A 144179-nucleotide genomic window follows, 5' to 3' on the forward strand; every position below is an offset into this window, starting at 1 on the left:
GAGAAGGATTATTACTGTCATTTCTTATTACTAGAAAGTTGGATTTTCAGAAGGGTTTAGTCACTTTTCTGAGATCACAGGCTTAGTTAAGTGGTGAAGGTAGGGTTCAATTCCAGGTCAGAATGACCACTGAACCCACACTCCTTCCCCTACAATGCCAGACTTCCCTTGCAAATGACAATGTAGGGATGTAAACCATTCCAATATGCAAGGTTGAAATCAGTCATTTGCCAAAAAACACAGAGGTGAAATAAGAAAAACAAGTCAGGATTCCTGTCCCAACTTCAGGGAATTTTTCTTAAAATCCATTGCAGGCTCTCGGCGCAGGCGCAGCAGCTCCGCCGGAGAGCCGCGCGAGTCGGGCGAGGAGCGGACGCCGCTGGCCAGGATGGTGCTGGAGAGCGTGGCCCGCATCGTAAAGGTGCAGCTCCCCGCGTATCTGAAGCGGCTTCCAGTGCCCGAGAGTATTACCGGGTTCGCCCGACTCACAGTTTCAGAATGGCTTCGGTTATTGCCTTTCCTTGGTGTACTTGCACTACTTGGCTACCTTGCTCTTCGTCCATTCCTCCCGAAGAAAAAGCAACAGAAGGATAGCTTGATTAATCTTAAAATACAAAAGGAAAATCCCAAAGTGGTGAATGAAATAAACATCGAAGATCTGTGCCTCACTAAAGCAGCTTATTGTAGGTGTTGGCGTTCTAAGACGTTTCCTGCCTGTGATGGTTCACATAATAAACACAATGAATTGACAGGAGATAATGTGGGTCCACTAATACTGAAGAAGAAAGAAGTATAATAGTAATGAATTAGGATGGAATTCAATTCTTTGCTGTAAAAAGTTATAACAATATTTTTGCATTCTTTGTTTATAGAAGATCTTTCAAATGGTGGTCTTAATTATTGCTCCTGGTTGAATAATTATTTCTGCCAATTTATTTTCTTTTTACACTACTGTTTATATTTGATACTTTGTATATTCAAGCAGTCTTTATATAGAAATTAAATGACAGTTCTTTCATTCTGACTTCAAAGAATTAATGTATCTTCCTACAAAAAAAATCAACATTTTTAATTTTAATTAATTGAGAAAGTTTTGGCAATGAGTGCAAACATCACTGTTCAAACATCACTGAACATCAATATTTTCAACAGAATCTATACTTTAAAAATATCTCCCTCCCCTATTAAATATATATATTTTTAGTACCCTTATGTTTTGATCATTTGCAGTGATTTCTTTTTCCCCTTTCCATATTTCATTCTTTTTAGGTCAGTGAGAAAAATATTGCTGTCAGAATTGCTTGAGTTTTCAAAGAGAAATACTCTTTGCTTTTTAAATATTGTTCTCTATAAATGTGAATATCCGAATTTCAGAAAAAACAGGAACTGGGTATAAAAAGTTTCAACAAGGAACAATTATTTACATTATAAAAGACTTGTTTATAAAAATTAAAAAAAAAAAAATCCATTGCAGTAACAAGGGGAAAAGAGAAGCATTAAAAGACTTTGAGAACTGCTCCTTCCTTGAAGCAGATACTGACCTCAGCAAAGACTTACCTGATTCATTTCACAGGATCAGAAAATGTAAGGCTCAGAAGGACTCAAGTTAAGCTTCTCAAAACTCTGTTTTCATAGTTAAAAAAAAAAAAGAAAAAAATGGAGCCCAGTGTCACAACCAACTAGAAGTAGATCCTGGTCTAGAAGTTTCCTCTTTCCTAGTCAGATTCTCTTTATTTTCCACTGAACAAAGAGAGATTGGAAGATTGTGAGGGAGCATCCCAGGTCAGACATACAAGCCAACCTACCAAAGCCAGTTTTAGAAAGAGGCCAGTAGATAGCCATGTGATTACATTTGCAGGTGGTGCAAAGGATTTCCCTGCCCAGAAATGACTTCTCCATGTCTGTCTCACAGGCTCAAATACTATAGATGCATTCCTTTGGACAAAGTTACTCTGTCTTGGGAAGGAGTCCTCTGTAAAACTGCATGCTTATAAACTCCAGGCCAACTGTCAGATATTAACATGCTAATGTGGGTCCACTGAAGATAAGCTGATTTCCAAGCGTAGAAAACTGGAGTAAAGCAGATGGCTTGAGACCTAGCACATGTTTACATGTAGTGGGAATTTCTAAATATCCGTTGGCTTGAACAGAATTGTGTCATATTGACTTTCAAGTCAAAGAATGCTACATTTTATTGTACTTCTCTAGACCTTTAGCTAGTGCCCAAAGCAAAATCAGTTGCTCTGGGGGAGAACAAATTTCTAAAGACGATAATAATAATATGCAAGTAAATAAACTCTTCCTAAGGAATGGGAGAGTCACACACTGAAAAGAAAAGGTTTAGGTATCCAAACAGGAAAAAAAGCAATTATTTGTCAGTTCAATCTCCTAGTTCAATGTAAATAAAATTTAGTTACTTACCCCCTAACAGTCTATATGCAAGGTCAGGTTTGACCTCAGAGCATTTTTAAAATACTGAAATCAGCTGAGAGCCTTCTTTTCCCCTTTCTACATTGTGCTTTTTGGAAAGAAGTCACAATACATAGCCTATACTTAAGTAGGGGAGTTATGTTCTGCCTCCTTGGAAGGGAAATGTCTACATAAGTTACTTGTAATTCTCTTGCACAGGATACTGATTTAATAGTCTCCTTTATTCAATAGCTTATTTCTATCAATATGGACTAGTGAATATGTATTACTTTAGTATAATCCAATACTATTCACAAGCTTGTGTGCGTGCTTAGTCGCTTCAGTCATGTCTGACTCTTTGCGACCCTATGGACTGTAGCCCACCTATGGACAAAGGACAGGCTCTTCTGTCCATGGGATTCTCTAGGCAAGAATATTGGAGCGGGTTGCCATTTCCTATTCCAGGGGATCTTCCCAACTCAGGGATTGAACTCATGTCTCTTAAGTCTCCTTCATTGACATGTGGGTTCTTTACCACTAGCACCACTTGGGAAAACTCCAGTACTATTTCATTTCTTTTTTTCTCAAATTGCTCCAGTTTTGACCATCAGGAAATCTTCATTTGCTCCTGTGTCCCTTTGGCCTACTCCCATATTTGTGCTTTGATTGCTCACTTCCTTACTTTCTGGCACTATACAACGATCCAGGAGCTAGAAGGCAGAAGGAGGGAGAGACCAGCTTTGCACAAGTTCAGCAATTGGCTACAGGCAAGCATGATTGTGGATCACAGCTTTTCTGTGGCAAAGTTCCAGAAGCTAACCTAACTTTGTGGGTGGTAGGAAGCAGCTACAGTTGTAGCTTTCACACTTAGGTTCTAAGTCCTTCCAACAATACCTAATTCTCTATGTTAAGGTTTTTCTGTTTAGAACAATTGGAGAGATTTCTGTTTGCTATGAGGACATGCTGACTGATACAAATGATTCTTGAACACATTTTGCAATCTGACTTCAATCTTTATCTCAAACCTTTTCTCCAGTCATTTCTGCAAGAATCCTTCTTGATGTAACTACACAAGAATATTTGCTATTCTGGAATGTAATGACCTCTCATCTTTGCAAGTGCCGTTCCTTCTGTTTCAAATACCTTTGCTTTTTTTCCCAATTGTATTTATTATCTCTTGATGCATAACAAATTACCCCTAACCTTGTTGTTGTTATTGTTCAGTTGCTCAGTCACGTCCGACTCTTTGTGACCCTATGGACTGTAGATTGCCAGGCCTCCCAGTCCTTTACTGTCTTCTGGAGTTTGTTCAAACTCATGTCCATTGAATTGGTGATGCCATCCAACCATCTCATCTTCTGTCATCCCCTTCTCCTCCTGCCTTTAATCTTTCCCAGCATCAGGGTCTTTTCCAATGAGCTGGTTCTTCACATCAGGTGGCCAAAGTATTAAGCCTAACCTTAGTGACTTGTAGTTACATTTGTTATCTAGAGTTGTTGTCTGTCAGCAATCTGGGCGTGGCCAACTGGGTTCTTTGCTTCATGGCTCTCTCAGAGCTGCAGTGTCAGCTAGGGCTGTATTCTCAAGGCTCTTCTAGGGGCCGAATCACTTCCAAGTTTATTCACATGATTGTTGGCAGGATTTAGTTCCTTGTTTGCTATCTGCCAAAGGCTAACCACCATACTTTCCCACGTGGAACTCACTGTTGGGTAGCTCACAAAATGGCAACTTGCTTCAACAGAGCCAGCAAGATTGAAGAGTCAGAGAGTATGCTAGCAAGATGGAAATCATCTTTTACACCTAATCTTGGAGGTAGTATCCCATTACTTTTGCATATTCTATTCATTATAAGTAAATTACTATGTCCAGCTCACACTTAAGAGAAGGGATTATGCCAAGGCATGAATGCACCAAGGTTGTTCCCTGGTGGTTCAGTGGTAAAGAATCTGCCTGCCAATGCAGGAGACGCAGGTTCAATCCCTGGGTGGGGAAGATGCCCTAGAGAAGGAAACAGCAACCCACTTTAGTATTCTTGCCTGGGAAATCCCATGGACAGAGGAGTCTGGTGGGCTACAGTCCATGGGGTCGCAAAAGAGTCAGACATGACTTATCGGCTAAACAACAAAAACAATGAATACCAGGAGGTGAGGGATCACTGGGAGGATTTTTAGAAGGCTGCCTCCCACAAACATTAGTCTTTCTTCTCATTCTTTCTCTTTGCAATTTGTTTTTATGTCTGTTAGCTTAGGCAACATGGTGTCATTCTTACTTGTGTTAGAAAAACTGTGTGTGTCTTTCCTTTACTCTCATACTATTGCCACACTCACAATACTTCTGTCATCACATATGTGTGAGATTTTCCCCACAAGCAGTTCTCTGGGATATCAGCTGGGTTGCAAAGTCGTGTCTGACTCTTTGCAACCCTATGGGTTGTAGCCCTCCAGGCTGCTCTGTCCTTGGGATTCTCCAGACAAGAATACTGGAGTGGGTTGCCATTTCCTCCTCCAGGGGATCTTCCGATGCAGGGATTGAACCCGCGTCTCTTCCCTCTTCTGCATTGGCAGGCAGGTCCCTTACCACTAGCGCCACCTGGGAAGGACATTAATTCAATTCTGACAAAGTCCACTTGGAGATAGTGTCAGATCCCTCCGGTTAAGGGTTCAGTTCCAAAAGCCTGTCTCTCCTTCCCACTTCAGACACCAGTCAAAGTCTGGGTTGTTACCCATGCTTCTGAAAGGAAAGGAAGGGAAAGTTAGTAGTACAGTCGTGTCTGACTCTTTGCGATCCCATGGACGGTAGCCCACCAGGTCCGCTGTCCATGGAATTCTCCAGGCAAGAGTACTGGAGTGGGTTGCCATTCCCTTCTCCAGGGGATCTTCCCGACCCAGAGATCGAACCTGGGTCTCCTGCATTGCAGGTAGATTCTTTACCAACTGAGCTACTAGGGAAGCCCTTGCTTCTGAACCATTGGTTATAGAACAGAAGTTCCCAGAACCCGCTCCTCGGATTTGATTAATTTACTAGAACGGCTCACAGAGTGCAGGAAAACAGCTTACTGCTTACCAGTCTATCTAAAGAGAGATGATAAAGGATACAGATGCAGAGAACAAGGAAGAGATGCACAGGACAAGGTATGTGGGAAGCGGTGCAGAGCTCCGTGCCTTCACCAGGTACACCAATCTCCCAGCACCTATGCATCACCAACCTGGAAGCTCTCTGAAACCTGCACTTTGGGGTGGTTCTTTTGGCAGCACTGGGTCTGCATTGCTGCGCATGGGCTCTTCACTGCTGCGCTGTGGCTTTCTCTAGTTGCAGGGAGTGGCGGTTACTCTCTAGTTACAGTGTAGGGGCTTCTTATTGTGGTGGCTTCTCTTGTTGTGGAGCACTGGCTCTCAGCAGTGCATGGGCTTGAATAGTTGTGGCGCCAGAGCTTAGTTGCCGTGTGGAATGTGGGATCTTATTTTCCAGACCAGGGATTGAACCCATGTCTACCAGCAACACCACCCCTGCATTGGCAGGCAGATTCTTAACCACTAGACCACCAGGGAAGTTCCTGCAGAGATTTTTATAGAGACTTCATCACATAAGCATGATCACTCATTAAATCCATTTCCAATTCTTCTCTGGATGATGGGGAGTAAGACTGAATAGTTTCAAGCATCTATTCACTACTTGGTCTTTCTGGTGATCACCCACCATCTAGAAGCCCATCAAAAGTCATGTCATTAGAACAAAAGATACTTCTATCACCCAGAGAAAAGATTCCAAGAGATTTAGGAACTCTGTGTCAGGATCCAGGGTCAAAACACAAATATTAGAACAAAAGATGTTCCTAGTGCTTTTATCACTTAGGATATTTTAGGAGTTCTGTGCCTGAACCTAAGGGCACCACATATATTAGCACACACATGGCTGGCTGTCAGTAAATGCTGAATGACCACATGCATACACTTTCAGATTTCATGAGCTCCAAGTCAATACCTTTATCCAGCTGTCTGTATCGAGGTTGAAGATCATCCATTATAGGGCTGATTGTTCCTGACCATCCAAATATTGTTCTTCCTGATGACTCTCTTGGTACAGAATGAAGTTGTGAACAAGCCAAAAGAATACATAAAGACTCTTATACTGGAAATTTACGAGTTGTGCATTGACTCACCTTTATGAGTAATCTCATATTAATATTTATTTTAGCAGGGAAACTGCAGTGTGTTTTGGACGGTGGTCAACTTAAGGAAAGTTGAGCTCCCTCAGCAACCACAAGACAAATAAATAATAGCAAAATGTGGCTCCTCTCTAGAATTTTTATTTTAGTCTTTGAAATCTATTTTACTTTTTTAAATTTTATTAATTTGTTAAGTGAAGGATAATTGCTTTACAGAATTTTGTTCTTTTCTGTCAAACATCAATAAGAATCAGCCATAGATACTTCCTCCCAAACATCAGTCCCATCTCCTTCCCCATTCCACCCTTCTAGATTGTTGCAGAGGCCCTATTTGAGTTCCCTGAGTCATGCAGCAAATTCCCATTGGCTATCTGTTTTACATATGGCATTGTAAGTTTCCATGTTACTTTCTCCATACATCTCAGCCTCTCCCTCCTCCCTTCCCCCCATGCCCATAGGTTTGTTCTCTAAATTCATCAGTACCTATATATATATATATATATATACACTAATATATATTTATATTTCTCTTACTTCACTCTGTACAATAGGCTCTAGGTTCATCCACCTCATTAGAACTGACTCTAATGTGCTCCTTTTTATGGCTGAGTAATATTCTATTCTACATATGTACCACAGCTTCTTTATCCATTCATTTGTCAGTGGACATCTGGGTTGCTTCCATCTTCTAGTTATTGTAAACAGTGCTGCAATGAACATTGGGGTACACGTGTCTTTTTCAATTTTGATTTCTTCAGGATGTATGCTTAGTAGTGGGATTGCTGAGTCATACGGTAGTTTTATGCCTAGTTTTTAAAGGAATCTCCATATTGTCTTCCATAGTGGCTGTATCAGTTCACATTCCCACCAGCAATGCAAGAAGTTTCCCTTTTCTCCACACCCTCTCCAGCATTTATTGTTTATAGACTTTTTGATGATCACCATTCTGACTGGTATGAGGTGGTATCTCATTGTAGTTTTGATTTGCATTTCTCTAATAATGAGTGATGTTAAGGATCTATTTAGGATGCTTTCTTGGCAATCTGATATTCTGCATACTAAATTTTAAGATTCCCTAGAAATTAGAACCATCTGGGTGCATTTCCAGACTTCTTCTTTTTTTTTTTTTTTTTACAGCTCTATTCATCTTTATTTTGTCTAGGTTTTTGTCTTCAGGTAAACTGAAGATATTCTTCTGTGATTAAAAAAAAAAGACAAAGTCAATTAAAAGTACAATCTCTATAAATACCAAAATATCTAACAGAATACTCTATTGTGCATATTCTTTTACTTATGAAGATTATAATTTCATCAAAAGCTAAAATGCAAAAAAGCAAAATGGCTGTCTGAGGAGGCCTCAGACAGCTGTAAATAGCTGAGAAAAGAGAAGTGAAAAGCAAAGGAGAAAAGTAAAGATATACCCATTTGAATGCAAAGTTCCAAAGAATAGCAAGGAGAGATAAGAAAGCCTTCCTCAGTGATCAGTGCAAAGAAATAGAGGGAAACAATAGAATGGGAAAGACTAGAGATGGCTTCAAGAAAATGAATGATACCAAGGGAAAATTTCACGCAAAATGGGCTCAGTAAAGGACAGAAATGGTATGGATCTAACAGAAGCAGAAGATAGTAAGAAGAGGGGGCAAGAATACACAGAACAACTATACAAAAAAGATCTTCACGACCCAGATAATCACGATGGTGTGATCACTCACCTAGAGCCAGACATCCTGGAATGTGAAGTCAAATGGGCCTTAGGAAGCATCACTACAAACAAAGCTAGTAGAGGTGATGGAATTCCAGTTGAGTTATTTCAAATCCTAAAAGATGATGCTGTGAAAGTGCTGCACTCAATATGCCAGCAAATTTGGAAAACTCAACAGTGACCACAGGACTGGAAAAGGTCAGTTTTCATTCCAATCCCAAAGAAAGGCAATGCCAAAGAATGCTCAAACTACTGCACAATTGCACTCATCTCATATGCTAGTTAAGTAATGCTCAAAATTTTCCAAGCCAGGCTTCAGCAATACGTAAACCATGAACTTCCAGATGTTCAAGCTGGTTTTAGAAAAGGCAGAGGAACCAGAGATCAGATTGCCAACATTCATCAAAAAAGCAAGAGAATTCCAGAAAAAAAAATCTATTTCTGCTTTATTGACTATGTCAAAGCCTTTGACTATGTGGATCACAATGAACTGTGGAAAATTCTTAAAGAGATGGGAATACCAGACCACCTGACCTGCCTCTTGAGAAACCTGTATGCAGGTCAGGAAGCAACAGTTAGAACTGGACATGGAACAACAGACTGGTTCCAGATAGGAAAAGGAGTACGTCAAGGTTGTATATTGTCATCCTGCTTATTTAACTTACATGCAGAGTACATCATGAGAAACACTGGGCTGGATGAAGCACAAGCTGGAATCAAGACTGCTGGGAGAAATATCAATAACCTCAGATATGCAGGTGACACCACCCTTATGGCAGAAAGTGAAGAACTAAAGAGCCTCTTGATGAAAGTGAAAGAGGAGAGTGAAAAAGTTGGCTTAAAGCTCAACATTCAGAAAACTAAGATCATGGCATCTGGTCCCATAACTTCATAGCAAATAGATGGGCAAACAGTGGAAACAGCGGCAGACTTTATTTTGGGGGGCTCCAAAATCACTGAAGACAGTGACTGCAGCCATAAAATTAAAAGACGCTTATTCCATGGAAGGAAAGTTGTGACCAACCTTGACAGCATATTAAAAAGCAGAGACATTACTTTGCCAACAAAGGTCCATCTCATCAAGGCTATGGTTTTTCCAGTAGTCATGTATGGATGTGAGAGTTATGTACGGACTATGAAGAAAGCTGAGCACCAAAGAATTGATGCTTTTGAACTATAGTGTTGGAGAAGCCTCTTGAGAGTCCCTTGGACTGCAAGGAGATCCAACCAGCTCATCCTAAAAGAAATTAGTCCTGAATGTTCATTGGAAGGACTGATGCTGAAGCTGAAACTCCAATACTTTGGCCAGCTGATGGGAAGAGCTGACTCATTTGAAAAGACCCTGATGCTGGGAAAGATTGAAGGTGGGAAGAGAAGGGGACGACAGAGGATGAGATGGTTGGACGTCATCACTGACTCAATGGATGTGAGTTTGAGTAAACTCCAGGAGTTGGTGATGGACAGGGAGGCCTGGCATGCTGCAGTCTATAGGGTTGCAAAGAGTTGGACACAACTGAGTGAGTGAACTGAACTGAATATATTTAGTAATTATAGTAATATTTATATATATTATAAATAATAGCAATAACAAAGACAGATGTTACAAAACTGAATAAAGCTAAGATATTATAACAGATATGTTAAAGTCATGTCATGTTTTCTCCATTAGCAGATTTCCTAAAAGATCCTATTAAAGGTATACTATCAAGTGGAATGTCTGTGTAGTAGAGGTTATGGGATGGAGATGTCTAAATCTGAAGTCCAGCATGGAAACTGTTTGGGTTATAAATTTGGAAAGAGGGTGGGATGGGGCATATGGCACCAGTAGATATTAGAGATGATGGGTATTGACTAGTGTCTAGGTGGAGGCAAGAGGCAACCCTGATGCTGATGTGGACTGAAATATGTCTGTGTCTGTGGGACATCTTGGCCAGTGTCTGAAACTCCAGTGCAGGTCGATCAAAGAACTAAACTTCTCAGTGAAAATGACACAGTAATATTTCAGAGTGTAGAGTGGGTGGTCTGCACCTATAGAGGGAGAAATGTCATGTGGTGGCAACCAGAGCTGGGAAACATTTGAAACTTTAGCAGAAGCAAGAGAATATTCTTATCCTTGCTCCTATCTCTATGTTTCCCCTCCCCCTTTTTTATTTTACTGCACCGGATCTTAGTTGCTCTATGTGGGATCTTTCTCGCATCATGCGGGATCTTTAGTTGTGGCATGCGGGATCTAATTCCCTGACCAGGGATCAAACCCGGGCCTCTTGCATTGAGACCATGAAGTCTTAACCACTGGACCACCAGGGAGTCCCTAGATGATCCCTTTCTAATACCCTTTCATGAGAAGAGCCCTGGAGAAGGAAATGGCAACCCACTCCAGTATTCTTGCCTGGAGAAGCCCATGAACAGAGAAGCCTGGCAGGCTGCAGTCCATGGGGTTGCAAGAGTCAGACACAATTTAGTGACTAAACCACCACCACGATGAGAAGAGCCACTGATAACCTCACTGATAAAGGTCAGGACCTCTATTAGCCATTATTTCACTGGTGTGTAGAGTTATTCTGCCTTAAAACTCAGGACTTATTCATGGCACTCAACTGTGTACTTTCTGTCTCAGACTCTGGCAGGGCCTGATCCCTCGAGGCAGAGTAGCCATCCATCACTTCCACACTATATACGTGGTTAGATAAGTGGACTTGTGGCTCCCTTTGAATCTTCTCTGTCTGGATAATATTTAGGCCTCTATCCTTAAGCCCTGTGCCCAAAGTAGCTTCCACAGAGAGCCCTGCATTAGGGGTTATTTGATGTCAGTAAAGTGTGGGCAGAGGCAGAGATCATTATGATACTGTCTATACTTGTGACACTGTCTATACTTCCTTTATTCTCCTTTTCTAGAATGATGGCTTTGAAGGAACCAATGTAATCTGCATTTCTCTGGCTCTTTTGAAGCAGAGTCCTACTCCTTAAAAAAAAAAAAAAAAAAGGAAACATCCCTTTAGATTTAACCAGAAGCAGACAACTAAAATGTATAAACAACTAGCAAGTGTGGTCATCATCCTTTTGGCATTGTTTTTCCCACTGCTCTCAGTCTAATTCCCCTCCAGTGAGTACGTGTCATATCTTCCATTAGGTGCTGTGGCCACTTCTGCTTGTTTCTTCCTTTTCCTACCAAGCATTATGACTATTTCCTCTAAGGTATCAATACATCTACCAGGCACCACTGTCTGTACTGAGCACTGCTTCTATCTCCTCTGGGAACTGCGACACCCACAGGAAACCAGTGACATTGACAGACTCTGCTGCTGCCCCCTGGTAATATCCTCTGTGGCATCTATCAGCTAACAGTGCTACTTCTCTAGATGACAGTTGCCTACTAGAGACAGCTGCTTTTTTCTCCAGCCGCCACAAAAGTCTGCAGGCACGGCCCTCTCTGCCTGCTATTATTGCAGTTGCCTGACACCAGCACTGATGGGCTGAAATCCCTGAAGTACCAATGCTAAGGAATGTGCTGGATAGGCATGCTGGGTTTAGCAGGACAAACATCAAGATGCCCTGTTAAATTTAAATTTCTCGTAAATAATAAGTAACACTTTAGTCCCATATATTGGTGTGATGTAATATTGAGGACCTATTTATACTAAAAAAACAAAAAAACTGTTGTTTACCTGAAATTCAAATTTAACCAGGAATCCTTGTTTATCTGATAACCCTAGCGTGGGACAAGTGGAGAATTACTGCTTCTTTCTCCAATTGCAATTAACTCCATTTGAAATGGACCAAAGCAGTCATTACCATAACCTAAAATACTGACTTTTTAGTGCAGACAGCTTTTGCAGTTTTTATGAACATCCTTTTATAAATCTATGACATGGATTTGATTGATTCCATGGGAATTGGTTCATGGATAAAAATCAAGTTAAAATCACGTCACTCCAACCCACTCCCCATCCCTTGACTAAGGCTTTATTAGGCAAACATTCATAATGGCCTGGCCTTCCTTTCCCCTTCAGATAAGTTCTCTCCATTGAGGACAAAAAGAGAGATGGAGGAGGAGGTTATCACAACCAGATAGTAAAACATATTATAAACTCCCTGTAATTAAAACAATGCAATACTAATACATGAAAAGACTAATCAAGATTTTAAATCTTTTAAATCTTAAACTAGGAACATCAGTGTGAACTCTATTATTTCCTTTTTAATTTCCCTAACTCTGTATAGTCCAAATGCTATGGATACATCTAGTGACAAGATTGGACCCTGTATACCATTCCTCAGTAAAAGGATCTAGAATTCCTTGGAAGAATGGCCAGTTCCAGATCTGGAGCAAAAAATAGAGAAGATGAGCCAGGGACCAGAATGCAAGGAAGCTATCAATGTCTTGTCTAAAAGACTGTATACTGTGGTTATCACTGGCCAAAAATGGGAATATATAAACATCAAAAGTAATAATAAATTCAATTGATCAAATATTTAAAACCCACAAATTCATAATTATACTGAAAAAGTAAAATTCCACACCCTGGACACAATTGTAAGTAGCTAGTTACCAACCCCTTTAAAGGAAGGAATTTGGTATTTCTCATGTCTTTCCTGTATGAACAGTATTTCAGGGTAAACAAATAGCCTTTTTACAATTTTTACAAAAGTGATGCTACTAAGTGATAATTTAGTGATAACTAAGCTACTAATTTCTGATAACTAGAAAATCAACATTTTATAATCCCTAATAAAATAGATTCAGGCTACCATCATAATGGATAAAAGCATTAGATGAAATATTGATGGGAGTCCCGATGATCAGTCTTAAAGCAGATATTGTGGACCTCCTGATGTGATGCAGCATGAAGCACACAGCACAACCTAGGAAGTATTCCTGCCCAAACAGGTGGATGTGAGACAAATTAAGCCTCTAAAGCCAAACTACTCATACAGGAAATGTGGCAAGAAAAGGGAGCAAGGTAAATGGAAGAAAACAGATAAATCCAAAATGAAGGGATAGTCTATGCAACAGCTAACCCAGAGTGATAGTCCTTATGCATTAATGTAGCTAAATCTTGTTGTCATTCAGCCACTCAGTCCTGACTCTCTGAGACCCCATGGACTACAGCATGCCAGGACTCCTATCCTTCACCATCTCCCGGAGCCTGCTCAAACTCATGTCCATCAAGTCAGTGACACCATCCAACCATCTCATCCTCTTTCATCCCCTTCTCCAGCTTTCAATCTTTCCCAGTATCAGGATCTTTTCTAATGAGTCAGCCCTTCGCATGAGGTGGCCAAAGTAGTGGAGTTTCAGCATCAGTCCTTCCAATGAATATTCAGGGTTAATTTTCTTTAGGATTGACTGGTTTGATCTCCTTGCGGTCCAAGGGACTCTCAAGAGTCTTCTCCAACACCATGGTTCAAAAGCATCAATTTTTTGACGCTTGGCCTTCTTTGTGGTCCAATTCTCACATCCATACATGACTACTGGAAAAACCATAGCTGTGACTAGATGAAGCTTTGTTGGCAAAGTAATGTCTCTGTTTTTCAATATGTTGTCTAGGTTGGTCATAGCTTTTCTTCCAAGGAGCAAGCATCTTTTAATTTCATGGCTGCAGTCACCATCTGCAGTGATTTTGGAGCCCCCACAAAAAATGTCTCTCACTGTTTCCATTGTTTCCCCATTATATGCCATAAAGTGATGGGACCTGATGCCAAGATCTTAGTTTTTTGAATGTTGAGCTTTAAGCCAACTTTTTCACTCTCCTCTTTCACTTTCATTAAGATGCTCTTTAGTTCCTCTTAGTCCCTAGTTATTCAAATACTAATCTAAGTGTTTCTCTGAAGGTATTTTATAAATGAAATTAAAGTCCTGATCAATTGCCTTTAGGTAAGGGGTTACAAAGAGTCAGACAGGATTTATGGACTGAACAACAAAAACAAGGGAGATTATCCTAGATGATCTGGGTGGGTCTGATTCAATAAGCTCAAAGAATTTAAGAGCAAAACTGAAGCTTCCTGGAAGAAGAAATTCTACCAAAATGTCATAGTTTCAACTCATACCCAAGAGTTCCAACCTTCCTTCCTGACAGCATGCTCTATGGATTTCCAGCTTGCCATAATAGCCCTGACAACTGAGTCAATTTCTTGCAATAAATCTCTTAGAATATATTTCCTACTTGTTCTGTTTCTCTAGTCTAATGCTAACACACCCAGTTTTTGTAACAAGTTGATAGCATGAAAAAAGCAGAATGGATAGACTGTTCTAAATTTTAAAACTTAACAATCAAACGCAAGGAGAGGCTATAAACAGTTATGCTGAGATCAGTGATCATAGAACACAGCGATGAAGGATTGTTTGGATTCTAATTCAAAACAAATTAGTACAAATTTATTATCTGTAAAAAGACATGTTTCACATAATCTGGAAATATAATAATGAACCAGCTGCTTCTAGTCTTTGTTTTCCATGTAGCAGAGTAATAAATTGACCTGAGTTTTGCTCTTTCAGAATAGATTTTGCCATTTCCCATTAGTCTGTCTGTTGGACAACAAGGACCCAAAAAACCATGGTGAACAGCTTCCAGGATTGGAGCAAGTATTCTTATGTTGTTCTTGAATTTCCTCACTTCATTTCCCCTGGCCCTGTCTTTATGCATCGGATTGATTTTTCCTTGCATTATACATGATGGTTTGAGGCTCATGTTTGCATAAGGAGAAACATGACTTTCATCTGTATTATTAATAGGCACAGCTGGTTTAGGAAAAAACAGACTTCCAGAGGGAAGAGCTTAAAGAAGTAAAGATGGTTGATACGGTTTAGTTGCTAAATTGTATCCGACTCTTGCGACCCCATGGACTGTAGCCTGCCAGGCTCCTCTGTCAATGGGATTTTCCAGGCAAGAATACTGGAGTGGGTTGCCATTTCCTTCTCCAGGGGATCTTCCTGACCCGGGGATTGAACCCAGGTCTCCTGCACTGCAGGAATCAAAATGGCTGATTGATAGTAGTAAAACATTTATAGTGGTAAAATATTGTGAAAGGATCCGATAGTTGGGGAAGAAAATGTTAACTTGTCTCCTAGCCAAAAAATGTTGTCAGGGAGGTGAATTCCTCTGGTTTCAGTAAGGTAGAAAGCCATTCAAAGAAAAAGCAGATAATGGCAGAAAAATTGGAATTCCTGGGGTCAAACTGAGATGGCTAAGGCCGAAAATAAGCTTGCCTGTGGTGAGGGATGAGTTATGACAAAGGAAGGTGGGCGGTGAAGAGTTCTGTTAAGATTAGTGATCACAGTACATTGTAATGAAGGATTGTGGGGGAGGGTGTTAGGAGGTGGCTTGGATTAACATAATAACCCTGGGGGTAGGTAGTATATCAGCAGTGGCCACAGGACTGGAAAAGGTCAGGTTTTTTTGTTTTTTTTTAAAAGGTCAGTTTTCATTCCAATCCCAAAGAAAGGCAATGCCAAAGAATACTCAAACTACCGCACAATTGCACTCATCTCACACGCTACTAAAGTAATGCTCAAAATTCTCCAAGCCAGGCTTCAGCAATGTGAACCATGAACTTCCAGATGTTCAAGCTGGTTTTAGAAAAGGCAGAGGAACCAGAGATCAAATTGCCAACATCTGCTGGATCATCGAAAAAGCAAGAGAGTTCCAGAAAAACATCTATTTCTGCTTTATTGACTATGCCAAAGCCTTTGACTGTGTGTATCACAATAAACTGTGGAAAATTCTGAAACAGATGGGAATACCAGACCACCTGACCTGCCTCTTGAGAAATCTGTATGCAGGTCAAGAAGCAACAGTTAGAACTGGACATGGAACAACAGACTGGTTCCAAATGGGAAAAGGAGTACGTCAAGGCTGTAACCCTGCTTGTTTAACTTATATGCAGAATACCTCATGAGAAACATTTGGCTAGATGAAGCACAAGCTGGAATCAAGATTGCCGGGAGAAATATCAATAACCTCAGATATGCAGATGACACCACCCTTATGGCAGAAAGTGAAGAAGAACTAAAGAGCCTCTTGATGAAAGTGAAAGAGGAGAGTGAAAAAGTTGGCTTAAAGCTCAACATTCAGAAAACTAGGATCATGGCATCTGGTCCCATCACTTCATGGCGCATAGATGAGCAAACAGTGGAAACAGTGGCTGACTTTATTTTGGGGGCTCCAAAATCACTGCAGATGGTGATTGCAGCCTTGAAATTAAAAGACACTTGCTCCTTGGAAGGAAAGTTGTGACCAACCTTGACAGCATATTAAAAAGCAGAGACATTACTTTGTCAACAAAGGTCCATCTCATCAAGGCTATGGTTTTTTCCAGTGGTCATGTATGGATGTGAGAGTTAAGAAAGCTGAGCACCGAAGAATTGATGCTTTTGAACCATGGTGTTGGAGAAGACTCTTGAGAGTCCCTTGGACTGCAAGGAGATCCAACCAGTCGATCCTAAAGGAGATCAGTCCTGGGTGTTCATTGGTAGGACTGATTTTGAAGCTGAAACTCCGATACTTTGGCCACCTGATGCGAAGAGTTGACTCATTGGAAAAGACCCTGATGCTGGGAAAGATTGAGGGCAGGAGGAGAAGGGGATGACAGAGGATGAGATGGTTGGATGACATCACTAACTCAATGGAAATGGGTTTGGGTGGACTCCGGGAGTTGCTGATGGACAGGGAGTCCTGGTGTGCTGCAGTTCATGGGGTTGCAAAGAGTTGGACATGACTGAGCGACTGAACTGAACTGAACTGAGGTAGTATAGAGAGCTATCTCTCCCCCAAGACCCAGATAGATCTTTAGGGAAATGGGGTGGTAAAATCACTCATTTAAAACAGTTGCCAAACACTACGGTCCATTTTCTTGACCTGCTCTGGCTTAATACTGAGCACCAGCACCTCATTAGAAAAGCTATGACAAAGCTAGACAGCATATTAAAAAGCAGAAAAATTACTTTGCTGACAAAAGTTCACATAGTCAAAGCTTTGGTTTTTCCAGTAGTCTTGTATGGATGTGAGAGTTGGGACTATAAAGAAAGCTGAGTGCCGGTGAATTGATGCTTTTGAACTATGGTGTTGGAGAAGACTCTTGAGAGTCCCTTGGACTGCAAAGAGGTCAAACCAGTCCATCCTAAAGAAAATCAGTCCTGAATATTCATTTAAAGGATTGATGCTGAAGCTGCAATACTTTGGCCACCTGATGCAAAGAACTGACTCATTAGAAATGACTCTGATGCTGGGAAAGATTGAAGGCAGGAGAAGGGGATGAAAGAGTATAAGACGGTTGGATGGCATCACTGACTCGATGGACATGAGTTTGAGTAAGCTCCAGGAGTTGGTGATGGACAGGGAAGCCTGGCATAGTGCAGTCCACGGGGTCACAAAGAGTCAGCCATGACTGAGCAACTGAACTGAACCTTTGTGGTATAGACTTAAAAGCTAATATTTTAAGTTGCTTGCTCTGACAGCAAGATACAGAATAGACTGAATAAGTATGTTTCAGGATAGATTGATCAGCTAAGGTATGCTAACGTATCTGTGGCCACTGATCTAATATGGAACTTTGAGATGATAGGAATAAACAAGAAAGGGTTATACCCAATAGTAAAGTACAGTAGTAAAACATGAGGTTCTGAATTCAGACAGTGGGTTTGAATCCTTGCTCTGCCATGTATGCACTATGTGAACTTGGGCGAGTTATTGCACCTCTCTAGGACTGTTTTCTTGTCTGTAAAACTGAGATGATATTAGTATCCTTAACATCTGTCTTTTAGGACCATTGTGAGACTTATAGGAGATAACACATACACAGCACTAAGAACTCCAAAAAAAAAAAAAAGGATTAAAAAAAATGAGAAGAAATTTTAACAAAGGTACAAGATACCAGAATGCTTTAAGAGACAGAAAGATCTCTCTTCGTATGATTGAGTCTGAGCAACCAGAAGAAATATTGAAGCCATTTTGATATAGAAATTGTTGTGTTCAGGTGCCATTACTGTAATATTCATTCCTATAGGAGAGAGCCTATGTAATTAGGGAAGTATAGGATTGCTACACCAATGAAAGTTAACATTAATCAATGTTGACTTGGGAATCATCTGTATACAGGTGATAATTGCAGCTATGAGTGCATGAGCTCTCTGAGTGTTTAAAAATAAAAGCAGAGGACTGAGGCCAGAGCTTGAGAAGCAGCAGCCTGAGACAGGGAGTCAGTCAAATATAAAAACCTCAAAGTTTAGTATCCTGGAAAATGATGATGCTTTCATCTTAACTGTAGGTGACTTGTTCCTCTGTGTTCTACCTTGATCTAATTAAAAGCAGTAATACATTGTGAGTGAAAGCACTAGTCGCCAGAAAATTTCTGGATTCTAACCCAGTTTAGTTAACTTGCTCTTTAGTCCTCAGGTGAATCATTTCCCACCTTTGGATCTCAGGTTCCTCATCTATAAAAGAAGAGGACAAGATGACTTATTAGTTCTTCCTACTCTATGATTTTATGAATTATATACAGGAAGTTAAAAGTGTTTACAACCCATAGCCACTGAAAGCCTTCCTCAAATATTCCCACAGCCCTATCACAGATGTTTAGTGACCTTATGAAAAGCAGGAGACACTGGACAAACTTTCCTAGAAAAAATATTTCAAAATTCTCTCAAATTTTCCTGGTCTTCACTAAAGGACTGTGTTTACTACAATTTTAATGAAGCCTCTGTTTTAACTGGAAAATACATACATAAACTATGGCAATCTGAATATACATTACAAATTGCAAGATTCATTACAAGAGGATACTACTTCTTATAAAAGGATTAACTTAGAGATTTCTTCTCCCATAACTTTTAAAAATTTTTTCTTAAAACTGTCATTGATTTACAAACTTGTATTAGTTTCAGGTATACAGCAAAGTGATTCAGTTATATATAGATTCTTTTCAATTATAGGCTATTACAAGATATTGAATATCGTTGACCTTGCTTACCTATTTTATGTAGTATCTGTCAATCCCAAACTCCTAATTTATCCCTCCCTCCATAACTGTTTATATCTATGGCTTCCTACAAACATTTTTCCTCCACTTTTTCTGTATATTAAAGAAAAATAAAGGCTTCCTTATCTTGCTACAAAACAATTTCATAAGTCCTATTCCAAAGAGAACTTCTAATCTCTTTTATTATGGTTTTTAAGATAATCCTTACTACTAGCCTACTGGTTTACATTCTAGCTAATTTATCATGCTTGTGCAAAGTTAAGAAAAGAGCTGTACTGATGAGAAAGAATTATCTAGAGATGTCTGTAATAACATCAATTTAATGTTGATTTTAAAATATTTAAGCCTTGTAATCTTGCCTAAAGTCCAGTCCTTATTATATTCTCCATGAACTATATAAGAGTACTGGCCCTATTTCATAAAATTGAAGGCAATTTGTAGAGTGATTTTCCTGACTTCCAGGCTCAGATCAGGTTGAAATATAAAGTCTCTTAGAATTTAAACAGATGTGTTTTCCTCCCAACATCGGTAAGGTATAACTGGCATCATTAAGGTATAATAAACTACACGTGATAGAAGTGTACAATTTGAGAGATTTTGACACACGTATACACCTATGAAATGTGTGTTAGTTGCTCAGGGTATGATTCTTTGTGACCCCATAGACGGTAGCCCACCAGGCTCCTCTGTCCATGGGATTCTCCAGGCAAGAGTACTGGAGCAGGTTGCCATTCCCTTCTCCAGGGGATCTTCCTGACCCAAGGATTGAACCTGGGTCTCCTGCAATGCAGGCAAATTCTTTACCGTCTGAGCCACCAGTGAGGCCATACACCCATGAAACCATTACTAGAATCAAGAAAATGAACCTATCTATCACCCCCAAAAGTTTTCTCTTGCCTCTAAGTAATTCCACCCTCCCATTCATCTCTACCCTGGCCCCTTTTCATCCCTCACTTCAAGTAAACACTGCTTTCTGTATCACTATAGTTTGGATTCTCTAGAATTTTATATCAGTGAAATCACTGTGTGAATTGTCTTTTAGTCTGATTTCTTTCACTCAAAATAATTATTTTGAGATTTATCCATGTTTTTAAGATTCATCCATGTTTTCCAATTTGGGCCTGTTACAAATAATGATGCAATGAATATTCATGTATAAGTCTTTATGGGTAAATACCTAGGAGTAGAATGGCTGGATCATATGGTAGATGTGCATAACTTTAAAAAATGGCCAAATTTTTTCTCAGAAATAGTTGTATCATTTTGCATTCCCAACATGCATCCTATGAGAATTCCTGTCATTCCACATCCTTACCTACTTTATATGATCAGTCTTTTTAATTTTAGCCATTCTGTTGACTAGGATGTGCAGTGATATCTCATTGTACTTTAAACTTGCATTTCCTTGATGGTAATGTTGTTGAGCATATTTTTAATTTTCTTATTTTGTCATCCATGTATTTTCTTAGATGTGGTGCCTATTTAAATTTTTTGTCCATTTAAAAAAATTGGTTGTCTTATTGAATTTTAACAGTTCTTTATATATTATAGTTAGAAGTCCATTGTCAAATATATGTTTTGCAAATACTTGCTCCCAGTCTATGGCTTGCCTTTTCATTTTAAGTGCGTTTTGAAAAGCAGAAGTTTTAATTTTAAGGAAGTGAAATTTAGTAAATATAATTTTTCCCTTTTATGGATTGTGCTTTTTGTGCTATTTTCTTAATCTTTGCCAAATTCAAGATCACTAAAAATTTTCTCCTATGTTCTCTTCTATAACATTTATAATTTTAGCACTTAAATTTAGATTTATGATCCATTTTTGGTTACCTTTTGAATATGGAATGAGGACAGGATCAAGATTCTTTTCATTTTTTATTTTTATTTTTATCATATGCTATCCAATTGTTTCAGCATCATTTGTTAAAAGGATTATCCTTCCCCCATTGAATTGCATGGGCATATTTGTTGAAAATCAATTTACCATATTTGTGCAGGTCTATTTCTGCATTCTGTTCAGTTAACTCCATTTTGTCTGTCTTTACACTGATACCACACTGTGTTATTACTGTATCTCATAGTCTTGAAGTCAGGTAGTATAAGTCCCTCAACTTTGTTGTTTTTCATCAGTTTTGGCTACTCTAGGCAGCATTTTCATAGAAATTTTAGAACCAGCTTGGTAATTTCCACAAAATGAATCTCCTTTGATTTTTATTAGACTTGCCCTGTCTATAGATCAATTCAGAGAAAAAAATGATATTTTAGAAATATTGAATCTTCTGAACCATGAACATGACATATCCCTGTATTTAGATGTTTAATTTCTCTCACGGTATTTCATAGTTTCCAGTTTATATGTCTTTCACATTTTGGTCAAGTGTATCCCTAAGTTTATGTATGTGTGTGTGTGTGTCTTGGCATTTTTTTGCTGCTAAAGGGTACTTTAAAACTTCAAAGTCTAATTCTTCATTATTACTATAGAAAAATAAACTGATTTTTATATATTGACTTGGTATCCTATGAAACTCACTTCTCGTTCGAGTAGTTTTTTTTGGTAATATTCCATGGTATTTTTGCCTGAAAATACAGTGTTGAACTTTTTTCCTTCCAATGTGAATGCGTTTTTATTTTATTTTTTTTTAATTAATTTATTTTTTTCCCCACTTTTTTTTTTTTTTTTTAATTTATTTATTTGGCTGTGTAGGGTCTTGCTTGCAGCACATGGGCTCTTTTGTTGCTCCTCATAGTACATGGACTTCCTTGCCCTGGGGCATGTAGGATCTTACTTCCCCAACCAGGGATTGAACCCACATCCTCTGCATTGCAAGGCAGACTCTTAACCACTGGGCCACCAGGGAAGTCCTGAATGCGTTTTTAAAAGTTTCTTTGTCTAGTTTTATTGCAGTGACTAGAATCTCCTACTCTACATTTAATTGAAGGCAATTTTTCAAAGATATAGACCTAACTCCTGGCCCAGATTAGGCTCAACTATAGGACCTTGTTTAATTAGATATTTAAAAATCACAATGTATGGTTCATTTTTAGGCTCTTTGCTTTTCTCACATTCAAATATTCATCAAATGTCCAAATGTTGAACAATTATTGAATGCTAGGCTTTGTGCTGATTGTCAAGGAGATAATCCTCAGTACACTCTCCATAAGGTATAAAAAAGGAGTACACATTGTAAATCAACTATATTTCAATAAAAAAAATTTTTAAGAGTACACAGGCCATAGACCTGGCCCTAATGACCTCTCACCATCTTATTTAGACAGTTTAAACAAGAAGCTCAGGGTTTGGTCAGCTTGGGTTTGAATCTGCCTCTGCTGCTTACTAACTGATTGACTTTGGAAAGCTTGACTTTCTTAAGCCTGTTTCTTCAACTAAAATGAGAATATTAATAATACTTACACACCTCATAGGATTGCTGTAAGGATTAAATGAATTAATACCTTTAAAGAACTTAGAACAGGACTTGTGCTCATGTGCTCAGTTGTATCTGACTCTTTGCTATGGCCCTGTGGGATGTAGCCCACCAGGCTCCTCTGTTCATGGAATTTTCCAGGCAAGAATACCAGAGTGGGTTGCCATTTCCTACTCCAGGGGATCTTCCCAACTCAGGGATCAAACCTGTGTCTCTTGCATCTCCTGCATTGGCAAGCAGATTCTTTACCACTAGCACCACATGGCTTGGAACATAGTAAATGGCCAACAAATATTACCCATTATTAGAGGGCAAGATTGGGCTTCCCAGATGGCGCTAGTGGTAAAGAACCCATCTGCCAATGCAAGTAGACTTAAGAGACACGGGTTCAATCCTCGGGTTGGAAGATACCCTGGAGGAGGGCATGGCAACCCACTCCAGCATTCTTGCCTGGCAACAAGCTTAAGTAGTTTAGCTGCTAAGCATAAAGATAGTGTGAGTCATACCGGGGTCTAAACCCTTGCTCTGTTATTCACAGGCTGTGTAACTTGAAACACACTATTTAAACAAAAGCAATGCCTAAAAAGTGTCTAGTATAGTACTTGGCACACAACAGGTGCTTAATAGACAGCAATTATCCACTACGAACGTTCTGAAAAGCCATGATCTCGCCAACATGTGTTCAAAATAATAATAGTCATTTACTAGGGCTTACTGGTTTGGACCCTGTGCTGGTATATTTCCTGTATTTCTCTTTAATGCTTCTTATTCTAGCTGCTGCTTCTGCTAAGTCACTTCAATCGTGTCCGACTCTGTGCGACCCCACAGACGTCAGCCCACCAGGCTCCCCCGTCCCTGGGATTCTCCAGGCAAGAACACTGGAGTGGGTTGCCATTTCCTTCTCCAATGCAGGAAAGTGAAAAGTGAAAGTGAAGTCGCTCAGTCGTGTCCGACTCTTAGCGACCCCATGGACCGCAGCCTACCAGGATCCTCCGTCCATGGGATTTTCCAGGCAGGAGTACTGGAGTGGGGTGCCATTGCCTTCTCCGCTTATTCTAGCTAGGAGAGCATAATGGGCCCCCTTCATGTAAAGGAAATGAGATGGGCTTCCCTGGTGGCTCAGATGGTAAAGAATTCACCTGCAATACGGGAGACCTGGGTTCCATCCCTGGGTTGGCAAGATCCCCTGGAGAAGGGAATGGCTACCCACTCCAGTATTCTTGCCTGGAGAATTCCGTGGACAGAGGAGCCTGGCGGGCTGCAGTCCATTGGGGTTGCAGAGTCCGACACGACCGAGCGATTTGCACTTTCACTCGTGGAGCTATGACCAGCAGGAGGTTGGAAGCCTTCTAAGCAGTGACTTGGAATTCAAGTGCTGACCAAATCAGGGATCGCAGTACCTCTGTCACCAGGCGGGCTCTCGCCAGGGGAATAGGGCCAGCAGAGGCGGCAGTCGGCCAGGCCGCACCCACTGCCGCCCCACGGAGCCTTAGACTTGAAGAACTTGCCAGGCGAGGCCTCTGCTGCCGCCTCTAGCGCACGGGCCCGCTCTGGCCTTCGCCGCCACCCTTCCCTCTCGGATGGCCCCCGAGGCCGGGGCCTCGCAGGTCCTCAGAAGAAGCGCAGTCAGCTCGTCGAAGGTCTGGAGAAGGTTGGGCACCCTCTCCAAGCAACGCGCTGGAGGCGGGACTTAGTGCGTCACTGAAGTGCGACCCGGTCGTGGTCGGTGCCGCCGCCGCCGTCGCCGCCTGCGGGTCTGTGAGGCTGGCTGAGGCGGCGCCGCGGCTCCCGGAAGCGCGATGCCTTGAACCTGGGGTGAGCTCCGCAGCGCTAGCCTGTTGCCGGTTCCCTTCCCAGCTGCTCCTCAGCCCTCCTACAGGGAGTAGGAACACCCGCCAAGCCTCTACTGCAGCGCCGGGCTTGCGTAGGGAGTCAAGCCCCGCCCCGCCGCCGCAGTTTCTAGGCCTCGGCTTAGGAAGAGGAGCTGGCTTGGGAGGCCCTTCCATGGTCGCACTGTCTCTGACCCGGTGGTTTCCAGTGACAGGGCGTGGAAGTGGCTTGTCCCGTTTGGGGAGAGTGGTTCTGGGGGACCAGGAGAGAGGCTTTTTTCTCCTCGAGCGCGGACCTGCTTTTGAATATTGCCGCCGGCGCAGTCAGTCGGCCAGCGGACGTAGCTGTTGGTTACGAGTGCAGGTGCGCTTTGAGGCGGGGCGGTGGTGGGAGGGTGGCCGGTGTGTTGAGTTAACGCACTGGTGAGGCTGGAAACCTGTGCGCCCCCGCTGCAGTGGACACCCCATGTTAGAAACCCTTGCCTGGCTAATGGCTCAGAAATATCCAAGTCCGTCTACTTAACCCGCCCACCCTCTCTAAATTAGCCTAGGCTGCTCCCCTTCCGAAAGGCCTGAGCTTGTCAAACCAGCTTCCATGAGACCCGGCAAAGATCAGAAGTTTAACTACTACTAATTTTAGTAATCATTCCTGGAAGGGAAACTTTCTGTGCCGCTTTTGAATGATCTGTTTGTTATTTTTATCGTGTTACCGTGTTAGAATGTGGGCTTACTGTTATTGTTAATATTTATCCCCAGCCCCTTTCAGTGTACATCTCTGTATTCTGACCCTGGCTTGTTTCACTGTGCCGGATGATTCAGTTCTTGTCTCTGGCGTATTTATAAAGCGGCTGTGACCCTTCCTATGGTTTACAATTCTTAGATCTTCTACGTGGAGTGATTCTTTTGCATCTTCCTCTGCCCATTCTTATTGCTATAACATGAGCTCCATCCTTTCCGAATTTCATCTGGAACATGAGGGGCCCTGGACCAACAATCCTGAATTAGCCGCCTCTATGTTGGAAAGCATCTCCCCTCTAAGAAGCGATGCTTTCTGAATTCAGAACACAAAAATAGTATGAATATTTCTCCTTTCCTCTGATGCTGCCTGGCTGCAGTTTCTAAGTATTTTCCTCAGAATATGATTGTATGTTTCCAAAATATGTTCTTTGTCATTTGGTATAAGTGCACTTTATATTTGGTGTGTGTTACTTTTATATTTGGTGTATGTTACCACCTGTGCCATCTTAGTTCATATTTAAACACATGCCACACTTCCTTTCTCTTTCTCTTCCACAAAAGGTAGAGAAGGTCCAAAGAGAATTCTTACAAGTCTAGTTATTGCATTTTTCCAGATATGAAATGTACTAGTAAACACCCTGATGATAACAGAAATCCATGCTTTCAGTCTCCAAGTACTATCCTTTTGTAGATTTTCTTCATATGAGATTTTTGTCTGATTAAGATCTCTGAGTCTGTAACAAGCATTCCAGACTCTATAGTGTCTCTGACTAGTCTAATTGTTTCAATATGGTCTTTTATAACTTCCATAAATTTCTTGTCTTGCAGGACAGCTGATAATCTGTTTGTGATCTACAGTATAATGAGTAATAAATAGTATCTTTGGGAACCTTAGTTTTTAGTACTTTTAGCATCACTGATGCTAAATAACAGTGAAAATAGTTTCAACTATAAATATCTCTTTTTTAAGTAAAGAAATTGGTACAAAATTTCATGGAGAACAGGTTTCAGAGAGGTTTTCTAAATACCTCAGTGTTTGTGAACTAGTCATCTTGTTACACTTCTAGGCTTTTCATCTTTGTTTAATCCTTTTATGAATGGATATGGTTTAAATTTTCATGAAGTTTTTTTTTTCCAGTTACCCATGATGTGATTTTTATATCTTTATAAAGAATATTTGAACTACAAAAGTTCATTTTGTTAGAAAAAGAAGGGATCAAGTGTATGAGTTACCACACACTAGGGAATGTGGCATTTTTGGAATCCTTGATATTATGAGTTTCAGAATAACAGTTATTCTTTATTTAGAAAATCCTTCAAATGTTTTTTGAAAGCACATTGTTATCCTGCTTGAAAGGACTAAATTATAGGGGCACAATAGTATGAGAGCGGCCAGTTCTTTAAGTCTTGACCAGAGATTTCTTTTGCTAAATTGTATGCCAGTGGTTTACAAATTAAGTTCCTGTTCAATACTGCTGTTTCATGATCTACAGGGAAGTATTTTGCTCATGTCAAATAATGAGTACTTCTCAATTCATGTAAACATTAACAATAAATTTTCTATTTTTTCTTCCCTGTGTTTTTTTAACATCAGCTTCTCTCCCGACTATTAGATGACTGAACAAGTTAACAAAAGTCAAAAAAATACTAAGTGAATAATAAAAAACCCCAAACTGTCAACAGTATTTACTGTATCCGTTGGTAAACATTTATTGTGTGCTTATGTATCTGCCAGAAAAGAGAACGCAGCTGCTACCCTCAGGAAGCTCACAGAGGGGGATGGTCAAGTGACCTAACTGATGATGTGTGCTGTGATAGAAGAATGTGCCGAGTCACCAAAGAGGGACATTGAAAAACCTGTGGGGGGTGACTAGAGGGTGGCCTCAGCAGATTGTTTTGTGAACATGCATGCACCCTTGATTGTGATTTTATTGCATCTAGATTGCAGAGCCATATTTTTATTCTCAGATGGATTCATATTTATCTTTTTATGATATTCAAAATGAACTGTGAGTCAGGGGCCTTCTCCACTGAAACAGGTTGAGAGACACTGTTCCATGCTCTTTCAGTAGTCTGTAGATAGTTTTCTCTTTTAATCTGAGGAGTTCATAATCAGGCTTCCTGATACCAAGTACAATTACAAGATGAGATAATACGCTGCTTCAAATTATAAATTTTCTTCAAAGTTAGGACACCAATTCAAAACAATATAGAAACAAAATGGACCATTTTCTTTTGGAGGGGGATAATATTTTATAGCTATTATAAAATATTGGCTGTATTCCCTGTGTTGTACACTATATCCTCGTAGCTTATCTATTTTATACACGATAGTTTGTATATTTAATCCTCTATCCCTATCTTGCCCCTCCCTCTTTCCCTCTCCCCTCTGGTAACCACCAGTTTGTTCTCTATGAGTCTGTTTGTTTTATATTTACTAGTTTTATTTTTTTAGATTCTACATATACGTGATACCATACAGTATTTGTCTTTCTCTGACTTATTTCACTAAGCATAATACCCTCCAAGTCTATCCATGTTGCTGCAAATGGCAAGATTTCATTCTTTTTCATGGCTGAGTAGGTTCCATTGTATATCTACATACCACTTCTTTATTAATTTTCTGTTGATGGACACTTAAGTTGCTTTCATATCTTGGCAGTTGTAAATAATGCTGCCACAAGCATAGGGGTGTATGCACCTTTCCAAATTAGCATTTTCTTTTTGGGGGGAATATATACCCAGGGGTATTTTTTTTTTTTTTTGCTAAATATATTAGCAAATGTTTATTAATCAAGGTCATAAGTCTATGATTTATATATATATGCATGTATTTGTATGGAATAATTTTAATGAATTAAACTTTTATGAGTAAATATATGTGATTGCTAATGTGCCAAGAAGGAAATGGCAACCCACTCCGGTATTCTTGCCTGGAGAATTCTGTGGACAGAGGAGCCTGGTGGGCTGCTGTCCATGGGGTCGTGCAGAGTCAGACATGACTGAAACGACTTAGCATGCATGCATGCATTGGAGAAGGAAATGGCAACCCACACTCCAGTATTCTTCCCTGGAGAATCCCAGGGACAGAGGAGCCTGGTAGGCTGCAGTCCATGGGGTCCTGACGAGTCGGATACGACTGAGCGACTTCACTTTCACTATAGCTGATTAACAATGTTGTGGTAGTTTACAGTGAACAGTGAAGGGACTCAGCCATAAATATACATGTATCTTTAGTTTCTTTTATCAGTGCTTTATAGTTCTGAGAGCATATAAGTTTTTCAGCTCCTTGGTCAGGTTTAAGGTTTTTGTTTTTGGAGGGAGTGGGGCTGCAATTTTAAAACATATTTCTGTGTGCTAATCTTATATCCTGCTACCTTGCTAAATTTGTTTATCAGAACTAGTGGTTTTTGGTAGAATCTTTAAGGTTTTCTATATATAATATCATGAAGTCTGCATATAATGACAATTTTACCTCTTTTTTTTTAATTTAATTTTACTTTTAAATTTATTTTTAATTGAAAGATAATTGCTTTACAATTTTGTGTTGGTTTCTTCCATACATCTTCATGAATCAACCATAGGTATACATATGTCCCCCTCCTTCTGGAACCGCCCTCCCACAGTTCTACCTCTTAAAAGCCACCATTTTCTAACTCAGTAAACAAGCAACCAGATCTCTTTATTATTTGTTTGGTGGGCATATTGATTAAATTATCATTAATGTTGTACATGAAATCTTAAGACCATATATTTCAAAAGTTTAATTTTTTGTTAAGAATTGTAGGTATAAAGTAAAGTTTTCAGTCTGGTTGATTAGAATATTTTATTGCATTTTTATTAAATCAATATAGAAATGCTAGAGAGAATTTAAGTAAAACTTTGAGAGTGAAATATTAGGTTAGAGATCATCTCCACTTCTCATTCAAGTAAGAGTTTTCTCTAAAACACTATTTAGATGAACTTATTTTTGCTTAAGCACTTCCATCTTTCCAATGAAAGCACACATGCTTTTAACCCTTCTAGATGATTGTGGATGATAGAAAATTTTTATATTGACCTGAAGCCCACCTAATTTATACTGGCCATTCTGGTCTGTGTAACTATATAAAATAAATGTTACTTCCTCTTCCATATGAAAGCTCTTCAAGAGTTTGAACAAACCTGTCATGTTGTTACTGAACCATGATTATCTAAAATAAATTGCTTTGTTTCCTTCTCTAGATCCGTAACATCTTGTGTGCTTTCCCAAATATGTTCAAATGATTGTGCTCTTTAAATGTGTGGCTGCTTGGAGGACTTCCCCGGTGGTCCAGTGGCTAAGACTCTGCTGCCAATGCAGGGGCTTGGGTTCAGTCGCTGTTTTGGGGAGCTAGATCCCACATGCCACAGCTGAGAGTCTTCAGGCTGCAACTAAAGATCCCACATGCTACAATGAAAATCAAAGATGCTGAGTGCTGCAGCTAAGATCCGGTGCAGTCAAGTTAATTGATTAATTAGTTAAAACAATAAGTGTGACTTCTTAGAGCTCATTATAAAATTTCAGTGTGTTGGAACCGTTACAGAGCATAGTGGAATTTTAGGCCCTTGCTCTGTACATCTGCTTCTAGCAAGAATTTAGGATTATTTTAGCATCTTTCTTATCTGTATTTGACTAGAACCTTCAGACCATTTATATTTTAATTACTTTTAAGCATATGTTACCTATGTGCTTTATGTGCATTTTAAAACATATTTAGGTTAGATCCTGAGCAAGTTAGTCATATTTGATATACTTTATTCAGTTTCACAAAATAAGTATACACTTTCAGTCTTGATTCTAATATTCTGTGGATATTATTCATTCCAGTGACTAAAACTGGACTCATCCGTAGATTGAGCAGGCATGCAGTCTTGTCTTTGTCATCAACAAAAATGGTAAACATCCCATCTCTTGGTGGCAGTCTCCCTCTCTGTCTGGGTTTTAGTCACACTTGAGTTTTTTTAATTACCTCAAAGTTACCATACTCCTCCCTGTGTTAGGCACTTTCTGTAGTCTCTGCCTGGACTGTCCTCCCCTTGCCATGCCCCGTCTCTCTTCTCTGGGTAACTGTGACTGATGGCAGATCAAATGTTTGCCCAAGGACTTTTCTGACAAGACTAGGTCAAGTCCCGATTTTATAGGCTTTAGGCTTTCAATACCCTATACTTGTTTGGCTTAGCACTTGCCATTTTGTGAAAGTGAAAGCTGCTTAGTCTGTCTGACTCTTTGTGACCCCATGAACTATACAGTCAGTGAAATTCTCCAGGCCAGGATACTGGAGTGGGAATTCCCTTCTCCAGGGGATCTTCCCAACCCAGAGATCGAACCCAGGTCTCCCGCATTGTGGGCAGATTCTTTACCAGCTGAACCACAGGGGAAGAATACTGGAGTGGGTAGCCTACCCCTTCTCCAGGGCATCTTCCTGACCCAGGAATCGAACCAGGGTTTCCTGCATTGCAGGCAGATTCTTTACCAACTGAGCTATGAGGGAAGCCCTATCATTTTGTATGTATTTATTATGTGATTGCTATGTCTTCCCCACTGTATCAGATGCTCCATGATGGCAAGAACCACGTTTCTTGCACTGACTTTTGAAGCCCCAGAACATAGCACAATGCAGGGGGTATGGTGCTTATTGAATTTAATTTTTCAAAGGCTGTGTAACAGTGGCTCCCTAGCACTGGTGTACAACCTTTGGCTCCTGATGTTTTCACACATTTGGATTAGAACAAGAGAAATAAGGACAGTAGTGTTTGTGTATGTATTGTATGTCAGTGTGAAATTACTGCCTTCTTGGGAAGGACTTTTATTCTAGTATTATTAACATATCCTTCTATTTCTTAGGTTGTAAGTTCTTAAATTTTTTTGTTACATTTTAGAGATTTTTTTTTGTTTGTTTATTGTTGGACACAGTCCTTACTTAGAATAGAAACAAATGTGCAGCACCATGGGGCTTTGAGACTTGACTAGTTTGTGAAATCCAGGAGTCACTAATATTGAATACTCTCAAGATCTCCTCTAGGCTAAAATCTTTGTTTCTCTTTGAATACAGTTATGAATGCACTTGGCTATATTTAAAATATGTAATTTTGCCTTCAGAGATTTTTTTTAGTGCCTTGGATCTTCCTCAACAACTTCCTTTCATTTATCTCTGTAATACATACTTATCATTGCCAAGTAGGCTCAGATTCAAAACAGTAATTGTCGAGTTTTTCTTTTTAGAACAGTTGTACTTTTCCTATATTTAAAGTGACTAAAAGAATAAGCCTCAAATATAATATTTTAGATTTGAATACCAAAAGACAAAATTTGCATATTTATGGTTACTGAGAACTCTTACTGTAAATGATTTTATATTTTAAAGTTAGATAGTTAATATTTTAGTTTTAACTTACTTTTTTTATTAAATGTTAAAGGAGATTTCCTGACAGAACTTTTGCTATAAATTGTTACTATTTCACCTGTTTTATATGCTATGAGTATTAATTCAGGTGAGGTAAAATGATAGTCTTTAATGGGTAAATAAAATGGAATTTCTTGGAGGAGGGGCAATTAGATTTTTTTTTTATTCTAATGCTTTTTTCTTTTTCCAACTGTAGTTTTTAAAAAACTCTTACTTGATTTTTTGACTTTGTTACTTTAACCTCTCTGTGCGTGTTTCCTTAACTATCTTGTTTCTTTGTTTATAAAATGTTTATCATGAGGATTTAAATGACTAAATTTATGAATACATGTAAAGTGCCTAGAAGACTGTAACACAATAGAAGTGGTCAACAAATATTCGTTGATTTTACTGTTATTAGTAGTGGTATATATATTGAATCAGATTTCTTTATTCAGTTTTATAACATATCAGGATGCTGCTGCTGCTAAGTCACTTCAGTCATGTCTGACTCTATGCAACCCCATAGATGGCAGCCCACCAGGCTCCCCCACCCCTGGGATTTTCCAGGCAAGAACACTGGAGTGGGTTGCCATTTCCTTCTCCAATGCATGAAAGTGAAAAGTGAAAGTGAAGTTGCTCAGTCGTGTCTGACTCTTAGCGACCCCATGGGCTGCAGCCTACCAGGCTCCTCTGTCCATGGGATTTTCTAGGCAAGAGTACCGGAGTAGGTTGCCATTGCCTTCTCTGACATATCAGGATAGATAAATACTAAAAGTTTATCTTGCTTTCTATTTTAACCAAAGGAAAGAAAACTACCTAGAATAAACATATCCAACTCTTCTCTAGCCACGATACATAGAATCTTTAATGATCTGAATGATTACTAAATAAATTTTTGTAATTAAATTTTAAGTCAATTCAGTAACTTATTGATCTCCATTGATAGCAGGTTATTAGTGATCTAGACTTTTAACTAAAATATCACCTTTATATTTAGAAAACAAATTACATAAATTCTAAGTTTAAAATACCTAGAGGAGTTAAAAAGCCAAAGCACTATCTTTTTTTCCTAAGCAGAAAATGTAAGGTAGTTCAGTTTGCTGAAAAATCTGTTAAATTTACATATATTTTACAATTAGAATTAAGTTGCACATTTATAAATATAGTAATTCTACAATAAAAATTTTAGCTGATCTATTATATCATGATTATACATCATAGAATATTATAGTGTTTAAGAATATAACCTTGGAAGAAAAGTTATGAGCAACCCAGACGCATATTAAAAAGCAGAGATGTTACTTTGCCAACAAAGGTTTGTCTAGTCAAGGCTATGGTTTTTCCAGTAGTCATGTATGGATGTGAGAGTTGGACTGTGAAGAAAGCTGAGCGCTGAAGAATTGATGCTTTTGAACTGTGCTGTTGGAGAACACTTTTGAGAGTCCCTTGGACTGCAAGGAGATCCAACCAGTCCATCCTAAAGGGGATCAGTCCTGATGCTGAAGCTGAAACTCCAATACTTTGGCCACCTGATGCAAAGAGCTGACTCATTTGAAAAGACCCTGATGCTGGGAAAGATTGAAGGTGGGAGGAGAAGGGGACGACAGAGGATGAGATGGTTGGATGGCATCATCGACTCAATGGACATGAATTTGGGTAAACCCTGGGAGTTGGTGAAGGACAAGGAGGCCTGGTGTGCTGCAGTCCATGGGATCACGAAGAGTTGGACATGACTAAGCAACTAAACTGAACTAAACTGAAGAATATAAGCACAAGAATCTAAAAAACATGAGTTTAAAGTTCACTTGAACCATTTACCAACTGTTTAACTTTAGATAAGTCACTCAATTCTATTTCCTCATCTGTCAACTAGGGCTATAATAATGCCCACTTCTTAGGGTTATTGGAAAAAATAGATGAGATAGTATAAGAAGGCCCTTAGTTTGAAGCCTGACATGTGGTGAGCAGTCAGGAAATGTTTTTAGGAAAATTATATGAGGTGAATAAGCTTCCCATTAAATATAGTCAATTAAATGCCTGTGTGTGTGTAATGGTTGCCAAATAGACAAAATTGTAGAAATGCACCCCCCCCAATAAGATAAATGAATCCTGTTTTCTTATTTAACTATATGATGTTTAGAAAAATAGAACTGTAAATCTTTATAGTTGTTGAAATTCCACCTTAGGTTCATGCGAGTTTATTGAGATCTCACTTAAAAGTATTCTTGTTTTTATTTTCTTGAAGGGATGGATATATTTCCATTTTTATATTGCACATAAAAGTAACTTTTATGTATGTTTGACAGAAACTATGTGAAGCAACACTCTTTGGATTTCATAAGACATCATCTCATCATGGGACAGCAAATTTCGGATCAGACACAGTTGGTTCTTAACAAGTTACCAGAAAAGGTAGCAAAACATGTCACATTGGTTCGAGAAAGTGGCTCCTTAACTTATGAAGAATTTCTTGGAAGAGTAGCAGAACTTAATGATGTGTAAGACTTGCTCTTTTCATTTTATTTTTTCTCCCTAACATATGCTCCATTGTTGTGACTGTCTGAAAAATATCCAGAAGTGTTGATTGGTAAGACTTAATGTTTTCAGCAGCAGTGGGTAGCAGGTATTTATTGAATACCTTAAGACTTTCTATGTGACTGTTTCAAAATATGTCATAGGACTAAAAGAATGGAAAGAACTTAAAATTGAATTTTGATCATGGGCATATAAATTGACCTTTGTTTTAAAGCACTGAAGAAGGTGAATAACAGAAGAGAATATACCAATTAGTCATCTAGAGAACAGCGCCTAGGATAGTCAAAGGACACTTCAGGTTTCTGACTATCAGCCAGTTCATCTAGATAATAAATCTGTGATTGTCCACTGAACCACTATTTTGCCAGATACACGCCTATATGGTAGTAATTTGTCATCACTGAAGAATAAGATGTTTTGTTTATAAATGTTTTCTAATTAGCTATCATCTTTAAATCTCTGATCATCTTTTAATCTTTGATGGATTTCCCTGATAGCTCAGTTGGTAAAAGAATCCACCTGCAATGCAGGAGACCCTGGTTCAATTCCTGGGTTGGGAAGATCCCCTGGAGAAGGGATAGGCTACCCACTCCAGTTTTCTTGGGCTTCCCTTTGTGGCTCAGCTGGTAAAGAATCCACTTGCAATGTGGGAGACCTGGGTTCGATCCCTGTGTTGGGAAGATCCCCTGGAGAAAGGTAAGGCTACCCACTCCAGTATTCTGGCCTAGAGAATTCCATGAACTGTATAGTCCATGGGGTCACAGAGTCGGAGGCAACTTTCACTTTCACTTTCTTTAAATCTCTACTTAATTCTTGAATGGATTTCTAAGATGGAATATAAACTTCTCTGCCTCCTTAAAGAGCACACCTAATAGAACTTAGCCTTTTCTTTGTGAATTATTCTTTATTAAATCAATTTTTATACTGATCTGTATAGAAGATATTAAAATACACAGGGCTCTTTGTCCCTGAATGACCCCAGATTGTTATACTTTTAAAATACTCCATTTTTGTTTGTGTATTCTCCCTAGTGACAGGAGAGCAGATGTCACTTCTATTAAGCCTTCCTCTAGCAGCACTTGTATCTGACTCTTCATATATGTATCTTCTATCTCCCTGAAGGTATAGTTATAACTTATTGGCATTGCCTTTTAAACCTTTTAAAGGTTCTCTCTTTAGTCTATTCAACTTAGCTAACATTGGCTGAACACAGAGTATGTGCAGGGCACTCTGCTGACAGACTGAAGTTTTAACTGAGGTCTAAAGTGATTACTCAAGTATTGATTTCCCTAAATCAACCAGCTTTCCCTAAATCTAAAGTTCTTCCCACTATCCCACATTACCTCTCCTTAAACCTGGAAAAGGCCAAACAAAATCACCTAGAAGTTTGGGACCATTTAGCATATATCAATTTATATTATAGTCACCATTAATAGTTTAGGGTAAAATACATGAATGTACTCCTTAAGTTTTGTTATAGCTATATCAGATTAGAGACATACTTGGCTATCTGGAACACTTAGATAAAAAGAAGGAAATAAGTCTTTTTATGGACATGGCTGGAGCATCCTGTCATTAGCTCTGGTCATGAAGAATAAAGCATTCTTGACTCTTAAAAGTTATATTAGAACAGCATTTCTTTTAAAAACATTGGATTTCACTCATTAAAAACAAACAAACCAAAAAAAAAAAAGAACCCTGTACAGATATAGGGATGGATCCTGTATGTAAATGCATAGAAAATGAATTGGAAGGATACACATTGGGTCTCTGGTGAGCTGATGGAGAAGTGGGCAGATAAGAGGGATTTTACATTTTACTGTGTGTATTTGTTTATTGTCTGATCTTTTATAATAAACATGTAGTCATGATTTTTAAAACTCTAGCATTTTATTTTGTTCTTTTTTTTTAAGATCATACAAATGGTAGATTTGAGTCATTACTTTTGAGAACATATTCCTAGGAAATAAATAAAATTGGATTGTGAATTTAATAGTACCATAAAAGTGAAATACTTTTTTATAAAGTTTATTGTTTCAACTTTCTAACAAGTAATCAATGACATTTGCCATCCCCTAAAGTCTTAGAACTTATATACAAAAAAACCTAGTCTGTCCTTTGAAATTTTGTTTTTTGGTCTAAAGATACTGGATAAAATGTGTCCTATGAAAGCATCCACAAGCTAAGCTTACTGTGTAATACAGAGACGATGGTATAGTGTGTCTCCCTTTTATTTATTTAGCACAGAATGTTTCTGACTATATTTGCTTCTTAAAACCAATTTCCATGGACCAGAGTTGGACATTTCACAAATTCAGTGCTGTCTGAGAATTATATAGTTAAACTTACATAAAAGAAGCATGACTTGATAGCTAGAAAATGGAACTGACAACTGGCAGTACTAGTTTAACTGGCTGATTTTGTTTCCTAGGGCTAGTTGCTTAATTTTCAATGGCCTCAATTTATTTAGCTGAAAGTTACTTAGCTCTGAATATGATATCCCCACTGGTGTTCAGAGAGAAATGTGAGTAATGATTTAAAAAATAAAAAAGGAGCTGCAATACTTAATTATGTCTTTGAACTGATTTAAATTGACACTTATGCACAATATTGAGTTATCCTAAAAAGTGTTACATTCTTATGTTAGTATTCTCTTTCTTTGTAAATTAGAATGACTCTGCTAGGGGAAGAGAGTAAAGTTCTATGTCTCAAAATCATTTGCTTCATCCAGTTTCAAATTATCTATAAAAATATGTGTTGTTCCTTAAGGAAAGACTCAACCAAGAGCAAGATTTTTTCACATTTTATATATATCTGAGGCAGTAGTCAAAATTGGGATAAATGAAACCAGCTGAATTTTTTCTTTTAAGTACCTGATTCTTTGTACACATTTTTTCCTAAATGTCTTTATTAGAAATTTAAAGACCATTGAGATATAGATCTCAGAAAAATAGATTTATAAACATCATTCCACTATGCTGTCCATTTTGGAAATTAAATTGTATGTGTATAGTCAAAACATTTTCTATCCCTGTATTTTAAGAATCTTACCTATTACAATCACTGTTACTGTTACTTGCCTTTCTGTGTTTTCTTCACATTTCCTCCTCTGCCTTAAACTTTCTTGAATCTGGTCTCATAGCTCCATTATTTTATATGACTTTTCATAAAATTAATGAATGTGTTTGCCTCTTTTCAGAACTGCTAAAGTGGCTTCTGGCCAGGAAAAACATCTTCTCTTTGAGGTACAACCTGGCTCTGATTCCTCTGCCTTTTGGAAAGTGGTTGTACGAGTGGTCTGTACCAAGGTAAGAGTGATAGAAACTTCCAGCTCTAAACTTAAACTATTTTGGTGGTTAGAACTGTAATTATTAGTATAATATAGCAGAAATGAATATTTATAATTTGGTTTTTATTAATATTTATTTGTAAAACTGTGTAAAATAATTTTGATGGCTCTTCCAGGTTAACTAAATTTCACTGGTTATATAATTGTCATATAGCAGAAATTTTTATACTCAAGGAAGGCAGTAGTAAACTCTTCATCTTTATCATGTACCTCTGTTTTTGGATTTTAACTGACTGTGGAATCCTAAAGTGACACCCTACATAGCTCTAAGATGACTTCTTAAAAATTAAAGTATCTTATGAGATCATTTCTTTTAAAAAAACACTAGGTTTTATTTGTTAAATGATAATTTAAAAATCCATTAGAAAGTGTTGGTTTTTTGGTTTGGTTGGGGGGGTTAAAAGTAATTTTTAGTTTTACAATGGATTGTGGGTTTGGAGTTTTTTTTTTTTTTTGTAAGTTATTTTTAGTTAATTAAGGGATTTTCACCATCAGTACACTGTGTCTCTTAATTCATCTTTAAATTTAAGATAAATGAGTATATCAACTATGTAAAAAACTGTGATGGCAGCAGTCATAGAGTATCAGGAAGCCTTATCCACTAATGGGTAGATTAGAATAGGTGGTTCTTAACCTTTTTGAGGCCAGTGAACTTTTGGTGAAAATGAGGGAATGAATTTTATTAAGCTTTCTCCTATCCCAGCCCCTGCTCTTAAATACAATAAAATCATCCATAGTCCTATAAACAATAAGTTGGGCAGTCATGAATGTCCTTAATTCAACTCCTGATCAATCTGTAAAGAATTCCTGGGTGAGGAGATTTTTTTTCTTTTGTATCATGGATCCTGGATGTTACCCAAATAATATGCCACATTTCCCCAACAGGTTTATTGCCTCTACTAAGCTGTAAGTGTAGTAGGATTGATTCTATTTAGTTGATCAAATTTGAAGGTCTAATCTATTTAAGTAATAAAAGAACTTTTAAGAGGATTAGATTAGCAAAGACCAAGATCTTACTTCCACACTTGAATAAATGTGGACTAATTCCACCCTTGACTGAAGTTGAATGGCACCTGTTCAAGTTTACAGTTGGTTTAGAGAAAATATACAGTATCGTTTAATACCATTCAACTGGGTCTATCCACATTGAACATTTGCTTATTGATTTTTTTTTTTAAGTCCAAATTTTAAAAAAGCACTATAATAGCTGTGAGAGAACCATCATTCAAAAATTTTTTACATTATTCATCAGAAGTAGATAATATGATACTAGTTTGGGTAGCAGTGTAACTTTATATAGTGTATAATATGTTACAAATTGTTGAGGAATTTTAAACAGAAAAGTGATCTGATGAGAGTTGTGCTTTAGAAAGTTTATACTCATAGCATCACAGGTTAGAATTAGGAGGGGAGTCTGAAGGTGCAGAGACTAATCACAGAATCTAAAGTAATCTAGGTGAGAAGAAAGAGAATACATGCTGAAATAACAGAATGTATTATCTCTGCACCGTCAGAAATAACAGAATACATGCTGAAATAACTTGATCGACAGTCACATTTTGTTGTTTATAGTTTGACTCCTGGTCTCAAAAATTGTATACCAACCACATATTTTTCCATTTTGTGTTTGTTTTGGGGATTATATTTATATTAAATTCATTAGAGGTTTTTTACAGTGCTGTAAATATGCATCCTCCCCAAAAGAACTTTGGGAATCTGCAACCTTTGACTTTGCAAAGAAATAAGATAACGAAGAAATGAAGAACTGGGCTTAAAATGTGTAAAATCCATTCAAATTAAGTATCTTCCATATTCCCATTGTCTGTGAGTTTACACTGTACATAATCTTTCAGGACTATTTGCAAGTCTACTTCATAGGATACATGGTAAATTTATAAAAACTAGTGACAAAGGTCATTTCTGAAATAATATACTTTCTTTCTCCTTTTCTTGCTCTCTCTTCCACAGTAACCATCCAGCTGATCTTTTCGGTTTTACCTCTACTATATTTCACTTGAGTTTATTTGTAAGACAGAGTTCACACTCTCAAGGAGACTGTAACTAATACTTAGGCCCCTCTTTCTTCTCTTCTAGATTACTTTAGATTCTGTGATTAGTCTCTGCACCTTCAGACTCCTCTCCTAATTCTAATTTGTGATGCTATGAGAATAGCCTTTCTAAAGCACAACTCTCATCAGATCACTTTTCTGTCTAAAGTTCCTCAACAATTCTTCCTTGGCTTCAAAATAGTCCCAACTCAGGCTTCCCTGGTGATCCAGTGGTTAAGAATCTGCCTGCCAAAGCAGGGGACACAGGTTTGATCTCTGATTCCAGAAGATCCCACATGCCTCGGAGCAACTAAGCCTGTGCACCACAACTCCTGAGCCAGTGCTCTGGAGCCCTACAGCTACAACTACTGAGCCCTTGTAGCACCAACTGCTGAAGTCTGTGTGCGCTAGAGCTGGTGCTCTGCAACAAGAGAAGCCACCACAAAAAGAAGCCTGTGCACCACAACAAATAGTAGCCCCCACTCGCTGCAACTAGAGAAAGCTCGTGCATAGCAGTGAAGACCCAGTGATTTAAATAAATGTTAAAAAAAAAAAAATTCCAACTCATTAACCTGGCATTTGAGGCCTTCTGCAATATGGCTCCAAACTGTCTTTTCTGTTTTATCATTGTCCCCTTTTGCAGTCTACAGTCTCACCAGGCTTAACTAATTTAAGGCTGTGTAGCTGCAACTTTCCCATCTCAATGCCTCTGCTTATTGAGCTCCCTCATCTAGAATGTTCATTCCTCTGTCATTTAAATTGCCATCAGCTACAAATCACAGAAAACCCCTCTTCCACCAGTTTAAACAAAAAAACAATCTAATAATTTTTAAATGGAATACTTTGTGAAAATATTAGAAAATTAATGAATTAATTAAAATTATGGACTAAGGTAGCTGTTCAGAAGCTTCATGAATTATATTATTTTCATCTGTCTTGTTACTTAGACCAAAACCTTTGAGTCATCTTGACTTCTCTTTTTCTCTTATACCCACCCCACAGTCAGTGCATAATTGAATCCTGATAGGTTGCTCTTCAAAATATACTCAGAATGTGACCAACTCTTAACCATTGTTACTACTATTACCTTATTCCTTGCAACCATCATTTCTCACTGGGATTATTCCAGGTGCCTTCTAACTCATCTCCTTGCTTATCCGCCCTTGTCCCCATTCTGTCTAGTCTCAGATCAACAACCAGTCTATTCCACTCATAATCTGAAGTGAAATTAGATCTTAATTTTCCTTGGCTCAGAACCCTCCAGTGACTTGCCATGTACTTGAGATAAGAGCCAAAATCATTACTGTGATCAGCAAAGTCCTATACATTTGGCCCCACCTCACTCCCTAACCTCATCTTCTACCAGTCTTCCCTCTCTTATTTTGTTCCAGTTGCCCTGGGCTTCTTGCCAGGTTTGCTTCTTTTTTTTTTTTTTAGTTAATTAATTAATTTTTTTATTGAAGGATAATTGCCTTACAGAATTTTGTTTTCTGTCAAACCTCAACATTAATCAGCCATAGGTATACATATATCCCCTCCCTTTTGAACTTCTCTCCCATCTCCCTCTCCATCCCACCCCTCTAGGTTGATATAGAGCCCCTGTTTGAGCTTCTTAGCCATACAGCAAATTCCCATTGGCTATCTATTTTACATATGATAATGGAAGTTTCCATGTTACTCTTTCCATACATCTCACCCTCTCCCCATGTCCACAAGTCTGTTCTCTATGTTTGTTTCTCCATTGCTGCCCTCTAAGTAAATTCTTCAGTACCATTTTTCTAGATTCCATTTATATGCATTAGAACATGATATTTATCTTTCTTTCTGACTTACTTCACTCTGTATAATAGATTCTAGGTTCATCCACCTCATTAGAACTGACTCAAAGGCATTACTTTTTATGGCTGAGTAATATTTCATTGTGTATACATACCACAATTTCTTTATCCATTCATCTGTTGATGGACATCTAGGTTGCTTCCATGTTCTAGCTATTGTAAATAGTGCTGCAGCGAACAATGGGATACATGTATCTTTTTCCATTTTGGTTTCCTCAGGGTATATGCCTAGGAGTAAGATTGCTGAGTCATATGGTGGTTTTATTTCTACTTTTTTAAGGAATCTCCATACCATCTTCCATAATGGCTGTATCAATTTACATTCCCACAAACAGCACAAGAGCATTCCCTTTTCTCCACACTGTCTCCAGCATTTATTGTTTGTAGACTCTTTGATGATGGCCATTCTGACTGGTGTGAGGTGATATCTCATTGTAGTTTTGATGTGCATTTCTCTAATAATGAGTGATGCTGAGCATCTTTTCATGTGTTTGTTAGCACATGTATGTATGTTCTTTGGAGAAATGTCTGTTTAGGTCTTTTTCCCACTTTTTGATCAAGTTGTTTGTTTTTCTGGTATTGAGTTGTATGAGCTGCTTATATATTTTGGAAATTATTCCTTTGTCAGTTGTTTCATTTGCTATTATTTTCTCCCATTCTGAGGGTTGTTTTTTCACCTTGATTATAGTTTTCTTTGCTGTGCAAAAGCTTTTAAGTTTAATCAGGTCCCACTTGTTTACTTTTTTTTTTTATTTCCATTACTCCAGGAGGTGGGTCATAGAGGATCTTGCTTTGATTTATGTCATCAAGTGTTCTGCCTGTGTTTTCCTCAGAGTTTTATAGTTTCTGGTCTTACAGTTAGGTCTTTAATCCATTTTGAGTTTATATTTATTTATGGTGTTAGGAAGTCTTCTAATTTCATTCTTTTACATGTAGCTGTCCAGTTTTCCCAACACCATTTATTGAAGAGACTGTCTTTGCCTCATTGTATATTCTTGCCTCCTTTGTCAGAAATAAGGTACCCATAGGTGCATGGGTTTATTTCTTGGCTTTCTATCTTGTTCCATTGGTCTGTATTTCTGTTTTTGTGCCAGTACCATTCTGTCTTGAACAAGACAAGGGTGTCCACTTTCACCACTATTATTCAACATAGTTCTGGAAGTCTTAGCTACAGCTATCAGAGAAGAAAAAGAAATAAAAGGAACCCAGATCAGAAAAGAAGTAAAGGTCTCACTGTTTGCAGATGACCTGATACTTTGTACATAGAAAACTCTACAGATAGTATCAGAAAATTACTAGAGCTAATCAGTGAATTTAGCAAAGTTGCAGGATACAAAATCAGTACACAGAAATCACTTGCATTTCTATATACTAGCAATGAAAAATCAGAAAGAGAAATTAAGGAATCAATCCCATTCACCATTGCAACAAAAGAATTAAATATCTAGGAATAAACTTAGCTAAGGAAACAAAAGAACTGTACACAGAAAATTATAAGACACTAATGAAAGAAATCAAAGATGACATAAACAGGCGGAGAGATATTCCATGTTCCTGGGTAGGAAGAATCAATATTGTGAAAATGACTATACTACCAAATGCAGTCTACAGATTCAGTGTGATCCCTATCAAATTACCAATGACATTTTTCACAGAACTAGAACAAAAAATTTCACAATTCATATGGAAATACAAAAGACCCCAAATAGCCAAAGCAGTCTTGAGAAAGAAGAATGGAGCTGGAGGAATCAACCTTCCTGACTTCAGATTATACTACAAAGCTACCATCATCAAGACAAGTACAGTACTGGCCAGGTTCACTTCTGCCGCTGCACTTCCTGTTCTCTTAGCCTGGAATGCTCGTTCCCCAGATACCCACATGACTCATTCTTGGACCGCTTTAGTTCCTAAATGGCACCACTGTGAGGCCTTCCCTGCAGCCTTTCAGCATTTTCTCTCCTCTGTTTAATATTCTTCTTAACACTTATTTCCATCCTATCTATATTTTGTCTCTCCAACCTATAGAGTAATCTTCATGAGGGCAGGGATTTTTATCTGGTTTTTATACACTGTGTCACTAGTGCTAGAGCAGGAGTACCTATATAGTGCCTATAACATCCACATGATGGGTACTTGGTAAATATTTGTTGTGTAAATCCTATGATTATAATAATTATAGTTTGTAGTGAATATAACAAAAAAGTAGACTCATGGATGTAAAGAAGAAACTGTTGGTTGCCAGTGGGGAGAGGAAAAGAGGAGGGGCTATATAAGGTTAGGGATTAAGAAGACTATAAGGTATAAAATAAGCTACGAGGATATATTGTACAATACAGGGAATATAGATAATATTTTATAATAACTATAAATGGAGTATAACCTTTAAAAATTATGAATCACTATATTGTATACCTATAATTATACATCAGCTATACTTCAAGTAGTTTAAAAATTGCAGTTTTATAAACTTTGCTATTAAATACGAAATTTATGTGAATTATTCCCTGATTTCTTCTGAACTATGCATTTCCGAAGGAAGAGTGGCTCAGTTTCCTCAGCTCTGAAAGTCTTTTTTTGTTACCCCACATAAATTCCTATCACCTGTAATTCTATTTGTTCTCTACCCCATGTATAATCTATTACAAAGAATATTACATATTTGCATCTCCAGATAGACTCTTAACCTTCCCCAAACTGAATCAATTTTCTATTAGAAATGGTTCTTCCATTTTCACAATACGGAGTCTGATTCATACTTGATTCTCAACTTTTTTCTCTTACTGTCTTCTCAAGTAATAAACAATAAATGCTAATTACAACTGTTATTCTTCAAAATATTGAAATGTTGCTGTAACATGTTTTTTAATATAATCGAACTACTTCACTTTCTCATGTCCCCAGTTCCAACAATACTTTTAAAAACTTTCATTTACAATTTTAAGGTCTACTCTGTATCTCTCCTCTATTCTTCATTTCTCTCTAAATGCTTTCTGATTCTGTTTGCTCCGTGTACTTTGATATGCACTTAACAGACTTCATACTTTAGTTGCCTTTAATAGTTCCCACTGTCTTCTGTGGTACCTCCTGTGTTGACAGGAAGTCTTTCACATCTTTATAACCTGTCTCTGATTACTTCAAGTTCTTTATCCAAGAATACAATGCCCTCAATCCTTCTGGCTTTGCTCATTTTAAAAGAGAATATATTCCATACTACATGACTTCCCAAGACAGATGAAAGCAATGTTGTCTCTCCTTACCTATTACCTCACACTTGCCCCCAGTACCTCCTCACATCAAGAATGTAAGCTAGGGGCTTTGGTGGTGGCTCAGTGGTAAAAAATCTGCCTGCCAGTGCAGGAGACATGGGTTCGATCACTGATATGGGGCAATCCCACATGCTGCAAAGCATCTAAGCTGTTGCGCCGCAACTACTGAGCCTCTGCTCTAGAGCCCAGGAGCTGCAGCTACTGAAGCCTGCAAACCCTAGAGTCCATGCTCTGCAACTCAAGAGTAGCCCCTGCTCGCCACAACTAGAGAAAAGCCCATGCAGCAATGAAGACCCACACAGCCAAAAATAAAGTAAATAAATAAATATTTTTAAAAGAATATAAGTGAGATGTAAAGCAATTTTCTTAAAAGAAATTTTAAGAAAAAGACATCAAAAATGCAATATGAGATCAAAAAAAAAGAATGTAAGCTAGAGTGGGGAGAGTTACAACCTGTAGACCAATGATTCTACTTCATGCTAAAGTTCAAAATGACCTGCTGGGAAAAATTCAACCACTTTTTGTTAGGATTTACTTTACTGTAGTTTTCTTGCTTCAGTTTGTAAGTGTTGGTATGTAATAGAACTTAAGATATCCAAGAAACTAATCTGTTTCAGTTACAGCAGAATGGCAAGTGGTTGTTGGATTCAAATATATCTTTAAGAAATTATTTAAATAAATTAAAAGGATTGTTAATACTGATCTCTAAAATTCATTTCTTAAGTCTGGGAAAATTGCCTGACCTCCACTACTAAACAGGTTGATGCCTAATCAACCCTACAGGTTATTTTGACTATCACAGGAGAAAATATTGTGTATTTTGAACCCTGCAAACATAGAGGAAGTGATATTATTCATTTGCTCAGACTCTTGCTCTCTTGTTATGTAATTTGCAAACTTTGTTTCCTAGGTGACTAAATAGTTGTTCCCCTTTTTGGGAAAAGTCAATCAGAAAGATTATCAACTTTTTTTTTTTTTTCATTTTCTTTGTATTTTTAGATTAATAAAAGCAGTGGCATTGTGGAAGCATCACGGATCATGAATTTGTACCAGTTTATCCAGCTTTATAAAGACATCACAAGTCAAGCAGCAGGAGTATTGGCACTGAGCTCCACCTCTGAAGACCCTGATGAAAACTCAGCATCTGTAACATCTTGTCAGGCTAGTCTTTGGATGGGAAGGTAAGCAATGCATAAATGCCATGTTTCTCTTCTTTTCCAACATGTAAACTACTGAAATCACAGTAATATTTTTGCTAATGGTCTCTGTGACTTCTTAAATCACATTACTTTTTGTCTCAGATGGTATTATATCCCAGATCTGCTTTCAGACTATTCTGTGTTTCAGGACATTGTTAGAGTGCCACATTAAAGAAAAACTAAAGTAGTTCATACCAGGTAATGTTTCTGTCAACCCAGTTTCCATGAATACTCAACTTGCTTGCATTTAATGACAAGATACATAGTTAATACCCTCTTTAATATGCATTTAGGATCTTAGACATTCAAAGCCCTTCAAGGAATTAAGTCCAAGAATCTGGTAAAACCATTCCAGTTTTTCTTAAAGGTATCTGACTAATTGGAGCATTAATATTGTAAATATTGGCTCCAGGACTTGGCAGTCCATTCTGGAATGGACAAGTAGTTAGTGCACATACTGCATGTACTGAGTTACCAGAAGGAAATGAGGTCAGCCAGCATTTTCTGTGATGGTGCTTGTTTACTCAGGCCTAATATATTATTGTTCTATCTAAACTTTCTTTTCCTTCTCCATAATGCTTTTGGCATGTGAACGCACCCACCTGTTGCCATTTGACAGCCATGACCATAATTTAAATTTGTGAATGCCTCACTGGAAAAAGGCTTACGTGGGTCTAGACATGTTGACATCCTGTCTTATTGTCACACAGGGTAGACAGCACAAATCAGTACTGACAGTATCTTTTACCTTAAAGTTAAGAATATGCTTAACAAGAATTTCATTTTTATTGCTCCATTTATGGTTGCATTTTCTGATCCATTCTTAACCACTGGTTTCCAAATACTATGTTGTAGTAAAATTGTATTTTAAATTATTCTTTCCTGTTTGTCCTTAATAGGATTGTTTGGTTTTCTAGGCTTGGGCTGTACAAGTGTTACTGATAAAATGCCAAATGAGTTTTAGAGTATTATAGGTAGCATTTAGGCTTATCTTTCCTATATTTTGTTAAGTTAATCTTTCAAAGACAGACATCTGATTTTCTGTTTTTTATTCCTTTCCCTCTTCAAATTGATTTTAAGTATTTTGAAAGTTGAAAATAGCATTTAATAGTAAATAGTATTTACTAGGCTCTGTGGTCGAAAATGAAAGTAATACTTTTTTCTTATTGCAGTCATCTTAATGAGGAAGGTAAGAGTGTTATCCCTTTTCATGTGCCCTCTACACTGGGAAACTCAATGCCTAATTGGTAGGTTAGGGCTGCTGCTTGCCTTTGTATATTTTGGGGTTTTGTTTTTGTTTTTTACACCCTGATATACTTAGTTCATAGAAAAATAGACTTTTCAGATTGAGTGGGATCTTGAGAGGTATTTATTTGATTCAGCCTTATATCTGGTACCTATTTCTAGTAGTATTTTATATTTACTAAGTACTTATAGGGTATTAGGCATTGTGAGGAGTGCTTTACATATATAAACTATTGTGCTCTGTGCTTAATTGCTCAGTTGTGTCCAACTTCTTGCGACCCCATGGACTGTAGCCTGCCAGGCTGCTCTTTCCATGGGAATTCTCCAGCACGAATACTGGAGTGGGTTGTCATGCCCTCCAGGGGATCTTCCCAAACTAGGAGTCGAACCCAGGTCTCCTGCATTGCAGGTGGATTCTTTACTGTCTGAGCCATCAGGGAAGCCCTTTTTATAAACCCATTAAATCACAGCAATCCCAGGGGATTTGGTTCATTGCAGATGTAGCAACTTGAGGTTTAGACAAATGAATGACATGGCTAGAAACTGGTCTAGCGGAGATTCACATTCAGGCCTGTCTGGCAATACAGCCATGCTCCTAACCTCTGCATTAGTACTCCCTGGTGCATGAAAATCCTGTACTACAGTGCTTCTTAAACTTTGATATTCAGTGGTTTTGAGAAAAAGCTTGAGATTCTGTCAAGCTCTCAGGTGTTGTCACTACTGCTCACCCATGGATAGCACTTTGCGTAGCAAGACTTACCGTATTTAGCCAAGTGGTAGTCCAGCTTGAACATGAACACCTGCAGTTGTGTGGGACTCACTGTCTCAGAAAGACAAGGTTTTTGATACACAAATGGCTTTAATCACTGTGTAATTTTCCCTTTTGCATAATTTTTCTTAGAGCCAAAATCTAGCTCTCCTAAGGCAGCACAGCACAGATTCTAGAACCAAATTGCCTGTGTTCAAATCCTGGCTTTACTTCTTACTGTGTCACTTTGGACAAGTTATTAAACCTCTCTTTACTCAGTATCCTCATCTTTTAAAAGAAGATGACAGTAATAAGGTCTACTTCATAGGACTCTTGAGAGAGTTAAGTGAGTTAGTATATGTGAAATACTTGGAACAGTGCCTGGCTCATAAAAATATGTATCTATAAAAGTTAACTATCATTGTTACTAATTATTACTGTTTTCTACTTATTTCAGTGACAGTATTCCACCAAACAAGTCTGTTCTCTCTCAGCCGTCAAATATTTGAACACACTAATCAATTCTCACTGAGCCTTTTGTTCCCCAGGATAAACCTCCCCAGTTCCTTCAGCCTTTGTTTATATTGGTCTCTTCTATATCCCAGAGGCTTTCCTGGATGACCTTTTATCTGTAAATTTGTTTTTCAGAGTAGGGGGACAGAGAACTGAATTCTCTATTCTAATAAGTGGTCTAATAAGGACAAACAGCAAGACTTTCTCCCTCCTTCTTCTGGTAACTGTACTGCTAGGAAGGTAGCAAAAAAATCAAGTGAACATAGTACGGCTTCCACTGGCTGCTTCTGTATCCTTTTTTCTTTCTTTTACCTCCATCCAGAATACTGTTCTCTGTGGCCCTCTGCCCTCAGCTTTAAACTCTAACCTTCAAAACCCTGTCTGTCACTCTTTATGGATTCAGTTATAGTCTTTGCTACTGACAACCAAGTCCACATCCTTAGACATAAACTGTAAGCTCCTCAAGAGCAGAGACCCCAGTTCTTTTGGATCTGGCACAATACATAGCACCTTGTTGTTCAGTCGCTGAGTTATGTCTGACTCTTTGCGACCCCTTGAACTGTAGCATGCCAGGCTTCCCTACCCACTGTCTCCCGCAGTTTGCTCAAGCTCATGTCCTTTGAGTCGGTGATACCATCCAACAGAGGTATCTCATCCTCTGTTAACCCCTTCTCCTCCTGCTCTCAATCTTTCCCAGGGTCATGGTCTTTTCCAGTGAGTCGGCTCTTCCCATCAGGTGGCCAAAGTATTGTAGCTTCAGCTTCAGTATCAGTCCTTCCAGTGAATATTCAGAGTTGGTTTCCTTTAGGATTGGTTGGTTTGATCTCCTTGCTGTCCAAGGGACTCTCAAGAGTCCTCCAGCTCCACAATTCAAAAGCATCAGTTCTTTGGCACTCAGCCTTCTTTATGGTCCAACTCTCACATCTGTACATGACTATTGGAAAAACCATAGCTTTGATTATACAGACCTTTGTTGGCAAAATGATGTCTCTGTTTTGTAATATGCTGTCTGGGTTTGTCAAGGGCTACCCAGATGGCACTAGTGGTAGAGAACCTGCCTGCCACTGCAGGGGATATAAGAAACTTAGGTTCAATCCCTGGTTTGGGACGATCCCCCTGGAGAGGGCATGGCAATCCATTCCAGTATCCTTGCCTGGAGAATCCCGTGGCCAGAGGATCCTGGCAGGCTATACAGTCCATGGGGTCACAAAGAGACAAACACAACTGAAGTGACTTAGCACGCACAGGTTTGTCATAGCTTTTCTTTCAAGGAGCAAGCATCTCTTAATTTCATGGCTACAGTCACCATCCACAGTGATTTTGGAGCCCAAGAAAATAAAGTCTGTCACTGTGTCTACTTTTTCCCTGTTTGCCATGAAGTGATGGGACCAGATGCCATGATCTTAGTTTTTTGAATGTTGAGTTTCAAGCCAGCACTTTCATTCTCCTCTTTCACCCTTATCTAGAGTTTATTCAGTTCCTCTTCACTTTCTGCCATTAGAGTGGTATCATCTGCATATCTGAGGTTGTTGATATTTCTCCCAGAAATCTTGATTACAGCTTGTGATTCATCCAGCCCAACATTTCACATGATGTACTCTGCATATAAGTTAAATAAGCAGAGTGACAATATACAGCCCTGACATACTGCTTTCCTAATTTTGAACCAGTCAGTTGTTCCGTGTCTGGTTCTAACTGTTGCTTCTTGATTCACATACAGGTTTCTCAGGAGACAGGTAAGGTGGTCTGGTATTCCCATCTCTAAGAATTTTCCATAGTTTGTTGTGATCCACAGTTTTTTGTGATAGTCAAAGGCTTTAATAAAGTCAATGAAGCAGAAGTAGATGTTTACCTGGAATTCCCTTGTTTTTCCTGTGATCCAACAGATGTTGGTGATTTAATCTCTGGTTCCTCTGCCTTTTCTAAATCTAGCTTGTATATCTGGAAATTCTCAGTTCACGTACTGCTGAGCTGAGTTTGAAGGATTTTTAGCATTACCTTGCACCTAAAAGGCATTTAAACATTGAAATAAATAGATATAGAAAAATTAAAATACATTAGACCCACACCCATCTAGGTTTTCATTTCAGTTTCCCAATTTCAATTCAGAGGCTGCCCTCTTTTATGCATTGTTCAAGCATAGCATTTACTCTATTACCACATCCTAATGATTTGTCTTTTGTAATGCCCCTTAGACCAGGCTTAATTATGTCCCAGGTGAATTACTGAAATAAGGATCTAATTGGTGTTCCTCTCTCTAGACTGTCCCTCATACTGCTCTCCCAGTTGATCTCCTAAAGCATTATTTCCATGGGGGTTCACTTTCCCCTTGATTAAACTCTGTCAAAACAAGTTTAAACTTACTGTTTTGATGTACAAGGATCAGATTATCTCTGCTATACTTAGGCAGTCTTTCATACCAGCCTGCTTGATAGACACTTTTTTCCCTACCTGTTTAGCTTTGTTTATTCACATTGAATGTCCTCTATTGAAATCCTGTCATTTTTCTACCTTATCTTTCTGACAAATTTGAAATATACTTTCTTCCTTCTTTACTTAGCACTTCCTACACATAATGCACATTTGACATTCGCTTATTTTCTATATACAAATTGACAGATTTTAAAGTACTGTATCAGTGTCTTACATACAGTGTATAAGCACAGCTGGGAATAAAAACATGTTAGAGGTAGTTTCTGCCCTTAAGAAGCTTATAGTCTAGTGGCTATACTTTGGAACATTTAATTTTTGTATAATTATAAAAGCAATACATGCTTGATGAAGAAAACCTAAACATTACAGAATAGCACAGAGATTAAAAGCAAATTTAAATCACTTCAAGAAATATGTATTGAGAACCTAAGACAAACTCCTTATGAGTTTACAGTTTATGGATAGACTAACCAATAAACAGCCAATAAAATGCAGTATTTAAGACCTTTAGTTGAGGAAAATGTTGGTTTTTGAGAGCATAGAGAAGATGGTATCTTGAGCTGAGTAACTGAGGTTGGAGTTTGCCAAACACCACATGCAAAGGCACTTGGCTCACTCGGGCATTCTAAATTGTGGCTGGAGTAGAAGGTTGAACATCTCTTTTCTTCCTGAGATGAAAGAGCTCTTTGAGGACAGATACTTTGCATTCTATCTCTTTCACATTTCATGTAGCACCTGAACCTTAAGACTAAGCTATTCTTTCATTTATATGCCCATTAGCTGCAGCAGCATAATATATAGACCCTGATGGCAGGGCCCATATTTTAGAGAGCTTTATATCCTGCATGGTGAATAACTCATATATTGGTTGAATTCATTTATAAAAATTCAATATAATTAAAATGGGCTAAGTTATTTTCAGAAAGATCTGAATATTTCTAGTTTTAGTCCATATTTTTCTTTTTAACCATCTCAGGATTTATCTTTTATCCAGTCTTTTCTCTATGAAATTTCCCCTCTAGTACTTCCCTAATATGTTTGCTATCCCTAAAATATAGGTTAATTTACTCTGATACTGCATGAGTCATGTTATGCTTTATGTTGAGAGCACATACATCCTTGATTACACTTTTCAAGCCAATGGAAACAAAGTTTACAGCACAATGACAACAGAGAATATCACTGCTCCAGCTCATTTTTCACATTGCAGGGTAAAGCAGCTGACTGACGAGGAAGAGTGCTGTATTTGTATGGATGGTCGAGCTGACCTTATCCTGCCCTGTGCTCACAGCTTTTGTCAGAAGTGCATTGACAAGTGGTAAGTAGTCTGCTGCCTTCATGAGGTAGGCCAAGGTCAAATGGGAAAGTGTATATGAATACACTTCAAAAAATGCAAATATATTGTAGTTAACATAAGAGACTTTGTTTTTTAATATTTTGGATTTTATGACATGCCTCCTACTGCTTAAAATATTTTTATACATAGTTTATAAAATGTGAGGATGTAGCTTAGTTTTGACAATTTACTTTTGCTGTAAAGAGATTTGTGCCTGATTAGAGTCTAGAATCAAACATTTTTCCTTTCCTTCCATTTTTCTCCTCTTTTCTACATTTTCCCTCCATATGTCATTAGAAAGAATAATATTAATCCTTGAATATTGAATATTGGACCTGAGGAGAACTTTAGAGAATGGCTAGTCAAGCTCATTATTTTACAAAATAAGAATCAAACATTTAAGAAAGTTTATCACTGACATACCGTAAACTATATATATTTAAAGTACAATTTGATATATGTATATACTCATAAAAATCATCCTCACAGTTTAGATAATGAACAAATCCATCACCCCCAAGTTACCTCATGCCCACCGTAAGGTCTCCTTCCCCCAATCCCTTGTCCTAGTCCCCAGACAACCACTAATATGGTTTCAGTCACTCACTGTAAAATAATCTGGATGTCCCATACAGTATATACTCTTTTTTGGTCTGGCTTCTTTCATTCATTATAATTTTTTCAAGATTTACTTTGTTGTAGTATGTATCAGTAGTTTCTTGCTTTTTATTGCTGAGTAGTATTCATTGTATGAATATTCTGCAGCTACTTTATCCATTCACCTATTGATGGACATTGGGTTGTTTTGAATTTTTGGCTATTACAAATAAAGCTGCTGTATACATTTGTGCCCAACTGTTTTTATGGAGGTACATTTTGGGTTTTTTCTTGGATAAATAGCTACAAGTGGGATGGCTAGATCATATGGTAGGTGTATGTTTAACTTTTTAAGAAACTGCCAGTTGTTTTCCAAAGTGGTTATGCCATTTTACACTCCAGTGTATAAAAGTTCCAGTTGCCCTACAGCCTTGCCAATACTTGGTATTTGTCATTCTAATTGTAGCCATTCTAATAGATGTGTAGTGGTATCTCATTGTGGTGTTAACTTGCCTTTCCCTGCTGACTGGTGGTGCTGAACACTTTTCTTATGCTAATTTCCCATCTATATGTATTTCACCTGTGGTGAAATATTCATTCAGATTCTTTTGCCCATTTCTTTTTTAATTGTATTTTATTTTTAATTGGAGGATAATTACTTTACAATGTCGTGACAGTTTCTGCAATGCATCAACATGAATCAGCCCCAGGCATACATATGTCCCCTCTCTTAAACCTCCCTCCACCTCCCTCCCCATCCCACTCTTCTACATTGTCACAGAGCACCAGTTTGAGTTCTCTGTGTCATAGAGCGGATTCCCACTCTTTTACATATGATAATATATATATTTCAGTACTGCTTTCTCGGTTGATCCCACCCTCTCCTTCCCTGACTGTGACCAAAAGTCTGTTCTTTATGTCTGTGTCTCCTGTGCTGCAGTGTTTACTGCAGCACTATTTACAACAGCTAGGACGTGGAGGCAGCCTACTGTCCATCAATAGATGAATGGATAAAGAAGTTGTAGTACATATACACAGTGGAATATTAGTCAGTTATTAAAAAGAATGACGTTGAGTCAGTTCTAATGAGGTGGATGAACCTAGAGCCTATTATACAGAGTGAAGTAAGTCAGAATGAGAAAGACAAATAACATATATTAACGCATATATACGGAATCTAGAAAGATGGTACTGATGATCCTACTTACCCAATTTTTTAATTAGTTGTTTTTGTATTAAGTTTTGAGAGTTCTTTATGTATTATGGATACATGCCCTTTATCAGATATATAATTTGCAAATATTTTCTCCCACTCTGATTTATCTTTTCATTCTTAAGAATGTCTTTCAAAGAGTAGAAATTTTTAATTTTTATGAAGTCCAGTTTCTCAATTTGTGATTAATGAATAATCATTTTGTGATCATATCTAAGAAATCTTTGTTTAACCCAAGGTCACGAAGATTTTCTTCCATTTTTCCTTCTAAAAGATTTATTGTTTTTAGGTTTTACATTTAGGTCTATGATCCATTTTGAGTTAATTTTTGTATGGTGTGAGGTATGGATCAAAAAAATTTTATTTTATCCTTAATGGCTTTCCAGTTGCTCCAGCACAGTTTTTTGAAAAGACTGTGTTTTCTTCTCTAAAATTGCCTCTGCTCCTTTGTTGAAAATCAGTTGTTAAAACACAGGTGAGTATTTCTGAACTCTTTTCTGTTCCATTGACCTATTGTCTAATTCACACCAATATCATACTACTTTGATTAGTGTAGCTTTGTAAGTCTTAAAATCAGGGAGTATTAGTCCTCCAACTTTGTTCTTTTTCAAAGTTGTTTTGGTTTTTCTAGATCTTTTGTGTTTCAGTGTGAATTTTATAATCAACTTGCCAATTTCTACCAAAAAAAGGCTATAAGAATTTTGATTGGGATTGAGTTAAATAATTTGGGGAGTGTTAAGTTGGACATAGTGACTAAACAATAATAAAACTTCTTAACAATATTAAGTCTTCCAACCCATATCTCACTGTTTCTCCATTTATTTGAAAGTGAAAGTAAAGGTCACTCAGTCATGTCCAACTCTTTGTGAACCCCATGGACTATACAGTCCATGGAATTCTCCAGGCCAGAATACTGTGGGTAGTCTTTCCCTTCTCCAGGAAATCTTCCCAACCCAAGGATCAAACCCAGGTCTCCCACAGGTCTTCTTTAATTTCTGTCATCAGTCATAGTTTCCAGTGTTGCATATCCTTGACAGATCTATCACTAAGTATTTTATAGTTTTTATGTTACTTTAAATGTTATTTTTAAATTTCAATTTTTGATTATTTCTATATATTAAAAATAAGCAGTTTTGTGTATCAGTCTTGTATCCTGCAACCTTAATAATGATTTATTTATAAGCTCTTTTTTATAAATTCCATAGAATTTTATTGAATGACAGCAAAACATTTTTTGAGAGAGATTTTTTCTGGTTATAAAATTTTAGACTGATAATAGTTTTTCTCTCAGTACTTTAATGACATTGCTCCACCATCTTCTTGCTTACAACATTTTCTATGAGAAATCTGCTCTCATCCTCATCTTTTTTCCTCTGTAGGTAACGTGCCTTTTTTCCTCTGGCTGTTTTTGAGGTTTTTTTTCCCGTTCATCTCTGATTTTCAGCAGTTTGATTTTGATGTGCCTTAGTTTTCTTCATGTTTCTTGCACTTAAGATTCATTGAGCTCCTTGGATTTGTAGGAGTATAGTATCGTGAGTTTTGGAAATTTTTCAGCCAGTATTTTCTTAAACATCCTTTTCTGTTCTCTTTTGTCCCGTCTCCTTCTGGGAGTCCAGCCACTGATGGACTAGACCACTTTTGCACAGTTCACAGATGCTATTTTCCTTCTTTTTTGAGTCATTTTCTCTGTGTTTAATTTTGGATAATTAATACTGCTATATCATTTCAAATTCACTGATCTTTTTTTCCTGCAGTCTGTTGCCATTAATCCCACCCAGTGTATTTTTTATTCAGATATCTTAGCTCTGATCCAGAAGTTCAAGTTTTTAGTATCTTCCAGTCTCTGCTTAATATGTGGTCTTTCCTCTCGCTTTTTAAATATATAGAATGTAGTTATCATAACCTTTTATTTTCTTGTTGCTGATTCTGATGTATCTGTCAGTTCTGGATTAGTTTTGATGGATTGTTTTCTTCATTTTGGGTTGTATTTTTATGCTTCTCTGTGTGAATGGTAGTTCTTAGCTGGGTTCCAGACATTGTGATTTTTTACCTTTTGGGGTACTGGATATTTTTGTATTCCTATAAATATCCTTGAGCTTTGTTCTGGAATATAGTTACTTGGAAACAGTTTGATCCTTTTGAGTCGTGCTTTTATGGCTTGTTAGGCAGGACCAGAGTGATGTTTAGTTTAGAGCTAATAATGCCTTTGCTGAGGCAAGCCTTCAGAGTACTCTACCCGATGCTCCATGAATTACAAGGTTTTCTCCTCTGTCTGGTAGGAACAGGCACTGTCCAGGCCCTTTGTGAGCTTTGGTTACTGTCCCCTCAGATCCTTTTGAGTGATTCCTGGGCTTGAGTAGTTTCCTGACTTGCACACACTGATCATTACTCTGCTGAATATATCTACAGGGACCTTCAGTAGACTCTGGGATATACCCTTGGTGTAGCTTTCTCCTGTCCAGCACTTTATGCTAAGACCTAGCTGTCTTGGCGTCCTAAGATTCTCTGCTCTTGTCTTGTCAACTCAGGGAGTCTACCAGGCTCCATCTCAGTTTCCCCTGCTCTCTCTGTGGCATGGAAACTCTCAGAGGCAGTGAGCTGGGTAATTATAGGGCTCACCTCGTTTTGTTTCCCATCTCTCTGGCATTATAATCCTTTGTCATCTTGTATTTAGTGTTGAAAACCATTATTTCATGTATTTTGTCCAGTGTTTTAGTTGTTTTAAGTGGGAAGATAAGTCTGGTCCCTTGGCCAGAAGCAGAAATCGACTGTTTTAAAATTGTGACTTGTGCACAGAAGAGCACAGATAATTATCTTAAAAACTATCTCTGAAGAACCAAAAATGAATCTGAACAATATATGCCAGCTCTACTTTCACATTTAGTTTTTAGAACAGATTTCTAAATTTTTGCACAGAAGCCAAAGAGCAATTGATATAATTTAATTACTTTGGTTTCAGATTTCACTGAGCAATAAAGAGAAAAATATTTTCCCTCTGTGACATGTTTCTGGCTCAAATATGCTATTTTTTAAATTTCCAAAGTAATGTTTGACAAGAGAAAAAAATCCCTTTGGAAAACATAATCTTATTTAAGTGATTATATATAAGCTCTTTCCTCCCCCCAAAATTATTCTGCATGTAAAGTTCATTTTATTTTAAGCCTTGAATGCTTTCATTCCATTGTTTATAGCAGCAAAAGATAGGAAAAAACCTAGATGTCCTTCCTTCTATGGGAGATAAGTTAAATGAATTATGGCCTATCCAAACAGTGTATGTTTATTTTGAATAGGCAGCTCTAACATGTGCTGATACTTGTAAAAAAGAGCAGTGATGTGTAGACACATACAAGCTTGGTCATGGCTAATCTGTCTCTAGAAGAATATATAAAAAACTGAATAATATATAAGAAACTGGTTAACAGCAGTTGCCTCTGGGGATAATAAAGATTAGGGTAGGAGGAAGAGATGTAGTTTTCACTATAACTTTTATGCTATTTCCTTTTTAAAAAAATGTACATGTACTACATTTCAAATTCAGTGTTCTAAACAGAAAAAGAAAACAAATTATTCTTTATTTGGTTTCTCTAATAGGAGTGATCGACACAGGAATTGCCCTATTTGTCGCCTACAGATGACTGGAGTGAATGAATCTTGGGTGGTATCAGATGCACCCACTGAAGATGATATGGCTAACTATATTCTTAACATGGCTGATGAGGCAGGCCAGCCCCATAGGCCGTGACCTCCTGGTGGAGTGTTCCATTGCTGGTGTGGGCTACACATACTTCAGTCATGGGGAGAGAGGGCAGGGATGTTGTAGCACAGACACAGCAATTCCCCCCACCCTCTTATTTTTGCTATTCTGAAAGTTTGTCCTTTTATTTTGATAAACTTTCCCTGTCTTCCACTTGTGATAAATTAAAATTTGCTACCGTTTTAGACCATATTTTCCTATTATTTATCTGTTCTAATACATATTAGGACTAATTGCTCTTGAATTCTTTGCTGAGTTAACAACATTTCCAGGGGCTTCTGAAATGCTTACTTTTCAGGGCAAGAGTATTCTGGAATCTATTTAGTTAGGTTTAAAATAAACCTTGAATTTTAAAAAGTTGTAGCCATCTGAGAGAAAATCTTAACTGAAAATGTATAATACATCAGAGTGCATGTTACTACTTAAATTAGTCTTTCCTGCTGGGATCTAAGGAATATGTATGCCCCCTTGTGGTTGACTATTGCTCTTTTAATAGTTTTTACTTGAAATAATCTGTAGTTATTTTGTAACTTTAACAATGTGTTTTGGAACTACATGTTTTTTAACTTAAGTGTTTTTTTTCCCCCATGCTGTGTAATATGGGTGAAGACTATGAATTAGGGCAGGACTTTGCCTTGTAAATGGATTTCTGCTGGGGAGTCTTCTTGGCTATTCTAGAAATGCTTTCCCACAGCTGGGAAACTGTTCTAAATAGCTTTTGGTAATACTTATTCATCCTGGAGATTCAGATGGAGGTTTTTCTTCATCAGGGACCCTAAATTTTATGTCCAAATTATGATAAGTCTTTAACATTGGTTTATGGTGCTTTTATTTTCTTAATTTGAAGGCATCTTCCTGAGGTCCCAGAGTCTTCAAATTTCTTAGATTAAGAAAATAGTATGTAGCCTTTTAACCATATGTACACAAAAACCCCTGAAAATTAGGAGATAACTTGACTTTCTGTTTCACTGCATTTCATTTGAAACGCCAGGAAAGAGTATAGATATGATGTTCAGTAGCACTTGAGCCACTTTTTAAAAATTTTGTTTATAAAGTAAAATTTTATTTTATGCTACACATTAACATTTCAGCATATAATAAACTAGGGCCTGATGTCTTTAAAAAGTGTTTTAACATTCCACATAATTTTCTATTATTGGTATGTTACAAATATTACTATTTCTGAAGTACCAAAGCATACAATTTAAGTTGCTGCTTATTGACGGCAGAATTTTTGGATACTGGGGACTTTAATCAGAATGCAAATTAAGTAATTTTTAGGAAAAATGTCTGATCAAATGTAGCTTGGATTTTACCCACTAATACAATACTAATAATTGGTTGACTTTCATGATGGAGGCAGCTGTTTATACAAGAGGAGTACTGGGGTCTCTGTCCTGTTGACCTGGCAGTGCACTTGTTGGCTGTGTGACCTGAGAAAGCCCCTTCCTCTGGTTTGCAGGCTCTTTAGAAACAGACTTTATCTGTGGTGTTCACACTTTCTTTCAGTAGCAGAACTGTTTTTTTTCCAAGTAAAAATCTTACTCAAAATCCCTACACCCATGTGCTGCGTGCGCGCGCGCGCGCGCACACACACACACACACACACACACACAATACCCCCCTACCCCGACCCTGCTCTATCATTTTCTCATTATACATTTCCTTATATAAATTTATGTACCACAGTAACTAAATATTTATGAAATCAGCCAACAAAAACATGTTAATACACTGGTGATTACAAGTATATAGGAATTTGATGAGTAACACAGTTGCATGATGGGACTTTTTTTTTTTTTAATTTTTTTTCCAAAAAAAATTCAATTAAATCCAAGTCAAAATTCAGACCTCTGATTCTCCTCCATAGGTTCCTCAGTACTCCATGGAACATATTTTGAAAACTTGAAGATAAAAGTCTTTAAAAAGTCTTCTAAAATATGTTCCATGGAGTACTGTCTTTATGGATTAGATTTGCTGAGTCTCATTCAGATTGCCCAATTTAAGAATGTTTCTGAAAATGAATAGTTTCTTTACAGATTTTTGAATCTTTCCAGGTATAGCCAATGATTTTATCCCCCAGAATCCTTTGCCTTTCAAGGAATTAGTTTTCGTAGTGAGCCCAGTGACTTGATGTTGCCCAAACCTTTTTATTTTCCAATATAAGCTCCAAGACGCTAACTGATCTACTGTGAAATATATTTTTACTAGCCTTATCAAATGAGCACAGTTTTTTGCTCACTCCATTAAACTGGTTGATAATTCTTTAGATGTGAATGTTAGGTAGGTTCTACTGTAATAACTAATTGTAAAAGTTGTAAATTTGTTTAATGGATGAAATGTATACTTTTTGTATTCTGTACAGCTTGTCTTTTTTAAATATTAAGTACTTAAATGCACTTACTATGATAGGAAATATGTGTGCCTTCTAGGATTTATGAAGCTGTTTCATGAACTGTTAAGAAATTTGTAAGTATAAAGTTTCCCTGTCTTAATAACAAAGTTACTCATAATACTGTAGAACTTTAGTTTGAGAAAATGGATTTGACTATGGACTGAATTTAGAAGTTGAAGATAATAGTATATGTTTTGTTCTTGGGGCAAACTGACGTATTGTGCAATAAATAATCTTTAGCAAGTAAATTTTAGGTAATTGAGATTTTTTTTTTATCATGTAGTTTCTCGTTTTTATATACCAAGTGTTTATATTCCTTAGAGGACTGTTTTGTGTTGTGTTCTGGCAGATTGTGATGTTTTTGTGCTATGTTTTAAAACACTTCAAATTAGACTCGATTTACTTATACCTAATATAGGTAATAAGGCTGCTTGAACAGTGATTTTTATCATTGAGAAGTTGGATTCATTACAAGGCAGTGCAAAGAATTTGCACTTGTAACTTTTTTTTTTTTGTCATTAAGTCCAGCTTACTTTCTCTATCTAGGAGTAAGAAAGCTACTTGGAGATTAGGGAAATCAGGTGATCACCCACATTTATAAAGGGCATTTACAATGACAATATAATATAAACAGCAACATGTGTTCATTTGTTTTCATGTCTTTCTGTTACCCTACTGGATAGTAAAAATAATAAAATACTTCACCCTGTGGTGGTTTTGATATTTTACCTTATAAGATAATTTCTAAGATAAAAGTAGAATTAGAGAAGCAGGTTAGAATCTTAGTGCTGAGAATGGGAATGCCATTTATAAGGAGTAGCAGTTCACAGTTAATGTGCATCATCATGGAGAAGTACACATTCTGATGTCAAAGACATAAAAGCCCCCTCAGAGATTTATTTTTACAATCTTGCAGCTTGTTTATAGTCTAGTCTAACTCTGGCATACTCGAGCTCCCTAATAAGATATTTCTTTAGGGGTTGAAGGTATAAAAATTTTCAAGGAACTATGTCTGATAAGTGTTCCTTTTATTGCAGTTAGTTATACCTGTTTTTTGTAACAGTCATAGTTTTTAGGTAGAGAATACCTAGGTGTATTACCAGTGTATCCCCTTCAGTTGCGTCTGCCATCTCTCAGAAAATGATCAAAATAGTATTTCACCATCACGGCACTCAGAAACAAGAGAAAGCCATAGGGATGTGCTTTTAACTTGCTTTATCCAGGGTAAGAAAAAGTAAAGGTGCAGGACAGGCCTTGGTAAACACCACCCCAGGAGCTGTGATTGATTTTTATGAGGCACAGAACAATAACATTGATCATTTCAACAGTGCAGTTTCAAGTAACACTTAATGTGAACTTGAACCCTTTAGAATAAGCATGTCTCAAAAACCATTCTGCTAGAAACGTGGGCTAGTGTACAATTGGCTTTGATTCCAACTGTGATCACAAAAGAGATTCACCCTAAAAAGGCCAGTTAGGTTGATGATTTATTACATTGTGCTATAGAAAAAGATATCTGAAAAGCGTGCAGGTCAGGTAAAATCCAACAGGTGTTGACTGAACAGACTGGAGATATATCCAGGGAAAAGGAAATGACCATGTGAGACTTTGCTCATGAACTGTTATAGCAGAAGTTAGAAAAAAAGAGCCAAAGTTTCCCTCCTGGGTTTTGCAAGCTTCAGTTCAAATTTTTGAGTTTTCCTAGTGAATGTCATCCATATCTGAATCTTGATTCAGAAAAGATGAATTAGTAATTATTGATAGCTTTTCATGATGCCTATATCTTTTTTTTAAAATTTAAAGATTTGCCTAAAATAGTTTAAAACTGTTGAGCCATAATCCTAACAGACTTTATTTAATAATTAAATGCTTGATACATATAAAATGACAATGAAAAACTGTAAAATACTTATGTTCAGGCAAATGTATACAAATGGCTTTTCAAAAATAATGAGTGCCTAAGATAAATACTTGGTTTTCATTTAGTTTCACGGTTAGCTATAAGATAGCATATGTTTGCCTCGTAAAAAAACTGTATTTATTGTTCCGTATGCTAAGTTGACCAGTGGAGGGGATAATCATTATCAAGTGACAGGACAACCTAAAGCCAGGTAAGCATCTTCACAGGCAAAAATAGTGTTCTTCTAACTCTGTAATGATTCACAAGGGCTTACTCTAGTCTACATTTGCCTATAGAGATAGACAAGAAGGTCCTTGAGCAGCCTCTTGAGTTCCAGGAGCATACAACCTTAAAAAATTTCCAAAAGAGGAAATTCATTCAGTTTTATATAATATACATTTATTGAGCACCTACTATGTACCAGGCACTAGTAACACAGATGAAGAGTACATTGGTAAAGCTTAAAATTCAGACTGGTCTTTAAAAATGCTTTCTACCTGGCCCCTGGGACCACATATATGCTGAAGAGGTCTGCATATTAGGTAAAGGAGACATTTCACCTTGGGGGGCAGAAAATGCACCAAGTTACAGTGATAAAAAAAAAATTCTAAATTTGTCAGGCCTGAAAGAATAGTGGGGAAAGGACTAGGTTAGGATTAGGGAAACCTAGTTCTGATCCTATTACTTATTAGAGCTGTGTGACCTTAAGCAAAGTTCACTTCTGTGACCCTAACTGTTCATAAGTAAAATGATAATTGGGCTACAATCACAGAATATTAGAGCCAAAAGGAACAGAGGTCATCTAGTCCTGTGCTTTTCAAAGTCCTTAGTTCAAATGTAAATACATAGAAGCCCCAGTATAAAACCGATGAAAGCTGAGTCACCTTGAAGTAAAAGCAGCACCTCAGAGCCTCAACCCCCTTCTCATTCCCTGCCCTGAAGTAGTCCAGGAGCTGAGCTCACAGAACACCACTGAAAACCACTCATCTGATCTAAACCTTCACCTTTCAGATGAGGAAACCAAGACATAGAATAGGAGTGATGGCTGTGATATGAATATTTGGTTTCCTAAATATGAAGGGAGGAAGGCTAAATAAACAGTTTTAAAAACTCATTTAAAAAAAAAAACACACAAGGAAGTTTTCTAATTCTCTCAAAGTAGCTCCTTTATGAAAGGGAGCTTTGAAGCAGATTTTAAGGCAGCCAGCCCATGAGAGGCTGAAATGAACAACTACCAACAAGTCTGCAGGGTTTATAGAGAGGACTATGGCAGAAAATCATATATACTTCACATCAGTGGGCACTGGACCATGTAAGATCCTGGCCCCCACAATGCAAGCATTAGCACTTTGAAGAGGAACATTTGGAAAATTAGCAATTAGTTCAGACAAGTTTCTAGCTCCCAGATCCCCAAGGAGGAGTCACCATCTATTACTCAAAAATATTAACAGAAACTGGCATGAAGTGAAGTGAAGTCGCTCAGTCGTGTCTGACTCTGCAACCCCATCGACTAGCCTACCAGGCTTCTCCGTCCATGGGGTTTTCCAGGCAAGAATACCAGAATGGGTTGCCATTTCCTTCTCCAGGGGATCTTCCCAACCCAGGGATTGAACCCAGGTCTCCCGTATCGCAGGCAGACACTTTACTCTGAGCCACCAGGGAAGCCACTGAAATGGGCATGTTAGACCTTAAAGTGAACAGTGCAACCAAAAATCACTAGTTGGAAAGTTCTTCAGCAGGATCTTCTCCATGGAGGAAAGTCCTAGTTTGGTATCTTGACCACTGTTAATCACGGCAAACTTGAAATTAAACCAAAAGGTTAAAACACGTGTCCAGCACTTGACTAGTTGGTCAGGGCTGTGATCTCTTCCGATTTCATGGCATCAGACAGGAAGCTGAGCTCATTGCACAGGGTCTCGTATCGGAATGCCATCCGGATCTGAGCAACATTTGTCTTTCGAATATCGTTTCCTTCAGGTCCTTCTTTATAGTAATTTTGTCCCAGAAATTTTTGCTTTTCCTATGGACCAAGAGAAATACAAATGAAACAATATACCTTATATTCACTTTCTGTATCCACATGGCAGCTCAGACTTAGCCATACCAAATCAGGCTTTTCCTCCAAAGCAGGTCCTCCATCAAGACATCTTTCCTCACAGAGCTGTTACAAAATTCCTCCTGCCTTCCTGTCCTCAAGGATGTCACCCTGATAACCACATTCAGTGCCTTCATTTCTAACTGTGCTTTCCTTGATCAGAAAGACAAGAACTATAAGAGCCGCTGGCAATGAAGGTGAAGGCGTGAAGATTCTGGAAGTCTCTCCCGAGAGCTGACAAGGGCACACAGATGTGCCTGGGGGACAACCAGTCCAAGGAACCAGGTCCCCACAAGATGAATCTTGAGCCTTTACTCTCATCTGCATCCGCATCCAACAAGAAGAGCACAATGCAGCTCTCTCCCTGTACCACTGACGCTGCCCAGGGACACAGACACCCTCTGCAGCAGCGGTTCTCAACCCTGGCTCCGCATCAGAATCACCTAGGGAGCTGATAAAAAAAAATGAGTGATGTCTGGGTCCCATTCCTAGAGTTTTCTGTTCAATCTAGGTACTGTTCAGCTATTTGAGAAGCACTGAGTGCTTATTATGTGCCAGAGTCTAATTCAGACCCCAGGGATGTGATGCTGAACTTATATTCTGGAAGGCAGGGCAGAAAAACACATGACTACATAATGGCAATGTCAGTAGTAATAAATGTTACGGGGGGAAAAAAAAAACAGACTTAAGGGATGGATAATGAGGGCAGGTTTGTGGCTACCATAGAATGAGTGATCAGGGAAGGCCTCTCCAAGAAGGTGACATGTGAGCAGAGATCTGAAAAAGGCATCAGAGCAGCCATGAAAATTCACGAGTTTTCCCCAGTGGTCTCCCCTAGAATGTGGCAGAGACCCTGCTTGTTTCATCCATCCACAGTGGCAGGGCCGAAAAAAACGCCTGGGACACAGCAGGCATCTGACCTACGGTGTGGAAAGGGCGAGAGGTACCTGATGCGAGAGGCCGCTCTGCAGCACACTGTTCCTGGCGATCTCACACAGGTCACACGTGCTCAGCTTCCACACTTGAGCCGCAATTGCGTATTCTTCCATAAGCGCTTCCTAGATTCCCCCCAGAGGAAACGTTAGATGGGAGTCTGTCCATTTCAATGATTCTCGTATTTCCCAAGGTAGGAACATCAGACCAACATTGCAGATTTCATTTTTCCTTAAGAACTGGCACATGGACAATAAAACAACATCCCCCTCCCCCTAAAATCACAAACTCCCAAGATCTTTTTTGTCTGAAAGTTCAGGTAACCAAAGACAGAAATATCAAAGAACACCTACAGATTTATCTGTTGACCAGCACATGTTCAAGGCCCTGCGCCCAGGACTAGGGGTGCCAGCCTGCTCTTCTGTGCCTATCTCCCTGTCATACACATTTTTAATACCCACTCTGCAGCTTTGCTTTGTAGTTAACACTTTTTCTTAAGATTGTCCAAAATAAAAGTTAATCTGAGTAAAGTACTAACAGAGATGGAGCATTAATTAGGAATGAGAAGTGGTCAAGGATCAGTAGTGAGATAGTGTAAGCCTGGGAGGATTTAAGCTTGAGCTGTGCTTTCACTTTCTCAGTTGTGAAATATTTCACATTTATCACAAGCCCTCTGTCACCTTTGCCACATCATTGCCTCTGTATCCTAGAGCAGTGGTTCTGAAAACACGGTCTCAGGATTCCTAAGGGTCCCCAAGGCTTTTTGAAAGGTCCTCCCTTTTCCAACTATGTATTTATCTTGTGAGGCAAGATTTCTTCATGCACTTTGGTAAAATCAATTTGTCACAACAGATTGACTGCAGAAGCAGAGATGAGAATCCAGCTGTCTTCTATCAAACCAGACATTAAAGAGATTTGCAAAAATGTAAAGCAATGCCATTCTCTATTTTGTTATCAAAGTTTGTGGAAATATGGTTATTTCTCATAAAAATTGCTAATTGTGTTAACATTTGATGATTTATTAGTGTTTTTACGTGAGTTAATATTTTTCAATTTCACACAGTTAATTTTCGCTAGTTACAAGGCACGTGAACCTCAGCTCTCTGAGAGCCTCAGTTCCTCATTATATAAAGGGGGCTTGAGATCAGAGGCTTCCCTGGTGGCTCAGTGGTAAAGAAGAACTCGCGTGCCAATGCAGGAGATGCAAGTTTGATCCCTGGGTCGGGAGGATCCCCCAGAGAAGGAAATGGCAACCCACTCCAGTATTCTTGCTTGGGAAATGCCATGGACAGAGGAGCCTAGCAGACTGCATAGTCCACGGGATTGCAAAAGAGTCGGACACAGTAGTAGCTGAGCACGCACACGTGAGACCAGAAGCCTGGAGCCTGTCCTAGAAAACCTGGGCACTTCTGATTTTACTAATCTGCGGCTGGTCTCATCATTACCACCCAAATGTGCTGGTACGCTGGTGACTGGTCCCCATGCATGATACCACCTTTCCCTTCCTCCTCGCTGTCCCAGAGATCCACAACTTCCTAGTAATCATAGTGGTAACAAAAATGGTAGCTAACATTTTTAATACAAGTAACTCTGCCAATATTACAGAGCTAGGGAATATCTAAGGGAAAGTGAAAGGCAAAGAAAAGAAATCCTCAAGGTTTCAAGAACCCCAAAAAAGGGCTTCTGGGAGCAACAGTTTTTCCTCACCAGGAGCTTCCTCTTGTCTTCACTGGCCCCCAGTCCCACCCCGAAGGCACCGTGTGCCCAGGTCCCTAACGTGGGAGGACGGCAGCCCTCACCCTCCCCTAGAGTCCTCACCTTCGTGTAGTGAAACTGCATGGGATCGTCGGTGGAGAGAGAAACGTGGAGCCCCTTGTGCAGAAATTCCCTCAGAGGGTTTTTGGAATATTCGAGGAACAGACTGTTGTTGCTCAGAGGAGACATGGCAATGGGGATCTGGGCCAGGTAGTAGAGATACTGCAACACTGGACTCTGCAAAAGAACCGCCAAACTCAGGAGACAAGAACCGAAGCGGGGGGCACTCACCAGCGGAAGCCAGGGCTCCGGGCGGGGTCTGTGGGAGACCCTCGAGCTCCCTGCCAGGGCTCTGGGCCCCACCCTCTGCGTTCACCTCTCTCCTGCATCGGGGCCCATCCCTCCCCAGGACTGCTCTCCTGCCGTTGCTGGAAGCGCTCCGTCTTGGCTCCAGACCGGAAGCACAGCTCAGGGCAGGAAGGGCACCCGCCAGGCCCCGGGCTGACCCCAGCCTAGGTCCTCAGGTCCCCTCTCCCAGGCACTGACCCCAACAAGTCAGCCCTTGGAGATGCCCCACTTTTGTTGTTTTGCTTGACCACAAACATTGAGGTTGTGACTGTAAACACTGCAACTCCTTGGAGGTGGAAAGGGGCGGACATGACTGGGCTAGAGTGGTTCTCTGATGTAGCACCCACCCCACACAGAAACATGAGGCATGGCTAGACTCCCCCTAGGAACAGGGAAGGAGAGGAGTTTGAGCAAAATATCCTTCCTATGGAAGTGAGTCAAAATATGGAGAAGAATGAATGCATTGAGTTCATGGTAGCATTAATTACACAAGCAAAAAGTCAGATGGATTCTGTGCAACAGCTGGAGAAGGGCTGTCCTTCCGCAGCCTTTAGGATGAGCAACACAGATGTCACGTCACAGCACAGAAAAATGCTTGTCATACAAAGTTAAGGGAGAAAGAAGGAACTGTTTGTTATGATAATAAGCTTATTAAACACATGCCCTAGAAAAAAAAAGATGGGAATTGGAAACAATAACAAGCTAATGCTTTTTTTATTTAAGTGATAGCAGTAAGGATTTTTTTTTCTATTTCTCCATTTTTTCGAAAACCTAAATTGTGATGGATTTGATCATATTGTTTCATAATTAAATATAAAACCAAGAGACTACAGATAGCAAAGCCTAGAAAAAGAACCAGCACTTCTGCATCACTGGCCAGTGCCTCCCAGGGTGTGGCCAGAGCCCAGGTGGTCCCCATCCTCCCCAGAGGAGCCCCAGGGCGGGACTGTCACGGCAGGGCAGGCATCTGTCAGGGCCCCAGTTACCTTCTTGAGGAGCAACCCGTGGGAAATGTTGTCGGCAGTCAGGAAAGCAGAAACCAGGTGGGTGATGGAGCCGGCCTCCCCGCAGTGAGGCCGGAATAGGAACGTGCTCAGGCCCCGTTCCCTGCAGGCGTGAGGCTCACAGTGAGAAAGGACCCTGGTCCCCCTGCCCCAGGCCCCGAGGGCCTGCACCGCTCCCTCAGGGCCCCCTCCAGGGAAGCCAGTCACCCATGGCAGGGTCAGCACAGCTGACACACAGCACCCTGGAAACCTCTCCCCAAATTCTGAGACCCAGGCCCAGAGCTCAGAACCAAGAGACGCCATCTCCAGGGAACAGAGAGCGGGCCCAGTCCTCCATCCATCCTCTCCTCCAGGGCCTGGTAGCCCAGATTCAGAGCAGGCAAGGCCCTGAGAAACCATCAAGTCCAGACTCTGTTGTAAGAAGGGGGCAACCCCAGAGAGTGCAGCCAGATGTCAGAAGGCCCTGAGCAGGGCAGCAATGGAACTGAACTAGAGCCCCTGCCTCAGAAAGCTCAGCCCAGGACTCCAGCCCTGGCCGTCTCCTTTCAGCCGTGGTCCCACTCAAAAGCCCCACACCCAGGACCTAGCGCTGGCTGAGGCCGCAGCCTCACGACCCGGCAGGGGTGGGAAGGACCGCTCAGCGCCCTGCCGCCTGGACGCCGCCTGGGTGTGTGCGCTGGGGGAGCCCGGGCGCACAAGACCACGGGATGGAAGCTCTGTGAGGGCATGAATCCAGTCTGTTTTGCTATTATGTGTCCTGGGCCCAGGACAGGGCCTTCACTTGGCAGGTGCTGTGATGTGTTGAATGGATGGACACACATATGAACGCCACTGGTGTGGAGGTGAGTGACCATGTCGGAAGGTCACGTGTCTGTATCCTATCAGGGATGGACACACACACAGGTGTGGCGTGTGTATGGACACGTGTGTCCATGCACGGGGGCTGGCCGCCTTGTATGTGTGATGGTGTCTGTTGCAGCGAGCGGGCCCGTGCGTGTGTGGGTGGCCCTGCGGGCGTGGGTCCGGTGCGGTGGGTTGGGGAGCACCCCAGTGCGAGGGGTGCGCAGGGCCGCTCACCCACCTGCGGAGGTTGTTCAGCACCATGATGTTGGCGTACATGTAGTACAGGTAGTAGCTGTAGGGCGGGTTCTGCTCGCTGGTCCAGACGTCCGGGCTGGGGCTCTTGTCCGAGAACATGTGGTCACTGTGCTTGGACTCGTCGTCTACACTGTCAAACCCTGTCACCTGGGCAGGAGGAGGGATCCTGCATCAAGCTGTGACAGACGGGCTGCCAGAGCCCAGTGATAAAGGCCTTGGCGCCCAGGCCTCTCAGCTGGGGACCCCGGGGCTTGCCTGAGCCACATTTCTCCCAGGGATGGGGAGTGGGCACAGCACCCCAGGCTGTCCCTCCAGGGTTTCCAGAAGTACCCCGGAAGCCAGCCTAGAGAGCACCAAGCCCCTGTGTGGCGGCAACAGCGAAGGGAAACTCAGGCCAGGCGAGGTGAAGGGTGAGGCGGCTGGACTCACCTCCCGTCCTCCGCTATGCCATCAGCAGCAGTGACAACAGCTGTGAGGGGAAGGGGACAGGCATTTCCATACACCTAGGGTGTGTCAGGCCCTGCCTGAAGCACCGACCACACATCATCAGCTAACTCAATGCTCAAGTGGCCCTGCGAGGGTGGGCTTGGCTGAGAGCCAAGCAGGGCTGGTGAAGGCACTTGCGCATGTGAAACCACTAGCTGAGCCTAGATGGGCTCGGGGTCTGCACTCTTTGGGGCTGCAGGTGGAGGATGCCCTGGGGTGGCCACGAGAAGCCAGCTGGGATGCCTCACAAGCAGGCCAAGGTGGGTGCCATCCAAGAGGGCTTCTTGGAAGGCTGAGCCCTGGCCCCCGGAGCCTGCCTCTGAGCAGGGTCAGAGCAGCTCAGAAGACACCCCTCCCCGCACCATACTCACAGCAACACTGGGCCCACACTACACTCCAGGAGCCCACCCAAGTCACCAGACTCTTGCTGTCACCTCCTCCCAGAGGTCAGGCCCTGGGTGAGGACGTACCTGCAAGGACCCAGCTCCCAGCCGGCACGCGGGGCCGCTTTGCTCCCGTCACTCAGCCACAGCAGGGCTTTGGGAAGGGGCCCCTGAAGGACCAGCCCAATCTGGGGGGCTACCAGCCCAGGCCCAGCCAGGTCTGCCTGTTCCTAACTGGGCGGTAGAGGACCAGGGAGCAAAGGACCACCAAGGTCTTGCCAGAATCTTCCCTGGCAGAGTCATATGAAATGACGGTCCCCACCGCAGCTCTCAGCGTGGCCTGGACACATCTGGGGCCCAGAGTGACCTCGAGTTCTGCCCTGTCTGCACTCACAGCTCCGTGGTGCTCCTGAACTCTCAGGGCCCAGCACGGGGGCAATGTCAGCCCCTCTCCTGAGCTCTGCGTCCCCCTAGGCAGGGCCCTAAACTGGACATCCCAAGGGCCTCAAGCACAGAATCTGTCCAAACCCCAACTCCTCCTCCCCAGCCTCCCCGCTCCCCACATAGCTGGCAGTGACCTCCTAAAGGCACAGCACCCGCTCCCCTGCAAAACCAGGCACCCAGGGCCCCTCCAGCTCCTCGCCTTGCTCACCTGCAGGCCATGCCCAAACCCCGTCTGTTCTCCAGCCGCACCCACCACCTGTATACCCCTCACTCTCCTTAATGGGAGGCAGGATCTTATGGGATCGGTGACACCTGGGTCAGGACCCTGGGTTTGAATTCCAGTCCTGCCCCTTTTAGCTCTGTGGTCTCTCAGTTTCCTGGTGTGAAAATTGGAACTAGTAGCTTCACAGGACTGCTGTAAGGATTAAGTGAGATAATCCACAGTGTCTTAACACACAGCAATGCATAATCACGCTGGCTACTACCTACCAAATGGTGTAAAATGGGGCCGTCATGAGGGTGAGATGAGATCGCATCATGGCGTGGATCACTGGGCCAGGGAGGTCATCAGTGTGAGCTGTTACTGCTGCTTCAAGCCCCCTTCACGTCTCTACTGCTGGAGCAGGCCCCCGACTCTCACCTTGCTCCCCTGCCCCCACCTCCAACTACCTTCTGGTTCCAGGGCTTTCCTCACCCAACAGCCTGCATGCTGATGGTCTAAGACATACATTCAATGCTGGCCTTCCACCTGTTCAAACTTTCCAGCACCCCCCAACCCTCCCCACTACAGATACACTCAGCCATCCCTCCACCCCCACCTCTTCACCCTGAGCCCTCTGGGATCTTCCCTGCCTTCCTCCCTGTCAGAAACCATCCACACCATAACCTCCACCAGGCACTGAACTTGCCTCTCACCATCTGCAGCCACCTCTGTTCTGGGTACCCAGAGGGTGGGACAAGCTCCTGCTCCCCTGATGCCCTTCCTAGTTAAGTCTCTTCTCCACCCTTCTCCCCTCTCCCACAACTAAGCAGAAAAATATATTTTGTGGGGCTTAACCAAACAAGGTATGAGGACCACTGGTGTCTAGGGGAAAGCAGGAGTCTGAAATGTCTGCCGCTGGGGCGGGCCTGGTTCTTTCAGCCCCGCCTGGCCAGGAACTGACTTTTCAATCTTTCTGCCCTGTGGCTGCCTTCCCAGCACCCCACCCATGCCTGTAGGGCCACCCCAGAAGAGAAGGGAACTTCCCTTCTCTGCAAGAAGCTTGTTATTCTAGAAATTCAGCTTCTTAGGGTTGGACACTTCATGCCTGGGGCACATCAGTGACAGGATCTTAGAAGGTAAGCTGACTCAACTTGCTGGGAGTCTTCTCCTCCCTCCCCCACTGGGCACATCACCTGAGCAACACCCATGCTTACATATTTGAGGAAGAGGTGAAGCTCTCGGTGATCTTGAGGGTTGATGGTGGCCTCGAAAAGGGGCAGGAAGATGTTCTCCAGCATCTTCCCGAAGCTTGGCAGCAGCTTCTTTGACCTAAATATGTCACTGGGGGAAAGGGAGATTTGCCGATGAAGGTGGTCCCAATAGCCCCCTCGACCTGTCAAGAGACCAGCCCTGGTCCCTTCCTCAGGCAGTGCAAGTCCCCATTTAAGCATCCAGGGCAGGGTCAGAGGTGGGGCTCCAACATAGATCATTCCCCTCCTCACCAGGTTCTGCAATACCAAGCATTGGTTGGCACACTCAGCACCAACCCATGCCCATCAGTGAGCGTTCTTCAGCTAGAGGCCACACTGGGAGGGGGGCACTGGGATTCAGGCTGATCTAACTCCCTGCCACTCAGCTCAGTTCCCCTAAACCACAAAGCCCAGCCATTCCAGGGGCCCTACCTGGCCCAGACTGGAGAGGACAGGGGTAGTCTGAGCCATATCCAGGCAGTGGGCCAGCAATGTGGGCCCCCATCAGGTTATGCAGACTCCCAGCCTCACGCAAAAAGATAGTCCATCCTCAAATCGCAGTGACAAGAAGATGGGCAGTCGTTCCCCCCAGGGCTTCCCAGGTGGCGCAGTGGTAGAGTCAGCCTGCCAATGCAGGAGACACAAGAGACACGGGTTCGACCTGTGGGTCAGGAAGATCCCCTGGAGAAATGCATGGCAACCCACTCCAGTATTCTTGCCTGGAAAATTCCATGGGCAGAAAAGCCTGGTGGGCTACAGTCAATGGGTCTCAGAGAGTCAGATATGACTAAGCAACTGAGAACACAGTTCCACCAGGCCTTTGCAATCATATGTTCTTCAAAGAACAGTGTTGAAGCATCACAAGGACATCTGTGCAGACCGCCCCTCCCTGTAGGGGAGTCCCAGGGGCACCAGGCCTAGGCTGGCACTGGAACAGGCTCAGCAGATCCTCCGGGACAGGCTGGCGACCCCAGAGGACACGGGTAGACAGCAGCCACCCCACTTACTAGATCCGGGGCACCTGGATGATCCAGCGCATGTTGGGCGAGTAGACCTTGTGCTGGATGAACCAGCGGGCCAGGCTGGGCCACTCCTCGGGACTGCGGCCGTAGATGGAGAGCCGTGGCTCTGAGTACTGGTACTTGCTCTCCTCCAGCTCCCGGGCCACCTCCTGGCACCAAGAAGAGCTCAGGTCAGCCAAGGGTTGACCCTGGGTTGACCCCAGCAGCAGACCCTGCAGCTCCCCCAGCCACCAGCTCCCCGGCTCAGAAGGCCTGATCTACACCTCTTGTTAGCACTCACTCCACCTTCATGGGGAAGAAAGCCCTGGGCTTGCACAGTCACACGTGTGACCAGGCCCGGCAGCAGAAGCATCTCCTCACAGAGCGAACCTGTACCCAGGGCAGGCTGCAAACACGCAGAGCAACAAGCCTGGATATGGAGGGCTGGACTGGGATGGACATCCTCCCCTTCCGCTTGCCTGCAGTCAGCACAGTCCACACACAGCACTTCCTGCCCACCTGGAAGCTGGCAGCCAGGACCACAGCACTGGCCACTGGGCACCTGCACCCCGCCTGAGCTGGATGGACAGGGATTCAGGAAGGGGAAGAGGACAGGAGACCCTGCAAGCCCCCACTCCCTGAACGTAGATGCTGTCGGGAATCCCAGGAGGGCTTGGAGACGCCCAGGGCTCACTCACCTTGACCATCCGAGCGAAGTACTCTCCTCCTAGGTAGTTTTCTGTTTTTAGATACAGGTCTCGTAGCTCGCTGGCCCCCACAGGGTTGTACTTGGAGTTGAACTTGTCAAAGCGGTGGAACGTCTGCCGACCCTGGAGAAAGAGACACCAGCCAGCTCACCACGCTATCCTGCAGCCACCAGACACACGCCTCCTCCAGCCTTCACAATGTGGCCTCCGCGAGCCACACTGAAAGGTACCTTCTATGTCCATTCGAGCATGGAAGCTTGGAAAGTCCCAGGGCCGGGACCACACGTCCTCACTCGGTCAGCCCTGGGGTCATTCCCTGAGACCTTCTGTAGAGCAGGGTCAAGATCCTCGTGCTTCTAGGAGCAGGGCTAGCTGAGCGAGCAGAGAATACTGAGCCATCAGTAATAGCGTGTGTCCTATTACTGCTTAGACTACATAAGGCCCTTTCTCCACATCTCCTCATTCAAGGTCTGGTTTAAGATTTTTTCACTGTGGTGAAATGTATAGGACACAAAATGTGCCATCTTAACCATTTTTAAGTCTACATTCACATTGCTGTGCAGTGCCCAGAACTCTTTTCATCTTATAAAACTGAAACTATGTCCTCATGAAACAGTAACTCCCCATGACCCCCTCCCCCAGCCCACAGTAACCACCATTCTCCTTTCTGTCTCCATGAGTTTGCCTGTTCTAGATGCCTCATACATGTGGAATCATACAGTACTTGTCCTTTTGTGTCTGACTTCTTTGATTTATAACGTTTTCAGCGTTCATCCATGGATATAGCAGGTTATCAGTACTTTATCCCTTTTCAGGACTGAATAATATTCCAGTATGTGTGTGTATGTACATTTTGTTTATCCATTCAAGTGGTGATGGACACTCTTTGGCCACTGTGAACAATGCTGTGATAAGCATTGATATGCAAGTATCAGTTGTAGTCCCTGCTTACAGTTCTTTGGGGTATCTACCTAGGACTGGGATTGCTGGAATACATGGTAATTCTATATTTAACTTTCTGAGGAAATGTTTTCTGTAGCAGATGTATCACCATTTAGTATTTTAATAACACTGTAATGTCATTAAGGCACCTGGTAGTCACCATGTTACAAGCAAGGAAATAAAAGCTCAAAATGAATTACTCAAAGGCACTTAACTCTTACGGAGCGGACATGGGAGTTAGAACGGGAATGCCCCTGACTCCAAGTCACACCCTCTTCTCCTCTGTCCCAAGGCTGCTTCCAGCCCTTGTCCTTGTTTGTCCTCTGAGGACAAACTGCCTCTCACAGTTCCCATAGCTGGAAGAGAAAGCGATGCCTACACAGCCAGCCCCTCTCCAAGACCAATCGTGGCTGCTCTCCAGTGGGCTGAGTCCTCCACCAGGACTGCGTGAGGCCCTGGGGCCGAGCCCACTCACCGCATGGACGTCCAGCGAGTCCACAGTGAGGTCGTATGGGTCCATGTGCAGGCTGTCAAACACCTGTCGCAGGGTAATCTTCCGGCCCCGCTTCTCGGCCACTGTCCTGTCGGGCTCCGTCTGGTACGTGTGCTTGATGAAGCGCAGCAGGTGCTTCTGGTTCATGCAGGCAGCTGCATGGATGTGCGTGTCCACCTGCGACACAGTGCCCCAGCACGTGAGCCGATCCTTCAGCATCAAGAGCCGATCCTTCAGCATCAAGAACCAGGCCCCCCGGGCCTCGGTGTTGAGTGCAGAGCCTCAGCAGCTCCCCTGGTGCTGGACCGCCCCACCCCATCTCTTCTAGAACTGGTCTCCCCCCCTCTAGCCTTGCTGCCCAATCCCCCTCCTGACAGCATCAGGAGACCTTTTCTAAGTTCAGTTCAGATCTGGCCATTGGCCCTGTTAACACATCAGTGCTGCCCAACATTTCAAGATAACGCCCAAGTTCCTTAGCCTGGGATTCAAGGCTTATTTCAGTCTTAAGGCTCACCTTGCCCTGCTCTCTGCTCCAGCCAGGACACCCCACTTATCCGAGGAGCCATGCTATTCCTCAGCCTGGATGTCTGCCTTCCTCCCCACCAATCTCATCCACCTGGAAATCTTCTACAATCTCCTCCACATAGAAGCCTATCCTGATCCTCCAAACACGAATGAGTTTTTCCCTTGTCCAACCTGGAACCCTGGCACAGACACTCCCATCACTGTATATATCCTCCAGTCCACTCTAATAATTTTCTGTCTACTTCACTAGACTGGAAGCTCAGTCCTCAAGGACAGGGACCATGTCTGATGCATCTAAGTCTCCAGCGCCTACCCCAGAGCCTGGGATGATGTGAAATCAATGGATGGATGAACAGACCAATGAGCAGGTATAGAAGGTTCCAACAGTTTCAGTGATATCCACCTCCTCCTCATAGAACCTTGAGGGCTCATGTAATGCCCCACAAAATCCCATACTTGCCACTGACCTCTCTTAGAACCCCCAGAGCATTCCCCTCAGCCACCAGCCCTAAAGAAATAGAGCCCTGGCTAAGCTGGGGAATGGCCTGAAGTCACAGTGGGCATCCTGACCCTCTTCCCTAAAGCCGAGGGGCCTGCGGGAGGTTCCGGGGAAGGGGGCAGTGACCTCACAGACCTGGGTGCTGCCACCCACTAGCCCACACTCTGTAGTCCCTGCTGCGGCCAGCTGGGCAATCCGCCAGGGCTAGGGCGAGGAGGCGGCTGACCTCAGGCCAAGGAATGCTGTCCACAGCTGGCCAGGCATCCCCGAGTCATGCCAAACCCGACATCCAATCCACTGAACCTCTGTGAGCTTTCCACCAGCCAGCCCCTGTCACCAGCCACATCACTCACTCCTCAGGGCCTTCCTGCCTTTAATCCCGCCACTCCTACCAGAAAGACAGACCACTGGGCATCAGAGAAAGGAAGCACCAAAAGCTAAAACATCACCCAAAGCTCAGGCCCCTCAGGGACAGACTGGGCTCGTGGGAGAGGCACAAGTGAAGGTCAGCTGGCCTTAGCTCAGCCAGACACAGCTGGGCTCAACCACCTCAGCATGACTTAGCACATTCTGGGCTTTCTTGCTGTCCTCCGGCATCCCAGTGACACACCACCGGGGGTTCAGCCTGTGCTTACCCCCCTGAGTCACAAGACGAGGCAGGAAAACAACAGGACAATCCAGGAAGCATCTGATCCAAACTTCAAAATTACCACGGTGATTATTTTAGGAACAAGTAAAAGAGCCTGTAATCAGAGGTCAGCACTTTCGATTCACTGGAAGATCCAGGAGCAATCCTTGCTTTCACCTAAGATCTGGGTCTAAACAGTGGTTTCTAAATGGGCTGGCCAATACCTGGCCTCTAAGCCAACACTATTTCCATATCCATAGTGAAAGTCACTCAGTTGTGTCCGACTCTGCAACCCCATGGACTGTAGCCTGCCAGGCTCCTCTGTCCATGGAATTCTCCAGGCCAAAATACTGGAGTGGGTAGCCTTTCCCTTCTCCAGGGGATTTTCCCAACCCAGGGATCAAACCCAGGTCTACCGCACTGCAGGCATCCGCATCTTTACCAGCTGAGCCACCAGAGAAGCCCAAGAATACTGGAGTGAGTAGCCTATCCCTTCTTCAGGGGATCTTCCTAACCCAGGAATCGAACTGGGGTCTGCCACATCCATGGCAGACATCAATAATCAACTACAGCACCCTTCACTAAGCTTTGGGAATAGCCTCAGGTAGCCACTCCCCATTGGTTTGGTCAAGTTTGGCACACAAGATGAAACCTGTTTGCTCTCCCTGATATGAAACTTAAACCAAAGTGGGTAAGGCCTAATCCTACCCCACTGCCAAGCAGCAAACACACTCAGCCCCTTGTTCTCAGCTCTGAGCTGAAAACAATCATCTCAGTTACATATACCTGCTGGCTGGGCCTCACGGTGCCAGGACCCATGATCTGCTGTGATGCCGCAGGTAATTTCACAATACCACCCACACTGACCCACGGCCACACACAGCTCCTGCCTCAGAGCAGGGCCACCACGACACTGACAGCCACTTGGAAGTGTGGAGGCCACCTCCCAGCCCATCCTGGACTTCAGAATCAGCTCTCCTCCCCTCGCAGAGAATGCCAAGGTAAGAGCCGTCAGCACCCAGGAGACAGGGAGGGACAGGCACAGCCTGACCTGGAGCAGGCCTTGGCCTGTGTTTCTGGATGGCTGTGGAGCTGGTGAGCAGCACAGCACAGCACTCAAAGCACGTCCGTTCAGAGGGTACACAAACCCCCAGACGGACAGAGAGCTGGAGGGTTGGCTCTGGTATGTAACCACAGCCCCCTCCCCTGCCCCCAGGACCCTTGCCCACAGAGTGGCCAGAGAGCAGCTGGCCAGCCCATCAGCACCCACAGGGGCCCCGCCTCAGAAGCAAACAGTGTCGGAGCTGGTGCAGTCAGCAAGGACACTGCTGCAGGCGGCAGGCCAGCCCTGAGCACGCACATGTGCGGAGGGCAGGGTTGCCCACAGCTGGGCGAGGAGTTTCCTTGGACACTCATCTAGTGTGGAGGGTTCATGTAGGCAGGATAGAGAGGAGCTGGTCTATCGACTGAGGCACCCATCTGTCTGAGCACCTGAGGATCACAGAGAAGAAATAGATGGTGCTTGAAGGTAAACATGCCACGCCGGGGTGTCCCACACATGCCCTTTCACCTCTGCCTGGAAATCCCGAGACTCTTACGTGAGCCTTAGAGCCCAGGAGCTGAGCGTAACTCACTCCAAGTCAGCTCAGTTCCGACCTCTTCCTGAAAGACACCTCTATCACATCCCTGTCAAACTAAAAGTAACCAGCTGGGAACTGCTTGTGGACAGAAAGTGACCCTTCCTCAGCATCAAATGCCCCTCACTTGGCACTGATCCCATGCTTGATATATATTAGTTACACGGGATAAAATGGAAAAACAGGAGGCAGCGACCATTTAACCTATAGGCTCGTCCTGACTGCAGCCCCTGAGCCCAGGTGCACGCAGGCTGCTCATCCACTCTATAGGAGGGCAGAGAGAGAAGCACGTTGGATACGCTTCCTTAAACACAGCCAGTCCAGAAGGAAGCAGAACCACACTCCCCCAAGTCCAAAGAGGTCTTAACATTGATAACTGTTTTTCGATCCATGATAAATTTGAGACATCCTCTATGTCTCAACTCTTAAAACTAGTTAATAGGCCCTGCTCTATTTTTCAAGGAGGATGGTACATTCTAATAGATATACAACAAAGTCATAACAAGTACCATCTGAGGCATGGCCGGACACATGGAAGACAGCTGGCCAGTTTTCCTTTTGTTCATAGGAAGGCCACACTGGGGACCAGCCCCTGATTGGCTCGTGCCAGAATGTGTTGGAATGAGGCCCGGGACAGGAACTCTGAACGCTGGCCCGCTAACACACCTTTCTCACGTTATAGAAGTCTCGGTGGGGGTTACTCTTCAACTCTTTGAACTCAGACATTTCATTTAACATCTCATGAAGGCTGAACTTGGATTCCAGAAAGTTCAGTCGCCGGTGACAATACGTCTTCCTGCAGGTTGGGAAGGAGAAGAAACCACAGTTGAGGAGAAGTCGCATCAGTTCTCCAGTCTGGAGACCTCCAGTGTCTGTGGGGACCCAGTCCTGGGTGGAAGGTCAGGATGGAGCAGGGAGGGATGAGAAGGGGCCAGCTATCAGCAGACCCACCTGAACTGTGTAACCACAGCCAGGTGCTCTATGAAACGCGTGGAGAATCAATAGGGGGCAGTAGAGAGCTGACCTCATACAGAGTCCTTCTGTATGAGCTTTACAGGTTTAGGCAACCAATCTCAAGCTGCTGTCTCTCATGAACAAATACAGAGATGGCACTGCCCAAGACAGAAGTGAGGGTTAAATTGGCTGAGGGTGTGAAGGGTCCAACTCAGCTTCATGGGTACTCAAAGAAAGTCTCCCTCTTTCAGCCCTTCCATCTTTCCACCCGCCCATCTATCCTCTGCCACCTTTCATTCCTTGAAAGGAGTTTCACCTCTGTCCAAAAGATCAGTAATACAGCCAAATCCTAAGGCACGACCTTCCCACCTTGGCTGTGACCAAATGACACCCAGAAGATTTCTCAACCCTGAGGCTTCAGGGCGAGGGGCGGATGTTCTACATCGTAGGCAGATGAGGGATATAGGGGTGTTGTAACCAGGACAGAAGTCCATGAAAGAACTGATGTCCCCACCAGCTTGCAAAGGCCACTGGGGGGTGGGAGCACCCACTGCTCTCAGCCAACAGCCAGCCCACACCCCGCCCAGGTGCCTGGCCACGTGCCTGTGCCACAGCTACACAGAACATGCAATCACCAGTCGGGCCACCCTGCCTCCCTGTGGCCCCAGATGCACACGGCGCCCCTGGCACCCAGGCAGAGACCCTTGTAAAGAGCGGCCACCAAGCCCGGACCAGCACCACCATATGTGCGCCAGGACGAGCCCACAGCCGAGCACGGGAGAGTCTGGGTCAGACTGGATTCCCAAGGGCATCTCTCCCAGTCCCTCTCCCGGCAGGACTCACCCTGACAGTCTCCCGGACAGGACAGCTGCTGCTCACACACCTCCTGGAACAGCCCTGTCCCCAAGGCTTCCCCTCAGACCTTCTGTTCACATTGGCTGAGGCAAGCTCCCAGGGATCCCACTCTCCCCTCCCAGCTCTTCTCTCTGCCCTCGGATCACCAAGGACCTGGACCCACTCTGTCCATCCCCTCGGGGCCCACTGTCCTCCCTTGGAAACTGGCGTCACCCCACTCCCAGCAAAACCCAAATGGCAGGGCAAGAGAGAAGTCCCTCAGCTGTGACCAGCTTCCTCTGCTCCCCTAAGCTGGGCACTCATGCACAGCCTCCATTGCTGATTCCCTTAAGGAGGAGTGAGGGCCCAAACTCAGGAAGACAGCTCCCTGCCAGGGTAGCTCCAGCTAAGCCTACAAGCGTCCTGGGAGTTTGCGGCTCAGAGTTCCCAGAGTTCCCTGCACTCCCCGCTCCAGAAACATGGAAAAACCAACACTGGAAGCAACAGCCTTCATGGCTCCCCCACCATCTACCCTAAAGCCCTGGGCTGGTAACTCTCTGCATCGCTGCCGTCCTGCCTGGGAAGAGGGGTGACCATCATTTTAGGGTGCACAGGTGGCCACCGGCAAGCAGGAGCTCCACACCCGTGCATGCGGAAGGGACAGGCAGTAGCAACTCGAAGAATGCGCCAGTCTGTGAAGAAAAATTGTCGCTGAAGCCCACAAAGCACTGGGAAAAGAGAGAAACCCACAAAGCCGTCTCTTCCTGGGGTGGTTTATCTGAGGGAAAGCCCAGAGCAGAAGGCCTGCCCTGCTCCCTTCCTACAGAGCAGCGCTCCTGCAGAAGCAGGTGGACTCAGCTGGCCATGGAGGGGGAGGGGACTTACGTGGGGCCATCCGTGATGAGCGCCAGGATATGACTCATGTCCACCGTGTAGGTCTCCAGGTCGGGGTAGGGTAGGCTGTGGGGCTCCTGGCGCTCCAGCATCTTCTTATTGTCATACACATAGAGGATGCCTCCCTGCATGCGGACCAGGTAACCCAGGTTGGGGGGAGCATTCTCCAGGCAATAAGGGTCTTCTTCAGGCAGAGGGGGAGGATGAAAGTCTGAAAGACAGGACTGAGCGATAGCAAAATGCCCCTGACCTCAGGAGCTCACCTCAGGACTACAGGGCTCCAAAGTCACATTCCCCGTGAGGCCTGTCCTGGTCGTCTGACCTAAAACCTAACCACCCCAACCTGCCCCGGCATCTCACCGCCCCCTCCCTGCTTTATTTTGTCTCCTTATCACTTGCCGCTTTGTAAGATAACTTCTCTGTCTTTATCTTGGGTGGTAAATGTTCATCTTGTTCACTGCTGTATCCCCATTTCCTAGAACCATCCCTGGCCTGTGGCTGGCACTTCATTTTTTTTTTTTAACTTAATTGAAATGAGCTTCAGTCTTCTGGGTAGTTCAGGGACATGAAGCTTATTAAGACAGGCAGCTGCGTCTTCTCCTAATAAGAGAAGAGACAGGATCTGGGACTGCCCAGCGGGAATATAATTGTTCCTGTCCTTCCACATCTTCTGAGCCCAGGGCAGCCAAGGGGCAAGATGGAGAAGCCAGCCCTCCCCACAAGCACAGAATAGGGAGCCTGTGCCCCCAGAGACAGAGCTGTCTGTCCCCACACCGTGGGCTGTTAGCCCACAGGAGCCAGAAAACACCTCTTGGCTATTTCCCAGCTATGACTTCGAGCAAACTGGAACTTTACCTCCCGACCCTGTCTGCTCAGCTGAGGATAATGCCCTGCCTTAATGGGCTGCTGTGAGGGTTGCAGCAGCAGGTAGAGGAAGATGCTGTGTAAATATATCTTAGGGCATTATTCTCATCTCTCTTGTTCTCTCGATAAGCTCTGTTCTGGCCAAGGAACAGGTTATGCTAAGAAGCAGTAGAACTAGGGGCTTCAACTCTGCACATCAGCCAACCCTGCATAGGGTCCCGACTGTCCGCTGCCACCACAGGCAGGAGGAAATCCTGGAATCATCAATGGAAGGAAGGAAGGAAGGCGGAGCGGCTGGCTGAGTGTCTCCCGTCAGAGCTCAGAACAAACTGTTCCTGGAGCAGACGTGAACCATCCCAGGGACTAAGGCAGCACAGAGCGGGCAAGAGATGCCACACACAACCCCATCAGGCATGGCCACAGGCCAGCACATGAGTCCCAAATGCGGGGCAGTGCCCATGAGACGCAGGCAGTCCGAAAGCCTGGGTGAACCACAGCCTGCACTTCACCACACTCACACCCAGGCCCCCAGGACTCTGTTCTGTATAAAGTACACCTTTGACAGTCATTTCTGCCTGCCAACAGTAGAGCAGGTGGGATCAACCCTCAGACAGACAGGGAACTGGGCCTGAGAGGGCTGAGACCCAGAGCCCCAGGTGGTAACAGATGCCCAAAGTCCAGGTTCAGCGCTTCAAGGAAGCCGGAGAGGAGATGTCTTGGCACCAACTCCACCCGGGGTCCTGGGTGCTGGCACAGACCACCAGGCCCACATCTGATTCTCCCACCACCAACTTTCACGATTGAGGTCTCCTGCTGTCTTCATTTACATTACTTAACTTCCAGCCCCTACTGCTTCTGGATCCTTCACAGGCCAAACAGACTCCACCAGAAAGCATCCTGCCTTCTCCGATCCCCTGTCCCATGAACTCCACAGCACAACATAACTACTATACCAATCACCCACTAGATCCAGGGGCTTCCCAAGTGGCTCTAGTGATAAAGAACTTGGCTGCCAATGCAGAAGACATAAGATGCAGATTTGATCTCTGAATCAGGAAGATCCCTTGGAGGAGACCATGCAACCCAACCCACTCCAGTATTCTTGCCTGGAGAATCCCGTGTACAGAGGAGCCTGGCAGGTTACAGTCCATAGGGTCACAAAGAGTCAGACACGACTGAGCATGCACTAGATCCAGAACTGCACTAACTACTTCAAGTGCATTCTCTCGTTTCATCCTCACAACAGGCCCAAAGGATAGATACTATTAGTATTCCCATTTTACAGATTGAAAAACTGAGGTTTGGAGAAAGGCCTTCTTTTCCCAAGAAAGTGGTCTTTAGGTATTTAGAAAGTGGAGCTTAGATCAGAATGTGAGTATGCTGGACTCCAGAGCCAACTTCCTTGCCCTGAGAACACACCCTCTCTACCTAGCCCCAATCCATGCACCTCATCACTAATTTGGTATTTCCTGTCTGACTGTATAAATATCCAGGCTGAAACTGCCCATCTCCCAAGATCAGAGACTGCCTTTCAGCCCCTTCCCTCCCCCCAATTGTACAGCTCAGCTCAAAGCAAGGCACCTGGGCAGATGAAACCAACCCTTCAGGAAACGAGCAAAAAAATCAGTGTAGGAGAAGCCAGTACCAGGGCTCTGCCCTTAAAACACCATCTGAGGGAAACACATCCAACCAATAAAACATCCTGACCAACTCTCGGGCTGTACCCCGCCTGGAACCCCACCTGCCGCCACAGCACAGTACCTGGGAGGCCCTCCTCCGGAGGCGCGGCGTCCGGCCGCCGATGACCCAGGTACTGGGCCGTGGTGCGCGGGAAGCGGTGATATGCGAGGCGGGCATACTTCTCCCGGATCATCAGGGCCTTGGCCAGGCTCTTGGCAGCCTGCTCATAGTCCTCCACGGTGATCTGCAGGAAAAAGTTCAGAGAGCAGGCCTGAGGCCGCTGACCTAGTGAGGCCTGCCGCGGTGGGACCAGGACAGACAGCGGGGAACTTGGGTCTGAGCAGCATCCCCACCATGGTGGGCACAGAGGCTCCCTCTGCCTGACAAGTCTGTACACACACTGTGATGTATGCAGGATGCCTGATTTCCGTTTGCAAGCCTCGGATTGAGGGGTGTGCTCTGCAGACATGCAGCCAGGCCCGGTAACAATCTCAGCCACTGAGTCTCTAAGGAGCTTCCGCGGAAGATGACACTTCACACGTGCTGTCACATGTGAATGCTGAGGGATTAAGTGCATCCTGCTGACTCCACTGGGAGGGGCTGCTTGCCTCTGGCCTCTTCCAGACTCTGCCCTAAGTACCTCTTCCCTTCGCTGATTTTGCTCAGCATCCTTTAATGTAGCAAATCCTGGTCACGAGTGCAGCTATGCATGGAGTCCCAGGAGTCCTCCTGGCAAATCACAGAACCCCCCAACATGGGAGGAGATTTGGGGCTCTTGGGAGGGAAGCAGGTACTCCAATGTGCACATCCCAGGCCAGCACTCAGCACATCACACCACAAGCCAGCTGCTGCAGCACCCGGCACACGAAGAGGCCCAGCCTGGACCGTGTCCCTGATGGAGTGAGCATCGTTATGATCAGTTAAGAATATACATGGGTCCTTCTGAGTGCTCAGCGCGCTGCTCTGCCAACCCCAGGCTTCTGATTCATCTGGCAGTCACCCCAATCCACCCAAGCAACAGACGCTTATGGGACAGATCCTTTCCATAAGTTTCATTTTGGTCCTCAATTGCCACTCATCTCACAACTGGGGAAACAATCAGAGAGGATAAATCACAGAAAGTCAGAAAGCCACACTTCAGACCCTGAACGGATTGATTCCTGAAGCCCAAGGATGCTCTGCTTTCCCAGAGCTGCCTCGTACTCAGAGACAAATGAGATAAATGCCCACCTCCCAGTGGACTTGTTCATCTCTGTCTGTTGGGAAGGAAGTGTGTGGCAGAAACCTGAACATCCTGGGGGAGATAAGCAGCTAAACAGTCAGTCATTCATAAGAGGGGATAAGAGATGTGGAAAACGGAGGTACAAGACGGAACACAGAGTGAGGAAAGCTGGGGCCCCCTCTGCTTCAGTGGAAAAAAAAATCATTTTTAGTTTTGAAATGTTGTAAACATACAGACAAGCACTAAAGATGACAGACACCTGTGCATCTACCTTCCAGTGCTGACAGTTTTAACATTTTTTATCACTGCTTTGGATGTCTTATACATTTACATAAATAGATCATCTCAGAGGCAGCTAAAACTCTACCCCCACCCCCCTCCGAGGAAGGTATATATCTTTCCCATGCATGTTTATACTTTTACTTTTGTTTCCTCCTTGCTTTTTATTAAGGAAGTAGCTTCTCCTTTCCTGACTCCAGATGTCCCCATGAGGGGGTGATAACTCCATTTTACACCTTCTGATGGCTTCTGAGAGCACAGGTGAGCAGAGAACACCAGAGACAAATATGCTCCTGCCCACGACAGAGCCAAACACTTCATCTGCAGGACCCACAGACTCAGCATGGCACGGGGCTCGGGCCAGGGCTGGAGGCATCAGAGACGGGCTCAGCATCCCAACAGACCAGCCAGCTTGTTACCACTGCATACCTCAGGCCTGGCAGCAGACCCATGGGGGGCCAAGGCGATGTGCAAAGTCAGCCTGCCACTCATGAACTGGTGGCTCTCTGGAGACCAGTCGCCCAGTTCAGAGGCTCCGTGCCCTACAATGTGCCAACAAGGAGACTGATGGAAAAGAGCTGGTTAACACACCAGCCAATGTCCTCCCTGTCAGCCCCCTCCACTCTCCCTTTCAGCTACTCTGCCCTCATGCAGGAAGTTGGGTGGGCACCATGGATTCCTGGTCAGGATGCTGTATCCCAAACAAGGCCTGCGCTGTTTTCAATCCAACCAAAATCCCCATCCATAGAAAGGAACTTAAAGTATGGTTCATCCACACAGTGGAATATTATGCACTTGTTTTAAAAAAAAAAAAAACAAGATAGTTCTTGATATAATGATATGGCATTATCTTCAAGATGTACTATTAAGGGAAAACCTTGGCTCAGCATAATATATGGTAACAACCATTTGTGTAAAAACAAATAAATCAACTACATGAGCACAGTAGGTACACAGTTTACTGTGTGAGAATAAATAAGAAACCAAAACCAAGGACTGCCTCAGGAGAGGCGAATTGGGTAGCTAGAGGACTGATATAATTTTAGGGCCTTTTAAATTGTAAGCCATATGCAAAGATCTTCTATTGATTTTGTTAAAATAGAAGAAAATTTATAACAGTAATAAGTCACTCCGTCTTCTCAGCTACACTGTATATCCTAAAAGTACTGTTAAAAAGAAGAGAGAATAACAAGCCAGTTGAGGCATGAGTAGTAGGTTGAGGGCCAGGAAGGCAGAACCAAACCTGGTGCTAAGTGATATTTCTCTTCAAGAAGCAATAAAAATTCAGCATCCAACCAGGTGAAATTAGCACATTTTCAGTGGCTGAGTTAACTGACTTGGTGCAAACCAAGCTTGATCACATTCTAGTCACGACTCTCTTCCCGGTTCGAGGGTCTGGCCTGTGTTTAAGAACATGATGGCACGCAAACCAATCCACACCAAGACTTGAATCCATTCAAATCTGAGAACTCTAAAGGGCCCAAACTGGAACCATCTCCAATGGCTACAGGAACGGAGAGCAGTGTTCTGGGCCCAGAGCACACATGGAAACTACAGGCCACTCGCTGTGCCAGCCTGAAGCCCCAGGCCCTCCCCACAAGGACAGCAGTGCCCTGGACACACACCCACACCCACCACCTTGCCTAGAACCCTCCTTCTCTCCAGACTTCTGCCCGCCATCTCCCAGATACTCACAGACCAAGCCAGGCTTTGGGGCCTGGGCGTGACCCCAAGGCACCCCAGCTTTTGCACAAGGCGCACTATACAACACTCACACAGCCCCCAGAGAGCCCAGGGGGACGCCTTACCCCAGCACAGTAGTCTCCACTGATGGTGACCCGCTGGAACTCGGGCATGGCATAGGGTGCGGACGCAGGCAGGGGAGTGGCTCCAGGGAGCACGGGGGTTGCAGGAGATATGGCCGGACTGGCTGTCGGGGGACCCTTCCAATCTTGCTGTGTCGGCATTTGCAGAGACAGGGACTGGGATCGAATCATCTTAAAACTTTTCTTTCTAAAAGTGAAGGACAAGCAAAAGTGAGAGACAACAGCAGCTAATCGGGGAGAGTGATGAAGAGTCTCTGTTACGGACATGGAAGGAGAATTTGCCTCTGATTAATCAGCGGTGCTGGCCCTACCGTTAAGAAGTTTCTAATTATTCATGCCTTCCTCTCACACACATCTCTCCACATGCAATATCCCAGACACCCCTCTACGCAGCCACTAAGAACTGCTTGGGCTGTGTTCGCACGGCATGTGGAACAAGTAAGTAGGCAAATGTCTCAGGAGACAGAGAGCAGACCACACAGCAGGGGTCTAACACCAATGGCAGAATAAGTGAGGATGATGTCAAACTGGCCAGCATGCTATCTTCAGATAAGCCAAACTCTTGAGTCCCAGCATGTGAAGAGTCTCAATTACAGCGCATTTCACAAAGTTGATAATTTGGGGCACTGGAGCCAGAAGAGACTGTGACAATCAACCAGTCCCACCTCCTGTTTTCACAAAGGAAGAGTCAGGGGTCCAGAATGTGAAATGACTTCTACAAAGTCCTAGCCAGGCAGCTAACCCTCAGCTTCCCACCTCCCTGGTACCCCTTTTCCCCTGCTGCTCCTTCCTCCAGCCTAGCAGTACCCTCCACCTGCTACTGGCTCAGGCACAGATCTGTAGCTCTGTAATGGGAAAGTGACTGATCAGCATCAATTTCAGGTCCCTCTGGACCTGTCACCTTGACACCAAAAGATGATCTCGCAAACTCTTGGGGAAGTAGGCACAGGTTGGTTTAAACTGTCATGAGCTCATGCTTATTTGCAAGGCTGATTTGTGAATACTCACCTTCCTCACTAACTAATTAGTTATGTTTCAAATGACACCACCGTAAATTCTAGGATCCCTGGGCAGGAAGTTCAGCAGCAGGGAGGTGAGGCCATCAGCACTCCCCTCTCCCATGTCTCTTTCTGTCTCCGAGGGAACCCAGCACTGCTGCCCAGTGATGTCCAATGCCAGCAACAAGCTGACTGCTTGCCCTCCTGGGCCATAGGGCCCAGCAGCGTCCTGGGTACAATCCCAGCACAACCAGAGCCTATAGCCACCAGCGAAGGACTCAGTGACAACTGTGACCTTCCAGAGCCCCTAGCACCTGCCCCCTTCTCCAGGCACCAGTGACAAGTACAGGGTGTGGAGAAATCAGTTGATCTGTAAACAGACCTTATGATTCACCCGGAAGTAGCTGTCTTCCTCCTGGCCCTTGGCCAGACCTCTTCTCACAGACCCACAGCCGATTTTTCGGGAACCACAGTTCCCTGCTCTGTCTATACACTGACCGTTTGCCACGGCTCTCTGGTTCTTATCTGCCCATATGTGTTATCACCTCCTTGAGGACAAGGCCGTTTACACTTGGAAAGTGGAAGTGGCTCTTTTACAGAAGTCTGTCTTTGCCCTGCCCCTGACCCTGCATAACAGATGTACTGGGTTGTTCAGGAAACCCAGGCTGAACTCCAGGAACAACCAGTCAGGCTTTTCTGAGCCTGCCATCCATCCATCACATGGAGCTGAGTCAAACATCCCATTTCAAGAAAGACGCCAACTCATGCCTGTCAATCATTCCTTAGAGGCAGACTCACCTGGAGTGATGAGGTTCCTACTTTAGCATCTTTCGGATGTTCACACCTAGAGGAGCCATTACTTTGGGCTCCCTCCAATGTTCTGACAGGTTCAGCCAGACCCCATAAGACTCTGGCCTCCATGTCACTCATATGCCTACCAGGTTACTGTTTTAATCCCTCTGCCAACTTCACCCCCACAAGCCTCAGCCAGTGTTGCCTGAGGACCATTCCTGCTAAGGAGAAGCAAGGTGATATCTAAGATGACAAACAGGTAAGAAAATTTAAACAAACAAACAAAAAAACACCAACCATGATCAGAAAGTTGGAAGGCTGCTTAAGGCAAGAGGCCACCAGGCTTATCCGAGAAATGACCATATTCCTCTGCGCCCAAGAATAACCAGCTGGTTCCCCCCACCTCAAATTCTCCTTCTTGAAGACATCCATGATGACTCTAGTCTTGGTCACCAGGTGAGCCCCAAAATTATCACAGGTGAACACAGGCTGGGGATTCGGACTTTGCAGGGATAAGGTACAGGTTTAACAACAGATTGGGCCCAGACACCCTAGGCAAGTGCTTGGAATAACCAGAGCTAACCATCAGGCTCGTCTCTAAGAAAACTGGAAAAGCTAAACAGAGCACGAGGACAGGGCCCTGCATTCATCTTCTACGGCTGCACGACAAACACGAGCCTGGTGACCACAAGCAGCCCCCACTCGCTGGCTCACAGTTCTGTACGTGAAACATCCAGGTGGGCACGGCTGGGCTCTATGCATGTCCAGGGTATCAAAAGGCCAAAACCAGGAGGTTGGCCACACTAGCCTCTGAACTGGAGACCCTGGGAAAGAGTCCACTTTCAAGAGTCTGCTTTCATGCAGGCGGTTGGAGAATTCATCTCCACATGGCCCTACACTGAGGCCCTGGCTCCTCACTGACTATGGGACAGGGGTCGCCCTCTGATTCTTGCACACGGCACCCTCCATCTTCTAAGCCTGGCACAGTGCCTTAGACAGTGCCTGGCTCTGGCACTTGGAATCTCTGACCTCCCCCTCCGTGACCCCCTGAGAAGGCTCCCTGCGCTAAGGGCTGCTGTGACCAGGTCAGGCCCACTCACCTCCCTGCCTTCAGGTCCACTGAGCCACACAGCACCGCAGAATCACAGGAGCGATGCCTCATCATATTCAGAGGGTCTGGAGATTAGGGAAGGACATCTCTGGGGGGACATTCTAGAAACTCTGTCTACCACAGGTCCACATCTCGTTTCCATTCTGTGCAGCTGAGGCTCAGCCACAAACGTGGAGAGCGGCAGCTGAGTGACTGAGAGAGTGTGTGTGTGTGTCCTAGCCCTCTCAAGGCTGCCTGAAGCCCCACCTGCGTCACAACAATGAAGTAACCAAATGCTTTTTCTGAATTATAGAACCATGCAGTATCCTGGCTGGAAAGGATTTTAAAGCTACACACCCCAATCCTCCAAGGCAGCCTTTGTCTGAATGCATCCAGTGACGGACAGCTCACTACACTTCTGAATAAGACGTCAGCAGTCACTCATTTATTCAAAAACCATTTCCCAAGGACCTACTCTGGAGCCGTGCCAGTGCCAAGCATGCAAATACAAGGTGAACAAAACACGATCCGTGGCCACTGTTAGAAAGCACTTCCTTGTCAGGGGCCAAGACCTGTCTATCCGCAGTTCCACTGCGGCCCCTCGTGAGAGCCCTCAGGACACAGAGTATGCCAGCTCGCTCTGCCACTGCTGGCCCACCCCCTCCCTTCCCCACCCACAGGTCCACCTGGCAGAAATGCACTCCTGCCAAAGAGCTGGCAGGAGTGCGGTTATAGGACACCAGCTCCAGGCCAAGCCTGAGGGTCCAAAGGGCCAGGGAGCAGCTCTGTCCTCCCTCCTGGGCCGCAGGGACCTTCCTGTCCCACCAGACCCTCAGCTCAAGGACACGACCTGCTCCTCTGGGCTGTTAGCGGGCATCTCTCAGCACCTGCCTGCTGCCCCCACCACGTCTACGGCCCTTGCCTGTCCCTGTCACTCTCTCTTCCCACCCTCACCCTGCCCGCTCCCCAGCCCTTCCCTGCTCCTAGGCACTCCAGTTAAGAGCCCCAGGGCCTCCATGCTCTTCCAGAGAAGAGTCAGCGTCTTCTCAGGAGCCTGCAGCCACCGCCCTGTGAGGTCTGGCCAGGGGAACCTTTCACCAAAGGCTCTGAATGACATACAGTGGGTCAGGAGGCACAGTGGATTTCACTTTACTCAACTACCATGTGCCAGGTCCTGGGGATCGACAGGTAGACAAAATACTCCTCTGACTCCAGAGGCTGACCTCGATGTTCAGACAGTTCAATAGATTATCATCACACGACATGGTTAGTGTGATGAGACAACCTGATATTTCGGGATCCCAGAGGAGACTCTAGACTCTAACCCAGACTGAGGGTGGGAGCCGGAGAGCAGGAGGGTCAGAGAAGGCTCCCTGCCTCATTCCCAGAGGGAGAGGGGAACATTCCCGAATGGGAGACTTGTTTAAAGCCCTTCTATACGCACACACACACACACACACACACACACACACACACACTCAGGTTGTTTTGGCAGCCCAGACCACTCCAGATGAGAATTACTATGCTAAAGGCTTGAAGCAGGAGTCATACACCAGCACAAGGTTTTATTAAAAATTCTGAATCTGAATGGCGTTAAGTGGGGCAGGCATTCCCACTTCCACAGGCTCATCTGCTCCTACTGTTTCCACTGATTCACATGGAAGCAGGGACCTGGGTCTAAGGAGGGGAGCAGTTGAAGAGCTGACACCTACTCTGTGAAACCAGAGGTCTCAGCCTATCTGGAAAGGAGAAGGCAGGCAAGCTGACTGTGACACGTGCTGCATGGTGGGCACCCAAAGGTGGGCGTGCAGAGGGCACAGAGCACATACTTGGTGTGTCTGACTGCATGGGTGTAGCTGACTTGCACAATGAAGCCCATCAGGTATGAAGACTCAGAACCTCAGCCATCTCTCCCTTCATCTGCCCCTGAGACCTGCCACTGCCCTCCCACTGCTCTTGACCATGTGTAGGTCTCTATGGACCTCTCTCCTCCTCTCCCCAGTCCTTCTCAGCCACTCTTCCTCCCCAGAGAGCACAGTGAAGTATGATCTTCCTTATCTGTTAAGTCTTAAACTCTCTTCTTAACTTTAAAAGCAGATAAATTAACCTGTTCCAAATGAAGCTCCTTTGTCAATGGCCCTAAACTTAGATATGACTTACCCCTGATGTAAGAAGTTTCATAAAACAAAATGATTTAGCTGTGCTATGTTCGATTCATAACAAATATGTTTCTCTAGTTTACTCAGGGAAGTAATTGTTCTGGAGAGCTAAATTTTTCAGATAAACTCTGTCCTCTTTTGTTGCTGTTCAATCGCTAAGTCGTGTCTGACTCTTTGTGACCCCATGGACTGCAGCACGCCAGGCTTCCCTGTCCTTCACTATCTCCCCGAGTTTACTCAAACTCAAGTCCATCCAACAATCTCATCCTCTGTCTTCCCCTTCTCCTCTTGCCCTCAATCTTTCCCAGCATCAAGGTCTTTTCCAATGAGTTGGCTCTTCCCATCAGATGGCTGTCCCCTTTATACTCTAAAAAAAACTTCAGTGTGGCTTTTAAAAATGAAATTCATAATTCCTGTATCTGAATCAGTGCATGCTGAACATAATTGAAACTTCTCTATGTGACTCAGCGTCATCATCGCGTTATTCAGTCACCAGCTTAGAGATGTTTTGTCCCAAGACTGCTGTGCTTTGAATTCTTGGGTCTGATTTTCATAATTATTCTGTTTCCTCTCTCACGGTGAACTGTTAAATAATAACAAAAACAAGAGCATTGATGATGTCTAAGCACGGGTGCTAAGCAGTCATCCTTATTAGCTCATTTAATTCTCACAAGGTAGGTCCATCATCCTCATTTTTCAGATCAGGAAATAGGAACTTAAGGTCCTTGCCTGAGGCCACTCAGTCTAAGACACAGGCCACCACTTGAACCCAGCTAGTCTGGTTCCAAAGTCTGAGTTTGTAATCACCGCACAACACACCTGTGACTTGCCTATACAAGTCCCTCTCCCACTTTTAATTTGCTTCCTTAAATCTGTCACAGGATAAGAAACAAAATAACCAAGCTTATTAGAACTCAGTGTGAAACAAGAACAGAAGATGGGGTGAGAGAACTGGGGGAATGACAGCTAAAACGTACAGGATTTCTTTCAGAGGGGAGGGGTTGAAAAAATGTTCTAAAATTCACTGCGGTGATGGTTGCACCTTGCAAATATACTAAAAAACCACTGAATCGTACACTTTAAATGAATGGATTATATGGTATGTGAATTACACCTCAATAAAGCTGCTTAAAAACGAGAAGTAGAGCGCCGAAGGAGCCCTGATGTGCATTTTGGCTGCACATCAGATATTCCTGCAGGGTTGTCACCCATGCTGCTACATTGCAGCGATGTATATGTGCAGGGTGGGTGAGCTCTGGCTAGGTGAGATGATGAGATTCAAAGTGAACAACAGAGAGCTTCTGGGTGCCAGCAGGGTTTTTCAGTCTTTTTGTCTTTGCCTCCGAACTTTGATTCCATAGACAGCCTACCCCTCCTGCTCACCTTGGCGCACCTTGAGTCTCCATAGAGGCCTGGTCAATGTCATCTTCCTAAGGAGGCAGAGAGGTCCCTGCAGCAAGACGTCACTGCTGACCTCCTTATCTGGCCTGCAAACCAAGCACCTCTTTGAAGCAGCCTGGGGTGCCAGCTCCCTGGAGAGGGCCCCCAGCCCTGGGAGGTTTATGACTGAGCCCAGTTCAGCTCTTAGAACTGCTGGAATCCTGACAGCAGCCTCCGTGTTTTAGGTGCTCATCTCTCTTACTCACAATCCAAGTTTCTCATTCTTTTTCTAAGAAGCTGTTTTACTTCCAAGTTCTAGCTAGTGCCTTTGCATTAGACTTTAAATAGTCTTTTTTAAATTCTTTTTTAATAACAAGAGAGAAAAAGAGAATGGTTGTACAAAAAAGCTTTCTCCAAGTACCAGAAACATTCGGGCTTGTCAGAGGAGCCAGGGCAAGGGAGACCTTTTTCCATACTGGAAGTCCCATCTAATGTCACAGTTTGAAACACCAATCCAGAGACTCTGGGTATCTGGAAACCTGCTTTTGGCTCCATGACTTGGAGAATTTTGAGCATTACTTTATTAGCGTGTGAGATGAGTGCAATTGTGCAGTAGTTTGAGCATTCTTTGGGATTGCCTTTCTTTGGGATTGGAATGAAAACTGATCTTTTCCAGTCCTGTGGCCACTGCTGAGTTTTCCAAATTTGCTGGCATACTGAGTGTAGCACTTTCACAGCATCATCTTTCAGGATTTGAAAGCTTATCAAGTGGCTATTCTTATCTTGATTTTGCAGATTAGGACACATAGCCAGTAAGTGACCCAGGTCTTTTGAATGTAGAACTTTGACTGTGTAGATCACAATAAACTGTGGAAAATTCTGAAAGAGATGGGAATACCAGACCACCTTACCAGCCTCGTGAGGAAACTATATGCAGGTCAAGAAGCAACAGTTAGAACTGGACATGGAACAATGGACTGGTTCAAAATTTGGAAAGGAGTAAGTCAAGGCTTATATTGTCACTCTGCTTATTTAACTTATATATAGAGTACATTACGTTAAATGCTAGGCTGAATGAATCACAAACTGGAATCAAGATTGCCAGGAGAAGTATCAGCAACCTCAGACAAGCAGATAATACCAGTCTAAAGGCAGAAAGTAAAGAGAAACTAAAGAACCTCTTGATGAAGGTGAAAGAGGAGAGTGGAAAAAGCTGGCTTAAAACTCAACATTCAAAAAACTAAGATCATAGAACTTGGTTTCATCAGTTAATGGCAAATAGATGGGGAAAAAGTGCAAGCAGTGGCAGATTTTATTTTCTTGGACTCCAGAATCACTGCAGACAGTGACTGCAGCCACAAAATTAAAAGACACTTGCTTCTTGGAAGAAAAGCTATAACAAACCTAGACAGTGTATTAAAAGGCAGAGGCATTTCTTTGCATTCAAAGGTCCATCTAGTCAAAGCTATGATTTTTCCAGTAGTCAAGTACAGATGTGAGAGTTGGACCATAAAGAAGACTGAGCACCAAAGAACTGATGTTTTTGAACTGTGGTGCTGGGAGAATCTTGAGAGTCCCTTGGACAGCAAGGAGATCAAACCAGTCAATCCTAAAGGAAATCAACCCTGAATATTCATTGGAAGAAGTGATGCTAAAGCTGAAGCTACAAGACTGGCCACCTGATGTGAAGAGCAGACTCACTGGAAAAGACCCTCATTCTGCAAAAGACTGAGGGAGAGGAGAAGGGGGTGACAAAGGATGAGATGGTTGGATGGCATCACCGACTCAATGGACATGAGTTTGAGCAAACTTCGGGAGATAGTGAAGGACAGGGGAGCCTGGTGTGTTGCAGTCCATGGATTGCAAAGAGTTGGACACTATTGAACAACTGAACAACAAAGTTTAATATACAAATTAACTTAGCCCATAGTAATGTTGCTGCCCATCTCTGCTGCAGGAAGTTGGACAAATAGTTAAAATTTCCATGGGGCTTACCATGATCCAGGCCCTGCCCTAAGCCTTTTACATGTTAATTCCCTCATTGCTCACAACATCCCATGAAAGTAGCTCTTGACTTTACAGATGGTGGAAAACTGGGGCACAGAGAGGTTTCCTAATGGCCCAAGGTCACAGAGCATCCCAGTGAGTGGCAGAACACAGTGATCCAGGGAGCCGTGGCCACTCTGAGGTAGTGTCTGTGGTGGCAGTGGAGAAACGGGATGTCTTTCTCCTACCACAGGACCACTGCTCACCAACACAGGTTAGGTTCTGGGCTGGATCCTTGGGATACAGTGGGAGCCAGACACAGTCCTCAGGGAGCTTCCAGTCAAAGGGGGCAGACAGATGCAAACCAAGACCACCACAACCTAACAAGTAGGGAAAAGAATGAAACTTCTGGAGAGAAGGTTACAGAGGAATTTCTAGAAACCATGAAGCATCATTTGGACTCAAGAGCAAGAAGGCTTGCTGTTAGCCTGGGCGTTGATAACAGAAGAATCTCTTTTGCAGATGTCAGGTCCAGAGTCTCTCTGTAATGGAAACTGACCTCAGAAACCTATCATTTCTATTAATACAAAATGTCAGGACTCCTCCTCATTATTAAGGGTCCAAAATGCTCAATTCAGAAGACAGAAGGTCCTGCAGAGCATTCCCTTCATAACGTCTGTTCAGCCAGCAAAGTATGGACGAGGGTCTGCACAGTCAGGCTCTGCTTTACTCTCCAGGGTACCTTGTGACCACCTCACTGGCTAATGACATCAACGACCCCTTCACTTCATGGGCTCACTGCCCCTCAGAGGAAGGGAAGCACTTACATTCTGCACGATAAAGCTCTGTTCTTGCCCTTATACCAGTACTTGACTTTTCACTACTCTCCTAAAAAATGTCACCAAAGTACTGAAGGTCTATACTACCAAGGAAAGAAAGGACTTGCCTTTTAAAATGAGGTGGTACCTTAGGAAGGACCTGAAGATGGACTAGGTTGCAGAGAAGACTCAAGCTCCACTCCCTTATCTGTTCAGGTCTGCGGTGTGCCAGCCAGGCAGGCACCTAGCTCCCCACCAGACACCTCCTCAAAGCTTCCTAGTCTTTAATTCTGCTCTCCCAGGTGGGATGGGCTTCCCAGATGGCTCAGAGGGTAAAGAATCCACCTGCAGTGGAGGAGACACAGGAGATGCAGGTTCAATCCCTGGTTTGGGAAGATCCCCTAGAGATGGAAATGGCAACCCCACTCCAGTATTCCTGCCTGGAGAATCCCATGGAGAGAGGAGCCTGGCGGGCTGCAGTCCATGGGGTCACAAAGAGTTGGACACGACTGCAAGAACTAAGTACACAGCAGAACACAGGTGAGATAAACTGAAAGGTGGAGGCTTCCCAGTGCACTCAGAGATCCAAACTACTTCCCAGGGAGCACAGGCCAATCTGATCTGGGCCCTGTCTACCCCTCCAGATGGAGACCACGGCACTTCACCCTTAACCACACCTCTACCGTACACAGGCCTCCCTGAAGATACCCAAGGGCCTTTGTCCAGGCTCCTCTGCCTATAAGGCGCTCACCCAGCTCTACAGTAGCTGGCTCCCTTATACCCTTGCATCAGCTACAATGTCACCTTCCTTAACTACCCAATCTGAAAAAGGACTCTCCCTCTCCCTGTTTCAGCTGGCTTCTGGCTAGGCTTGGACGACGGCAACCAGTGGGGGAAACCAGAACGTGCCAGAAAAATTAAAGCCAGGTATCTCTCGTCTCCATCTCGGCCTTAGGAGGCCATCTCTGCGGCTGTTGCATCACCCCCTAGGCTCCAGTTTCCACTGGAAAGGCCACCGCAGTTCCAACTCCTCCGCCCCAAGTTCCAGCAACCCCACTTCCCTCCACTGTCTCTCCAGGCTGGGGTGACGGCTGCTTCCTACTGTGTCTACTCTCTGGGCGGCCTCTCTCCCCACTGCTTGGTTCTTTATCACCTCTGTAACCAATTTCCTGAGAAAACATCCTACTTCCAGTACTCAAGGAGTTTCTGCTTTTCTGGTTAGACTCTGACTGACACAGCAGTTATCACAACTTGTCATTTCTCAATTAATTTTCCCAGTCAATTACTGTCTAGACCAACTGTAAGCTCTACACGGCAGGGACTATATCTAGTTCATTAATACATCCCCAGTGCCCAGTCCAACACCTGGCAAATAGTGAGCTGAGTTAATTAACAACACAAAGTACTTGTCAAGTGATGAAAGAAGTAAAATTGATGTTTCCCAAGAAATCCTCAAGTTTCTAGAAAGAAGACGGAAATGTTATTTGGAAATTGTGTGTATTTAGGCACATGATTTGTTTTTAAAACAGCAGTAGAGAAAGTGGTTTTCCATCTTTTCAACCAAAGGCACCACAATACCCTTCAGTGAATATGTGGTGAGTTAAATAGTCTTGGTTAAGAACTAAATTCAGCTGCCAGGACAGCCGATTTCACACAAGGCACCTCATCACAAGACAAGTGCCCGCAGCCCACCTGTGTCTGCACAACCCCACCCAGGTCAGGGGGACAAACCTTTTCGCGGTCTCCAAGGACTTCTGCTCCGCCAGCTCCTTCTGCAGCTCCCTCTCCTTGGCCTCCTTCTGCCCGATGGGGCAGTCCTCAGGGACTGTGAAGAGGGACAGGGCATCTTTGCTGTCCTCTTCTCGGAGTACTTTAGCAAACACCTTCTCGGCCAGGAGCCGGACTTGCTCATCCACCTCGGAGATGTTCAGCTTGGGGAATTGGCGCGGCATCTCGGCTGGCAGAAAAAGAGAACCAACGTGAGCCAAGAACTACTGGACCACCTGAGTCACTGGTGTGCAGGGCAGAAGGCACTGAAAAAAAGGGCCAGGTGCCCCAGTCTTTGGGGTCTGCTGTCTATTCAGGAATTCCCCGGACCAAGCCCAACAGGCCAATTTTTACAACTAGCTCCATAAGCGAGTAAATGTGAAAGGTATAGGCCCACTTACATCTCATGAGAAAGCAAACGCTCCGAAGTGAAAGCATGAACTGTCCAACCAAGTGTTCTACTGTTTTCCCAAACCCAGGGAATCCTCTGTACACAGGCAAGCCCCACCCTTCCCACCTCCTGTGGAGGGGAGAGTTCAGAACCCCTCCTGTAGACGATGAGGAGACCGTGTGGGGTGCTACAGTGACCAAACCTGCTCCCCACTGCATAGAGAGGAAGGCCAAAGCCCAAAAGGTCTAATGATCGGTGTAAGATCCCAGGAGATCCACAGCTGCATTCCTCACTACACAAAATGAGAACTGTTGCTGAAAGGAAAGCACAGTTGCACCATCTCCCAAACCCTCTGGAACCTCTAACAGGACAGCCAGGAAAATAAAAATCTGGGGACAGGGAGACTCTTTACCTCTCACAGCCCAGCTGAAGACTCACATCCTCAAAGAAGCTTGCCCTTACCTCCTCTGCACACCAGCTTCTCACTATCAGTAGCCGGCCTAAATTGCCTGGTTGGTTCTTTTCTTTGCCCGTCTTTCAACACTTATATAGCATGTAGTAAGTGCGCTTTGTCAAGCCCTATACATGTACTAACTCAGTTAGTCCCCTTTTCCCGTTTTACAGATGAGAGAATGAAGGCGCAGAGAGCTAACTTGCCCAGGGTCACACTTTTAATAAGCAGGCCGTGACCTGCGCTGTTCTCAGCCACTGGCTCCCATCCCTTTCCTCTCTGAGCCTCTGCTCAGGGGCTCTGAGCACACGAATCTGGTTCCAGCATCTGTCCTCTGAACCCCAAAACTGTGCTGCTTCTCTCTGCCCATTTGGGGGTCCGGGCAGGTCCCCTCGCTGTCCCCAGCATCCCACCTATGGAGCAAACCAATACTGTATCCCTTCCACAAGCCACCTTCACCAGGAATAGCTCCAGGAGAGGAGCTTTCTGTCAATCCGGTTTCTTTAAGGAGGGTTTAAAGAGAGACATGGTTCCATCAGGCAGACAGAGGCTGACGGTTGAGACAGTGCCCGGCTGCCCCCTGACAGGGGAAGGAAGCACTTTCAGGGGAGGAGGGACTCTGAGCAGTTGGGGGCAGTCACTCTCTACGCCTCCCCGTGTTCTCATCTGTGAGATAAAGGGACTGGACTAAGTGGTCTCCGAGGCCCTCTCAGTTCTAAGCACCGTAATTCTAGGTACCAGTGAGGTTTCTGGTTCCAGGAGAGCTTGCTGCTCTGGTCTCTGCGGCCTGTGGATCTAATTCATGATACAGACAGGAAAGAGGAAAGCAGGCTGCTTAAAGGGCAGGCTATACAGAGAGGTATTCTACAAAACCTCTGTGGGCCCTTAGACTGTGAAACCAATTTCCTCCTTCCTTCCACCCCCAGGGCCAGGCCTTTCCTGGGCCCCTCTCACCCCTGGGGACTTGAGTGGGAGGGGAGAGGCAGCCCAGGACGCAACTGTGCTGGTCTGTGGCAGCAGAGACCAAGATAGTATCCAGCAAAGATGAAGAGGAACGGCTGGCTGTGGAGATTACCACACCCTGATAGCAGAGAAGAGGAAGCTGGAAACCATCAGAGCAGAGGCCAGAGAAGAAGGTGACAGAAGGAAGAAATGGAGAGAAAGACAAAGAGCTGGACCCAGGAGGAGCTGTTAGGGGTGAACAAAGCTGGACCAACTTTGTTCCCCATCCCCCAAATCTAAGGCCTCTGTCAAGCGCAGCTTTCCAGATCTTTAAAGGGCTCCAGGCAAGGGGCAGCAAAAGCCATAAAGCATTCAAGCATCTGAAAGACTAAGCCCACTTGAGAAATTGCTTCTAAGAAAAGAATCTGAAGGAAGGAAAATGCACAAAGATGTTTACCTGCACTCTTCATAGAAATAGCTTTAAAAGGTTCAGACGAGAGCATACTCACTTGAAAAAGAACATGAAGCAACCAAAATTATAATCACGAGGACAGTGCCATCACATAAAAAAATACCTTGTGAGATAACAGCAAATGAAAAAACTAATACACGAAACTGTTCCCAACCTCTGATTACAATGATGCGAAAACACATCCCCTTATGGAACAAGGCTGCAAGAGACATACTTAAATGACCAGATGGCAGGACAGTCAGTGGGAGAGGCAATATCTGATTTTGATCATTGATGCTGTTGTAATGTCATTTGCACAAAAACAAAATGAATAGACTCAAGAGTTCTAAAAAGAGAAAAATAGGAAAACTAATCAAATGTCTGCATCCCATATTTTGGCCATCAGGGTCCTCTCCCATCTAATCCACACCAGAAAGGCCAGTCCAAAAGGGATACCACTTTTAAGACCCATCTCTGCATTAGCTTTAGCCCTTTAGCTGTGATAGCATCACAGAGGCTGCTCACCACCACCTCCTTATACCCCACTAAACACGCACAAGCATGACCCAGCCACATCCCCTCAGAAGTGGGCCATTTGGGAGTGTCTTTCGTGTCTGAGGGCTCTTATGCCAGATCCTGCCAATTTTTCCACAAAGCGTTTTTAGTTTACTCAAGTCAACTAAACATACTTTACAGGATGCATCCTTCTACAAGTGATCTTCCTTTTTCTTTAGCTCAAATAGTTTAAGTCAGTCTTTTCCATATTGGGTCTCATTAGAAGTCAATACCTGTTGCTATGAAATAGGTCCTGGGGTCAATAATTAGGGAAATGCTGCATTCCATAGCCTCTTCACCCCAGATTCATAGGGTACACCAAAGACTTGAGGATCGCACAGTACCATCTCCCCACAGACCTTTGTGTCAGTATCCATATGAATCCCCTGCAGCACTACTACCAACATCTTAAATAACTGGTGAAGACTACTCCATGCCTTAGAATTGACCAAGTAACATAGCCAGGGTGCTGGGCTAGGTCAGTGGGTCTTAGGAGCCTTCTGGGTATTTGTTGTCTTCTGCACATCATTGGCAGACAAGTCCCACCTGCCAACCCCTCCCTCCAGAGCCTGCCTCTCTTCTCAGACCCAGAGACCCCAGCCAGGTCAGGCATGTGGAGGAAAGTAAACTGTACACACGCCCAGCAGAGCTTCAGCTCCAACTGCCAGTTCAGGCCTGACTTTCAACCACTTGTCAGCTGAAGCCAGCTTGCTTGGGAGGCTCAACTTTGAATTCACTGGCATTGGCTAGCTATACAGCTTATGTCGCTGTGACATAGAATACCACACCCTCCAGTAAGCTTGGCGGCAAAGTGTCCCAAAGTTAGAAAGCTGTAATATGCCACCAATTTCAACAAACAGGCACTTTATCACGGCATCACAGCCTCTCCAGAAAAGGGGCACAGTGTCTCTTAAAAATCCCTTCGCTACACAAATGAAGCTGTTTCTCGCTCCTGCCAGATTCCCAAGGTCAGAACCCACGACACAGACCTGAGCCTGGCACTGGGGTCCCCATGGCTGCTCCTGAGGATGCCATCCAGGTGACGCACTCGGACCAAGGGCTGGGTGCTGTCCGGGAGGCTGAACTGAGTCAGTGTGAGTGCAGCTAGCTGGGCTCCATCTGCTGCTGGGGTGGGACGTCTCTGCTTTGCATATCTGTGAGCAGCCCTGAGCAACAGCAGGATACGTCTGGGCTGGAATTTCTTCCGTGAATATGAAATGGAAGTGGAAAATTTCCAAGAGTCCTAAAGGGCCCAGGTAATGCCAGCTATCACGGCTGCTGTGTCCAGAAAGTGGTGTCCTGGCCCTACTCACAGCCCCCTTCAGAGCAGGAAACTCAAGCTGCTGCTGCCGCCCTAGGCAAGAGTGCATTCAGCCTTCCCGACCAACCACAGCTGATAAGCCACCCCCTCCCTCCAACGTCCAGACCCCTCCTGAAAGCTGAGCACAGCTGCGATACCATCACCTGCGCCGCTTCCGTTTCTGAACCTCACTTCAGGCTCTGCCTCGGGACCCGGCTCATCTTACGAGCCTGCCCTGGTCCCCTCAGAGGGCCCCCCGCCGCGAAGCAACCTTTCTGGGAGCACCCCAAGACTGGAGGTGCGGGGGGAGGGGGCTCTGGGCCAGTTGCCAATGCGAGCCCCTCCCCCAACCCCTAAGAGGGAAAGGACAGAACCTCAAGGGGAGGAAAGGGCGGGAGCGGGTGAGGATGAGAGACTGCCTCCTTCGGCTCCTTCCCGGAAGGGAGCTGCACATCACAGGTGACAGGGCAACCTGACCAGCTCAGCCAGAGCAGCGGGTCTGCCCGCCCACCCTCCCACCCCCAGGAAAGAAGCGCCTGCCACCTGCCCCGGCCAAGCCCACCTGCCCCGGCCAGGCCCAATGCCCCGGCTCCCCTCCTTACTGCCGCCGTCAGCTCCCACGTGGGCCTCCAGCTTGGAGAAGCCTCCTGAGGGCCGGCTGGATGCGGCCACCAGCCGCTGCCCGGCTGCCTGCCTCAGGTAGGCCACGGAGCAGTCCGGATGGATCACTACAGCCTCCCAGGGCGCGACGTCCCACTCCTCACCCGCCCTTTAGGAGAAGGACAGTCCTCTCTGGGGAAGCTCACAACAGACACCCGGCCTCCCAGGGACTTAGAGCAGCGGCGTGGGTCTGGGAAATAACCATGAGCAACAGGGCTATTTCTGTGGTGCTGTTGAAACCCCGGGGAGAAGCGCCCAGAGAGGATGGGGCCAGTTGTTTACCGGGAGGCTGGCTCCAGCCCTGGCTTGGGCCTGAGTCACCTCCTCATGTCCAATCGTGAGGTTGTGCCTTCCTGAGCCGCATAATGATTCCTGTGCGTCCAGAGTGGGATTACAGGGTTGACACACGATCCTCGGGCTGCTGCTGGGCTTTAGCTACCCAGAGATTATGACCCACCTGTCCTCACAGCTGTTTCATAAACAGTGCGACCAGCAGGCTACAAGCAACCTAGAGGGACGGTCATTAAATAATTAAACGACCTTAAAATGGAGGGGGAAAAAAACCTGAGCCCTTAGTGCTATTTTGCCAGAGGGAGGAAAGGCAAATGATTCCTTCGGCTAGTGTGTTTGGGGCGGGAGGGGGGTTAGGATGGGGCTGCCATGGAGCATCCTAGCCCATGCATCTGAGAACCGACTTGGACCTAGCACATCCAGGAGTCTCATTCTAGATCTTTAACCAGACCATGGAAAGATCTGGTCTAAACAAGCATTTTCCAAAGTGTAGTCTGTGGAACATAAAATGCCAGAAGGCTTATACAATACTGCATACCATAGTCCTTCATGGGAATTCACACACACACATACTAGCAGATTCTAAACATTTAGAAATCCTCTGGTCAAGAAAGCTGCTTGAGGGGACTACTCTGGTGGTCCAGTGTTTGGGAATCCACCTGCCAATGCAGAGGACATGGGTTCGATCCTTGGTCTAGGAAGATCCCACACGCCACAGGGTGACTAACTCTTCACACCACAATTACTGAGCCTGTGCACCCTAGAGCCAGTCAGCCGCAACAAGAGAAGCCACTGCAGTGAGAAGCCTGAGCGCCCCAACTAGAGAGTAGCCCCCGCTCACTGCAACTGGAGAAAAGTCCATGCACAGTAACGAAGAGCCAACGCAGATAAAAATAAACAAACTTTTTAAAAGCTGCTTGACTTTGTTTCACCCAACACACTTATTTGACCCTTCCACCACTGACACCCTAGGGAAAAATACTTATGCATATCCTGGGCATAGGCTTTGGAAAATGCCTTCCACTTTGAGCCTTCATTTTCCAATCTAGAAAAAGCTGCCTTCCCAGGCCCCAGTGATTAGCATGAGATCTACTCCATCACGTCCAAAGAGAGATGGGCAGCAGCCCCACTACAATGACACAGGCTGGGACAGTGGCCAAGGGTCCCACTGGAGGGATGCAAGACCCTCCAAAAGAGCAGCAGTTTTGAAGGAAACTGTGGCTTTGTCTTGGGAGAGCAAACTTTGCTTGGGAACTAACAATTCCTCCTTGAGCCTAATACATATCTGCTCCTCATGGTCCAGAAGTCCCCCTAGATTGAGGAGCACTGGTCCCAAACTCAAAGCCTTTTACCTTTTGAAATAACATTGAGACAATCTATGATACTACTGAAAGGAAGAATATACTGCTAATGATACAACCAATAGGGGACTAATAACCAAAATATATAAATACCTCATTCAATTCAACATCAAAAATACAAACAACTCAATTAAAAAGTGAATAGAAGAGCTCAATAGACATTTTGCAAAAGAAGACATACAGGTGGCCAACAGGCACATGAAAAGATGCTCAACATCATTAATAAGATAAATGCAAATTAAACCCACAATGAGATATCATCTCCCAGCTGTCAGAATGGCTGTCATCGAAAAGGCCACAAATAAAAAATGTTAGCAAGGATGTGGAGAAAAGGGAACCCTCATACACAGGAGGAATGTAAATTGGGGCAGCCAGCCACTGTGGAAAATCAAAAAGCTAAACATAGAACTACCATATGACCCAGCAATTCCACTCCTGGATATAGATCTGAAAAAATGAAAATACTAATTCTAAAGTACCCCAATGATCATAGCAGCATTATTTACAATCCCCAAGATATGGAAGCAGCCTGAGTGTCCATCAACGATGAGCAGATAGAGAAGATGTGGACATATATACAACGAAATTCTCAGCCATAAGAGAGAATATTTTGCCATTTGCAATAATATGGATAGACTTGGAAGGTATTATACTAAGTGAAATAAGTCAGACAGAAAAAGACAAATACTGTATGATATGACTTACATGTGGACTCTAAAAAAATACAACAAACTAATGAATATAACAAAAAGGAAACAGAGACAGATACAGAGGACTAACTAGTGATTACCAGTAGGAAAAGGAAAGGGGGAGGGACACCATAGGGGTAGGAGATAAAGAGGTACAAACTATTATGTATAGAATAAATAAGCTACAGGCACATACTGTACAACACAGGGAATATAGCCAATAATTTACAATAATTATAAATGGAATATAACCTTTAAAAATTATGAATCACTATGTTGCATACCTATAACTGATATAATATTATACATGAACTATATCTCAATTTTTAAAAATAGACTTTAAGAAAAAAAAAGACAATCTATGATAACCAGGCCCAGGCCTGCATTTCCTGCCCAGGAGACCAGACTACACACAATTTTTTATTTTCATTTCCATGATAATAAAAACCTACAATATTTATTAGGTTCAAGGATATAAAATTATTGTGCCAAATCAGGCTGCATTCACCTTTACCACTTAACTGTACCTTACAAAATCCCAACAAACAGGAATCAAATTTTGTCTTATCCAAAAAGATACCACTCCCCTCTCCCCAAAAGGATGCTGTGGCCTTGCCTATATGGGGTTCATTTTCTCATTTCTGAGATGTGCATGACTCAAAGAGAAGTTGGGCAAAGGTATTTCGCTCACTATGTATCACCTTCATGACAGACCTTGCGCATCTCATTCACTATTGAATCCTCATAGTAAGTATCAAGAAATATTTGTTGAATGAACAAATGCATAACTTAATGAATGAGTCAATGAGCTAAGTGGTGAATCTACCTACATCAATGTCAAGAGTCAGTACAGTATGTGGTTAAGCATATGGACTCAAGCCAGACTTCTCAGGTTTGAATTTTGCTTCACCACTAAGTTACGTAACCTTGGACAAGTTACTGATTTCTCTGGTTCAGTTTTATTCCCTATAAAATGGGCATAATAACAGTGCCAACCTCATAGGTTGCCATGACAATCGGTTAGCATGTGTAAAGTGCTTAGAATAGTACCTGGCACATAATATGTGTTTTATAAGTATTATCTCTTAACATCATTATCATCCTGATACTAGCTGTGAGAAAGTCCAACAGAGAAAATGAACGTGACCTTTCATCTAGACACCAAATCCTTTCATTCAGCATTATTTACTGACCACTAATATGTACCAGGTACTGTCTCAACTCCTATTTGGGTTCAAGGAAAAGGAAACCATGTTCAAATGTGAAACCAGATCAGGAAAAATAATCTCCTCCATAAGTGATACTTCTTGCTGACTTTGCATGGCCAGCACTCAAGTCAGGACCCCACCCTCTTCAGGCCTAGCCCCTCCTAGATCAGAGCCCAAAGCCATGGTCTCCTGTCCTAGATATGCAGCAGCACACAGAAGAAATAAGAGATTAATATTGTGGGGGAAGAACCAAAACACCAATGAGCGGCTTTCGGGGAGAGAAGATATTCTCCGTGCTTAACCCTAAGGCTGTATTTTATCTGCCCATGATATCTTCAAGACCAGGAATTGATTTCAAAGCCATCTAAAGAGGACCTAGTGTGAAGACAAGGAAAGCAGAGCTCATCTCTCCAAGTGCTTCTTGACTTTGCTGAGAGTCCCTCACCCCTTACTGAGGATCTCTGAAGAACCGAGGTAGGGCTGAGGGTGGGGCTCAGAGGTCCAAGAGTCTCCCACAGGCCACTCATGAAAGTCCTATAGTTCTTAGGGCAGCCTCAAACAGGCATCTTTAGAGCAGCTCCTCAGAGTTGCTGCCAGAGTTGTAGGCAGGTCAGGAGTAGGAAATGACAACCGACTCCAGGATTCTTGCCTGGAAAATTCCATGGACAAAGGAGCCTGGAGGGCTACAGTCCATGGGGTTGCGAAGAGTTGGACACGACTGAACGACTAAGCACAGCACACAACTACTCCAAACTAGCTATCAAGACATTAGAAGGTGAGGGCTGGCAGAGGCTCTGTGGCTGCCTGGCTCTACGGCTACCACTGATGCTTCAGTCAGGGGAGGAATTTCTCCTATTAGAGTTCCAGTTGCAGCCAATTTCTCCCTAAAGCGGCCAAATGTTGGTTACCACATCCAGGGGGATAGTCAACAAGGGCTCAGGACCATGCTGAAATTCCTCCTAGTGTTTCCAGCTTTCTTCACTCAGCTCCTTTGCTAATTTGTCATCACCAAGGTTCCACTCACACACAAGGACCCAACAGTTAGGGGAAATGACACTCTAGTTAGCAAGCCTCTCCTACTCCAGAGGCCTCTGCCAGCCAAGTTAAGCAGTTCCACTGGCAAAGCAACTACCAGGAAGTTCAAGGGCACAGAGCAGGCTGCCAGATGCAGTCTCCCTACCTCCCTTGCCTGGAAAGAGCCAAAGAGGTAAGGATGAAGGCCTCCAATGATCCCGTCACCCTGCCATCCTGTCCATCCCACTGCCTTCAGGTGGAAGTCTTAAGCAGTTGGCATCTGGCCAGTCCTCAAGCACCCAGAAATTTGTAAAGGTACTTAAGTGGCGGCAAGTCCCAGATCCCTTAATTTCTCTAAACCTTTCAAATCCGATATCAGTCACCAGGGAGCCGAGATGCGGCGGCAGACTCACCCGAGGACTCTGAACGCTAGGCTACCACAGGCACTGGGAGAGGCCAGAGCCCTGGCAAGCGATGAGCCTGGGGTCGGAGCCACCATCTCAGCGGGCGGGGAAGCCCAGGACCGAAGTTCCCACCCCGGGGCGCTCCGACTGCCGCCCCGGGCAGCCGGGGGCCACGGGGCATGGGCCCAAGGTCAGGAGCGCAGCATCGCGCGCACTCACCGGGTTCAGGGGACAGGGCCATGCCGTGGGCTGATGGGGGCGGCCCGCAGGCTGGAACACAGGTAGCGGCGCGGGGCAGGGCGCACAGCCAGCGCCGCGGAAAGGCTGCCGAGCACTGCTGCCGGGGCGAGCCGGCCCCGGCCAGGCCTTGCCCGCCGCTGGCGCTGGGCGGGAGCCTGCGGAGAGTCCCGCAGCAGGGGCGGGGACCGGCGCTCCCTGGGCGCGGTGCTGCGGCGTCCCAGGCCCGGACCTCCCGGGCCCGCCCGGAGGCAGGAGGAGGGCCGCCTCCGCAGGCGAGAAGCCCGGGGGCCTCGCGCCGCCCCAGCCGGTGACCTACCTGGGCGCGGAGCGGAGAGGAAGCGAGGAGCCGGCGACAGAACGGTGCGGGCCAAGCCGCCGCCGCGCAGGTCTGCCCTGCCCGCCGCCCGCCCACCGGGCCGGGCCGCCGCTACCTGGAGCGCCGCTACCCGGCCGCGCGGCCAACTGGAAACTTGTGCGCCCCAGGGGGGCCGCAGCGGCGATGGGCCCCTCGGCCCGAGGCGCGCCCGCAGCCGCCGGGGGTCAGGTTCAGCCCGGCTCCTCGCACCTCGCTTCCGCGGTCAGCCCCAGCCTCCAAAGAGCTCTCTGTGTTCGATCTTCCCGAACCTCCTCCCCTGCCGGAACTTGTCCCAAGGAGAGATGCTGGGGTCACGGCCCCCAAACAGGTGACTTAGTCCCCGGAACTGAGCTGACACTCCCTCTCTCTCTCTCCTCCAACCCTGGGCTTATGCACCCGCCCCTCCAAGTCCGGACTGACCTCTTAGTTGCCAGAAGCCAGTGAATGCTTGGTAGCCCCTACTCGCCCCTCCCCAGCATTTGAACTTGCTGACCACACCTTCCTTCCTGGAACTCTTGGAGTACAGTTTCCAGAGTTGCGCCCGCGCCCCCCCCCCCCACCCCCACAACCCCAGATTTTCAGCATACCCCAATGATGACTGCTAGGTTCTCAGCCTCCAGGGCCTGGCTTTTCGTTGCAGCGTTGTTGGTTTTTCTGCCGCTGCGCTGCCTGCCTCCTCTGGGGCTCTCACCCACTCCCACGGTTTTAACAACCTCCTGCCTGCTAATGACTCTTGAACTTCCTCATCATTCCGAAATGCTCCAGAGCTGCAAATGGTCTAATCCAACTTACTGGACACATCTCCACCAGAGGTTCCTAAGCCTGGGATAACGTGTCCAAACTCAAGCTCCTAATCTCCTTCCAGTAACATGCCAGAACCTGCTCTTCTTCCTGTGTTTCTGTAACCAAGCAGGATCCTATAGATCCTTCCAAGGAACAGCCTCCTCCCACCTTCCATGTCCTCCACCTGCTTGTATGTGGAAAACTTTAGCATCCTAGGGATTCCCTCCTAGCTCAGTTGGTAAAGACTCTGCCTGCAGTGCAGGAGACCTGGGTTCTATTTCTGGGTGGGGAAGATCCCCTGGAGAAGGAAATGGCAACCCACTCCAGTGTTCTAGCCTAAAGAATTCCATGGACAGAGGAGCCTGGCAGGCTACAGTCCGTGGGGTCACAAGAGTCAGACAGGACTTAGCATCCTAGGCCTTCCCTGAGTTCCCAGGAGTAGATTTAATCAGAGAAGTGAGAAAATGCTGAAACAGAGGAAAATAGACAAGATAAAATAATACTAGTTTAGTTATAAAACTAACTCAAGAATGTTTAGCTCCTCCTGGAAGGCTATAGATAACATCTGAGCCATAACCTTGAGCTGTTTTGCAGACACTGAAACCCACACCAGTTGAAAAACATTAACTGCATGTTGATCAACAAGCACATAGACCTCCAACAACTGGAATCAGAAGGTTGATGACGTTGGCTCCCAATTATCTCACCAATCAGAAGACTGTCCATGAGCTGTTCATGCACCGTGTGACCCATTTCCTGTCTTTAAAAACACTTCCCTGCAATCCATCCAGGAGTTCAGGTCTTTTGAGCCTTAGCCGCCAATACTCCTTGCTTGGCCTTGCAGCAAATGATGCACTTCCCTTTACTTCCTGAAAACCTGGTGTCGGTCGATTGGTGAATGGACCGAAGTTTGGTTGGGTAACATTTCAGCCTTCCGCATGACAGCACTACCACCCACTTCCGCAGGTCACACTTGGGAGATATTCTCAACTCTTTCTCCCTTTAATTTCTCACATCAAGTTGGTCGCCATGGGGAAATGAAACTATTCATTAGAGTCCTAATGGTGCCAACTGCCTTCACATCATCTTATTCATGTACCAAGTTTTATTCCTTCTGTGTCCTAGCCTGCTATTTACAATTTGTGTGTATGTTTTATGTATATGTAACTATATAAATATATAAGGCACACTTGCCAGGTCACTCAGTGGTAAAGAATCGCCCTGCAACCAAAAAGAAAAAAAAAAAGAATCGCCCTGCAATGCAGGAGACTCCAGGGTTCAATCCTGGGTCAGGAAGATCCCCTGGAGAAGGAAATGGCAACCCACTCCAGTATTCTTGCCTGGGAAATCCCATGGATAGAGGGGCCTTGTGGGCTACAGACAGATGGGGTCACAAAGAGTCAGACACGACTTAGCGACTGAGCACTCACAAAAACCATTAAAGGATTTGGTAAAGATGAAACAATAATCTTAAATAATTTCATTTTTAATACCTTTTCCCCCTTTAAAGTTATTAGCAAAATTCTGTTTAGTGAAAGCAATATGATTAAAAATGATTTTAATAAGTCTTACTTTAATATTTTATGAGACTAGAAAGTATGCTTTTAAGTTCAGTTAATGTCAATACTTAGTCCTAATGGCTGTTATTGCAAAACAAAAACCTCACAAAGATAAATACACCCAAATAGAAGAATTTTATCTTTCGCTACACTTATTAAACCATAATTCTCACTGCTTAAATTCCATCTAATATCAGTTTTGCAAATGTGACATTCCCCCAGAAAACTCTTCTTTGTCCATGAAGCCTTCATTCCCAATGATGTTTTTGTTATCAAGCAAGGGTTTGATGCCTGATGTGTATAGGAGCCAATAATATGTCACTGGTTTTGAGGGGAAAAAAATCTTTATTGCGAGGTTGACCAGCCGAGAGACAGGAGACAAAGCTCTCAAATCTGTCTCCATGATCCAGGGTTGGGGTAAAATTTAAGGGGTTAGGGGAATTTCAAACTTTGAAGCTGATTGGCTAGTCTTGAATGAGAGCTCTCAAATCTGTCTCCATGATCCAGGGTTGGGGTAAAATTTAAGGGGTTAGGGGAATTTCAAACTTCGAAGCTGATTGGCTAGTCTTGAATCAGAACATATAAGTTAGTCATGCTACTGAAAGCCAGGTTTTCCTTATTGAATGACTTCTTCCTTTGCTTTGTTAAGGGTTCCAGTGGCAACCTTTTGATCTTTGAGTTCTGTAGACTGAAGGTTCTTGGCTGGGGGTTATCCTGGGGAGATGGTTTCCCATCTTGCACTGTTGTCTCTGTAAAATAAGCCAAGGTTTGATTGATGAACTTATTTGAAGGAAGCAAAACCAGTTTAAGCTGGTACTGTTTCAACAGTCTACTTGGGGAGGCAAAAACCAGTATAAGCTGGTTGATGTTTTAGAAGCTGTTTCATTTTCATCAGTTGTTTCTGTGGATATTTTTAACAACGGGATTTTTTAAACTCCAGAAATTCTTCATTTGGAAGAATGCAAAATGGGTTTGTTTTTTGTTTTGTTTTTTTTTTAATTTTTTTATTAGTTGGAGGCTAATTACTTCACAACATTTCAGTGGGTTTTGTCATACATTGATATGAATCAGCCATAGATTTACACTTATTCCCCATCCCGATCCCCCCTCCCATCTCCCTGTCCACCCAAAATGGGTTTTAAAAGTGTACTTTTTAATTTTGAAGGTTGTAGCTATGCCGGTCTCTATAGTTGGCAATGAGACACTTCATTTTGGCATTAAAATCACATAATAATAGAAACAGTTCCAAACATCAGTTTTCTAAGTGCTTTCCTCATAATGTGATTATTTTAAAGCACAGTCATATTCATCACTAAAACATCACCTTTACCTGAAGGGATACATTGTGTGTGTGTATATATATATGTGTGTGCAGGGGGGAGTGGGTGTGGGGATGTGTGTGTGTGCTTCCGTGTGAGCTCACACACACAGACAGTCACAAGCAAGAGGCCAGCAAATTTGAAATTACTGTTTTTTTCCTTTTTTTCATTATTAGTTATTTTTCATTGCACAGGATCTTCATTTCTGTGCAAGAGCTTTCACTAGTTGCGGCGAGCAGGGGCTACTCTTCCTTGCGGAGCACAGGCTCTAGGCACACAGGCTTCAGTATTAGCAGCAGGCAGGCTCTAGGACTCGAGGGCTTCAGCACAGAGGCTCATTAGCTGTGGCTGTCTGGCCCTAGAGCTCAGTAGTTGTGGTACAAAAGCTTTAGTTGCCCATGGCATGTGGAATATTCCCAGACTAGGGATCGAGCCCATGTCCCCTGCATTGGCAGGTGGATTCTTATTCACTGTACAACCAGGGAAGTCCAATTGCCCTCTTCTTAAAGGAACACATCATTTAATTCCACAACTTTTAAGTTCTTTCCCTTGAGATGATCAGTAAACCTTGGCTAAGATAAAAAATGTTCATAGTCTCATCATATCCCATTATAAATTATTGTAAAGATTCTACTGTATTTAATTTTTTTCAAATTAACCATATTATCCACATGCTATATTTTGACTCTTCTAACGTCAATTTCTATATTGTTGCAATTTATAAGTGAATGATGCCATTGATGAGTTTCATATGGAGTCCCTCCCTGCCCCCAGTCCATAGTTTTGTATTCCAGTCTGGGCAGCCGCTCCAATGGTGGTTACTCTTACACATAAAAACCACAGCATATTATGCTAGATATATCATTCACATTATAAACACATTTTTTCTTTAGTAGAGCACAAAAAGTATTCCCTTATTAATGCCATCATTGAAAAGACTGAAGTGAAACATGTTAGCAACTGGCATCCAATCATATAGCCAACTTCCACAACTTATCATGTGTTCTAAACCTTTCTCAAATATCTGATAATATGTTTTTCAACAGAATACATTTTTATGTGTTCTGTACCACTCTGTACCACTTAAGTCACTTTAACCATGGCAAATAGAATGGTAGTTTTCTCCCAGTGATATTGACTGACATTTTGTCTTTTACTATTAAATAAAAAAGATTTTATTAAATGAAAGAGATTTTACTCAAAAGGGATTTCTAAACATATTTATTACATTGAATAATAGTTCCTAAAAATACACAAGTAAGCATCACATGACTTGGAAAAAATTGTAGAGGTTTGTCTTCAGACTCTGGGTATATAGAATGTACATATTTTGCTGATCATGATGGCATATTTATATTATTATCAGCTAATACCTCAAGGTCCAATATACCCTTAGGCTGGTTGTTAATTGTAGTGATATAAATCCATATTTTGAATTTTTTTTAAACAAATTTAAAGTTTTTTCTGGGTAGACTTCCATGTCAGCGATATCATCATAACGAATCTCATACAAATAGTAGGAAATTGTTAGCTCTGCCATTTTTTTGAGTTTTCTTTTGCTTGCACTATCCATATTACAGTGTCCCTTCCAGTACCTGCATAGATACTAAAATCCATGGATGCTCTAGTCCCTTATGTAAAATGACATATCTGCATATAACCTATGTACCATCCTCCAAATACTTTAAATCATCTCTAGATTATTTACAATACCAAATACTATATAAATACTATGTAAATCATTGCCAGGCACACTGCAAATTCAAGTTCTGCTTTTTGGAACTTTCTGGAATTTTTAAAAAATATTTTCCACTCGCAGTTGGTTGAGTCTGTCGATGCAGAACACACAGACACAGAAAGCCAACTGCATTTTCAGTCTTTGGATTTCTTTGCCGGAACCTTTTCAACCCACTTGTCCCTTTTGTGAGCCTTAGTTAAATGATAGTTAGGTGATGTAATCTATCTAACCTGGGCCACACAATTCACTTGAAAGTAACTGAACCAGTGAGGGTATCACTGTCACCCCCTCCCCTCCTTTCCCTGGGGACACCTCTACTAGTATACATGACATGGACCCGTGGCGAAAGTGTTGAGGAAGCATGCCTTATCAATCCATACAGAAAGTACTGGTGAAACTCAACTTTTTTATTTATTTGTATACTAAAGCAGAAATACCTCATTTTATTCTGCTTCACTTTATTGCACTTAGCAAATTTGCATTTTTAACAAGCTGAAGGTTTGTGGTGACCTTGTGTTGAGCAAGTCTACTAGAAGCATTTTTCCAACAGTATTTGCTCACTTCGTGTCTCCGTGTCACATTTTGGAAAATCTCAAGATATTTCAAATTTTTTCATTATTGTATTTGTTATGGTGATCTGTGATCAGTAATCTTTGATGTTACTGTTGTAATTTTTTTTGTTTCATATTTTCTAATTAAGGTATGTATATTATTCTTTAGACATAATGCTATTGTACACTTAGGCAACTATATTATAACATATACTTTTTAATAGTTATTTTTATTTATTTATTTGACAGTGCCAGGTCTCAGTTGAAGCATGCTGGACATTTTAGTTGCGGCATGTGGGATCTAGTTCCCTGATCAGGGATCGAATCCGGGCCCTGGGCTGCACTGGGAACATGGAGTCTTAGCCACTGGACCATCAGGGAAGTCCTGACTATAGTATAACGTAAACACAACTTTTATATGCACTGAAAAACCAAAAAATTCTTGTGACTCACTTTACTGTGATACTTGCCTTATTATGGTGATCTGGAACTGAAGCCATGATATCCTCATGGTATGTCTGTTTAAGTACAAGTTTAAATTTTTCTTTTATAAACCTTGGATCATCCATCCTAAATACTCCACTTTGAAGACCACTGATTTAATCCGTCCCTCCTGTAGTCTCAGTTCAATGTGAAAACCAACTTGTCGCTGCCAACAAAACTGCCTCCCCTGCCCCACTGTCTTCCCCCAGCATCACCCCCAGTGTCTCCTCCAGGCTTCAGCCACCAGAAGGAGGTTTCTTGAGCCCTCTCCTCCAACCTGCACTTTCCTCCAATCATCCAGCCCTGAACACGTTAGAGAGCACTGGGCTCACAGTTGTCGATTGCCTCCCAGAGTGCTCTGACTCCTGATACCATTGGCAGGTGGGGACTATTTGAGCACTTTTGGAAGCCCAGAGGTGTTTGGGGTCTGTGCATCATTCCCCCCCCCGCCCCAACTCCTACTAACACCCTGCTCTGGGTAACTGTTCTACAATGCACACACGTACATCTAAGATGGCATGGGAGCCTCCAAATAACCAGTTTCTCTGTTTCCCTTTACTGTCTCCTGAGGGCTTCCTGGTGGCTCAGTGGTGAAGAACCTGCTTGCCAATGCAGGAGAGGCAGGTTCGGTCCCTGGGTTGGGAAGATCCCCTGGAGAAGGAAATGGCAACCTACTCTAGTATTCTTGCCTGGGAAATCCCAGGGACAGAGGAGCCTGGTGGACTACAGTCCATGGGGTCACAAAGAGTCAGACACGGCTCAGAGAATGAACAACAACTCTTTCCTGAACTGCAGAAGCATAAATCTCCCCCAAGACACAATAAGAGAGGGTTCTGCTTCTGAGAGTGCTTAGCAGAATCTCAGCAAATATATCCCATTTTTAAACCAAAGTGCCCCAGGGCCTTCTACTAATTGAGTGGACTGAAATCATGGCATATGATCTAACAACGGGACAGAAATAGGTCCATAAGGAGCAAGTGGCAGCTGGAAGAAGTGCCTGGGGCAGTGTTCCTGGCTCCAGTATGGAAGGGCATTGTGGCCCCCACTGATACTGTGGCATAATTGAGGGTACAGCCTTTCCCAACCTGCCTCGCCACTCCAGCTGGAGGTTCAATTCCCTCCTCAGGAATTTTTTCTTTTGGCACATAGCATGCAGCAGATCTCAGTTCCCCAACCAGGGAATGAACCTGGGGACATTGCAGTGAAAGCTTGGAATGCTAACCACTAGGCCACCAGGAACTCCCTCCTCCCCAGCAATGTTTGACTTCTGTGTGGCCAGTCAGCTGTAAGCAAGCTAGAGTCGGATAGACTCTACCCTTACAGTTAACAGCCAGTTCCTTCTTCCTGAACTGGATTATAAAAAGGAAAGTGACAAACCAGAGCACTCTGAAAATTAGTGTGAGTGAGAGCTAGGCCTAGACCCAGGGCATGTGCCCTCGGGGTGACTGGGGACCATTCCTCTCTGGACTGAAGAGGGCCAGTGGGTAGGTATTTGAGGCTTGGGGTCCACAGCTAAGACCACGTGCCCACAGAACACCTGCTCAGTAGTCAGGGGCTGTTCCCCAGGACCCACCTGGGCACATGGTCCCTGTAGTTAAATTGAAGCCTAGGAATTAGCAGTCCTCTTCCCCATCTAAGAATGGCCGTTGTCTCCGCCTTTCCTCCAGGACTCTGCACAAGACCATGCTGGGCTGTAGCTCCAGCTCATTCCCATGTTTTCATACTCTGCAAACTCTACCATCAGCCTAACCATTGTACCATCTGGTGAGACTCTGCCATTGGACTCCTATAGACAGGAATCACAGCCTCAAACATCTTGCACATTTAAGTCATTGTCTGAATGCCCCAAATTATCTGCCCCAAACTCCCTTCATCTCATACTTTATAATTTGAAATTCAGGTGTCAAAATCTAGCTTGACTCTAGCCCTTCAGAATCATCTGGGAGGAAAGAGAGGAAAGCGAGCAAAGCAGAGTCTCAGATGAGGTTATGACCTCTGTCTCCTGAAGATGCAGTCTTCCCTCATGGCCCCTACACACACACACACACACACACACACACACACACATATTCCCCTTAGGCCATACTCGTTCCCAAAATCCCTCCTGGCTGTCGCCTCTAGTCCCTCCTAGTCCCAGGCCATCCTCTTTTCAATCCCTGAATGCCTGATTCAGAACTGCCCACCCAACCATTTAATGAACAATAAGATCAAAGGTCAAAGGCTGAAGCAGAAGCAAGAGCCTGGAGCTGTCCTGTCCCCCAGTGCCTGCTTCCAGGCTCTTGGCCACCCTCAGTCCTTAAGAGTACAGTCAACACCCAATCCATCCTCAGCTCTGCGGATTCTACCAGGGAGGAATGGGAGCAGTTTACACCGTACAAGAGAGAAGCACAGACATTTTTCCAGATCCTGAATTTTGATTATTTAAGAATGAGCCTCACTATGATCTCACTGAGGATTATGACACCTCTGGGTGAGAGAGGAGGACTCTGCATAAGATTTTGATTTGGGAAATCAAAAATCCAAAAATTGTGATGATTGTACAACATTGTGAATGTAACTGATGCCACTGAAATGTATGCAGCATTGTTCATGTTACAATGGGTAATTTTATGTTTTATATGTTTTACTACAATAAGAAATTGTTTAAAAAACCTCCAAAATTGAATTTTTAAAAACCTGTTATTTCACAACTCCACTGTTTCTTTGAACCATTAAGTGTGAGCAGGTCCAGGGCAAATGGCTGTTTATCAACCATTTGACTATCCCTAAACTTTCAGGCAAAGTGGTTTAAGAGGTGTTGTGAGGGAACAAAGAAGGAAGAGTTGAGTTCCAGACTGGAAGGACTCAGGAAAGAAAGGAGGGTGGCTGCCAGAGGAGAGAGAATCCACACATCTCAAGGAATGAGAACACAAGGGTCACTGTGACTCAGAAACTCCACCCAGAAATCCTCAGACAGCTTGGAGAGAACACTGGAGGAGCCCCAAACAGTTCAGGAGGGGCAAAAGTCCCCATGGCTCATGATTTGTCTAAAGGGTGAGTCTTTGAGAAAGAGAAACAAAGCAATTGGAAGTCACTGGTATCTATTACCTGTCAACTGGTCCCCAAAACTGACCCATCTGTTCCCATCTACGGTCATATTCCAGACAAACCCCACTTGAGCCAGATAAATTTTCAGTGACATATGTCAATGTCCAGATCCTTTCTAAATGATCATTGCAAAAGCTTGTGGTTTGCCAATAACTGAGTATTCTTAAATATATTAGTTGGAATTAGATTCAGCTGAGGGTAACCTAAAATAGCAATGAGATAAATAAGAAAAAACTTTCTTTCTCTTCCCTTCAGTAAATAGTCCAGAGTTGGGAATTACAGACACTTCAAGATCCTCAGACTCCTGCAGTTGGAAGTCACTGTTGTCTATTACCTGTCAACTGTTCCCCAAAACTGGCCCATCTGCATAGTTCCCATCTACAATCATATTCCAGACAAACCCCACTTGAGCCAGTCACCAGCTTACCTGACCTCAAGTGCGACCTCATCCTTGTGGGAACTAGCAGTCCCCCTCTTTTGCTAGGGCATCCCACGTGGTGCTACTGGTAAAGAACCTGCCTGTCAATACAGAAGACATAAAAGACATGGGTTCAATCCCTGGGTCGGGAAGATCCCCTGGAGGAGAGCATGGCAACCCACTCCAGTGTTCCTGCCTGGAGAATCCCATGGACTGAGGAGCCTGGCCGGCTACAGTTAATAGGGTCACAAAAAGTCCAACACAACTGAAGCAATTTAGCATGCGGGCACGCATGTCCTCTGCTAAGAAAAGCTTACAACTATATCTTCAGTCATCACATCCATGTTTCATGAAGCAAGAGGGAGGAAGGACCATATGGTAGGTCTATTTTAAATTTTTTGAGGAACCTCCATACTATTTACAGCAGATATACCATTTTGCATTACCGCCAATAGTGTATACACATCCTTGCCAACACTTGTCTTTCGTTTTCTTGATAATAACCATCCTAGCAAATACGAAGTAATATCTCATTGTGGTTTTTATTTGCATTTGCCTAATGATTAATGATGTTGCATATCTTTTCAACTACCTGTTGGCCATCTGTATGTCTTCTTCAAAGAAGTGTCTATTCAAGTGTTTAGCCCATTTTTAAATTGGGTAATTAGGGTGGTTGTTTTTGCTATTGAGTTGTATTACCTTATGATCCAGCAACCCCACTTCTGCACAGTTATCCGAAAGTACTGAAATCAGGATCTCAAAGAGATATTAGCACTCCATGTTCACTGCAGCACTGTTTACAGTAGGAAGATGAGGATTCAACCTAAATGTCTACTGATGGATGAACAAAGAAAATATGATATATCCATACAATAAAGATTATTCAGCCCTGGGAAACAAGGAAATCTTGCAATATGTGACAACATGGATGAACCTTAGGACATGATGCTAAGTGAAAGAAGCCAGTCATTGAAAGACAGTTACCGCACTGATTCCAGGTATATGATTGTTCTCCATTATAGATATTGTAAAATATTGAATACAGTGCTCTGTGCTAGACAACACATCCCAAATGTCTTTTAATGAAGCCACCACATCACACTCCCACTTATCTCCTGTTGGCCATACTGAGCAGCTCTATAACATCCAAATATAACTGCCATAGATTTTGTGATTAACTTGATTACACCAGACCTAAAATCTTCCATCAAAGAAAAAACAGGGAAGAGTGCAGTACAGTTTAGGTATCACCACCCAGAACTTCTCCAAGTTGCAGTCAGAACACCATGATATTTGCATAGTAATGGCAACCACTCTGAGATGCAAGAACTCTGAGGTAAGAACAAACCTTTTGACAATTTCAGGGAAATCAAAGGAGTTGTGTGTCTTTTGTCCCGTGAGGGCAGGATTCTAACTGACTTAAGAAGTCTTCACTACCCTTCCTCATGAAGTCCTAATGTGGGCAGCTACCATGCTGAACCTGGTGTCAATGCTCCCAGCATGCTAGTGTGGTGTCAGAAAAAGGTCTTTACATAGAACAATGAAATATAAGCCTGAGGTTAGGGATTGCCCTGGGGGCTCAGTGTTAAAGAATCCACCTGCCAATGTAGGGGACATGGTTTGATCCCTGGTCCAGGAAGACCTCACATGCCACAGAGCATCTAAGCCCATGTTCCACAACTCCTGAGCCCAAGCTCTACAGCCCACAAGTCACAACTACTGAGCCTGCACATCTAAAGCCCATGCTCTGCAACGAGAAGTCACTGCAGTAGCCCTCACCCGGCCACAACTAGAGAAAGCTCGTGCACAGCAGCGAAGGCCCAGCACAGTCACACACGCACACACACACACACACACACACACAGCCCAAGATTAGCAGAATTATATACTGTGGTTCACTTGTTCTTACTTGGGAACATGTTCTAAAAGTCCTTCAGGCAGTCACCCATGAAATACCTATGGAGTATCTAGCAGGGGTCAGGTCCTAGGTCCTTGAGCAACAACGGTCAGCAGAACAGTTCTTGCCTTCGTGGAGGTTACAGCAATTTAGCAAGACAGATCATTAATCAAAGGGCCACCTGAACACATAAATTCAACAGTGACAGTGCTAGAAAGAGAAGTTCAAGAGCTGTATCAGAACACAACAAGAAAAACTGACCTCCTTCCAGGTTCCACACATTGGAAACAGTATATGTAAAGGCCCTGGGAGAATTTAGGGGAACAATACCGGAGTCATATTCTCCCATTTTATTTCTGCCCTGTATTCATGATTGGACATTCTGTAAAGATTACACAATGACAGCTTGATTTCCTCACAAATTCCTTATTTCCATATAAATTCTTTATTTTACTAAAGAAAGTACCACATGGCCTGGGTAAATAAAACCAGATTTAGTGCTCCAGGGTGCTGATGTTTTCAAATTAACTTTTCCAAATCCTGTCACTTTTCCAGCATTTATGAATAATTTATTTATAAATAAACCTGTTTTTAAATTCCTCATGCCCACCATCCCCAAACCCTGTGTTTTCTGGAAGTTTCCAATTCTCTCTCAAACATTCCTTCCATGTGAGTATATTCTGGAAGTCAGCGGGGAAGAATGTCCTACCCATACTGTTTTATAAGGATCTTTGTTCCTTCTGCCAAAGTTCTAGAAGGGCCAGACCCTGTGCAGGCCTCCAAGGCCAGGTCCTACCCTACCCTACTCCTACTTCAGTGGGCTCTAGCTTTAATCATTCATTCTTCCCCAGGGTCTTAACTTGTGCTTAGCCCTTCTCCAGAGAGCAGGTAGAATAAGATCAGGTGATATCAATGGTCCTGTCTCCTAATACCACTACCCTACCCCACCGATTCAAATCAGATCTGTCTGATCTCTATCCATCCCAATGAGTTAGGCCCAAATGCATTGCCAAATTCCATTCCTACCAGGGATCTCTGAAGTATGTCAATGAAGTCACAGTCTCTGACCTTACCTTTTGTGCTTTCTCCCCTTTTAGGTGTCCACCATTTAAATCCCATCCTCTATCACCAGAGTTGGCTGCTGAGAACTAGAGTTCCAGGGGGCCTCTCCAGAGCCATCAACAGAATTGTTTCCATATCAGTAGGGTCCCAGAAGCAAACAGATACTACATTCACATTAGGAGAATTGAGTCAATAGATAATTTAATAGAGGGACTATTTATCAAGATGTAAGCAGGGTGCAGGGAACCATGGGGATCTGTATGATAAAGAAGGGCTGGTACCATCAGGGTGTCACCTCCCTGGGCCTGAACAGGGAAGGTAAAAAAGCATTTGCACCAATCACATGGAAGGCCTCCAAAAAAGGCAGATTCCAGGTCGTCTTACTCGTCTCATATTACCTGACCAGCTCCTTTGGTCCTGCAGGCCCTTTTCCTCACAGTTCTAGCCTACATCTTCAGATGCCTCTGAAGCCCATAGGCAGGTGTTACTCTTAGCATAGAGTTTTCCTCTCTCTAACCTGGCCGGCAGGGCTTCCTATGAACTCTATGAACCCAAGGCACCTGGCTGAGCCCTCCTGTCCCTCTAGCTTCTCTGTCTTCCTCAGTTGAGGATCTGAGAACAGTGGTAAGAGTTACCGCCTTGGCCCTCTGACCTCTTTTTGACTTCTAGCCTTTGCGTTAACTGGTGACTGGTACCCAATCAGGCTAAATACGGAAATCATGGCCCATTTTTGTGGCAGCCTGAAGGAGGCTCAGGCTATGAAGGGCTTCTGACCCTCCTTTTCCAGACCAACATAGTTTGGTCTACTCATGGCTCAGGCAGCTGTATGCAATCTGTCCCCAGGGTTATCTACCATGAGAAGGAAGAATACCTCCCACCATCCCCTCCCTGTCCTCCATGGGTCACCATTACAGAGAACACAAAGCAAGGTGGCCCAATATTCCCACAGAAATCAGCAAAGCAGCCCTGATTTTATTCACTTTCCATTATAACCCCTCCCTCGGAGACTAGTCAGGGCAAGAGGAACAATGTGCACAGACAGGGTGAACCCTTTCCAAGTGATTCCTAGATCCTTCTGAGAGCAGACTGCTCCTGACCCCTCCCCGCAACTGCTCCAGACACATTCAGACGCATCTGAGCCTGGCCGTCCGGAGTCCCAGGACCCCAGGCTATCCAGCCAGAACCACGGCTCAGTTCCAGTATGATAAGGGACAGCTCTGTCCAATCAGTCACTCCACAGACTTTCTGAGTATTCTTCCTTCAGTCCAACTGTCGGAAGCCAAAGTCGTGTAGCCCAGTGTGTAAAATGCTCTCCGTCCAGCGGGTGTGATTTCAGGGCGCTGCTTTGTCCTTTTTATACACCTTGGCATTGATAACTGTGATTTTAAATAGGAAGAAGTGTGAATATAAAAAAGATGCTTACCAAGATCATATAGCAATAAAGTAAATGCTTATGACAGAACGTTGTTATAAAAGTACAACGCAGAGCACGATTCCAACTATGTAAAAAATAAAAGAAGTGAAATAAATAAAAACCCAAAGAATAGGGGAAAAGTAGTGGGAAAAATTTTTTAACACAACTTTGGGTTCTGCGGAAAAAAACCTCTTGGCTTGGAAGCCCCCCTCCCACCCCCGATTCTCCAACAGGCTACTCACAGCCCCATTTCCATCCCAGACCTCTGGGTGTGCTTTGGTCAGTAGAGAGAACACTAGGAATTTTATTTTATCCAAGGTAAGGAAAAGCTATATGTAAAAACTGGAGAGTTTTGAGGTACTTTGGAATAGGAAGGATGGGAAGAAGAAAGAATATGAACTGTGAAGAAAGAGCTTAAATAGAGAAGAGAACCCAAAACCTGGCTATGGGGCAGGACCAAGCCAAAGAGAGAAACAGTGAAAAGTTGTTTCCTATTGTGTGCTGTGCTGTAATACCCCACCAGTATCCCCTACAAATTCACTTAAAACCTCCTATAACAACAATCTCATAGTATGTGACAGTGAAAGTCGCTCAGTCGTATCCCACTTTTTGCCATGGAATTCTCCAGGCCAGAATACTGGAGTGGGTAGCCTTTCCCTTCTCCAGGTGATCTTCCCAACCCAGGGATCGAACCCAGGTCTCCTGCATTGCAGGCAGACTCTTTACCAGCTGAGCCACAAAAGAAGCCCTCTCATAGTATGTATATTTGGAAAAATCAAGGAGAAGTCTTCTTCAATATAGACCAATGCAGCCCTCTTGCATTAGCCAAGATAAGTCAGACTATGGCAAACCTATTCAAAACAAAAAAACAAAACTTAGTTCAACACATCAAAGTTATATTTCTTGCTTATATCACAAGCTGGTGCAGGTCAAGCAAATCTCCTGTATGGCTTTCCTCCAAACAGTGACTCAGAGCTCCACGCAGGTTCCATCCTGCACTTTCACCAGCTAGGAGCCTTTCACTACTTGATGTTTGGGAGAAGGGAGGTAGTGTGGCCAACAGCACGACTGAAGCTGTGCCTAGAAGAAACCCTGTTCCGTTAAATCTGTATATTGTGTGCATGCTTAGTCGCTCAGTGGTTTCCAACTCTTTGCAACCCTTTGGACTGTAGCCCACCAGGATCCTCTGACCATGGGATTCTCCAGGCAGGAATACTGGAGTGGGTTGCCATTCCCTTCTCCAGGACATCTTCCCCACCCAGGGATCCTATGTCTCCTGAATTGCAGGTAGATTCTTTACCCACTGAGCAATCGGGGAAGCTACTAAATCTATATATTAAAAAATAAAGAAGGTTGAACACCAGTGATGTAAGTGTCCAACTCAAAAACTTTCAGAAAAAGAACAGCAAATTAACTACCCCCTCTCAACAAATAGAAGGGAAGAATAAAGAGCAGAAATCAATGAAATAGAAAAAAGACATGCAATAGAGAAAAATCAACAGTCAGAAGTGTTTTCTTTGACTAGGTTAATACAATTAATAAATGCCTGGCAAGGCAGATATAGAGAAGGGAAAAAAATGAGAGAGAGAAAGTATACAAATACCAAAATCAGGTATAAAAATGATGGAACATCACAACAGACCTTACATATTTTAAAAGGATAATGAGAGAGTATCATAAACAATTCAATGCCACTAAATTGGCATTCTATATGCACATATTTATGTCAATAAATGGAAAATTTTAGGTGAAATATTCAATTTTGTTGAAATACAATTTACCAACATTGCCACAAGAAGAAATAGAAAATACAACTAGTTGTATATCTATCAAAGAAACTGAATCTGATGTTAAAACTCTTGCAGGAAACTGCAAGCCCAAATGGAATCTCAAAAATTTAAGGTATAAATAATACCAATCTAAACAGATGAACCCAGAGAATAGAGGAGAAACATCCAAACTCATTTAGTAAGTCTTGCAAAAATTCGATACTTTGATATCAGAAAGACATTACAAGAAAGAAAAATTATTAGCCAACATCATAAGCTGAAAAATTTAAAGGAGCAACGGCAAGCCTATGTGGTAAACAATAGTCTCCACCACAGTGTACTCTTCTGGTCATTGAATATCCCTTTCCTTCTTTCACATTGTTTCCTTCTTTCACAAATACAATACCTTCAATTGCTCTTCATGGAAAACAACCCAAAATCCAATCTGTCATTGTGTTTCATAGTCCTTTCTGTTGGGAACACATGTGACTCTTTTAGACTGTGAACGAAAAGGGCAAGTTGTCCGTCCCATACCCATGTATGTGGTGCTCTGTCGGTCAGTTGTATTTGACTCTTTGCAACCCCATGGACTGCAGCCCACTAGGCTCCTGTGTTGGAATTTCCCAGGCAAGAATACTTTTGAGAGGGTTGCCATTTCCTACTCCAGGGGATCTTCCAGGTATCTTGCATCTCCTGCTTTGGCAGGTGGATTCTTTAACACTGAACCACCTGGGTTAGTTGACCCATACCCATGCCAACATACAAATATGCAGTGATGGAACAGGAATAGGATAACTTCAAGTAACATTCCCCTTCAGAAAGGGGAGAATAAGAGACCCACAGTGGTCACTGTCCCACAGCTGCTGCTGCTGCTGCTGCTAAGTCGCTTCAGTTGTGTCCGACTCCGTGAGACCCCATAGACGGCAGCCCACCAGGCTCCCCCGCCCCTGGGATTCTCCAGGCAAGAACACTGGAGTAGGTTGTCATTTCTTTCTCCAATGCATGAAAGTGAAAAGTGAAAGTGAAATCACTCAGTGTCCAACTCTTAGCGACCCCATGGACTGCAGCCCATCAGGCTCCTCCATCCATGGGATTTTCCAGGCAAGAGTACTGGAGTGCGGTGCCATTGCCTTCTCCGGTCCCACAGCTACACTGGTGTTGTTAGGGGAAGCACACTGATTGAAACCTTCCACCCTGGCCAGGCACCATAGTAACTATTCGCATAAGTTGTTTTACAACAGGAGGTCCTGGTAAGGAACAGGGAACTAATAAGCCTCCACCAACTGGAAGAGTTCGGGAAAGGTCAAAAGGAGACACCACAGGTCCAACCACCTTCCAAAATCCTTCTCTCTAGCATCCATCTTGGCTGAACAAAGAGTGCACCACCAGGAAGGACTCTGAGTCAGAATGATTGGCTAAAGACAACCCGGAAACTAATCCCATCACCATAAAACCCGAGACTGTGAGCCACGTGGCAGAACAGTTCTCCTGGCTCTCCTGACCCTACTGCTCTCCACCCGGTGCCCTTTCCAATAAAATCTCTTGCTTTGTCAGCACATGTGTCTCCTCGGACAGTTCATTCCTGAGTGTTAGACAAGAGCCCAGCTTTGGGCCCTGGAAGGGGTCCCCCTTCCTGCAACAGTGTGACTCTGCTGAATACATTGGTATTACATTGCTGAAGTACCAACGGGCAGCCTTTAGAATTACTGCCTAGCCTGAGGCAAGATCTCTTCTTTACTGTTCTTTATGATCCTTGGCACTACCCTGGGAGGGGCTTCCTCTTGGACCCTTATTCTCTTTGTCCACATCTAAAGAGAGAACTGGGGAGAATGCTCTCTTAGGAGTTGTGCAACTTCCTTCCAGCGGTTGTTTATGGCTTAACTAAAGAACTCAAACTTTTTACACAGACCTGTGGTTTCTTTGACAATAGAGCTTCCTCAAAAATTTGCTTAGTTTCTGACCTATTTGCACCAGCCCATTCTATTTGCCAATATTCACCCTCAGTGTTCCATTTGTAAGACATAGTTTTCATGTTTGCTTTATTCTTTTGCCTTCTTGCCCCCACATACTCTCAACGTGAGAGTGATTTCCTTAAAGCTAGCTGGTGAAGCTAGCTGGAACAAGCGAACCCACATTTCATCAGATATTTTCCATGATTCACTTTCAACTGAGATATTCTCTTGGGCCTTTGTCATGCAAAAACTTTTAAATTCCCATCTCTTACTATTTGGGAATCAAAAGCAGTCAGCTTTTCTAACTCTTCAGGCCTCAGTATCCTGAACTTTGTCTATTGCATTTAATTTAATTAACAAAGCCACCAATCTTGTGCTTTTAAATTTAAATTGAGATGTAAATTTTTATACCACAATATTCACCCTTTTAAGAAGTACAATTCAGTGTTTTTCTGGTGTACCCACAAAGCCATGCAGCCGTCACCCCTGTCTCATTTCAGAATACTTTCATCACCCCCCAAAAAAACCTTGTAATCATTAGCAGTCACTCCCCATTTCCCATACCTCTATGCCCTAGATTTATCTGTTTTCTGACTGTATATTTTCTTACTCTAGATATTTCATGGAAATGAAATATGTGATCTTTTGGGTCAGGTTTTTTCCACTTAGCATAATTTTTCAAGGTTCATTTACTTTGTAATATGAATCAGTATTTCATTTTTTTATGGCTGAATAATATTCTATTGCGAAGATATACTATATTTTGTTTATTCATTTGTTTATGAACATGTGGATTGTTTCTGTTAGGTAGTTAGAATAGGGAAAAGGAGTCCAAAATGGCGGTGGCTAAAAGACAAGGAAGGGAAACGCCCGTGAAAATAGAACAGAGGAAGGTCAGAGGAAGGTCAAAGGAAGGTCCGAGGACCGGAGTGAGGACTTCAGGTAGAACTGCGCTCCTGCCTAAGCCCAATTTGCATAGGACAGGCCCAGGGGGAAGAAAAAAACATATAAAAAGAAGAGCCAAAGCTCTCCCCCCGCCCCCCATGCGAGATGAGGCACTCTTCTCTTGGAGTCTTTGGATCCACGTGCCCTCACGCCTCGAAGATGGATTTTCCTGCTATTATCTAAATAAATAGAGCTGTAACACTGAGCTGTAATATTGATTTATTTAAGAGCTATAACATGGTCTGTCCAAGACCCGAGAGCTGTGACCTGCCAAGGGGGCTTTAATGTCCGTCACTCCAAATCTTTGTTGTGAGGAGACAAAGAACCGAGGAGCGTACACTCACCTGACATTTCCACTTTGGGGCTATTATGAATAATGCTGCCATGAATATTTGTGTACAAGTTTTTGTGTGGGTGTATGTTTTCATTTCTCTCTGATAGCTATCTAGGGGGGGTATATCTTTTACTTTCAACCTATTTCTATCTTTGAAGCTAACACATGTCTCTTGTAGACAGCATATATTTGGGTCATAGGTGTTTGTCTGTCTGTCTGTTTGATTTTTATTTATTCCGCCAGCCTGGCCAACTCTACTCTGAGTTCATCTTTTTCTTGTAGTACCTTGACAACTGCAGCCAGCAATAGCCATCATACACTACTAATGTTCCGTTTTTCAATCTCTTCTCCTAGAAATGTCCTATTAATAAACATGGGTTATGCCCCCCAAGTTACATCAATTAATAATGTTTCAGCACTACAGTGCTAAGATACTTCTAGTCTGCTCAGTATACCACTAGACTGTTAAGCTGTTAGAGCCGTGCCCTATTTAGAGGTACCAATATCTGTATAAGTATGAAATTTATATTAGAGTGCAATAAGCTATACTGCAATAATAAATAAGCCCAAAACTCTAAACGGTCTAATCCAACAAAGGTTTATTTCTCACCTATGTCACTGTCCAATGCAGGTCAGGCAACTCTTCTACATTGCCCTCCCCAAGCAGTAACAAGTTTCTTACAAATGGCAATTTAGCCATCTCAGAGTTCTTCAATTCTAGAACCACAGACAGGAGAGTGACCCAGAGTGCAGGGAGGTTATGGCCTGGCTTGAAAATGGTATATATCACTCCTCCACATATCGGATGGGCCAGACTTAGTTACATGTCTCCACCTCTACGGCAATATAGATGGGAACCTTCCAGGAGCACATTGATAGTCGATGATCCCTAGCAGTCTGCAGCCTACCTACCCCTATTCTCTAAATAAAGTTTCACCTCTAAAGTGGCACAAGGGTAGTTAGAATTCACTATGTTAAGAATACAGGCCATCCAGAACAGGAGGAGGCATCATCAAGGCTAAGGGCTGTGGGCTCTGGAGCCAGGCTGTCTGGGTTCAAATCTTGGATCTACTACTTAATAATAATTCTATTGCCTATGGCTCCATACTTCACTCCTATAAGTTTCAGTTGCTCAGCTTAAAGTGGGGTTTAAGTAGTATCTAGCTAGCTCCCATGCTTATTGTCAAGATGAAATGAGACAATCCATGTATTTAAAAACAGGGCAGTGTCTAGCACATGCAAGTATATCATGAAAGTGAAAGTGAAGTCACTCAGTCATGTCCTACTCTTTGCGACCCCATGGGTCACCAGGCTCCTCCATCCATGGGTTTTTCCATGCTAGAATATTGGAGTGGGTTGCCATTTCCTTCTCCAGGGGATCCTCCCAACCTAGGGATCGAATCCAGGTATCCTGCGTTGCACACAGACTCTTTTCACCATCTGAGCCACCAGGGAATCCCTGGTGATATGATATGATATGATAACATCTATATCATAGGTATTAGCTCTTATTAAATAGGTTAAAGAGCTAGAAAATAATGGGAAAGGAAATAAAACCATAGAATGAATATTATTGACATTAATGATATTTTCTTCTGCATGCCTGATTGGAAATGTGTTTGTCTGGGGTATCCCATGTAGCAGCAGGAAAGTGTAAAGCCAGACAGATAAGCCACTAATGGGCCTATTTATGTGAGAGGAATGGGCATTAGCTCTCACAAGTGCAAGGTCCAAGTGTGAGAATGGTCCCCCGAGGAGAGACCTAATTGGAGTGCAATTTAAATCTTGATCACACGCCTACCCCCAGGAGAGTGGAGCTGCCTGTATGGTGTCAGGAAGCCTGGACTCTACCTTGACTGCCTCTGATATTCCAAGCCACATGGCCCCACAGAGCCCAGGAGGAAAGACTGAGGGAAACCAGCACCAGTGAGGGACTATGGGCTCTTCCTGCTGCTACAGCTAAGAGGTTACGTTGCAAGGAGTCTATAGAGAAAAAGTCCTCACCTAAGCCATGTATGGTCTGTCCAGTGTTTGAATTCAGCATTTTCACCTGAGAGAACAGTGGTTAAAAGCATAAGTTCTGCAGTCAGCCTGAGTTCAAACCCTAACTCTGAGTCTCAATTAACTGTGTGAATCTAAACCAGTCACTACCTCCTCCAAACCTGAGAGTCATTGTCGATGAGCTGAAATTTGTATTATTGTGTTGGCTGCCATCGATTTGCCTCTCCATATCCACTCTCCACTGAAGAGCAGAGGAGTGCAAGCAGGCTGGAGTCCCGCGAGGCTGGCCTGTGAGAATCATGTCAAGGGACTCCATTGCTCTCTGGCTTCTGATTGTGTCCAAGAAATGGGCAGGTGAGGGGAGAGTGGAATCTTGGTATTTATTTCCCTAGATCCCACACTGCTGGGTTTCTGAAAGTTTGTTGTGACCCTCTCCCCCAAACCACAGCTACTTTTGAGCCAGCTTTCTCCTTTATAGCTTTCTCCACAGGTTTCAAAAACCACTACTTCCTCCTTCCTCTTCAAGCCTGGCACAGAACAGCTCCCTGCTATCACAGCCCCAAGATACTCTGATATATCTGGCTGCTTTCCCTAAGCTCTTGCCTCGTAATCCCCTTAATAATGTGCTTCAATGACCCACTTGTGAGTGCCAGGACCTTTTGACTGATAGAGCTATGTGCTTGCAGCAGACACCCTTTGAGTGACTAACTGGTTCACATTGATTCCTTTTCTCTGAGAACACCCCTTATACAAAGGCCAGGGGCCCCAGTGGCTGTGCCTGTAATGTACGTCCCTTCAACCTGATTGGCCCAAGGATACATATCTGGCCCAATCAAATTATCCATCAAAGAAAAGTGGTATTTGGAATAAGAGATAGCAGGAACTAGGAGCCAACAGGATTGCCCAGATTTATCTCCAAATCCACCTTCTAAGGAGCCTACAAAAGTAGGCAAGAGTGGGTTTCTACTCTTTTAAATTTTGATTGTTCAATTCTGCCTCCTATCCCATGTGATACCCTATTATCCTTTCAATACATTTCTTCTTTACTTAGCTAGCCAGAATTAGTTTCTGCCGCTCACAGTCTGGGCTGTGCTGTGTGCTTAGCCACCCAGTCTTGTCCAACTCTCTGCAACCCTCTGCAAGCCCACCAGGCTCCTCTGTCGATGGAACTTTTCAGGCAAGAATACTGGGGTGGGTTGCCATTTCCTCGTCCAGGGGGTCTTCCTGACCTAGGGGTCGAACCAGCATCTCCTCTGTCTCCTGCATGGCAGGCAGATTGTTCACCTGCTGAGCCACTGGGGAAGCCAGAACCTCAATAAACACAGCACCTCATAGGACTTTTATGAGATAATTTATGTAGGAAGTTTAGCACAGTGCTTGTGTATGGTAAGCTCTCAACAATTTATACCATTTATTATCTACAAAAGTGAAGTTAATATGAGAATGAGTAAATAAGGCACAGATTAGGAGAAAATATTTGGAAAAGAACATCTGATGAAGGATTGTTATCCAAAATATCAACAATTAAACTTAAAACTCAACAATAAGAAAATGAACCAATTAAGAAATGAGCAAAAGACCTTAACAGACACCTCATCAAAGAAGATATACAGATGGAAAATAAGCATATGAAAAGATGTTCAACATCATAAGTCATTAGGGAAATCCAAATTAAAACAACAATGAGATACCGCTACACGCATGTTAAAAATGCAGAATATTGACAACACGAAATGCTGATGAGGCTATGGAGCCATAGAAACTCTAATTCATTGCTGATGAAAATGCAAAATGGCATAGTCGCTTTGGAATTTGAAAAATTCCAAAGTTTGAAATTTCTTACAAAATTAAACACGCTCTTACCACACCACTCAGTAATTATGCTCCTTGGTATTTTCCCACATGACTTGAAAACTTATGTCCACACAGATGTTTATAGCAGATTTATTCATAACTGCCCCAAACTGGAAGCTACCAAGATGTCCTTCAGAAGGCTACTAGACAAATAAAATGTGGTACATTCAGACAATGGAATATTATTCAGTTCTAAAAAGAAATGAACTTTCAAACCATAAAAAGAACAGAAGAAACAAATGCATATGGACTTTATGATACATCAATGTAGTTTTGGCAAAAGAAAATAGAAGTATGGACATGAGACAATATGTGTGAATATACTAAAGTTCTCTTTTGATTATATGTTACTGGACAAATGTGAGAACTATTAATTATTAATTATCAGAAGGGTGCCCTCAGAAGTGTAATGTAAATGTGTAGTCCATGTATGTGGTCATGAAATGGTTAAAAACCAACCCCCACCCCCCACCCCCAACCCCACCCCACCCCCTCAACTGGAAATGCTTAATGGTAGGAATCCAGAGGGTGGGAAATCAATGACTGGGCAGTAAGGAGCCTTTGGCAGTCAGCATCCACTCTGATCAACAGTCTGTGGTTATGGCCTGGCCCAGTGTGAGGCACAGATGGAAGCTGGAAGAGACACTCAGATGCATCTAGATCCTGCTCTTTGACTAGAGAGAATGGCAGAAGCTCCCCAGAGGGATCTAAACTGGGGAACTTTGGAAGCAAGGCTGGGCTTCCCTGGTGGTTCAGACGGGAAGCAACCTAGATGTCCATTGGCAGATGAATGGATAAGAAAGCTGTGGTACATACACAATGGAATATTACTCAGCCATTAAAAAGAATGCATTTGAATCAGTTCTAATGAGGTGGATGAAACTGGAGCCAATTATACAGAGTGAAGTAAGTCAGAAAGAAAAACACCAATACAGTGTATTAACACATATTTATGGAATTTAGAAAGATGGTAACAATGACCCTATATGCGAGACAGCAAAAGAGACACAGATGTAAAGAAGAGACTTTTGGACTCTGTGGGAGAAGGCAAGGGTGGGATGATTTGAGAGAAGAGCATTGAAACATGGATATTACCATATGTGAAATAGATGACCAGTCCCGGTTCAATGCATGAGACAGGTGCTCAGGACCAGTGCACTGGGATGACCCTGAGGGATGGGATGGGAAGGGAGGTGGGAGGGGGTGTTCAGGATAGGGGACACATGTACACCTATGGCTGATTCATGTCAATGTATGGCAAAAACCACTACAATATTATAAAGTAATTAGCCTCCAATTAAAATAAAAATTAAAAAAAAAAAAAGAATCTGCCTTCAAGGCAGGAGATCTGAGTTCGATCCCTGGGTTGGGAAGATCCCATGGAGAAAGAAATGGCAATCCACTCCAGTATCCTTGCCTGGAGAATTCCACGGGCAGAGGAACCTGTGGGCTACAGTTCACGGGGATCATAAAGACTTAGACACAACTTAAGAGACTTTCACTCACTTGGAAGCAAGGCTGGAATGAGAGATTTCAGCCAGGTGGCAGGAAGCGAGTAGAGCCAGCCACATGTGCAGGTACAACAGGTAAAGTGAATACAGCTGGTTCACTCTGTTGTAGAGCAGAAACCAGCTCGACACTGTAAAGCAATTACACTCCAATAAAGGGAAAAAGTAAAGTGAGGTCAAAGATGAAAAGTGTCAGGTTGAGAACAGGAAGGATCAAGAGCAAGCCAGAACACGGTATGCAGAGCTGTCAGGAGAGTGTATGCATGCGTGCTCAATTGTGTCTGGCTCTTCTCGACCCCATTGACTGTAAACTACCAGGCTCCCTGTCCATGAAATTTCCCAGGCAAGAATACTGGAGTGGGTTGCCGTTTCCTTCTCCAGGGGATCTTCCTGACCCAGGGATCAAACCCAGATCTCTTATATCTCCTCTACTGGCAGGCAGATTCTTTACCACTAGCGCCACCTGGTCAGGAGAGATTCAGAACCAAAGTCATAAAACGAACGGCATTGGGGCCAGGTTTGCTTGTGTGTTTTTAATTGCAGTATAATTGATGCACAACATGTTGTAAGTTTCAGATGTACAACACAGTGATTCAAATTTTTAAAGGCTATATTCCATTTATAGTTATCATAAAATATTGGCTATATTTCCCGTGGTGCACAGTATATCCTTGTAGCTTATTTATTTTGTACATAATAGTTTGTACCTCCTATCCTCTACACCTATACTGCTTCTTCCTCTTTCCTCTCCCCACTGCTAACCACTTGCTTGTCCTCTATACCTGTGAGTTCTTTATTGTTCTATTCACTGGTTTTTCTTTCTTAGGTTCCAAATATATGTCAAATCACACAGTATTTGTCTTTCTCTATCTGACTTATTTCACTAATCAAATACTCTCCAAATCTATCCATGTTGTTGCAAGCGGCAAAATTTCATTCTTTGTTATATTCAATTGCAGATACATGCCATGTCTTCTTTATCCATTCATCTATTGATGGACACTCAGGTTGCTTCCATACCTTGGCTGCTGTAAATAATGCTGCTATGAACATTGGGGTACCCATATCTTTTCGAATTAGTGTTTTCATTTTGGGGGGATTATAGATTGGAGCCTGTTTTAATGTCATACTGACTCCCCTGCCCAAAGGCTGTTCCTGGTATTTTAAGGAGTTCATGTAGAACCAGAGGAACTGGGTGAAATTAAACCTCTTCAAACGTATAGTCGCTGAAGACTTGCTCCTTTACTGTGAACTTTGAGCAACTGCTGGTGGAGAGACTCAAAATTCTCCTTTCTTAATACTGAACCCCATTTTAAGAAAGTAAATCATGTCAGAGTAGATAATGCGGTATGCAGACAGCTTGAGACAAAGAAGAGGATTAAGAACTAAAACCAGGGTAAGACAACAAAAGGAGAGGATCCTGACAGAATCAGGACAGAGGTGAGTCCTCAGCCACGGCGGGCGGTCACTGTCACCGCCCCCTAGTGAAGAGGAATTAGCATCAATACCTGAACAACTCTTCATCTTCTGTGTGGTTTCCTGTGTACACACATTCGCTTCAGTCCACTTGTACAGTTCTCATCGCCCAGCATCAGCTCAGTCCTTCTAGACGCACCTTTTTGCTGTCATTGTCTTTCTAGAGTTCCAAGGGAAGCCCCTCGCTGGGTGTGGTGATAAGACTCCCGCCATGATAGAAAGACACCTTGGCCTGGTGGCTTCTGGCAGGCAGTCACTGCTTTGACCCTGGTTCCAGATTAAGCAGATCCAGTAACAGCTCTCCCCACCTACCCCTCCCACACCCTTAGAAACTCATCTAACAAGCCAGAACGTGAGAGGCCTCATCCCCACGTGGGTGTGCCGCTTGTTACACAAGCATGTGGGTTAATTAAGAAGCAAAGTCCAGACTAAAAACTGGGTCAGACGGACATAAAGGGGCCCAAGAAACAACAAGCACGCAGATCACTGAGATATGACCAAGGAAATTCCCAGCAGCTGTGCTATTAGGTCAATAGGAATGTGTTGCTAGGAGAGGTCCAGTCTTGCAGGTTGACCGAGCATCCTTCTTCCCCGAGGCCTGAAGGAGTGCAGTCACAGCCCCAGGAATACAGGCAGGGGAGGAATGGGTGGGAGAACTCTGCAAAACCCCCTCAGGAGCTCCTGCTCCCCAGCTCACCTCAGGGTAGAGCCTGCCCTGGGCTGTGGGCAGCAGAACAGGAGGCAGAGTTTCCAAAAGCTTGGCCCACCACTTCCCCAGTTTTGAGAAAATGCTGCAGCAGCGCTGTGACCCCCTAGAGCCTCAAGTCGCTCACAAAGGAAACGTGCTCAGGGACCCGGCTTCCCACTTTGCCTTCTTCAAAGGTGAACATTTTCTCTCTTGATGTTTTTTTTTATATATACGTGTCACTATTTTTGTTTGTTTTCTTCCTCCAGATCAAAAACTTCAATAACCACATAGCAACACAAATGAAAGGAAACTGCTAAAGAATCATTTCCAGGACTCCAGCCCAAACTCCTAGGGAGAATCTGTGTCGCCATGTCTCCTTGGAACTGCAGACCATAGATTCCAGTTTGTTTAAGATTCTTTTCATGTGGACCATTTTTAAAAATCTTGATTGAACTTGTTACAGTATTGCTTCTGTTTTATGTTTTTTGGGTTTTCGGCCACAAGGCATGTGCGATCTTAGCTCCCTGGCCAGGAATCAAACTGGTACCTCTACACTGGAAGGCAAAGTCTTAACCACTGGTCCACCAGGGAAGTTCCTAGGTTCCAGTTTTAACGTGGAGACAAAATGAGTTTCTTTGAACCATCCCCTTTAAAAAGAGCCACAGAGGAACATCCTGTGTGTCACTCCTGGACTCTGCTACACCAAGAAGTGCTGGGAATTGGTTCCAGCTACAAATAACACACCACACCTTTCCTCGGATATCCTCAGGACCATCGCAGCCATTCCACATCCTACACTTGATGGAGCTGACCGACCACGTGGAAAACTACCCACAAAGAGCTGTGAAAGAAAGCTGCATGGAAAGTTACAGAACATCACAAGGGAAAACTGCACTGCTTGGGGTGGAGGAGCAGAGCAAAAACCTTTGCAGAGCTGTGCTACTGAGCCAGCCCCCTTCCCAGTCGTCATGTCCTCCCCTTTACGCTTCAATTCTGTTTGCTGACTCTTTAAAAAATTGCCAGCCTTCATGTAATACTCTGGCCTCGAATGAGGAAAGGAAGTAAACGTTCAAGAGACACATTTAGAGGTGCCTGCTTTACCTACATCCCCTTCTCTGGGATCTGTCCCTGTCTCTAGTCCCTTTAACTTACGTGGTCACTCATTCATCTATTGCACAGATGTTTATCCAGCACCTCCTGTATGTCAAGCACTGTGGTAAGTGGAGATACAAAAAAATGAACAAGACATACAAGGGCTAATTTTTTGGTGGAAGAGTTAAATAATATGCAAATAAACAAACGAAGAAGATGATTTTAGATAATGACACTTGCTATGAATTTTTTCATATGCAAACAAAACAAAGTGATGTTCTAGGGAGTCATTTGAGAGAAGAGCTGCCTGCTCTAGATAGAATAGACTAGGAAAACCTCTCTGAAGAAGTAAATATGAGCTTACACATGAATGAGAAGGAGTTGGGGCTGCAAGGAGCATTCTGGACAAAAGGAAGAGCAATGCAAAGGTCTGATGCAGAAATGGGAGAACAACAGAAAGGCCAATGTGGCTGAAGCCTATGACACAAGGGAGGGTGGTAGAAGGAGTTTATAGAAGAGCAGAGACCATGGTAAAACTCTCGGGTTTTATTTTAAATGCAAAAAGAAATCACTGGAGAATCTTAAACAAGAGAGTGGCATAATCTGGATAGATATTTTTTAGTACAAACTCCCTTCCATATTTCATTTGCTAAGGCACAGCTGATTTCTCCATTAAGAACATGTTTACAAGTCAGGTGAGGAAATTATTCATTCCAATCCATTAGCAAGTCTTGTTTTGACTGAATCTTTAAATAACTTCTGATAATCAGTGCATCTTGACTCTTAAACTTCAAACAAGATGAAGGAATTGTTTTCTTCTTTATTTAGAATTATTGTAGATTTAGCCCAATCCAAAGAGCTTCTCCCAAAGAAACAAATGCTTTGAATAACTCCTTAATTCTCACAAGGAAAACACATGCTGTCCATATACTCCCATCACCAAATTTTAAATGGTCATAGCATTAAACTCTATTTGTGATTAGGTCAGGAGTCAGTAAACTTTTTCTATAAAGATCCAGATAGTAAATATTCTAGGCTTTGAGGCCATAAGAGCTCTATCACAACCTCATAACTCTGTCCTTATAGTGCAAAAGCAGCCATGACAATATATAAGTGACTGCCTATAGCTGTGTTCCAATACAACTTTATTTATAAACACTAAAATTTGAATTTCATTAATTTTCATTTGGTGTGCTGCAGTCCATGGGTTGCAAAGAGTCAGATATGACTGGGCAACTGAACAATAATAGCAATAACTCTCATGTGACTTGAAATATTATTATTCTTTTGATTTTTTTGCAAGACGTTAGCACTATTCTTGGCTTGTATGTGCTAAATCACTTCAGTCATGTCTGACTCTGTGACCCCATGGACTGTAGCCCGCCAGGCTCCTCTGTCCATGGGATTTCTCAGGTGAGAATACTGGAGTAGGTTGCCATGCCCTCCTCGAGGAGATCTTCCCGACCCAGGGATTGAATCCTTAGGGTTCGTATAAAAACAGGTGGCAGGACAGATTTAGCCAGCAGGCCATCATTTCCTGATGCCTGCTTTAGGTGAACTGGGGCCTGATAGACATTTTTAGTGGAATCATTTTGGCTACAGTGTGGAAGGTGGCTCAAGGGACATGGGGAGTCATGGTGACAGCAGAGAAATCAATCAGGAGGTAATTGGCATAGTCCAAGCAAGACATGATGGCGGCCTTCAGGAGGTAGTTGCAGTGGAATTGGAAAGAAGTAGACATAATAGTACATTGTGAAAGCTTGCTGATAAAGTGAATAAGAGCAGAGAAGGAAAGAACAGAGTGAAACATGACCTTGAACAACTGAATGTGTGGGCATGCCTTTTACTTAGACGGAGAACACCAGGAAGGAACAGGTTCAAGGGAAAATCAAGAGTTCTAGTTTTGCCTGTTAGGTATCCAAATAGAGAAGTCCAATAAGTTGAAGTCCAGAGACATCAGTGCTGGAGATGGATATGTGGTGGTTACTGCCTTTTAGGAGGCATTAAAAGCTCCAGAACTAGATCAGATCCATTGGGGGAAGTGTACAGGTAGACAACAGAAGAGAGTCAAGAGAAGTGTCCATTGGGGATTCGGCAGAAGGGGAAGACTTAGCAAAAGAGAGTGAAGGCAGCAAGTGTATGAAGCAGACAAATCAGAAGAATGGGTCACCATGAAGGTCAAAAGAAGTCAGTTGTTCAAGAAGAAGGGAGGGTCAAGTACATGGAATGCTGCCTGTCATACAGAGTGAAGTAGGTCAGAATGAGAAAAATATGGTATATTAATGCATACATATAGAATCTAGAAAAATGGTGTTGATGAACCTATTTGCAGGACAGGAATAGAGATGCAGATGTAGAGAAGAGACTTATGGACAGAGGTGAGGTAGGAGAGGGGGGAACTAAATGAGGAAGTAGCACTGACATAGATACACCACCTGTGTGAAATAGCTAGCTAGCAGGGAGCTAGCCCAGGGAACTCAGCTGGGTGCTCTGTGACGACCTAGATGGGCAGGATTGTCGGGGGAGGGCAGGGAGGCTCCAGAGGGAGGGATATATATACACACAGATTGCTAACGCATATATACACAGCAGAGAATAACACGACATTGTAAAGCAATTATACTGCAATGAAAAAGTATGTGGAATGCTGCTGAGAGACTGTACTGCTGAGGGCAGTGAAGTGACCTCTAGATTTAGCAATGTGAAAATAATGTGTGTCCTTGACAAGAAGAGTTTCAAAGGACTGCCAGAGATGAAAGAATGTCTTAAATGGTGACTAGGACTTCCCCTTAAGCGTGGAAGGGTTTAAACACAGGTGTATCTCCATTCCCTCCTGACACCCACTAAAATATAAGTGATGAACTGAAAATGAATAAGTCCCACAAGAGCAAAGAAAATGGCATGAAGGTGACAGAGGACAAGAGAAGTTAACAACTCCTTAGAAGAGGGAAGAGGCTGGATAATGTCCACTAAGCAAAGCAGAGAAAACTGAAACCAAAGGGCCTGCGAAGGAGGGCAGGGGATGCCAACAAGAAGCAAGCTGATTCCAATCAGCGAATCCCAGCAAGGCTCACGAACTTGAGCCAAGGTGAGAAGCAGGCTGAAAACAGGAGCGTAAGGAGAAAGTCTTTATAAGGAAGAGTTGGCTCTCCCAGAACCCTTCCCTAATCCAACCCTGCCAGGAAACTATCATGCTGGGAAATAAATGGTTTAGTCTCTGCAGAAATTGATCCCGTGAAACTCAAGGATAAGAGATCCTTAACTTGGGGAAGGTAAAGGTGAGGCCCTGAATTGAAAGCAGCAGAGGTGAATAAGACTCACATACTGATTGGCGAGGCTCATATCCCCCTCCCCAGCCAGCAGCTCTCTATAGCTCTCTGTAGCAGGCTGAGGAGCTGTGGGCAACACCCTTGCTGGGCTGGCAGCCAGGCTGGCTGTGTGCAAGCAGAGGGAGCCAATCAAGATGAGAGGAGAGAGAAAGCAGCGAAGATGAATGATGCTGCTGCCCCAGGATGTAGGGACAGATTTGGGTGCCAGGTTCAGGCCAGGGCCAGGCAGTTCTTCTTCCCCCAGGCTGTGAGATGGCCCTGTGCATCCTCACACAAGCACCCCTTTACAAGGACAGCTCGAGTGGCTCTGACCTCAACCTTGTAGCTGGACGATCCCCAACAAAAGCGGGGTAATCTTGTAAAAGGCTGATATTCTAGACCCCTGTCCAGGCCTCCTTGCAGCATTCCTTGCTCACCGTTATGCAGGGCGGCCAACTGAGCTGCAAGCCACCCCTCCCTTGGAGGCTCTAGAATGGCCAGGAAGGGCCCAGCTGCAGGTGTGGAGGGTCTGGGAAGGCAAGCAGTGTCCCACTTCCTAGAAGACCAGCTTGTTAGACAGGATCTTGTGTAGCCATCCCATTTTACAGATAAGGAAGGCCAAACACAGGGAAGCGGAGCAATTTGCCTTAAGTCACAGAACTTAATTACTGAATGAACTGCTCAAGAATAAAGTTCAGTCTCTTGACTTTCAGTCTCTGACTCCTTCCACTGCCCCTGCCTTCCCTCCAACATGCTCAAAGACTACTCTGACAGGTAGGATTTAGTTATTTCTGTGGTACGACTGAAACCAAAATCCTAAAGCATAGTGCCTTAGATTCACTTTTGCGTGGTAGACAACATGCTAAATGCAGAGTCCAGCGATGCTGGTTCCAGTCACATCCCCACCTTGCAGTCTATGGCATCACTTAGGCAAGTCACCAACCCACCTCTCTCTCAGGACCTACTTTTATCATTTGTGAAATGTAGAGAGAGTGGCAATGCTCAGAGCAGAGAAAAGAATGCAAATCTCAAAGGTCTTGGAGAAGAGCCTGAGAATGCTTCTAAACTCAAGATTTCCATCAGGGCTCCCTATTCACTTAAACATTTATGTAAATTTTGTGTTCTACTCCTATATGTATGTTTGTTTTAATAAACACAGCTGGGAGTGGTATTCCCCACAAATAATTCACATCAAATTGATGCTCCAGGAAGATGGTCCATATTTATCCTAACTCAGCTTACCCTCGGTACAGCATTGCGTGTTCCAATTTGAGACATCCAGGAAAAGAACTCTGTTGTCAGCTATTAACATTCTTTAAAACTTCTCAAACTTCAATAAATTCGATCTCCATTTTGCCAACATGGGAGCCAACATCCCCAAACCATCTGTGCCTGGAAGAGAAGGTGATTCTTGAGCTTAAGCTCCTCCAACACCTAATCCTGGGGGCCAGGATTCCCAGGAGACATACTGGGGAGCACACTGCTGTCTTAGAAGTTGTGAGATCAAAGCAGACACAGGTGTTAAGTGGAAGCTGGAAGGGATGAAATGCCACTTGCAGCACATGGATGGACCTAGACAGTGTCATACTAAGCGGAGTAAGCCAGACAGAAAAAGATAACTATCTTATGATATCACTTACACGTGGAATCTAAAAAGATGATACAAATGAACCTATTTACAAGACAGAGACAGATCACAGACATAGAAAGCAAACTTATGGTTACCAAAGGGGCGAGATGGGGGGAGGGATAAATTGGGAGTTTGGAAATAACATATACACACTATTATCATAAAATAGATAATCAACAAGGACCTACTGTATAGCACAGGGAACTCTAGTCAATATTCTGTAATTACCTATGTTGGAAAAGAATCTGAAAAAGAATGGATATATGTGTATGTATAACTGAATCACTTACCTGGAACTAACACAACATTGTAAATCAACCATGCTATGATATAAAATAAAAATTAATATAAAAACTGGGAACTGGCTCCCACATTCCTTTGGGCTGGTCTGTACCCACCAGACACCCAGAATCTAACCCTGGTGGCGGCCACTACCACAGCCATCCCACACAGGGGCCTTGTTTTGAGCCTCCTTCTCATAATTCAAGGCTTTCTCTAGGCTGCAGTTGGGGCTGAGGGGAGGTGAAGGAGCAGGGGGAGTGCTGAGCCCCCTGGACTGGAAGAATAGAATGCACACCTAGGGCTGGCAGCTGGAGGCTTCAGTGGAAGCCAGCAGTATTTAATGCTTTTAGACACCACCCAAATGCTGACCATACCCCTCATGGTGGGCCCCTTGGGAGTTCTTAAAAAAACATCCTGAATTCCCCTCCCAAGCGCTGTGGCAAAGCTTCCTGACTGCCTGAAGGAATGGATGACAGCTTGAACTCTCTCACATCCACGCCTTGGCAAAGGCTGTTCCCTCTGCTTGAATTACCATCCTCCTGCCTCCCCACCCACTTCTGCAAAAGCACCGTTTGCTCTGGGAAGGTGTCCCCACAAGCCCCACCCCCAGGCAGAGTTGGGCAACCCTCCTGAGCCCCACCTCTTCATTTTATGCAGTTTCTTATTAAATCGTACATCCCCCTCCACGCTCTAGACTGTGAGCTTCCTGTGAGTGTCTAAACAGAGCTGGGTGCTAGAAGTTCTTTCATCATCCTTTGTGGAGGAAAGAACAAGCATGTTAAAGATAAAAGCAGAAGCCATAACTCAGGCCAGTGAGGTCCAAGTGAGGCCGCAGAGGCCCAAGCTGCAGGTTCCACCCACCAAGTTTCCAACGCCTCCCAGGTGCCTCCACCCAACCCACAAAATAGTGGGCCTCACAGAAATCCCTTTCTTGCCACCCAAAATTGCCCTTTCCCACAGCAGTTATCCCCCAGAGCCCTCAGCAGAGGAAACCTGAGAGCTGAAACTTCCTCTTGTCAGACCCCAGCGGAGGTGAGGGACTGGGTCACCAGGGGACGCTGCCGGAGCACTCACACTGCCGCCTGTGAGGCCTGGTTCTCCCTGGGAGAGGCTGCCAGCTTCTCTCTCCAGCAGGGCAGGGCCCCAGCAGGAAAACCAGGACCAAGGCCGGGGCTGGGATCTCACTCCCTTGCTTCCTGCTTCTGCTCTCTCTGCTCCTACCCCATGGCAAAGTTCCTACCAAAGTCCCTTTCTGGGGCCCTGATCTTGTTCTCATCTGCATCCCCCCTCCCTCTGAGGTCCCCAACCCTCCTCGCCCCAGGATGCCCTGTTAGTCAACACAACAGACTGTTCTGGAGTAAGTGACCCACAGGCATCCTCGGTGACTAAGGTCCCTTGAGGACAGGCAGCAGGGGCTGGCTAAAGCTTCCAGATTCCAGCCAGACTGGACAGATCCTGCTAGTGAACTGCTGATTCAATTCTAGCCAACAAATATTATCAAGGCCCACTCTGGGCCTGGCCCTGGTTTAGGTCCTGGGGGGATACACACAGCCCTGCCCAGCAGGGCTCTAAGCAGGGGAGGCGGCTCTAAGAACCCACAGTTATAATCTACTGACTAACAGGAAAGATAGCTAATGACAGGAAGAGCAGAGGGACTGAGGGAAGAGAACAGGGAAGTCAGGGCAGCCAGTCCTCTGATGACCACACCGTCCTGGGAGCAGATCTTTGTAGGCTGGCTTCCAACTGAAGAGTGAGTGAGGTAGCCAGGGATGCTGTTTAGCTTCAGTGATTCCAGAGGCAGACTGCCATTTTCCCTCACTCAATTCACAAACAGTGGGTGCAGGAAAAACCTCCCCCCGACCCACCAGGGACAGAGTGGGAGGGCCAAATGCTTTGCCACAGTGCCAACCTGGAACACCAACTCTTGATGTCAGCTAAAAAAAAAAACAAAAAACGCAAAATCGAGAGCAAAACCAAACGACTGCCTGTGACAAGGAGGAAGGAAAGGGAATAAGGAAAGAAAGGATTCAGTGGTGCAGAATGGGAGTGAGACGTGGGACCCAGGAAGGAGGCAGACAGAAAGCAGAAAACACAGTTGGCTGAGGGACACCTGTGCATGCAGGCTGCGCTAAGGCATGCCGGCGTTAGGCATCACGCATGCGCAAACAGGCCCTGACGAGAATCTGGCGCTTCCCGTCAGGACACGGCTTCCCTGGCCTGCCTGTGCTGGATGCCAGGCGCACTGACCTCAGTGGAACCTTGACGCTACACGTCGGATTAGCTCCCTATAATGGTCCCTGAAGAGGCCCCCACCCTAGAATTTATTCAGGTAGCCACCTCACACACACCTTTTTACAGACCTCAAAACACAGTATTTGGTTATTCATAACCTTTGGTTCCCCACACATTTTTATGTCAATTTATGACCCTCTTTTATTATTTTAATTATGTCATGCCAGATGATTTCCAGAAACTTACTTGAAAGGCAAAACCAAATGACCAAAAGTCTAATGATATATTTGCATATTCTGAATTGGGGTTGTACTCAGAAAGCTCCTCAGGGGCTGAGAGAACTTCTGCATCATGTGCAAATCAAGCAGGAACTAAGAACGTCTTGGTAACACTAAAGGTCACTGCCTCTTTAACTATGTAGAAACCCAGAAATCAAAGAGCCATCCCTTTCCAGAAGCCTTGCACCCCCATTGCGTGCTAAGTCACTTCAGTTGTGT

At 43.6% G+C, this 144179-nt stretch overlaps 3 protein-coding genes across 13 annotated transcripts; 2 read left to right on the plus strand and 1 right to left on the minus strand.

Moving 5' to 3' along the window:
- The first annotated feature begins 323 nt into the window (after window positions 1–323).
- LOC122449975 (CDGSH iron-sulfur domain-containing protein 2) lies at window positions 324–1449 on the plus strand. The gene has a single exon (XM_043482112.1). It carries the CDS (start codon window positions 389–391, stop codon window positions 794–796), a length of 408 nt encoding a protein of 135 aa, XP_043338047.1. The 5' UTR covers window positions 324–388; the 3' UTR covers window positions 797–1449.
- A 22677-nt stretch (window positions 1450–24126) lies between these two features.
- Window positions 24127–60363, plus strand: RNF141 (ring finger protein 141). 2 transcript variants are annotated; one of them, XM_043482110.1, is made up of 6 exons: window positions 24127–24487; window positions 33953–34144; window positions 37381–37489; window positions 45682–45863; window positions 52031–52138; window positions 57558–60363. In XM_043482110.1, exons 2-6 carry the CDS (start codon window positions 34002–34004, stop codon window positions 57706–57708), a joined length of 693 nt encoding a protein of 230 aa, XP_043338045.1. In that variant the 5' UTR covers window positions 24127–24487; window positions 33953–34001; the 3' UTR covers window positions 57709–60363. The 2 variants fall into 2 exon arrangements, with proteins under 2 accessions (XP_043338045.1, XP_043338046.1); XM_043482111.1 differs by lacking the exon at window positions 24127–24487 and adding an exon at window positions 24494–24865.
- A 2034-nt stretch (window positions 60364–62397) lies between these two features.
- On the minus strand, window positions 62398–109910 carry AMPD3 (adenosine monophosphate deaminase 3). 10 transcript variants are annotated; one of them, XM_043482098.1, is made up of 15 exons: window positions 109791–109910; window positions 97953–98178; window positions 86981–87185; window positions 83753–83915; window positions 81119–81338; window positions 79112–79241; window positions 75139–75333; window positions 73713–73844; window positions 73021–73184; window positions 71978–72104; window positions 69232–69395; window positions 68133–68253; window positions 66862–67035; window positions 65058–65168; window positions 62398–64035 (listed from the first exon to the last, which is right to left on the minus strand). In XM_043482098.1, exons 1-15 carry the CDS (start codon window positions 109834–109836, stop codon window positions 63859–63861), a joined length of 2355 nt encoding a protein of 784 aa, XP_043338033.1. In that variant the 5' UTR covers window positions 109837–109910; the 3' UTR covers window positions 62398–63858. The 10 variants fall into 10 exon arrangements, with proteins under 10 accessions (XP_043338033.1, XP_043338039.1, XP_043338041.1 ...); XM_043482104.1 differs by lacking the exon at window positions 109791–109910 and adding an exon at window positions 108888–108985; XM_043482106.1 differs by lacking the exon at window positions 109791–109910 and adding an exon at window positions 108721–108740.
- Between the last annotated feature and the right edge of the window lie 34269 nt (window positions 109911–144179).

Source organism: Cervus canadensis, chromosome 11 (genome assembly GCF_019320065.1).
Source record: "Cervus canadensis isolate Bull #8, Minnesota chromosome 11, ASM1932006v1, whole genome shotgun sequence".
NCBI lineage: Eukaryota > Metazoa > Chordata > Mammalia > Artiodactyla > Cervidae > Cervus > Cervus canadensis.

Excerpts from the sequence above, each read along its gene's own strand:
- RNF141 (XM_043482110.1), top strand. The coding sequence starts at position 34,002 with ATGGGACAGCAAATTTCGGATCAGACACAGTTGGTTCTTAACAAGTTA. Across the intron at positions 37,490-45,681 it reads TACGAGTGGTCTGTACCAAG|ATTAATAAAAGCAGTGGCAT; the intron begins GTAAGAGTGATA and ends TTGTATTTTTAG. Across the intron at positions 45,864-52,030 it reads GCTAGTCTTTGGATGGGAAG|GGTAAAGCAGCTGACTGACG; the intron begins GTAAGCAATGCA and ends TTCACATTGCAG.
- AMPD3 (XM_043482098.1), bottom strand. The coding sequence starts at position 109,836 with ATGGGTCACACGGTGCATGAACAGCTCATGGACAGTCTTCTGATTG. Across the intron at positions 75,334-79,111 it reads ACTTCTATAACGTGAGAAAG|GTGGACACGCACATCCATGC; the intron begins GTGTGTTAGCGG and ends ACTGTGTCGCAG. Across the intron at positions 68,254-69,231 it reads GTGCTGAACAACCTCCGCAG|GGAACGGGGCCTGAGCACGT; the intron begins GTGGGTGAGCGG and ends TCACGCCTGCAG.
- LOC122449975 (XM_043482112.1), top strand. The coding sequence starts at position 389 with ATGGTGCTGGAGAGCGTGGCCCGCATCGTAAAGGTGCAGCTCCCCGCG.